We start from the raw sequence: 144,179 nt of genomic DNA on the forward strand, positions 1-144,179 counted from the left end.
ATGAATAATAATGTTGTCCTCTGCTTTGATTGGCGGTTTTACATCGAGGCTTATGAGGCTCATGTCAGTAGTTTACACAACGTAAACAAACCTTATATGTGTGAGCCTGTATCATACAAAGATATAGATTTTGAGGAACAAACAATTGTCAATTGTATAACTTCAGCCTAAATGCTAGCATATAGCATTAACTAGCATATAGCCAGCCTCAACAGTCACAACTTTGTTTTTAGCTTTGTAACAACATTGTTATTAATTTAATGTGAAATGTAAAGGAACACTCCCCTAGAGTTAAACATCTACCGTTTTAACGTTTGTAATCCATTCAGCCAATCTCCCGGTCTAGCGGTACCACTTTTAGCATTGCTTAGCATAACGCATTGAATCTGATTAGACCAGTCAAGTTTAAAATAGGAAAAATATCGAAACTCTTTGGTTATGTTTTAACACGATGCTAATGGTCTAATCAGATTCAATGGATTATGCTAAGCTATGCTAAAAGTTGTACTGCCATACCTGGAAATCAGCTGAATGGATTCCAAAACAGTAAAACTCAAATGTTTAGGGGAGCTGAAAATTCTGCTATTTTTTTAAAGTTGAGTGTTCCTTTAACTCTTTCCTCGCCAGCGTTTTTTAAAAAAAGTTGCCAGCCAGCGCCAGCATTTTTCATGATTTTTACAAAAGTTTAATGCCTTCCACAAAATGTTCTTCTTTAAATATATGAACAAATAATATCTCAAATGAAAGATTAGACCCTATGCTTAAAAAAAACATTACATCCTACCTTCATTAGTTCTCTTATCACCTCTCAAATATGGGTAGATTTCTTCAAAAACACCCAATTTTGAGCAAATTCCATTTTTGTGAAGGACTTTTAATAGAGATCAGATGCAGAGCGATCTTTAAAACATAAACGGAGTTCTTTCTCTTTCATGTGAGGCGCTACTTCCGGGTTGTATAAGTTGCAGAAGTGCGCCACTTGGTGGATAATAGTAGTATTACGGAAAGCCGAACATTCTCGTCATTGGCAGCCAAACATTCTCGTCATTGGCATCTCGTCAATGACGGCGAAAGAGGTTATGTTGGGGCGTACATCCGGACTGTAACGTCACAGTTGGTGTTATGTTAAAAATTTGACCTGTTTTGTTTTTCAAGGTTTACATAAGAAGGGGGAAACAATCGTGTTTCCCCAGGCACGTGCACAGATAGGGCTCAACCTGTGCAGAACACATGCCCTTTTTGTCCTTACACTCCGAAGTGCCCTTTTTTTGAGGTGTTTTATTATTTTTTTAAATATATAAATTAATGCTATTGTTAAACATTTACGTCTGTCTGTGTGTTTTACAAATATATTTATCAAATAAAATTATTAAAAAACTAAATATTTTTGGATCCGCTCAAACTGTCTGTCAAACATCTTAACTCCGCCCCCTGAGTGCAGCGAGCTGAAGTTCCACAGCAGTCAGAGGCAGCTGAACGTCTTGCAACGGTAATCTTGTTGTTTGAGTACAATGCTGTGTCATTACGAAAGAAACACTAGTATGTATATAACGGCGCATGTTTTATAAATTTGAGCAGAGCCGAATTATCCATAGACGGGATTGGTCGAGTGGGCAATCAGAGGGCACTAAGGGCTCCATACTGCAGCAAGGGCTGGCGCAAAATGCGACCAAATTGAGTTTTTGACAAAGCGCGAGCAGTTTTTAAACAAGTGTTCACCCATGTGAAGGGCACCCGTGACAACAATACGGAATGCACGGTCGGGTTTTTACCGGTTTTTTTGCATGACGCGTATTAATCGTTTAACTAAAGTCAACACATCTCACGCGAGAAGACGCGCCCGCGCGGGTAAATGTTTAGCCTACATTAACACCAAAAACATATCAGATTAGAAAGGTCTTAGACATCAGATGCCCAGTTGGGAAAACTGGATAGAGACGAAAAACGTGTAAAGGATACAAGTATGTACATTATATTGCCCTGTCACTCATTACAGTATGCAATCTGGATATAATTTATTGTATATGCATGTATCTTATGCCTTGAATTAGTCAAGGGAGTTGTATGATTATTTGGTTTATAACTTTTTATTCTGAAATTAACTGCATAGAGTTAAGTCTATTTAGTATTTAGTATATTTTTTTAGTAATGCAGTTATTTGCACCTTCAAAAGACCAAGGTTCCTGGTCCTCAGCACCAGGTAGGCAGATACATGTTGAATATGCTTATGGTATGGCTATAGTATAGTATAATCTCCTATTTTGATCTTTAATATCCTATTTCCCCCTCTTCTCAATCACATGCATAAACATGTTAACCAAATAATACAAATTAGCTTATAAAACCAAACAGAATACCTTTTTTTCTTCAAACATATTTTTATGTAAATTTATGTATGTAAGCAGAGGAAAAAATTTAAATTAATATATTCTACAATTAAATAAGAGCGAGCACTTCACAAACACATGACTACAAATAGGCCTAATACAGACAAACACCCAGGATGTAAATTGTTAAAGCCAACTTACAAGGGCAGATATCCTTTGCACTGTATAATGCCAAGCTATCATAAAATGTCATTTTTCATTCATTAATAGTGATTTTTTTTCAATCATTAATAGTGAATAAATATAAAGCTATTAAGATGATTATTAAGTGATATTTATTTGGAGGGGGTGCCCTTTTTCAGTTTCAGCACATGCCCCTCAAAAGGTCTGTGCACGGCCCTGTGTTTCCCCCTCATGATATGTCATTACCATGTACAGAGCTCTTATTATTCATCTATGCCTAGGTAAATGCATTCTACATTTTACATTCTACAGCACTTTTATGCACTGTATGTATTCAGCTGAAAATTTAAATTAGGAGATTTAGAGTATAAAAGCGAAAAGGTGAAAAGCCAAACACATTTTCTTTCTCTGCCAGGAGATATGCTTTGAGCATTGGCTGTGACGTCAATGTGGACTCATGCAGGGAATATTCATCATCAACTGTACACTATATTCAACACGATGTTTAGTCACCTGCGTAACCCTCCTATATGGCTGACTGACTCTAACAACCTCTTAATGTTCCCCTGCTAACCAACTTCTCATTTCTCCTTACAATTATTTTCTTCTTTATGCTTTCACAATGATATTGAATCTTCTCAGGATGCAGCTGAAATCAGAAAGAAGGTAAGGCAGGCTGGAGAACAGGAGTGGGCTAAAAGCATGTCATTTCTATGATTTATGGCATTCCAGGGAATGACGCAAAAGATGCTAATTGAAACTAAGGTTGTCCTCCTTTACCCCACATTTACCCAACTGTCAAACCTCCCAGCAACAATTTTTAAGTGTAGTGGCTCAGCCATGTCCGGCTTTTCAGAATCAAACCACGCTTTTCTCAATGCTGTACATTGTGTGGCATCCTGATTGGGGGGGGGGGGGGGGGCAAGTGCATCTTAATGGGATAGTTCACCCAAAAATGATGTTATTACAAACCTGTATAAATTTCGTTGTTCTTATGAACACAAAGTAAGATATTTTGAGGAATGTTTGTAACTAAACCATTTGTGGACCCCATTAACTGCCATAATAGGAAAAAAGAATACTTTGGAAGTAAATGGGGTCCACGTACAGTTTGGTTACAAACATTTCTCAAAATATCTTCCTCAGAACAGAAGAAATTTATACAGGTTTGTAACAACATGAGAGTGAGAAAATTGTGACAGAATTTTCATTTTTGGGTGAACTATCCCTGAAAACCCTGACCTCATTAAAACTGATTTCCCAGCAGGAGAATGCATGGGGAATCGATGTTCCTTAGCAAGTAAATGTTGTATATTTGGAGTGTATTTTGGTCACGTATTGTTACGGGTACCAACTGATATGATTATAAATGTGAAATCGCCTACATTGTAGTCAAGAAAAATGGCTTTTTAACCATACTAAATGTCTTAGTAAATAAAAATATTTATATATTTATATGAATGCAAGGATTGTAGGGAACAGTTTACTTCTGCAGCCAGTTGACGTGGACTCGATAACCTAAAGTCTATATTTTCATATTTAAAAAAATTGCTACTGACTATTCAAACCATGAGTCAAACACGAGTTTTGTGCAGTGTAGAGTAACGCTTGTTTTTTGTCGTTTCTACAATCACAAATGCAGACATGGTTTTATGTTTTAGTATCCTAACCTTACCAATCTGTTACATTCTGCTCAAGCCGCCCTGGTAAAGCTGATCAATCAGCTTGGTCATCTGCATTTTCTGGATCAGATTTGGCCTGTACTAATAAGGTATAAGACAATATTATCTCCTGTTGGGATCTAATCTTCCAATTATGGAAAGGAGCGCCACATTTTCGGCACACTTGAGGTATTCAGCCAATCACAACATACTGGTTAGCTGGCCAATCAGAGGACACCGCGCTTTTCAGAATGATGAGCTTTGAAGAAATCAACACATTGAGGGTGTTTTCACATATGTTGGTACGCACCTCAGACCGCACCAAAATAGATTGTATCATTTTTCAGTTAGTGCGGTCCGTGTTCACATATGTTGTTTTTACCATACTCGAAACGCCGCACTGTACACCATGTGACACAGTCAAAGCTGTCATTGGTCGATGACAGCTCTTACCATCTCATGACCACCCCTCATGTTTCCACGACAACCTGCCTGACAGTAAGAGCGAGGCTAGCAAGATATGGAGATAAACGATGCACGTCTTTGCGAAGTTTCTTTGCTTTAACGCGATATTGCACAACTGTTCTATTAAAAGCCCTTCTCACGGAGCCAGCACTATTTGTGTGTGTGGAGGACGGCTGTGCATTTATAAAATCATCAGCTCAAACGTCCAGGAGACAGTGAATATCTGCACCGGACCAAGATTGCGTTGTTTGTTGTTAACCCACAATATAACACCCGGCTCACATCACGACGGAAGCCCAGTGGATCAAACATGTGGAGAACTTCCTGTATTTGGTTCGGCACAAGGTCGAGCAGCGTTCACACCACAGATGGGTCGCACCAGAGTTCGGCGGCAGCCGCTCCGAGACCACCTGTTTAGAGCGGTCTCGGAGCGGTCGTTTAGTGTGCACCAGAGTGCGGCTGTTGTGTTCACACTGACCCAAATGAACCGTACTCGGACTGACACGTCATTCAAACCTAATCAAACTTACCCACCTGTGATTGTCTAGTGATCATGAAGACCTAGATTAGCTTGCTCAGGTGTGTTTGATCAGGGTTGGAGTTAAACTCTGCAGTGCTCCGGCCCTCCAGGGTAGGATTTGGGGAACCCTGATGATGAAAATAATGTGTCTTGGAACCATTAACGTGAACACATTGAATTGCACCAAATACACAGAATAACATTCTTTTTAGCAATATAGTCAACAAACAATGTTGTGTAGTGCGCAGTGTATATTTTCAACTTTAGAAGTTACTGCATAAGAACAGCAACACCCTCTCAAAAAATGAAATTAGTAAAATGATTTAGAAATGATTTACTTTATATGAGAAAAGTACACCAGGAGGAATGACCCTCAGAATGAGAATGAAGTCAATGCTGCATAATGATTTAAGAAAGGAGTGTGCCAGGCAGCTTGTGTGGCTCACACTGAGTAGCTCTGGATAATCATTTCAATATGAATTTTCTTCAAATGATTTTTTTCTCAAAGAGAGGGAATGACGCAGTAGCTTACGTAAGTAACACATTAGAGGAGCTACAGGTCTGTGTAAGCAAACAGGGCTCTTTACAGCACATGTAATAAGTGTAATGATGCGGTTTAATAGAGGGGAACGCTTGCATCGTCTGCGAGAGTTCATTTGCCTTGCGGCTTTCCAGGCATCTCCTTGAGTTGGGGGGGTCTTACTGTGTTATTGCCTGGGTGGTAATACAGTACGTCTGTAAAAACATTTTAGCAGTATGTGTGTGTGTTTCCTGAAGAACAAACCCCTGACTTTTATGTTGCTAGTGTAATGCTGTAATAAATCATCTGGAACAGTAGCTCAAACTTGAACTTGATTCATGCAATGACCGGTAACCAGCCACGCTCTTCTGGCCTCCTGAAAGATTCAATATTCTGAAGCAATTTTGTTTAGGCTGGATAGACAAGAAGTTCAGTATTAGACAGGGTGAGTTGGAGGTAGAGTATAGTCTCCTCTCATTCATGGAAGGCAGAGATGGTGCCATTACAGCATGATCAACAGGTTGTCTTCAAAAAAGCATGTCCCTGTATGATAGGTCCTATCGTGTAAGAATATTAGTGGGCCTAGCACTGATCCTTGCGAATCCCCAGTGACCATGTTATGAGATTTAAACACTTCTCATGCACCATGATATCCCAAAGAACCTTCCAAAGGTAGGACTCAAACCTTTTCCAGTTATGAGAGGGGTGTATGTTTCAAAACAATTACATTTAATGGGTTTGAATCAAAAACTAAAGGTGGGTTTTTACACATTTAGTTTTAATCACCCATATAGTCTGAATATATGGCTGGAAAAAACTATAAATGAATAATACCAGAGGAAGTCAATAATAATAATAATAATAATCAGATATAGACTGCCTTTGTACCAGGAATAAAATGTATCTAGATATTCTATTTAAAATATATCCATTTACAACAGGTTTTATGTGACACCACTTAAGAAAAACAAAACACTTTTAGCTGTAGTTAATGTTTACATGCTGTAATCTTGACTAAGTGGGGAAGGTTTCTGTACAAAGTTAGATTTCCCATAACATGCCAAGGCCGACTGCCAGGAAGCTTCAAAGAAAGAACCAGTGACGTTACTGATGGTCAATGGAGATGGATTGGGGGAGTCAGCTAGAAGATGACAAGTTTCCAAAACAGCTTGTACGTGCAGTCCTGCAGACCTGCACCATATCACACCAGTGTCTCTTTTGACTTTGTTTTCAGTCAATACAGAGCACATTTTCTTTACAAAACCTCCACTGGCCTGTTTCTTATCACGTTAAACACATGCCAATAAGTCTTAGCATAAAAGCCAGCTGTAAACACTAATTTGTGTCAATTCTCTGGGAGCCATGAATTAGTGAATTAACAAACATTAACTTTATTCCAGTGAAACAATGAAAGTGTTTCAACAGTGGATAAAGACAAAGGTGTTAAATCAAATGCCTTCCCAAACACTTTTTGAAGAAACACTAAACCACAGATTATAACTTTTTGTTGAATAAATGTATTCATGTAATAGAGAATATAATTTCACTCTACAAAATGCTGGATTATTTTTAATTCAGCGCTGGGTCAAAAAGAGACGAACCCAACCTTCTGGGATGTCATTTAACATTAAACCCAAATTGCTGAGTTGTTTTAACTCATTATTGGGTCAAATGTAAACATTTTCTGGGTTAATTGAACCCAATAGCTGAGTTCGTCCATTTTTTAAAAATAACCCAGCATTTTTAGAGTGCATTTAAGTCACCACAGACAAAACTATGAACAATAAATATGGCTTATCTTAAAGTAAAACACCACAGTTTTTCAATATTTTACTATGTTCTTACCTCAACTGGACTGAATTAATACATACCAATCTTAATTCAGTGTGTGCACTTAATCTTTGTACAGTGCATTGTGAATGTGTTAGCATTTAGTCTAGCCCCATTCATTCCTTAGGATCCAAACAGGGATGAATTTAGAAGCCACCAAACACTTCCATGTTTTCCCTATTTAAAGACTGTTACATGAGTAGTTACACAAGTAAGTATGGTGGCACAAAATAAAATGTGGCGATTTTTAAAGCGGATAAAAATAAGAAGATCTAGTATGCAGCATTTCCACCTCAGGCGCAGTAATATTTATGGAACTTTGAGTGAGAGGGGGAGTAGTCAGGAGTGATGATGTTACTGCATGGCGGGGTCGAAGTGCTGCAAACTAAGTACTCTTCCGCCGTACAATGTAGTTCTCATTTTTTATTTGCTTGAAAAATCACCACATTTTGTTTTGTGCCACCATATTTACTCATGTAACCATGTAACAGTCTTTAAATAGGGAAAACATGGAAGAGATTGATGACTAATTTCATCCCTGTTTGGATCCTAAGGAATGAATGGGGCTAGGCTAAATGCTAACAGAGTCATGATGCGCTGTACAAAGATTAAGTGAACGCATTGAAAAAATATAGGTATGTATTTATTCGTCTAAATTGAGGGAAGACCATAGCAAAATATTGAAAAACAGTGGTGTTTTCCTTTAATAACCCTATAAAACATATTGTTGTTTTTATTTTAGTAAATATTGGTCAGATTATTATAAATAAATCTGTGCTGCACTCTAAAAACCTTTTTGGCTGTTTCACTATAAAAAAAATCCCCGTACCTAAATTTTTAAGTTTAATCAACTTGAATTAAATTTACAATTCATTCCAACCTTCAACTTTGAATTAAGTTATTTCAATTTAAATACCAACACCTCACTAGTCAAAAAAGTTCAAAAATTAATTGTAATCGATCAAATTTATTAAACTATTAAAATATTTAAGTGCAACAAGAAATTTATTAGTGTAGTTGGATTAAGTATGGACAAAGATTTTGGGTTATAAATAAAATGCTGGATTGTTGTTACCCAACTATGGGTTAAACAACCCAGCATTTTTAGAGATGGGGTTGTTACCCAACCTAGTATTGGTTTATTTACAACCCAACAGTTGGATCTGTCCATATTTACCCAAATCATGGACCACAACAATATATTTTTTTGAGTTGCCATCTATCCAGGCTCCATCCCTTTAGTCAAGCTGTAATGATGACACTTTCAAAAGTAAATGAAAGTTAAATAGAAGCATTTCAAGGGGAATTCAGACTGTGTGGAAATTCATAAAAAATTATAGCTTTACTCTGCTGGCCTCTGGTGTCAATCAAGAGAATTACAACCACTTTAGGAAATACAGCCTTTATTTTTATCTAATAATTGTAGCAGTCAGACTTTTTTATTAAAAAAAGGCAAATCAAATGACAATCAACTGTAGAATAGACAAACATTCTGATCCAGAGGCCTTCAGCAGCATGCACTCAAACAGTATATATGATAGCATCACTCACATTCATTAATTCACATTAAATCATATATACACACAATCAATGTTTTTTTTCTTTAACATGGAATTTCTTAGCTGACTTACAAGAGTTTAAAAGACTTACGAGAACAGAACACACAAAAAAAAAACAAATACAAACCAAGAACATATTTTGTGTAACAGAATGGTCTGTTTAAAGCTTTGCATTGTGGCAGCTGCAAAAGCACCTTGTTACATTCACCCTGTTTCATACTATCTTGTTTCAATACAAGAAAAATACCACATCACCCCAACTGGGTGTCATTTGGTTTGCCAAACCATTACCAATTTCATCCACCAGGTCTACAAAACTTCCAATTTACTACAAGAATCAATGTACCAAGACCAGAACATAATGGATTTTCCTGTCTGTAAACTAATGTTGCCACCAGGTGGCGATATAGTTTTAGACATCAACTAAATAAACCCTGAACTATACCGCAAGCAGTTTTGGGAAAATTAAAATGCATAACATTTATTGCTTTATTACATACACTTTGATAAAATTAAAGTACATTGAATCCGAAAATAGTGGTTCAATGACACGTCATAAACTCAAATGTAAACTTAGACCAAAGAATGAAACCCAGCAAGAGATAATAAACGTCAGATGACATGTAAACTCAACTGATTGCAAAGAACTAAACTAAAACAAGTAGCATTGATCTTTCTGTCTTGCTAAAAGCAACCCTTAAGATATATGTGCGTTGGTCATTCACTGGTCTTCTGACAGGGAACATTCAGACATCGATCTTTCTCTCCTCTCACGAATAGCCACAAAGTTTAGCAGATCAATGGCTGTGACGACCCCAAACACCATCTGCCTCATCGTGGAGGATCCATCGCCCATGTCTGCAACACAGGTACTGCAATTCAGACTGCTGACAGCATCCACTGCAATGACAACATGCAATGCCATGCATTTTAATGCACAGTTTCTGCATGCCATTTTGGTAACATTTTACTATAAACGGGTTCAGTAACAGTTTAATGCATTGGGCACCACTAACAATAATAATTTTTTTAAGGATTTATTAATTTAGGCTAATGTTAATTTAAATATACCATTCTCACTGTCAATTCGTGAACAATTAAGGTAATTGAATGCTATAAAACTATTGTCCATTGTTAATGTAATAAAATGGATAAATTAAACAATGCTAACAAATTGGCAATTTGATTAAAAAAAGCTTTGTTGTATAAGGATGCATCTAAGAGTGCCTAAAGGCTTGGTAAAATCATGCATTATGTAAATCTTTTGATATGCAGAAACTGGCAACCAAACAGTAAAGAAATAAACATTTTGACCACATTGTAATGTTGTTGAACATGATGCCCCAAAGGCAAAGTTCACTGTTGTGCCATAGCACTTGGCAGAGGATTACGGAGTAATGACCTTGAACAGATACAAAATGTTTTTGCCAGAAAGGGATGAAAACAAGTGTCTTATGTCAGGGCTTAGTGCTCCATTAGATGAATAAGACTTCTGTTCCTGTGTCCTGTGCTTTACGTAAAGACTTTTGTCTTATCTGGTACACCCTGTCATAAAAAACTGTCACTGTGGCATGCCCTTTCAAAAAAGTACAGGTGTAAACTTAAGTTCATATTAGTTCCCCTAAAGGTACATATGGGTAAAAAATGTTTATATCTACCTAAATGGTACTTATTAGGACCTTTTTAATGGGTACTGCCCCAGTGAAAGGTTTTATACCATTTTTTTCAAGTGTAGATACTTTCTTTATAATATGACACTTATTAAATAATATTTCATATTTATTACCCCAATTTGAATTTTTTCCACCCATCAGAACCCAGATTTTGCATCGGAAATCGAAGTCGATTATATAAGCCTATTTTAACTTTAAAAAAATGCATTTAACAAGTTTTATCTTTATGCTCTTGCAGACAACTAAGGTGGCAAGTTCATTTCAAACATATTGGGGTGGTTTCCCAGATGGAGTTCATCCTAGTCTAAAATGAAAGTTTGAGCTACCAAAATTGAAAAACATCTTGCACTGACATAACATATATCAGTGCCATTGTTTTATCTGAAGATGCACACCAGTATTGTTTTCTGTAAGGTAAAAACTACTTAAATGTCATCATATAACTAAGACCTAGTCCTGGATTAATCTAAACCCTGTCCGGGACATTGCCCCTTTATCATTCATATTTTTCTTAGAATACGCAAAAAATATAAATAACAATGAAATTAGGCATAGAAAACATTAATAAAAACTCAAAGTACATACAACAAATTCACATTAATAAGGCCTTATCAAGTCAAAAAGACGTATCAAGTCAGATGTACAGTATAGTGATCATATATAATTATTTCTCAGTCTCTTTATTAGAATACAACCAGAAAATACAGGAAATGTGTATGTAGTATTAAAAACAGTATAAAGTATAAGCTTAAGTGTCAAGTATTTAGGGTAAACTACCCTGTTCCACTTGAGCAATAGCAGGCAGCTGCAGGATCTCTTAAAGCAACACTAAAGACTTATTGCTCTTTGCTCCCCCTACAGGTTAGAAGCGTAATTGTCCATTACCCACTGTCGTAAATACTGCAGCATAGCTGGCTCTGATTGGATTGTAGGTCTGCCGTAAAGCAAGTTTTTGTAGTTTTCACTCGAACTACAGGACCACTACCCGACGGTTAGAAACTTCTTTAGTGCGGTTTTGGCCGATAGAGGGCTGCAAAGCGAATGTGAAAGTGCCATTCACCCTGTTTTGAGTGGATGAACCACTGAAACTTTTTTGGAAACGTTATTTTAAGGTAAAAAAAACTCTTTGGTGTTGCTTTAAACCTAAATAAAATTAAATCCTAATTTCGAATTCTAATCAAATGACTTCAGGACTTCAGTCTCCTCAAAAAAGCTCAAGATGTGTTTCGAGAGGTCACACTAAATACTGACTGATGCCTGAAGAAGACATTTAGTTCTGAAAATTGTTTTGTTTTTAATTTTGTGTACATATTTCCTGTATTTTCTATTTGTATCTTAATAAAATAAATATGGATGGATATTAAAACTTTTCTAAAACAACAAGCTGGTGATGGTGGCCTTTTGACCACAGTACTGTAAAACAAAGAGTCAAGTCATCCATACTTACACTGAATCTGTTCATGAACAACAAGAGCGAAATGATCCGTCTCAAGAATGCGAGAGAGTTTGCCCAGGTTATCAGTTAGGCGCACCTAACAGGAAAGACACAAGTCAGCTATTAAGGGATCTGATTACTTCTGTAAAAACATGTTATTGAACACCATTCATTAACATTACACAGATCTTAATCCTGGCGCGCATTATATAACTACTATCAAGCACAAATCAGGAATTCGATAAACAGAATTGTCTACAAAATGTTAACCATACCTAAAAAATACCATTGTTTTCCTGTTCCTCTGCTGTATTATTATAGACGGAAATGTTTTGTGCTCACCTGTTTAAATTGTTTGTAGAGGACTCTACTGATAGGATCAGATGGGCTGACCTTACCAGCCAGAACAGAAGAGAGCATGTTCCCCAATGTGACCATACCCAGAATCTGCCTACAGAGTGAAAACCAGACACCAGACTTCAGTTACCATCTGTTATACCATTATGACATTTCTGGGTCAATGATCAGGATATATTAACTTAATAACCAAGCAGTTCAAATGCAAGAACACATACTGAAATAGAATTATGTTAATTCTGGGGCAACAATAATATCGAAGAGATTAAACATCTAAAGATCTTCTAGATTCTAAACTTTAATTTATTCTATAAACTTCAATTTACTTGTAAATATGTAATATGTAAATATAACTAGTACTAACTGTACAAAAAAGCTATAATGTAGGTTTGTTGTAACTACGATCTGAAGTTAATTTCATAGCGTTATTAAGCACATATTTTATAAGATGTAAATTAGCAACAATAACTGTAAAAATATAGTTGTCTGTAGGATTATAACTGAAAAATTTTATATTATAATATAGTTCACCCCAAAATTAAAATTACCCCATGATTTACCCCCCCCCCCAAGCCATTCTCATTGATTATGATTATCATCTTTCGGACCAACACAATCGGAGTTATATTATAAAATGTCCTGGCTCTTCCAAACTATATAATGGAAGTAAATGGTGCTTCTGATTTAAAGCCCTAAAAAGACCATCCTTCACAGAAGTAATCTACATGTGTAATCTGACAGTGCTCCGACATAAGGTGCAGACGCACTTCCGGCGACCTGAGTTCGAATATCATACCCCCTCTCCATCCTGTACTTTCCTGTACGAGACATAGTGGCGTAGTGACAAACATGGAAGTGCAGACAGCTAAACAACACGTCAGTCAGGAAATATAAATACACAGTGTCACTTCGCCACTTAATCTCGAACGCTCAATTGCCCCCAGATGGCCTTTAGTAACCCCTTGGAGTCACATGATTACTTCTGTGAAGGATGGACTTTTTAGGGCTTTAAATCAGAAGCACCATTTACTTCCATTACAAAGTCTTTACACCAAAACTCCAGTGGAGAGGCTTGAAACTGATCAAATTTTGGATTAAATGCTCTGGATGAATAACCTACCCGGCTTCATCCACGACAGGGGCTTGGTCAAAAGCCTTTACTTTCAGGATCTGAATGGTCTTCTTAATAGACACTGACGAAAGCACAGTTAGTGGGGCGGAGAGTCGCAATTCCTGAAGTGTCAGGTTCCACCACCTACCAAAAAGATGGGGGCAGGGAGACGGTTTAAAGTGGGAAGACAGTAAAAGTCGGCTTCAAGCTATATCAACCAGTACACAGTCGTAATAGATTTCATAATAATAAAGACATTACACCCTACCCATTAACCTGATTCTGACATAAATCAATTGAAACATAAATGTGTACAATGACCGTGCCAAATCTTTGCTTTAAAGATAATAGTCCTTATTAGTTTCTGATATGTTTGAAAGAAATTTGGCACAAACCTCTGCTTACCACATTCAGCATGCCTCTATATTTAAAAGCGTATCTGTCGCATACTACAGTAATTATAGACTTGGCCATCAGATTATATTTGCTTGTAAATAGCAAGCATGCTTTCCTCACATGTGTATGTTTATGTGTGTACGTGCTCACCATGGCTTGTTGACAAAAAGATCCTCCTCTCTCAGGAAGCCCTTTTCACACATCCATTTGTCACTTAGAAATTTAGACCTGGGGAGAACGAAAGTGGTTTTTAAGGGAAAGTTTAGGGATCCGTTAACATACCCTTAGGGTACACCTGAACAGTTTTTACAGAATACTATTCTAGCAATATCTAATAATGAATACAGTATACAGTTGTGTGGTTACTGTCAAAATAAAACAGTTTGGAAACCTTTGGGTAAATGTAATTCACAATTCATGCCATTAGGGTCACTTTACGCATTGAGAATATTTGCATACCATGCTCACTGCAGTGTAAACATATGATGTTCATAATGGAAATATGAAGAATTTATTCTTTAGGGTTCGTTCGACTGGTTCATGTTGCCAGTTTCAAAGATTATTTTTCATCAAATTCTTTTATAATGCATTTTATAGCAAATTAAAGGTTTACACTATACTTTTCATCTCATTGACCCATACATACGCATGCAAATTCTGGAGACTGGAAACACAAGCTCATTCAAAAATGTTTTGCATTTTGGCACCTTCCAGTTTGGTAAACACTGACTGGTAAATTTGTATTATGTTAAAACATGTGACCAATAAATGACAGATACGTCACGCCGTGACCTTTATCATGAACCGCAAGATGGAGGAAACACTGAAAATATTTGCAGGCATCTCCATGGATTTAACATGCTGAAAGTGTAGTTAAAAATGCATCAGTTTTTATATATTTAAAGAAATACAGCCACTCTAATAGCTTGTAGTGCAGATAATTACTTATCAAAAGAACAGACTGACTGTAGTTTAACCACTTTAAACATCCATAGAAGCGAAGTGTAATTTTGTGAAGTTACAAGTCCACAAACCGTGTAGTCTGCAATTTCAAACATTCTGACTTTGTAGGTTTAAGACTAAAACATCACAATAGCACGCTTATTGCCTAATCCACCAGAAAACACAAAGCACACATTCACACCACAGCTATGCACTTTAGACTGCTGGGAAAACCCACATGTAGTTGCGAATGGAGTCGGGGAGGATCACCACACAGCGCTGGCCTTCCTTCAGCTCTTTAGCCACATGCACAGCCGCAGCCATGGCTGTGCCTGAACTCCCACCTATAATAAAAAATAAGCTTAGTTTCACAAAATATCTCACACCTTATATGTGAGAAATATACCAAGAGTCACATACCACACAAGAGACCTTCATCTTTGATGAGCATACGAGACATGGCGAAAGACTCTTCGTCGGTAGATTTGTACCAGCTATCGACAACCTAAGAAAGTCAATTCAGATACGATAAGTTTGTTTTTTATATTACACAAAACTAAAACTACTGCTAAAGCAGGATTGATCTGTAATGTTTTCAAAGGGATGATCCATTCAAATATCAAAATGACCCTATGATGTACTCAACCTCAAGCAATGCGAAATATACATTTTCATCATCTTCCAGACGAACACAATTGGAGTCATTTTAGTAAATGTCCTTTGACCACGCATTATTTTAGACTTTAAAACCTCAATAAAGTGCATTCATCCTTCACAGAAGTAATCCACACGGCTCCAATGGGTAATAAACGGCTCCTGTGGGTAATCAATGCGATTTTGTACGAAAACTATCCATAATTCAAACTTTATAAACTATAATAACTAGCCTCCGGTAACGACGACATCTTGGACTCACGCGATTCACAAGTTTTAACGTAGTGAGCATTTGTTGCCATGGGTACGTTGCGCAGTGACTCTCGTGAATCGTGTGAGTCCAAGATGGCTAAAGATTCCAAAAGTGACTCCAAGATGAAGCTAGTTATTATAAAGTTTAAAATATGGTTATTTTTCTTACAGTCTTGCATTGATTTCCCACAGAAGACCCATTTTAACCCCTTGGAGCCTTGTGGATTACTTCTGTGAAGGATGAATGCACTTTTCGGGCTTCAAAGTCAGACATGGTTCCCTGTTTTCTCCCATTATAAGCTTGGAAAAGCACAGACATTTACTAAAATAACTTCAAAAGGGTTTGTCTAAAAGATGGGTAATTTTGATATTTGACTGGAGTATGTCTTTAAAGTAGGGGTCAAGTGGCATCAGTAAACATCTTCATCATGGCCTATTGGGTACTGTATACACACACTTACAGATCTGTCCAGAACAGTGGGGATGAAGTCATATCCAATGCCTTCCACCTCATATTGAGTTTTATCAGTCTTATTCAGTTCTTCTGGTTCAGCTAGGATTGAGCCTTCAGGATCAACGGCAACAATCTGAGGCACAAGACATTTCTTAGAAGAAATAATTCTTTGCGAGAACTTTAGGAGTAATGACAAAGATATAGGATCTAACAAGACTGAGCATGCCTACTACAGTCTTGAATGACTGAAATAGTTGCAGTTGAACATACATGAATGAACCACAGGCTTGAATGTTTTGGTATTTAACAACATAGCTGACTTTGCTCAAAGGTCAAATCACCTTGATATTAGGGCATTTCTCCTTCAGCTTGCGGGCAATGCCAGTGATGGTGCCACCAGTGCCAGCTCCAGCCACCAGCATGTCAATTTTACCTACAGACACAAGACAAAGGAATCAAGATGTGATGCAGCAGTCAGGAGTAAGGAACTAATCCAGACACACTGATGCTACACAATTATTTTGTTACCGTCGCACTGCTGCAGAATCTCCTCTGCAGTTGTGTCATAGTGAGCCAGAGGGTTACTGGGATTGCGATACTGGTCCAGAATGTGAGCGTTTGCAATCTCATTCTTCAAACGCCAAGCCACACCCACATGAGACTCGGGGGAATCAAAGCGAGCTGAGGTAGGGGTTCGAACAATCTCGGCACCAAGAGCACGAAGGACGTCCACCTGGTAGCATGGTACATAAAAGTGACCAACTATACATGGGACACACACTCATTGCTAAATATTGAGAAAACTATTACTTCTCATAAAAATAAAAAAATTAATGAATTCACCTTTTCCATACTCATTTTCTCGGGCATGACAATGATGCAACGATAACCTTTGACTGCTGCGGCCAGGGCAAGACCAATACCTGACCAACACAAACACAGGTTTGTATTGATTTATTATTGAGGAGAGAACCATAACATCCAATGTTTTCATTGTCAAGGTGTAGAAATTATTCAGTTTAAAAGTAAAACATGATTTGGCCAATATATAAGCAGTTTGCATTTTCTTAAAATACTTTAACTCGTGTTTTTGTTGCTAGACTGAGGCCCTGTTTACACATACATGGTTATTTTGAAAAAATGAGACATTTCCCTTTATTTGCACCCGAACTCGCCTCTGAATCTGATTCTTTCTAAAAACTCCGGCCAGAGCGGAGATTTTGAAAATCTGTGGTTGCACAGTTGCGTTTAAACTGAGACAAACGGATGTTTATGTGCCAGAGCTTGCACCTACGCCAAAAGCGCGACCTTGTTCAAAAGAGGAACAGGAAGTGATTTGTTGCTGTTTTCAGGATTCTGATTGGCTTACGTGGGCTTGAGCTTCTCGTTCAACCACCACCTAAAGGTTTGGCATGCTCTTGACGGCATATATACATGTGTACATGTCAACGAACACTTTTCTGAAAACTGACATGTGTGCACAAATTTCTTTTTGAAACCGGAGAGGTTGAAAGGTCTGTTTATGAAAATAGCCGCCCACGTGTAAATGTAGTCTGAGTGGTAGAGGTGTGCCAGGGTGTGCCTAGTTGGTTTAACTGGTCCTTCAGTATTCCAATACCCGAATTACTCAAGGCGTGGCTTCTTAGCATTAAAGTTATACAACCAGTAGGTTCATATTTTGAGAGTAAACTGCACAAGGCTGCTCATGGTGAACATACACACCTGTGTTTCCTGATGTGGGCTCTATGATGGTGTCTCCAGGTTTCAGAATCCCATCACGCTCAGCATCCTCTATCATACGCAGACTGATTCGGTCCTTTACACTTCCACCGGCATTGAAGAACTCACATTTAGCCACTGAAATTACACACAGAAGTTGTTGATATTAACTTTACAAAACAATTTCAATATGGTGAAAGTACAACTGCTTTTTAGGCAATCTATTACACCAGGGTTTCCCGAACTGGGGTTCGGGGGACTTGCGGGCGGTTTGTGAGTTGATAAAAAAATCAATTATAATTATATCAGAAAATCTAAATAAATAATTTTAAAATAAAAAAACTTAAATAAAACATGCTCGACCTGATTTTTGCAGAGTAAGAGACGTCCTCAGGGCAACATATTGTCTTGACCCAAGGACAACATTTTTATAAAAAAATAAACCCACCCAAACCCCAACCATAACCATAACTGAACAATAAAATCAGAGGATAATGAGTAGAAATAAAAAAAAATGATCTAAAAGCAAATACATAATGTTGCCCTGAGGACATCAACCACTTGGCAAAATCCATAAAACCATAAGAAACTAAGAATTAAAAAAAAAATGTAATCTACATGTCATGTGACTATGACACAAAATTATCAAAAAACTGAAAACTAATGTAAAATGGACTGATACATTTTATGTACCAATAAAAGAAAATTACCAGACGGAGGTCCAATAACAGGTAATAATAATAATCACAACTATGTTAAGAACTACAGATAAATAAAATAAAATCTCAGGGGGTACTTCAATTAAATAACTTAGGCCAAGACACAAAAGTTTGAAAACACATACATTACACAAAACAACCCCCAAAAAATCTGTTGTGATTATGTCCACATGTTAATCTAGACTGGTATAATAGAGACACATTTCTGAAGAAACAATACCAATAGTGTTTTGAAGTAAATATCACCCAACCTGGCACTAGAACTACTTTTATATTTGCATCCACAAACACTGACATTTAATTGCTATTTTTTGCATGTTCCTAAAAGCCATCATATGTCTTCAGGAGAAATTAAAATAGGACACAAGCCATACTGAATACTCGTGACAAACAATTTGCCAGTAATATTTACTAATTTCTTATTTTTACTTGCTCTTATTGGCCAGTGCCAACATTTTGATGTTTGTGATTCCCACTTGTACCACGGGCCTGTTGAATGCTTTATTCTGATTGGTTCAGAAATTTTCCACTGGTGTTGATTATTTTTTCTGTAAAATGCACACCTGTCCTGTCAAATGTATTAAAATATCCAAAAAAGCAATGTTTGTGGTAACCGTGGTATAAGCTGAATAATTGACAGTGCATTACCACCTCAGGTGTGCATTATTTTCTAATTATTCAACGGCCCGTCGTCAATTATTCCTTACATAACAACCATCTGAAACTAATAAAATGGCATCATTAAAATATTTCAAATCAATATTTAGTGTCCACATGTTTGTAGCAAGTAGCCGTGGTATAAGCGGGATAACAGCCACCCAGTTGTGATTGCAAATAAACTCCTTTATATATATAAATTCTGTGATAACAAACCGGATAGCTGTCATTATACATCACATCAAGTAATCCATAGGTTCCCATTTTATTATACAAGCCATTCCATCCGCATACACACTAAAACACGCAAATGTCAAATATAAATCCGATTAAATGAATCAGCCTCTCAAAATCAACTGGCCAAAGATTAATCTGTTTCACATGAAATTACTAGACATATAGAATGACCATTATACAGCCAATTAAAGTGTTTCATATGAAAAGGCTTTACACAATGACTCAAAAACAATGCGTATTAAACCAAAGAGAAGCTTAACTACGGGCATGCAACACTGTTGGCCTGATAAACTAAACTCAGTCACCTTTCACTAAAGCAAACATGAAACCATTTTGTGAGTCTACATTAGTCAATACAATCTGAGGTGTTGTAATCGGGGGAGGGATAAGGATGATACTAAGGGGGCCATGGTCAAACAAAGGGCCCCAGCAGAACCCCACTCTCCACTTTGCATTTGGGGGAGGGGCCTTGGGGCCCACAGTACTAATTAGCCATTTTGTAAACCTGCATTATTCAAAAGCATGTGAATAGAAACTGGACATTTTCAATTCATTTCCTTGACTCAATCCTAATAAAAAGTTTTTGCTCTAAAAACTTAATTTGGCGACTGCCTGAAATCATGAAGTATGCCTACTCTGACACACCCATTGCAGATCAATATTAGCACAGTTGGGATGTAAAACAGAAACTTTACCCAGGTTAACCATAGGGTCATTCTCCCAAACATATAAATCTCTGGTTTGAATGGTAGTAACAAAGAATGTGCATGCTTAAAATATATAAAAATACATCGTATGCACTCAAATGCATGAACTGCAACTCAGTAAGGTCAATCTGGCAATGTCACGTCCTCACTTGACTTCCTCAAGACTGAAACCAAACACCTACATTCCTCATACCAATATATCCAAACCCCCTACTTCCCAAGAACACAGCACCCCCACCCATACACACCCGCCAACACATGCAGCTTATAGGCTGCCCTAGTCGATCACAGTTACTTCCTCATAGCGCACTTTAGGAAAAATGAGTGCTAAAATTAGTGTCCAGACACTTTCACTGCATATATATTTTACGGATACTTACAGAGCTCACACTTAAGGCCGAACGCTTTGGGAATCTTGTTCATGCGGACCAGAGGGGTGTCTCCAATTTTACTTAAAATGTTGGGGAGGATACTGGGGTTTTCAGTCCTGTCAGAAAAAGAAGCACATTATATTGACCCACATATACAAACATTAAGGTAAATGATAACAATCAGCAAGTTCAGACCATAAAAGAATTGATTCATTGTGACTCGTAGGTGAATTACCACACCCTTGTTTCTCTACATATTTAATTCCCAGAGAAGTCATTGTTATTCAAAGAGCATTGCTGTTGTTGGCCCTTCAGCCTGACTATGCAGTTCATTTCTTTTTATGGTTTGGTTAACCTAAAAAATTTGTAAAACAAAGCTGACATTTAAATAACGGGTGTAGACCTGCAAATGGTAAAATAGCACAGTTATTACATTTGGTCTTATGTTTCATATAAAATTAAAGGATTTCTTTCTTAAATTAACAGTTCAGATTACTCAGTGATCAATATATAAAAACTATTGCAAAAAATGTCAACATACTTATACAAATTACTGTATCTATAAACCTATATGTTTTGTGGTCGCCTATTTTATCTTTCTTCTCTATGCTTTTTCCTTGTGTGTTATGCATTTGCATTTTCATCCAGATGCACTGCGCAAAACTTTATAATTTTTGCCAAATGTCGACAAAACGCTATTGCGAAAGGACAGTGTTTCCATTAACCGATGTTATGTGAGTAAAGCGTAATAATCTTTTCTCGCGATAAGTCAAAAACCACGGTGACGGGTGTGCTCGACTTCATACGGCACTGCGCAGACAACATTAAAATACAGCCAGAGCGACTCGAAAGCGTCCTGAGCAGTCAATTCCCATTTTCACTGTATTTTGATGTCATGCGCTTGTCGATTATTGTGTCGCCACATTAAGTCAAACACACCTTTTTCTGTCGTGTCCTCCAATCAAAATCACCACACCATATTTAAAGAATGATCATTTGACTTTTGCGCATGTTAGGTGGCCTTTAAATGTGAAAAGTTTAGTTTTGCAATATATTCCTTTTTCGAATTGCCTAAAAAGTCACCTCATCAGAATGTAGAAATGTTTTTTTTTGTGTGTGTGATATATGGGAGTTTATGCAAAATTGCAGTTTCCATTGACCGCGTTTTAAATTCACAATTTCAATTTGCGCATTTTGAAGGGTAATGGAAATGCAGCTACTATCATGGGCAACAAAAAACATTTCCCCCTAAATGACATTTTCAGGAAAGCATGTTTCATGGGCATTTATGGTGCTTACGGTTTGAAGTGGTTGTGGGGCGAATCTGTATTGGGGAGGCCGAGTTTCCAGGTGCATCTACTGGGCAAATCTGGGCGAATCCATTTCCTCTCAGGAGTTCCACTCTCCATATGATCTTCATCCACTTTCTTTACATGATGACCAGTCATTTGGGTTGAATCTTTGATACTAGAATTATGCCCATCCTTGCCATTTAAGACAGATTCACAGTTCAGCTTGCCATCTCTATTAACCACAGATTCTCCATTCTCACCCTTCAGGAGGACCTTGGCAGCATGTGGGCAAACAGGTGCGGACTCCGAACTAGATGGCATGGCTTACCTATGAGCAGAAAAAGAGTAAGTACCCAGTTTCATTGTAAACATTGAGAAACGTTACAGAAAACTACGCTCTGCCCTCCATTAACGTAGGCGTTTTGGTGAACTTCACTCTAGTTTGGTCCAATACTATTCTCTTATCACCACAGTTCTTACATAACATTGACAGATCACAACATGCCAGAGAAGGCCAAAACCACTGTTTAAGTGTCACAAATGTCTTTAATTTCATTTACTTCAATTCAATATTCAAACAAAAACACGATGTGCTCACAAATCTGTTTGAGCGGAAAAAAACAGTACTAGCCTGAGAAAGGTAAATATATTCAGATAGAATTGCCTTAAGTAAAGATTTGATCATGCTTTTTTAATTGTTACATAGCACTCTAATATATATAGACAAATATCAAATGTGGATGGTCTTTAAACCCAGCTAAAGCCATTCTTTGTGATTTACGGGTTTCTACAATAAATCATCTTACATAGTGTAAAGAAAATTCTGTGAAAAATAACCTTGATATCTTTTAAACTGACTGAGTAAGGTCATGTCAAAGACTAAAATTGAAAATGAGATTGTGAGAATTCAGCCTTGATTTCACAGACAGGGTCACAAATAATGACCACAATATCTATGTATGGTTACACCAATGTTTTCACTTTCATAAAGACAGTAAGAGGAAGAAAACAACCTCCTATCATTCAGAATGTGTACAGAAACACTTGATTCCTGATAACGCTATCTTTTAAATTAGTTGGCAAGATATCCCAACTTCCTCCCATCTGCTTGGATTAAAGCGAGAGTAAGCAAAGGTCCCATAAAGATGTATTAGGTAACCTTTTATAAAACAATTAATGGCCGTGTTTACATGCAGAAGAATATTCTAATATTAATATGACTAAGTACTGATTATGTTTCATTTATGTAAATTAACTTAATCTCATAAATAAACTAGATTAAGCCAATATTCCAGTTTTAAGAAATCTAAATAGGACACCTGTATCCTCAGAATTTTTAAATAAGTGTTTAACCAATTTAAGGTCCTGAAATGGAAAATTGTGAAGTGTCAACATGGTAAACTTGATCTCTCTGGAAAACTGTACGCTGAATAAGTCAGTTGTGAAACACATCTATCAGGAGCTACAGATATCTGGATCTCTCTTGGGAACTGAACAGCTGGTGCTTAACCACTAACCAGTTTCATACCTTGCGCACGGTGCAGTTGCTTGCGTAAGAAATGATGTGTAATAAAAGTGCGCTAAAACACAACCTAAAACAAACATTTTAACCAAAAGGGCAACAAGCATTTTGTGTCTTTTCATTTACATTAAAGGGGACATTTAACAGGACTTTTTTAAAAGATGTCAAGTAAAACTTTGGTGTCCCTAGAGTACATAAATACCAAATAGATCGTTTATTATAGCATGCTAAAATTGCCACTTAGTAGGTGTGAGCAATTGAGTTGATCTCTGCACTAAATGGCTGTGCTGTTGTTGGATACTGCAGATTAATGTGCGATTTTATCCCCTTCTGACATCACAAGGGGAGCCAAATTTCAATTACCTATTTTTTATTGCTTGATGACAGAAAATGGTTTACCAAAACTAAGTTACTGGGTTGTTCTTTTACACATTTTTTAGGTTGATAGAAGCATTGTGAACCCAATTATAGAACTTAAACGTGGAAAATGTCAAATTTTCCCTTTAAGACTTACATTTATTTTGTAACTTTAACAACTGTTAATCATGTAGAAGGTAAAGGAAACTCCACAACTAAACATGCCCTTTGGCTAAACCCAACATATTGAGACGAACAATGCTCACTTCTGCTTTCCACAGATGCCTTTAGTAAAGTAGTAAAGGGATTTCCAGACAATAAAGAGGATGCAAAGATTTGGTTACACTTTACTGATTCACTCTCTTAAACCCTGATTCAGACATCGTTTGCAACAACTCTAAAGCTGTGTCCCATTTCAAGGGCTGCAACCTTATGAGCATTCGACCTTAAAAGATGAGCACTCGGTCTTTCAAGGTGGAAGCCTCAGAAGTTCGCGAAGAGAACTGAAATGAGACGGTCTAACCTTCGGAGGATCCATAATTAGCGTCACCTGCTGCACGCGCCCGCCTGCACGTTTCTGACTTATTAAAATAAATATGACATCAGAAAAATTATTAATTTATTTGGCACGTTGATGTATATTAAACTATTCAACAGTTTACCAAATTAATCAACCTCATAAATATACGCAACATAAAAAGAATATTATTAACACAAAACATAACTTATAATACTAAAACAGTGACAAGAAAAAATGTTTTCTGATAAATACACTTTTATTTAATAAAGGTTTTAATTGTTTATTTTAGAATATCCATCCATTATATGCAGCCGTTGCAGACGCGCAATGACTCTTGGGATATCCTCGGCTGTTAAGGATCCATTCGTTCTATCCTTAACAGCGCGGAGAAATGAGGACGCATTTTGAGGCTTCATTCTAAGCATCCTTTGAAATGGGACGGCCTTACTGGCCTCAAGTCGCGCTGCTGTGACGCAATCGGTCTTAAAATACGTCCTTAGAAGGTCGCAGCCTTTGAATTGGGACACAGCTTAAATATTACAGAGAGTGCGGAAATGACTATGTGCACCCAACCAAAAATCCACCCAGTAGAAAAAAAATCAACTAATGCAATAACAATGCAAGGAAAAAGAGAAAGTGAAAGTCACCTTTTTCTAGACGATATAAATATAAGACTTTGTGGGTAGCTGGCACTTTGATTCATGTATGTTGTTTTACCCAAGATTATTATGAACATCATTATTGTATACATGTACTGAATGCAGACAAAAACACTTTAGTTATTAAGTTATACATAAGTCTGCCTCAAAATCTTTCTTCCCAAATGTATTATTTTATTATAGAAAAGTCAGTGCATGTTATCTATATATTAGTTATTATTTAAATTTAAGAGAAGAGTAAAGCAGCGTGTTTGAAGAGCTTTATGAACAAGAGGGCAGATCCGGGTTGGATGCATCAAAATGTATCTTAAATGTATCTTAAACTTGATTAAAAGTAATCTAACACTGCAGGTGTATGTATGTACGCGAAGTATGGCTTTTAGCGTCATATTAAAACCAAATATAGTAAAAGATAAGATGATGCAATCTGTAAGGTATTGCGTTCGTTGTGTTAGCGCTGATCGTGATGCTGTGACGCAGGGGTCGATTTCATCATGCTTGCGGCTCACTGCAAGCTAGCGCCGCATTCTATTATTAGCAGTCGTGACAAAATTAAATCATCATATCAAAGAAAAATCGTTTACAAAACAATAACATATATTACCCGTCTACATCACACAATTTAGAGTGTATGGTTGGGGCTTTATTTCCCTGTTAAAAATATTAATAATATTAAGTTTGACGTCTTAGCGCTTAAAATACAAACGGGCATATTTACTCACCTGCGTATCAGATAGATTGGAAGTTACAACCCAGTGAGGTCCGATTACACGGGCTGATCTCTCTGTAAGTGAGAAAGTCAGCTTGCCGACTGATCACATGCGTTAAAGAGACAAACAGGCATCCAATCGCGAGGCAGTAAACCTTGTTGGGGTGGCGCGCTGATTGGCTGCGGTGGGGGAGTATGCTCTTTCATCACAGCCAAACACATGTTGACATTTAGTCGTGCCCTCATGGTTTTTCACTGCGCAGTACGGTCGCATCATGACATCATAGTACCGCGAGAGCTTTTCAAAAGCGGTTTTTTTTTTTTCGAAAGCTGGGCTTCTGATTTGTTCACCCGGTACTTTGATGTGATACGCCAACATCCGGCGCTGCATGAAGTCAAATACACCACAGATACAAAAGCTAAGCCAAACTTTGAACAATTTTTAAAAGAAATTAAACAATATGGTATTACATTAGACAAAATTAAAAACAAAAAGGCAAGAAAAACCCATGAAACTCTTTATTTTAAATAGTTGTAACTTACCACTGGCATTATTTTTTCTCTTTCTTTTACTTATTTATTTCTTTAACTACTTTATAATCTTTGTTTGCTTGATCTAAAAAAAGTTGCGAGTTGTATATTTATGTATAACTCCTTGTATAATTTTTGAATTTCTCAAATAAAAATACACCACAGATAAGGTTTTATTGCACTTATCTCTTTACATTAAAAATTGTAATCTAGTTATTACGCTTAAAATTTTAAATTCCGTAAAGTAATTAACAATTTATACTTCACGTCCTTAAAACAATTCTTGCCTTCGGAACTCTGCTCTTTTTTTTACAGTTGGTATGATTTAAAATGTAAACAAGGAAATTAACATTCTGTTAATTAATATTTTACAGTGTATAAAGCAAATTCGTAAATCCTGAGGGATAAGATAGAAAATATGGTATGTTATAGATATATGTGGTATAACTAACCGTCATCATTTTGTGATATTGATAATAAATAATAATAATAAGTACTAAGTCTGTAAAATTTCTAAGGTATCTTTATTGAAAAAGGAAACAGTTTTTGCATAAACAGTTCAGAAGAAGGAATTCAGGGAGAAATTCAATTTTTCATCAACATTTATCACATTTTCATCAGGACAGAAGTTGGACAGGGCTTGGGGAATGAATGCTAGCCTTAGAAAGGAAGGCGTTTAAAATCGTCCCGAGCGTTCTCTATCTCTTGACCTCCGTCTCTCACGGTCTCTTCCACCACCACCACCGCCTCCTCCTCCGCCGCCGCCGCCGCCACCACCACCACCTCCTCTATTGCGTTCCCGAGAACGAGACCGTCTCTCACGAGAACGCGAGCGAGAGCGATGCCTGATTGAGAAGAGCACACATTTTACTAAAGGGGCTAAAACATCTTTACTTGATTTTGTGCAAGAATTTATATTTGGATAGGCAAAGTTCAAACCTTAGACTGTACTTTTTTATATTCGATTACAAATGACAAAAATATTATTTACAGCAGTTTAAACACAGCAATGTGAGATTACAAATAGCCCCACCATCTATACTACTCATAAGTAAATGGTTACAAACTTTGTTTTTGTTTTATTTACAAACCTCTTTCTTCTACGCCCATACAGTTCTCTCCTGAGCTCCCGTGAGATTGGCTTTAGGTGCATAAAATTGCAGAAGCCACCTCGAGTGCACTCTCTGCAGGAAAACAAATGTACTGCAGTCAGGCACAGTAAAGCCAGTAGACAGTAAAGGTAAACATTAACATCTTCAACTGAACCCACAAAGTGTGGAATTGGGTATGAAAATATGTTGGAAACATGTGGGAATTCAGCACTGTATGCGGGTGGGTTTGTCATTTTTCTTTCCATAAATGTACATGAGATGTAGAAAATCTCTGTTGGCAATTGATGACTTACCCCATCTCATACTGTCGACAGCAGGCCTCTCTGAAGTCAGTAACAGGTGAGAGCTCAGCATGGATGGGTTGGCCATTAAACCAACGGTTATTCAAACTTATCACGGCTTTCTCAGCATCTTCTTCTCGGCGGAACTGCACAAAAAAAAAGGTGAGGTTTTGGTAAATAATAACACAGTAGTAAGCCACAAGTGTGCTACAGTGATTTATGGCAGGCAATGTGTCATATGATAAGAGGGATTAATGATAAAAAATATTTAATATGAATATTAAATGTGTTTATTTAAACACAGCTCATCCAATCAGAATAATCTGTTTTCAAATTGTTAAATATTTCATGTGTGCCGTTATTTAAGTAAATTGGCAGCACTGATTAAATCCGATCTTACCTTCACGTAGACATTTCCAACCAAGTGATCTCCCAAATTATCACAGACGTTCATCTCCTCGACCTCTCCGTACTTCTCTTCCATTTCAGTGAAGACCTCCTAAAGAATAAACAAGAAAAAAAAAATCAATCTGCGTAGTGTTTTACATTTGTGTTTCTATGCTAAACAAACATTCTGAAACACAGCTAAATCTCAAATTTTAACTGATGGTTATTGAGGTATTATTAAGTTACCCCAATTTCCATGACCTCTTCAGTTGAAATGATGGCTTGTGCTTTCAGGCACATTTATCAAATCACTTTTATTTTCACATCACCAACAGCACATACGGAGTAAATGAGAGAATTTTCATTTTGGGGTAAACTATTCCTTCAATCCTAAAGTCTGCTTTTCTATTTGGGGTCTATGTAAGCAATCTTACTTTTTTATTTTGTTTTAGCATATACTGTTAATTGAAAATTTTGTTGAAATTAGTATTGTGAAAGCATGTTACATTTACCACAAAAATCCTCAAACTAATCCCCATCAATATTATAGTGGCATAAATTATAGCCATATCAAGCAACTAAAATACAAATTTCCATAACTCTAGGTATAAAAAACATATACAATTTCCTGATAGTTCAGTGTTTCTATGCCCATAGCGAACCCATGAGAACAGTTTGAACCTTAAATGCAGTAAGATTTCTTTGTCTGGTTGTCTTCCTCGCCACATTCCCAAATTTCAAGGACAGGGTACGTACCTCAAAGAACTCATCATAATGTTCTTGCATCTCGACATCGCTGACAGCATCTGATAAAAGACAAGTGAAACAAACAAACAGTCACATTCACAAAATATACACCGGGATATAACTTGTGTATAAGAGTAAATACTTACTTAGTCCATCAGCAGACTGGGCTGTGTTTTGTGGGTTACGGTAAATGTTCAGGAGAGCAATGGTCTGAAAAACAAACCCAGTAGGTAACTCTGACAAACAAATCTAAGAGAAGTGTAACATTTTTGTAAAAACGTGCACGTACCTGGCTGAACGTGGGCTTGTTGTGGAGTCTGGAGCACCGGTCTCCATGGCGACATGCTCCAATTTTAAAGTAGAACGAGCAGTTTACCCTGTTGAAAACGAGAGGGGAACAAACAAACACGTCAGGTAAATTCCTCCGATTTTTTTTCAACACAAAGGTTTGCTAGTTTCGGTTAATGCTTTGTGGATTATTCGTCAAACGATAATGAAATAAGCACTAACGTTACCCCTACCGTAGAATAAAGTATATTTAAACTAGAAATAGTAAAAAATATTTTACTGGTCCTGATCTTCTTGACTGTACTAACGTTACAGCTTATAGGCTAAGTTAACGCACATCAGATCGTAACACAATGAATGAAACAAACTAAACCCACGGCGATAGCACGAGACAAAGAAAACAAATTGTAACTTCTGTCTAAAATATTTAACTACGATACAAAAATTCTGAAGTGTAAAAAACCATTTATTATCAGTATTGTAAATATGATGGTTGCACGCCGTGTTAGCAAACATCAGCCCAGCTGATAATTACACGAGGCATGGACAAATAAAACATAATTTTATAACCTACCAATAACCGGCATTAAACGACAAATGTTATAAATGACTCAAAATTACCAGATGCATGAAGTAATTCAAGAATAAGCGCCCACTTACTTATCTTTTTCAGTCCCAAAAATCGACGCCAAGTACTCGGCCATTTTGAAATAAAGAAAGGCGCTGGGTAATTTTTTTCTTCTGCTGATGAAGCAACAGCGGGGACTCTGAAGCTGGAGAGCGAGAGTGCTGCCACCTAGTGTAGTGAAGCGAATCAAGCGCAAACCAAAACAACGTGTTACTTTTCTCAGCGCTGGTCAGGACATTGTAATTCTTAATGTGAGGCTCAGACAGACACAGGACAATAGTATAAAGAGTTAAGTAAAAACTACATTAAGATATAATTGGCCTATTTACAATATAGTGTTGTATATACAAATTTATCAGCATGTGCATGGGGGCGCCTGCAGGATTTAATCTCAGGGTACACACAGTATTGCTGCCAAACCCCACAAAGCACACATATTAGAGGATTCGTTAGACTTTATATTGTCCATCACGTTTAATAACATTTTGTCATAATCAGTTACAACCTGGCATTTTAATGATTATATGATATTTAATAGCTTTTGTTTTCAGTTTTTAATTGATCAATTCCAAAAGACTAATTGTATCATGTACTAATTTTTAACAATAACAAACAGGAATCAAAACTTAAAAGGAAAAATATATAATGACATTAAATAAGGAAAGAAAGTATAAAGAGACAAAATTATAAAAGGTTTTATTTATTTTTTATTTATTTAACCTTTATTTAACCAGAAAATCTCATTGAGATTTAAAACCTCTTTTTCAAGAGAGACCTGAAGTATTCTTTGACATTTTTTAGAGATTTTTTTTATGCCCATCAAAGACGAAACGTAAGAAATACAATTGCCCAGAAATACTGAAAAATGGGTCTTTTTGTCAGAAATTTGCATTTATTGAGAAAGAATTTGCTGCAATAAAAAGATTAACAATATACTGATAATAATTAAAGTGTTAATACATATTTCAACAAGTGTTTTTCCCTGAGAGATGGGTACATCAATCATTCCAAAAGACTCAAAAAACACATTTTCTTTCAATAATTGTCTTTGAATACATTTATTGAGAGCACTATTACAAGGCATCTAGGTAATATTTTGAATGCGAAACCTTGTTTGACAATAAAATTTGTGTTGAAATGACCAAACCATCTACTAATTAATATCATATATCATCCATTTTAAGGAAGATGTTGGAAAACATTTTCTATTTATGTGCATAAACAAAACATTTAACAAAATTTGTTATCAGAAATCAAAACTATGGAAGAAAAATAATGACAAAAGTTTTTGAATTAAAATAGCCTGTTGAATTGTACTACCTGAAAAAAAATGCATTGTATTAACCGTACTTGAATTTTAATGCATTGTATTTTTATGTTTTTGAATTAAAACAGCCTGTTGAATTGTACTACCTGAAAAAAAATGCATTGTATTAACCGTGCTTGAATTTTAATGCATTGTATTTTTAGGTTTTGCATTTTTAAGGGCTGAAATTCAACATGCGTGTATATTTTCTGTATTAAAAATTCAATAGTCCACATTCACCTTTTAGATTTCACTTTAAAATATTCGGTCTGTTTAAAAATACAACGTAAAATATTCAGCAGGCAAGTTTCAGTCCATTTAAATTCGCGTCCAAAAATTCAAGTCCAAAAATTCAGTCGTACAGATTTCAACATTTAACATCCGGGAACTGCAGGAAAAGCAGTAGAGTACCGAGTATAATCTCATCTGCTGTTAATCGATCTGGCCAGCAGGTGGTGCACGTGTTCGCCAAAACTTTGTACATGTAAGATGATTTATCCACTGCAGTGATGAATGTTGGCTTTTATGTTCAGTTTTAGTAGAACAACTGTAATACACTCATACAGAGAGTGTATTGTTTGGTTATGTTATTGACAGGATACTAAACGGTTTTTAAATGCCATATAAATTAAATAGGGCCTTTCTGCCTGCTATTGGCTTCGTTTCTCAAAAGCTAAGTTGATTGTAGATTTTATTGGTGGCAATCTACCATCTTCTTATGCCTACGAGAAACGGACACGTTTTTGTAATTCGTCACCTCAGTTTATAAACCATACTCGGATTATTGAACTGTTCAAGTTACAAATCGTGCGCGCGGATTAATAAACCATACGCACAATTAAACAATCAGTGCTCTCAGATTTTCAATCCATATCCACAAATTCATAAACAATAAATAAACCGTGCACACGCTTTCGCAATGGTTTTGCAAACTGAGTCCACTACCGCAGAGGTCCCCAACCACCGGGTCGTGGACAAGTTGCCACCGGTCGCAAGAACATCCTGAAAAAATGTGTATAATAGCTACGTTATAGTTTAATCAGGTGTTTTGTCCTTTACGAGCCGACTTCAAATAACATATCAATCCACTTCTATACAGGGCCGCGCTCTCTCTTTTCCTTTGTCTCTCTCTCTCTCTCTCTCTCTCTCTCTCTCTCTCTCTACAAGCGCATCGGCGATCACATTGCTGTCATATTAAGGCCGTAGCCAGGATTTTTCAAATACCGAGGACAACCCCTACATTTTTTTTTATTATTTATATTTTTTCCATATAACAGAATAATAATAAACACGTCCAAACTACAATAGCACAAATGTAACTGTGTCTGTGAGAATTTTTGTTGGTGACTAAAAGCATCCAAAAAAATCAATGGTTACATTTCATCATCTGAAGTCACCCTTTCAGTGGCGGATGCAGAACGTGACATATGGGTGGGCATGGATCTATGGGTGTCACTTTTGAATAAGAAACTATAACAAGTCTATAAAATTCGTCAAAACTTCAGGAATCACAAGCGTATTGGTGAGATCACCCGAACTGCACGTCACATTTTTGACATTATTGATATACTTTAAATTGTAATGCAACATGACATTAATTAAGCCTTTTTGGTTAAAAAAATTATTGGGCTGTCATATAGCCTACAAAAAAGAACCTGCACACAGTGACAAGAAATATAAATGAACACAAAAAACCTAATACTTTTTAAAATAGCCTAATAAAACTGTTTAAATAAATTAAGCTACTAAATGCTTAAAATGAAGCTTCACTCTGAGCGAACACATACCTTGACGAAGGCTATTTGCCGATACGTTGGTTATAATAAATAATTTTTGCAAGTGAGTGTGCAGTCACTATTTTGTGTTATAAAATAAAGCTTCTAACATCATATTCTCTTCATACAAATCACTAAAAATATATTTTCGTTCTCACATATTTAAGTTAACTTACTAAATAAAGAAAGAAAAAGGGAATTGCTAGAATAATGTTTGACTCTGAGGTTAAAAGAAATGACAAATAAATAAACATTTAATATACTTTTTGATGACCATAAGAAGCGGGTACTCGTAAAGAGCGGAGCCGAGGAGCGCGCATTTCAGACGTGAACACGAAAGGAATAATGGGTTTAGTTATGCTTTCACTTCATTTCCTGACAGTTTCACTTGTTAGTGGGGATAGTAATAACTAACAAGATGACACCGAATTACATACAATATAATTACCTAACTAAATCTGAGAGAATGCAAACCCATTACAATATTTTTTCCTCCGACGGGCAGGGCGCAGATACATCTTTGTAGCCCGACAGGAATTCGCCATAGCCCCGGGACAGTTAGACATGGATACAACTTCATATGGTGTATTTTACCTATTGCATGTTATGTTAAAAACAGTAAAATTATAAGTAAGCCTGATAACTATTTAAAAACTATTATAAAGAAGTTGAATGTTGCGTTATATGGTTCTAATGAAAAAAATATTCCCGAGCAGCTTTCAGCCATGATCACTTTGAGAACTTTTTTTGCAAGCAAGTGGAAAACGTATTTTGAATAACAATACGTTATAAATATGTGCTGCGCGCTTTCCTCTCAATAACATAAACACACAACAAATATGACAGCGGGGTAAAAAATAGAAAGGAAACATCTGATCACAGTGATGTTGTTTGATAGCCTACCAGCTCTCTAACTCAGCACTAAGTCACGCCATGTTTATTGCTACACTTTATACAATATAGTCTATTGCGTTTAGCAACAAATAGCCTATCATAACAACCTATAAGCCTACTGTGTACTTGAGACATTCATTTAAGAAATGCATTAAAAGCAGAAAGAATAGGCTGCGGAAATATAGTGGGTTCACTATAATCCACACCACAGACGTTCTTGGTTTGCTTCTTATTTATTAAATCGAGGCAATTGTTTGATTAAACATTGATTAATATTAAGATACAATTTATACAAAACTAAATTCACTTTAAAGAAAGTCTTTCTACAAAACAAACCTATGCAGGGCTCGCAAAATCGCTACCCCCGACGTCCCGAGTATTTTTTTTTTTTTTTTTCATTTCTGATTGGGCGGGCCAGCTGTCAATCTCCGCGCCTGCCTGCAATTAGTTTCATTTGCGATATCAAATGAATGTCTTCATTTTATTCATAAAGTCATACCTTTGCAATTCTTTGATCGATTGTGTTTTAGAAGTACTGTATGCTTGAACTCTAATGACAGCAATGTGATCGCCGATGCGCTGGTAGAGAGAGAGAGAGAGAGAGAGAGAGAGAGAGAGAGAGAGAGAGAGAAAGAAAGAAAATGAGAGAGCGCGGCCCTGTATAGAAGTGGATTGATATGTTATTTGAAGTCGGCTCGTAAAGGACAAAACACCTGATTAAACTATAACGTAGCTATTATACACATTTTTTCAGGATGTTCTTGCGACCGGTGGCAACTTGTCCACGACCCGGTGGTTGGGGACCTCTGCGGTAGTGGACTCAGTTTGCAAAACCATTGCGAAAGCGTGTGCACTGTTTATTTATTGTTTATGAATTTGTGGATATGGATTGAAAATCTGAGAGCACTGATTGTTTAATTGTGCGTATGGTTTATTAATCCGCGCGCATATGGAAGAAAAATAATGACAAAAGTTTTTGAATTAAAATAGCCTGTTGAATTGTACTACCTGAAAAAAATGCATTGTATTAACCGTACTTGAATTTTAATGCATTGTATTTTTATGTTTTTGAATTAAAACAGCCTGTTGAATTGTACTACCTGAAAAAAAATGCATTGTATTAACCGTGCTTGAATTTTAATGCATTGTATTTTTAGGTTTTGCATTTTTAAGGGCTGAAATTCAACATGCGTGTATATTTTCTGTATTAAAAATTCAATAGTCCACATTCACCTTTTAGATTTCACTTTAAAATATTCGGTCTGTTTAAAAATACAACGTAAAATATTCAGCAGGCAAGTTTCAGTCCATTTAAATTCGCGTCCAAAAATTCAAGTACAAAAATTCAGTCGTACAGATTTCAACATTTAACATCCGGGAACTGCAGGAAAAGCAGTAGAGTACCGAGTATAATCTCATCTGCTGTTAATCGATCTGGCCAGCAGGTGGTGCACGTGTTCGCCAAAACTTTGTACATGTAAGATGATTTATCCACTGCAGTGATGAATGTTGGCTTTTATGTTCAGTTTTAGTAGAACAACTGTAATACACTCATACAGAGAGTGTATTGTTTGGTTATGTTATTGACAGGATACTAAACGGTTTTTAAATGCCATATAAATTAAATAGGGCCTTTCTGCCTGCTATTGGCTTCGTTTCTCAAAAGCTAAGTTGATTGTAGATTTTATTGGTGGCAATCTACCATCTTCTTATGCCTACGAGAAACGGACACGTTTTTGTAATTCGTCACCTCAGTTTATTAACCATACTCGGATTATTGAACTGTTCAAGTTACAAATCGTGCGCGCGGATTAATAAACCATACGCACAATTAAACAATCAGTGCTCTCAGATTTTCAATCCATATCCACAAATTCATAAACAATAAATAAACAGTGCACACGCTTTCGCAATGGTTTTGCAAACTGAGTCCACTACCGCAGAGGTCCCCAACCACCGGGTCGTGGACAAGTTGCCACCGGTCGCAAGAACATCCTGAAAAAATGTGTATAATAGCTACGTTATAGTTTAATCAGGTGTTTTGTCCTTTACGAGCCGACTTCAAATAACATATCAATCCACTTCTATACAGGGCCGCGCTCTCTCATTTTCTTTCTTTCTCTCTCTCTCTCTCTCTCTCTCTCTCTCTCTCTCTCTCTCTCTACCAGCGCATCGGCGATCACATTGCTGTCATTAGAGTTCAAGCATACAGTACTTCTAAAACACAATCGATCAAAGAATTGCAAAGGTATGACTTTATGAATAAAATGAAGACATTCATTTGATATCGCAAATGAAACTAATTGCAGGCAGGCGCGGAGATTGACAGCTGGCCCGCCCAATCAGAAATGAAAAAAAAAAAAAAAAATACTCGGGACGTCGGGGGTAGCGATTTTGCGAGCCCTGCATAGGTTTGTTTTGTAGAAAGACTTTCTTTAAAGTGAATTTAGTTTTGTATAAATTGTATCTTAATATTAATCAATGTTTAATCAAACAATTGCCTCGATTTAATAAATAAGAAGCAAACCAAGAACGTCTGTGGTGTGGATTATAGTGAACCCACTATATTTCCGCAGCCTATTCTTTCTGCTTTTAATGCATTTCTTAAATGAATGTCTCAAGTACACAGTAGGCTTATAGGTTGTTATGATAGGCTATTTGTTGCTAAACGCAATAGACTATATTGTATAAAGTGTAGCAATAAACATGGCGTGACTTAGTGCTGAGTTAGAGAGCTGGTAGGCTATCAAACAACATCACTGTGATCAGATGTTTCCTTTCTATTTTTTACCCCGCTGTCATATTTGTTGTGTGTTTATGTTATTGAGAGGAAAGCGCGCAGCACATATTTATAACGTATTGTTATTCAAAATACGTTTTCCACTTGCTTGCAAAAAAAGTTCTCAAAGTGATCATGGCTGAAAGCTGCTCGGGAATATTTTTTTCATTAGAACCATATAACGCAACATTCAACTTCTTTATAATAGTTTTTAAATAGTTATCAGGCTTACTTATAATTTTACTGTTTTTAACATAACATGCAATAGGTAAAATACACCATATGAAGTTGTATCCATGTCTAACTGTCCCGGGGCTATGGCGAATTCCTGTCGGGCTACAAAGATGTATCTGCGCCCTGCCCGTCGGAGGAAAAAATATTGTAATGGGTTTGCATTCTCTCAGATTTAGTTAGGTAATTATATTGTATGTAATTCGGTGTCATCTTGTTAGTTATTACTATCCCCACTAACAAGTGAAACTGTCAGGAAATGAAGTGAAAGCATAACTAAACCCATTATTCCTTTCGTGTTCACGTCTGAAATGCGCGCTCCTCGGCTCCGCTCTTTACGAGTACCCGCTTCTTATGGTCATCAAAAAGTATATTAAATGTTTATTTATTTGTCATTTCTTTTAACCTCAGAGTCAAACATTATTCTAGCAATTCCCTTTTTCTTTCTTTATTTAGTAAGTTAACTTAAATATGTGAGAACGAAAATATATTTTTAGTGATTTGTATGAAGAGAATATGATGTTAGAAGCTTTATTTTATAACACAAAATAGTGACTGCACACTCACTTGCAAAAATTATTTATTATAACCAACGTATCGGCAAATAGCCTTCGTCAAGGTATGTGTTCGCTCAGAGTGAAGCTTCATTTTAAGCATTTAGTAGCTTAATTTATTTAAACAGTTTTATTAGGCTATTTTAAAAAGTATTAGGTTTTTTGTGTTCATTTATATTTCTTGTCACTGTGTGCAGGTTCTTTTTTGTAGGCTATATGACAGCCCAATAATTTTTTTAACCAAAAAGGCTTAATTAATGTCATGTTGCATTACAATTTAAAGTATATCAATAATGTCAAAAATGTGACGTGCAGTTCGGGTGATCTCACCAATACGCTTGTGATTCCTGAAGTTTTGACGAATTTTATAGACTTGTTATAGTTTCTTATTCAAAAGTGACACCCATAGATCCATGCCCACCCATATGTCACGTTCTGCATCCGCCACTGAAAGGGTGACTTCAGATGATGAAATGTAACCATTGATTTTTTTGGATGCTTTTAGTCACCAACAAAAATTCTCACAGACACAGTTACATTTGTGCTATTGTAGTTTGGACGTGTTTATTATTATTCTGTTATATGGAAAAAATATAAATAATAAAAAAAAATGTAGGGGTTGTCCTCGGTATTTGAAAAATCCTGGCTACGGCCTTAATATGACAGCAATGTGATCGCCGATGCGCTTGTAGAGAGAGAGAGAGAGAGAGAGAGAGAGAGAGAGAGAGACAAAGGAAAAGAGAGAGCGCGGCCCTGTATAGAAGTGGATTGATATGTTATTTGAAGTCGGCTCGTAAAGGACAAAACACCTGATTAAACTATAACGTAGCTATTATACACATTTTTTCAGGATGTTCTTGCGACCGGTGGCAACTTGTCCACGACCCGGTGGTTGGGGACCTCTGCGGTAGTGGACTCAGTTTGCAAAACCATTGCGAAAGCGTGTGCACGGTTTATTTATTGTTTATGAATTTGTGGATATGGATTGAAAATCTGAGAGCACTGATTGTTTAATTGTGCGTATGGTTTATTAATCCGCGCGCACGATTTGTAACTTGAACAGTTCAATAATCCGAGTATGGTTTATAAACTGAGGTGACGAATTACAAAAACGTGTCCGTTTCTCGTAGGCATAAGAAGATGGTAGATTGCCACCAATAAAATCTACAATCAACTTAGCTTTTGAGAAACGAAGCCAATAGCAGGCAGAAAGGCCCTATTTAATTTATATGGCATTTAAAAACCGTTTAGTATCCTGTCAATAACATAACCAAACAATACACTCTCTGTATGAGTGTATTACAGTTGTTCTACTAAAACTGAACATAAAAGCCAACATTCATCACTGCAGTGGATAAATCATCTTACATGTACAAAGTTTTGGCGAACACGTGCACCACCTGCTGGCCAGATCGATTAACAGCAGATGAGATTATACTCGGTACTCTACTGCTTTTCCTGCAGTTCCCGGATGTTAAATGTTGAAATCTGTACGACTGAATTTTTGGACTTGAATTTTTGGACGCGAATTTAAATGGACTGAAACTTGCCTGCTGAATATTTTACGTTGTATTTTTAAACAGACCGAATATTTTAAAGTGAAATCTAAAAGGTGAATGTGGACTATTGAATTTTTAATACAGAAAATATACACGCATGTTGAATTTCAGCCCTTAAAAATGCAAAACCTAAAAATACAATGCATTAAAATTCAAGCACGGTTAATACAATGCATTTTTTTTCAGGTAGTACAATTCAACAGGCTGTTTTAATTCAAAAACATAAAAATACAATGCATTAAAATTCAAGTACGGTTAATACAATGCATTTTTTTTCAGGTAGTACAATTCAACAGGCTATTTTAATTCAAAAACTTTTGTCATTATTTTTCTTCCATACGCGCACGATTTGTAACTTGAACAGTTCAATAATCCGAGTATGGTTAATAAACTGAGGTGACGAATTACAAAAACGTGTCCGTTTCTCGTAGGCATAAGAAGATGGTAGATTGCCACCAATAAAATCTACAATCAACTTAGCTTTTGAGAAACGAAGCCAATAGCAGGCAGAAAGGCCCTATTTAATTTATATGGCATTTAAAAACCGTTTAGTATCCTGTCAATAACATAACCAAACAATACACTCTCTGTATGAGTGTATTACAGTTGTTCTACTAAAACTGAACATAAAAGCCAACATTCATCACTGCAGTGGATAAATCATCTTACATGTACAAAGTTTTGGCGAACACGTGCACCACCTGCTGGCCAGATCGATTAACAGCAGATGAGATTATACTCGGTACTCTACTGCTTTTCCTGCAGTTCCCGGATGTTAAATGTTGAAATCTGTACGACTGAATTTTTGTACTTGAATTTTTGGACGCGAATTTAAATGGACTGAAACTTGCCTGCTGAATATTTTACGTTGTATTTTTAAACAGACCGAATATTTTAAAGTGAAATCTAAAAGGTGAATGTGGACTATTGAATTTTTAATACAGAAAATATACACGCATGTTGAATTTCAGCCCTTAAAAATGCAAAACCTAAAAATACAATGCATTAAAATTCAAGCACGGTTAATACAATGCATTTTTTTTCAGGTAGTACAATTCAACAGGCTGTTTTAATTCAAAAACATAAAAATACAATGCATTAAAATTCAAGTACGGTTAATACAATGCATTTTTTTCAGGTAGTACAATTCAACAGGCTATTTTAATTCAAAAACTTTTGTCATTATTTTTCTTCCATACAAAACCCCTTGACCTGGAACATACTCTTTATATAAAGAAGGCTTGTACACTGTTTAAAAGAGTTTTAATATGAATTGCTTTGAATACAATAATAATCTTCTGATGAAATCCCAAAATCAAATAGATTTTTTAGACAATTCTAAGATGGAAAAAAACTGACCATTGTCATCTGATTAACAAAATGAATGTAATTTGAGTAATCTCTCCAAACATAATGATTTATTTCTGTAAACAATATTCTGACACTCTTGATAAACCCCTTTGCTTTTGATAATAGCCCTTGACCAGTGAGAGACAAATCTAAGCAAAAAAATTATTTTCTTTTTAATCACATCTTTGATAGGATATAGTTCATTTATGAAAGGGTCATATCAGGATTTAGGGATATTTTTACACCCAGATAATTAATAACATATTTGAGCTAAATTTCACAAATTGTTGTTTTATCAATTTCTTTAAAGACATTATTTCACATTTTGAATTATTAAGAGAAAAGCCAGACATCTGAGAATAAGTTAAAAAGTGTCTCCAATCCTTTAGGAAACTCTGTTTGATATATATGAACATGACATTTGGGCATTGTTCCAGTTGTAAGTTTTACATATAGCCTAGCTATTTCCTTCTAAATATGAAGAGTTTCGCATAATAATTCATATATTTATTTTGATGTATATTTTTAACTTAAAAATGTGATTATAATACCCATATTTATTATTGTATGACACCTCATGTAATGAAAAAGTAAAAAATAAAGTATTTTTCTTATGTCTTGGAGTTCTGTTTTTAAACTGTTAAACCTTATAAAGTGCTGAAAATAAAATATAAAGTGCATAAACAACAAAAATAATCCTCCTGACTGCTGATAAATTAAAAGGTTATTTATAGCACCACTGTGGTTCTATGTAGCACTTTTTAAGGCAAGGGTTTATATAGAAACATCTAAAAAAGGGTTTGATATAGTACCAAAAAGGGTGCTGCTATTGTTACAAGCCAAATAACCCTTATTTGGTACTATATAGCACCATTTTTCTTAAGAGTGTTGCTTTCATCAGTCAAGTCATCCAGGCCATACATAAGACAGATACCAAACATTTACAATCATTATTTAATAATGTGATTGTGCAGTAGTCATCAATCAGAGGAGTACATTTTTGTGTATTTGGATTTTTGTGTATTTGGTATTAATGACACCCTCTCTCTTATTGATGGAAGAAAGTCTTTTATTAACAAATGATTCTTCATAGCTTGCCAAAGGAATCTCATACTGTATTTGTCTTTCTTTTCATTGTTGATTACTTACTTTGTGGCTTTTCTCTTGTCTTGTCTTCTTACTGTATGTCTCTTTTTTATTTAATTTTAGGCTTCATATGTTCTTAACTGTCTTCTTTATTTATATTTCCTCTGTATTTTGTCTATATTTTGTTGTCTTGTCTGTATTGGTGAGCCAATTGGTGAACTGTGGACTGAGGTGTTGATTGCAATTCAAATTCCCACCGCTAGATGCCGCTAAAACTCTACAAAGTGGACCTTTAACTGCATATCAACCACATGTAAAATAAGTGCTAACCACATGTAAAATAAACCAATCAAAACACTGTGTGCGAGGTCATTATTATTATAAATCCTTTTTTTTTTGTTTAACCCTATCAGTAAAAATGTTTTAATCCTTTAAAAATGATTGATTACGCCAGGGGTATTCAAACTGGGGTCCGGGGACCCCCAGAAGGGCAATATAACATGTGTTCATTCACTCAGAATATAATTGATGTGCTCAAATATCTGTCAAATAGCTTTGAGTGAAGATGAAAGTGAATTCGAGATGAAAGGCTCAAAGCTCAGAATGGAGGTGTCCTAAAAAGAAGGAAACAGAGAAAAAGACCACAGTGTAAAAAAACTACCATACCAACTCAAGGATCTTTTCTTTAAACATTATTATTACCATTTCAATTGTTACTGTAGCCAAACTCATGTTTGTTCAAGGAATTCACCTTTCTGCCAGTAGAGTGTGCCAGTTGCTGTCCCATACTGGTTAGAGGCTTCACAGAGATACAAACCACTGAGATCAGATGTTAGTTTCAAGAAGTACAGCTTATTGCCCTCTATTTTAATGGCATCATTATCGATGGTCTGGTCCATCCTAGTCCATTTACAAGAAGAAACAGAAGACAGACCATTGTGTCCATTTGTGTTCATGTTAATTCAATTATTTATCAGTTGAGTGCTTTAAAACAGTAAATGCAAGACTTACAGTCCACTTAAACATGACCCATGCTTTCACACACATGCTTAGCCGAAACCAGGATCCTAGTTAAATTAGGATATTTAAATAGCTTTTATAAATGTGACTCAGAAAAACATTACGGGGGTGCATCCAAAGGTCCAAAGTGGTTTTCATTTAAGACGTCTCAAATGTGCTTTTTAGTCCGGGACTAGACTTAAAGGTGCACTGTGTAGATTTTAGCAGGATCAGGCAGTGAGATTGCGAATTGCAACTAATGGCCACCACTCACCCCTCCATTTTAAAGCACAGAGGGCATTTTCCAAACGGATGTGCAGAGCGGATTTTCCCGAGTGTTTGAATTGAGGGGGCGCTGGGTGGTCATGGACCTTCTATAAGCATTGATGGGCCCACTATAAAGCACAAAATATAAATTAGGGGGGTCCCCTGGTTTGTCCTGTGGTCCCCTGGTTTGTCCTGTTTGTTGAAGTGACTGTACAGCTTACACAGCAGCTACCATTCAGCACTTTCCTACAATCTAAACCAGCCTTTACTGCCTTTAAACCTCAGGTCAATCAGTGGCGGATCTAGACCATTTCAACTCGGGGGACCAATCTGGAGCCAGTTGTACTGTTAGAGGGGCCAGTTACATATAGACCTTATTCTTGTCATATTATTTTCTGCACTGCACTGCAAAAAAAATGATTTTCAAGAAAAAAAATCTTAGTATTTTTGTCTTGTTTTCAGGAAGAATATCTAAAAATTAAGTCTAGTAATAAGTCTATTTTTTAGACAAAATTATCAAATGTAAGTGATTTTGTGCAAAAAGCAAGCAAAAAATCTGCCAATGAGGTAAGAAAAAAAAATTAAAAATTTTTTCTTAAACCCTAAATACATGTTTTATGCATAAAAACACTTAAATTTGATATTTTTGGTCTAAAAACTAGACTTATTTTCTTGGGGTCGTTGTGTTCATCAAGAAAAAGCTATTTAATTTAAGAATTTTTTGATATTTTTACTGAAAACAAGACAAAAATAAAGATTTGAAAATCTTTTTTTGCAGTGTGCACCAAAGGCATTAACAGGCCAAATACAATGTTAATGCTACTGTCTAATTACGGATGTAAAAAACAACGATCGCAAAAATATTAGTAAAAATTATTTCACACCCCACATTTGGGGGGCCACAAGGGGGTCCAAGCTTGTTGTCACAGGGGCACTGGCCCCCGTTGGCCCCTCCCTAGAACCGCCACTGAGATCAATATTGGGTATTACATTAAAAAATAAAGACTAGCTGAATAATTCAACTTAGATTTGTATGTAAAGTCGATTTCCCATGCCATATTTTCTTCAAACTGCATTGCGAGAACTCATTACCCAAGATTACGTGATCAAGTGACCATGGCATGTACACTTTGCCTACGGACCTCTGGAAGGGCCTTTCGCGGAGGGGTTCAGGTAAAGACTTTGGTTTGAAATGACCCTACAAATGGCTTCCCCTTCACGAAGGTCCCTTTAAGGGTGCGTAAATGCAATTTGGAAAATGTCCATAAAGTAGCTACGGTAGCTGCCACAGAACAAACATGTCGTCACCCGAGACAACATAGTGACGAAACACACTCTGTAGAGCAGTTTGTCCGTTTAGGGCTACTGTAGAAACATGGCAGTGCAAAATGAAAACATTCATGTAAAGGAAACCTGTGGTTACTGTAGATAAAAATGGCTCATTCTAAGGAAATGAAAACTACACTTCATTATGTACAGTCTTTGTACACCACTGATAATATAGTTATGTTTTATTGCATTTCTGTCAAGAGATCCTTCTAACATTGCACCTTTAAGTCTGGTCTGTGATACCGGGCATTGGGGTAGCCAATACAAACAGACTAGTTATAAAACATAAAACAAACATATGCAAAAACATACAAAAATAGTGATTGTCCCATATCTCAATAACTATTTAGGGTAACATGTAAAATATGTGTTTGTCCCTAAGTCAGTTTGTTATAAAGGAAATTAATGTAAATGTCTAATGTAATGTAAACTGGTTACTCCAGTTTTACTGTTTTGAGGAAGCAAACTGTATCTAGACAGTGTATCTGCATGTTTCACTTCTTGATAATTTATTCAATCATGTTTACAGAGTTATGTTTCGGTTCAACTTAATCTTTTCCCACAGTGGGAATGAAGAAAATTTCTCAAATTTGTAATTTCTTACTTTTTTTGCATAATATGCATACTGTACTACATGTCCTACTGTGGATGCATGTGTGCGCAACCAGTTGAACTTGAAACTTGTACATTTGAATCTTTACAACATCATGCAAAGCTTGTTATCAAGTTTACTACCAGAAAAAAGTTATAGCTCATGCCAAACTACAAAAACAAGAGATGTTTTGATCCAAGTACTGAAAATATCATCAATCTATGTGCACTCTTAGAAAAAAGGTACAAAAGTTGTCACTGGTGGTACCTTTTCAAAAAGGTATACCTTTTTATACCTATAGGTACATACAGTCTTGTTCAAAATAATAGCAGTACAATATGACTAACCAGAATAATCAAGGTTTTTAGTATATTTTTTATTGCTACGTGGCAAACAAGTTACCAGTAGGTTCAGTAGATTCTCAGAAAACAAACAAGACCCAGCATTCATGATATGCACGCTCTTTAGGCTGTGCAATTGGGGTATTAGTTGAAAGGGGTGTGTTAAAAAAAATAGCAGTGTCTACCTTTGACTGTACAAACTCAAAACTATTTTGTACAAAAAAATTTTTTCTGGGATTTAGCAATCCTGTGAATCACTTAACTTGTGGCACCTCTCAGCTGTTATTCCACTCCATGATTCTTTAACAACATTCCACAATTCATTCACATTTCTTGGTTTTGCTTCAGAAGCAGCATTTTTGATATCACCCCACAAGTTCTCAATTGGATTAAGGTCTGGAGATTGGGCTGGCCACTCCATAACATTAATTTTGTTGGTTTGGAACCAAGACTTTGCCCGTTTACTAGTGTGTTTTGGGTCATTGTCTTGTTGAAACAACCATTTCAAGGGCATGTCCTCTTCAGCATAGGGCAACATGACCTCTTCAAGTATTTTAACATATGCAAACTGATCCATGATCCCTGGTATGCGATAAATAGGCCCAACACCATAGTAGGAGAAACATGCCCATATCATGCTCCATGCTTCCCTGTGTACTGTGGCTTGAATTCAGAGTTTGGGGGTCGTCTCACAAACTGCCTGTGGCCCTTGGACCCAAAAAGAACAATTTTACTCTCATCAGTCCACAAAATGTTCCTCCATTTCTCTTTAGGCCAGTTGATGTGTTCTTTGGCAAATTGTAACCTCTTCTGCACATGCCTTTTTTTTAACAGAGGGACTTTGCGGGGGATTCTTGAAAATAGATTAGCTTCACACAGACGTCTTCTAACTGTCACAGTACTTACAGGTAACTCCAGACTGTCTTTGATCATCCTGGAGGTGATCATTGGCTGAGCCTTTGCCATTCTGGTTATTCTTCTATCCATTTTGATGGTTGTCTTCCGTTTTCTTCCACGTCTCTCTGGTTTTGCTCTCCATTTTAAGGCATTGGAGATCATTTTAGCTGAACAGCCTATCATTTTTTGCACCTCTTTATAGGTTTTCCCCTCTCCAATCAACTTTTTAATCAAAGTACCCTGTTCTTCTGAACAATGACTTGAACGACCCATTTTCCTCAGCTTTCAAATGCATGTTCAACAAGTGTTGGCTTCATCCTTAAATAGGGGCCACCTGATTCACACCTGTTTCTTCACAAAATTGATGACCTCAGTGATTGAATGCCACACTGCTATTTTTTTGAACACACCCCTTTCAACTAATTCAACTAATTTCCCAATTGCACAGCCTTAAGAGCGTGCATATCATGAATGCTGGGTCTCATTTGTTTTCTGAGAATCTACTGAACCTACTGGTAATTTGTTTGCCACGTAGCAATAAAAAAATATACTAAAAACCTTGATTATTCTGGTTAGTCACATTGTACTGCTATTATTTTGAACAAGACTGTATCTATACCAAAATGGTACATATTAGGTACTTTTGAACCTTTTCTTCTGAGATGGTTTAACAATTTTATTGAGGGAAAAACTCAATCAATTTATTTAAGATACATAAAAAATAGAAAAAAAATTGTTTAAATGAAGCATAAATAAATTTATTGCAACTCCTTACCTTAAAAAATGGAGTAAATCGAATGAATCATTTTTTTTTCAGTGTACGAACTATGGGCAACATTGCCATTTCATTGTTATTTGTTGAAATTTCTGGAATAAGACCTGAACTGGAGTCACATCAATTCTTACTAAACCATCTTCAATGTTAGCAGGCTACCTTTTCCAGTTGAAATGTGTGGCTGTAGGATTGGCATCTGCTTCACACTGAAACACTTCTCCACTGGAAAGTTTCTTCAGTGGTTTTACATAGACCAGCTGAGGGGGATCTTTAAAACATACAGACACGACTGACAAATCAGTATTGAATAAACTACTCCTAAATGAAGAATTGCTAGCAATTCACTTTAAAACTACAAAAAAATTGGTGTTAGCATCATTTAGAGAGGTCTGTTTAGTTGGCACAAAACCCAGCATAAGCAGTACCCAGATTTTAAGAGAGTAAATTAAAATGACAGGTTTTGATTAAACAAGATAGATGTACCTTCCTAATGTCAGCACAAAATCACTGAAGCGGTACTAAGTTGTGTTCCTCATTTCATGTGTCACAGTGATTAATCTACAGGTGTTACAGTAACACATCCTGAAGGTCGCCTTGTCAGAGTTAAGTTTAGTTTAGTTCTGCTGCTAATGTGGCAATTTTCTGTGTGTTACAGCATTTATTAAAACATATTTAAAAGTCATATCTTAGCTTTTTCACCTCCACCTATTAATTTACAGTGTTTCCATCCAGAGGTACATTTTGATCTTACGCATAAAACAGCTGGATGGAAACATGCTACAGTTACATTATGTTGATAATTTTTATTATGCTAATTTAATTTAATTTTCAGAGATATACTCTTGCTGTGTCCAATAACAAGTGTGGTCTACCAGGTGCTATTTTATACAAAAGTAGAACGAGTATAATTTCACTTTAACATACTGTAAGTTGCAGCTGGGATGAATGTACTTGTAAGACACAGGTGGGTCAAAAGTAACACAACAATACAAGGCACTACAAAACTGTTTGCATCTTTTGCAGCTTTTGCAACTCAGATTTACAAGTCATGTCAACAGAGATGAGTTGTCACAACTTATAAAATATAGTTGAGAAAAGTCAACTTAGTTTTATAAGTTATAACAACTCACCTGTAGTTATAACAACTCATCTCAAGATAAATAATAGTAAGTTGAAATGACTTGTAAATCTGAGTTGATTCAACAAAAAATTTTAAGGCAGCAAAGTATTTTTTACAGTGCATGACAACAGGGGACATGGCTGCGCATGTGTGAAGTTTAAACTTTCTGCTAAAATATTTGTGACTTTTTGCTACGGAAATGCAGGGATTATGAAATCATGCAATATTTTGTGAGCAGAAATCTGCAATTTACGGGGTGAAAGTGGGGCGTATTTAAAAAAATGCGGCCCCCACATAAATATGCAGGCTTTGGCTGATTATGCATTGAATCATGAGATCACATAATCGCGTTTTTCTGGAGGGACTGATAAACTGATAAAATATATATTAACATTTTAATGTCAGCAGAGTAGAGAAAAAATTTCAGAGAAAAATAAATTAAATAGGACATCTCTCACTCCAATTATTAGCAAAATATGAATGAAGGAAATCTGTTCACTTATGCTGAATGAAATCATCTTTTAACCAAACATATTTTTAACAAAAGACTATTCTCAAAAAACTCACCATGCCCTCTCTATTTTAAGGTGCGCTTGTGGCATATTTTAAGTGGGAGTGTGTGGGTACAGAAAAGAACATTACAGGAGGGGGAAGAAAATATATGTGGGTGGGTCCTGTTCCAATCTCACACCTATGCTTACAGTACTTTCGTCCCAACCGTGAAATTATACTCAAGTCTGGTATTGATAGACCACACTTGTGAGTTATTAACCACAGCAAAAATATATCTCTGTCTTAAACATTATCTTTAAAAATGACCCTGTGCTAGCAATTTCTAATGCAGTCAACACAATCTTATGGAAATTTGGGTGAATTTAACACATTTTACAAAGTGGCTTATTTGCATAAATACGTACAAAAATTGTATGCTTTTGGACGTTTTGCTTTCGCCCCTGTGACGGTGGGTTATGGGTGGGGTATTATTATTGATTTTTTTTTAACAATCGTTTTGTACGATCAACTTCATACGAATTAGGCAAGTCATAAAAACATAAAAAATTTAAATTAATCAGGTTGGAACCTTAACTTTTTACAAACAATTACTATATGTCTTGCTTGAGCCAGGAGAATCTCTCTAAATAATGCAAACAAGCAAGCTTGTCAAATAATCACCTTATAAAAGAACCATGTAACTTACAATGCACCACTATCTTGTGATCGATTCCCAGTTCCTCTTGCATGGATGAATGTTTCACCACACACTGAACATTTTGCTGATTCATCTGTACAGTTGGGGTACCAATGAGAGTGCTTGTGACTGTGTACATCTCATCCAAATCTTCAACGGTGTTTTTTATTTCCTTCACTGATTTAAACGGAGTGCCCAGATGCCATGACACCTCAGCTGGAGACTGGGATGTGGAAACCGTGCAGGTTGCCAGATTGACCTCAGATTGTCCAACGACAGGAATTTTATCAGCGGACACATTTGCTTTCAAAGGGCTCGCTGTGGTTAGAGAACAGTCAGAAAAACTTTTTTAAACATTTTCAAATTTAAAAAGTTAATAAACATAATAAAACATACAAATATGGTAAATTAATACAAAACCATATGAAGAGCTCAGATGCAAAAGCCACTTAACGGCACCTACATCAAAATTTAGATAATGATATTGAGTAAATGCTCTTCGCATGTATGTTCAAGAAATAATGTTGCTTAACATCTGCTTAACTCCAGGCCATCCGTTAAAGTGGATGAACAACAGCATGCGTTCGTCAAGGTTAAATGGGGTTTCCTAAATATATTAGGTCCTAGATATTTACAGAATTTTTGAGCCTTTTATAGTCTATAACTCTGTATTAATATGTAGGCTATAGGCCTTTTAAATTATGTTTTTTATATTGATTATGTTGATTTTTTATTTTTATGCATCGATGTAGAATCGTTTACATAGGCTAAGCATCATGAAAACCTTTCAAAAAAAAACATAAACATGTATAATTCTAGATACTTTATTTGCTTTTTATAGATCGGGATCACTAGACGAAAGCTTAATAACCTTATTTTTGTGAAAACCTACATTTCTTAAATTGTTTGCCTGTCGTAATTAGCCCGTGCGCATTCTGCCTTATTCGACATAAGGCGAATTCCAATTCCGAAGCTTCCCTATATTTCCTCTGAGGATCCGAGCTATTGATTGCACAGAGAGCAATTGTGTCTCATTGTGTGGTCGTTAAAAATACATTTGGAGAATAGAGCTGTCACTATCTTGCTCCAGTGTTTTCATCATCATCTGTTTAAATGATCGCAGCACGGAGCCTGAGAACACCGCAGATGGAGAGCCTGAGCCTGCAGCAACATGAGAGCCAGTGCATACCACAACTGAGCACATAATCCCCCCAGAGCCCGAGCCTCACTTGCTGTGTCTTGGTGGAGTACAAGGGCTTTAAGGGAATCCCAGCCCACATCCTCACATCTGCAAATGATGAGCTGTAACAATCTACTGGCCAATTTGATTGTTTTAATTATGTGTTTGGCTGTCTGCAGCCTCTGCTGGTCCCAGCCAGCTCTCCTCTGTCTTCGCTGGTCCTGCCCAGCCTCCCACTGTCGTCGTCAGCCAGTGAATCAGCCATGAGTCAGCTGGGGTATGTAAACACCCTCACCATCCTCATTTCCCAAGTCTCCATCCTCCAAGACTCTGACTCCACTTCGGCCCTTCGACCCATCAGCTCCACTTTAGCAAAAAAATAAGTCCACTAAACGAGGCCATAATTCTAAAACAAGACTAATAAACCCCAAATCTGACTATTAATTCCCAAACACAGAGTAAAGATAAGTTTGCATAATGTTATCACTTGCTCTGCCCTCCTCAGGAGGTTTCTGAGGAGAAGGGCATTGAGGGAGTAGTATGAAATCCAGACAGGGATCAGGGAGATGGCTGACACAGTCTCGGCTGCCCTTATTTCCTTACTTAACCGGTTTTTGATGACGCTCGATGGCAATGGCAGCTCATGATTCCTCATCCGAGGGGTGCGAATTCAAAATAAGTGTTCGGAGTTTCATGTGTGTGGTTCCCTTTTCCAAAATATGTGTCGTGCGAGTCGAGAGATACTGTGTGCGTCACGTGTCCTGCCAAAATAAGAGCCTGCTGCACACGCGTCAAAACCGTTAAAGAGATGCTCACGTTCACAAAATACACGCAAGACACTCCCTTAACAGTAAACTTTGATTACGCATATATGCAAGTATCTGGAAAACGCGAGCGTCTCTTTTATTATTAACCCTTTAGACGCGTCTGCAGCAGGCAATTATTTTGGCATGACACGTGATGCACACATGATCTCTCAAAGCGCAGAACACATATTTTGAAATTACGAACCACGCACATGACGTGCAACATACATGTTGTGATAAACTTCGCATCCAGCACCCTCAAAAACAGAAGTCACCGGTCGCCACTGCTTGATGGGTATCGATTTATAGTTGTAAGTCCACTGTTTAGGGGCAGGACTCTGGTTCTTGTAAGTGATTCAATGCACAGGCCAGTGACTTCTAGTTCTCCATAAACCAATCTGTGAAGAGTCTGTCACAGGGGGAGACGTTGTATTTTCAATACCTAAACTAACTATTTATTTTCCCTCAAACAGGTATTGAAAACTTCACCCTGGCTCCTTCCTCCTGAGACTCCACTCTGGGGCTTCATCCTGGCTGTTCTCTGGACCAACACCTTGCTCCTCCTGCTCCCGGCTCCTCCCTGGCTCCATTTTCATCTAATGCCACATTCACAATGTTTTCAATATAAAAAAAAAACACTTTTTCTAATAAACCTTGACGCTGCTGTTTCTTTCCTGTGGATGCCTATATGGCTGTGATGATGATATACTAGTTTCCAGCTAGGAGCGTATTAACCTTATGGATGCAGTTTCGGTGTTACTTACATATGTACATAGTGGGAACGTTGACTCTCACTGTGTGAAATGTACTAAAATTAATTGTGTGATCACTGCTTTAATATGAGTGAAGTTGGTGTTCTGAGTAACCTTTTGGAAAAGCATACTGTCTGATCGTCTGTTTTTTGTCTGTTTGTATGTATAATGTGTTTTGTCTTTGGTTTGTTTTGACAGGGGGACATATGCGCACCTGTCATTGTGTCGTCCTCCCCCCACCTTCGTCATCTCATTTATTCCTATTATGTTCCTCCTAGTTCACCTGTTTCATGTTCCCCTTTCATTGTAGCTTCTGTTTATTCCCTATTTCTCTTGTCCTGTGTGAGAATGTCAGTCCTTTCATGTAGACTTTTGTTGCTCTTGCCCAGTCTAGTTCAATTAGTGAGTAAAACAATCTTGTTTGTTTTGGTGTGTTTTCTGGTTAACATCACCTGTCTAGTCTGTCAGGCGCCAAAACACTTTCTGTGCTTTTCCCTTCTGCCTCCTCTCTAAGGCTTTCACACTTGAAATAGTTAACCCCCGGGTTATTGTAAACCCCAGGTTAATGGAATCCTGGTTTATCTGTATCACGTTTTACACTGTTCATAATTTACCAGGGTTTAAGAGATAACCCTGGATCATAATCTGATTATTTCACAATAATCGCTTGTCTTGCACTTCAGAATGACAGAATGACACTTTCTATATGATCATATGTTTCTATGGGCCCTATCTTGCAGCCAGCGCAATTGACTTTGTCAGGACGCATGTATCATTCGTATTTTGCACCGGCGCACAGCGGGTTTTTCCTTCCACAGATACACGTCGGCAAACTAGGGAATGAACTTGCGCTCCCTGGGCGGTTCAGCGCAAAAAAGGAGGCGTGTTCCGGCGCAAACCATCCCTGGTGCTATTTTGCAGTTTAAAAAAACAATTGCGCCACTGACCAGAAAAAAAAGTTTAAAGTCAGTGGCGCGTCGCGCGTGGTTCAATATGCTATTTTAAGGGCGCATGCTTGACCATAATGTATAGTGTGCACAACGCGCACACACTTTGCTTATCTAATCTACACAGATGCAACAGTTATTTTTGCAAATCATAAATTGTTACACTAAAAAATATGAATACACGAGATAAGGGAAATCATAGTGGTGAGCATTGTGGTGATAGTTTTTATTTATTGTGTGGCTGCGTTAAAAAATTCTCATGCAAAATTAAAATATTTTCATAAGTTTGTTGTGTGGCTGTATTACGTTTATTTTATGTAAATAATAATTAAAATGTTTTTATAAGAAACCTTAATGTATATGAACTTGATTTGTAAGAGTACTTTGGGGTTGGACCTTGGTTGCGTTTCTTGGGTCCGATTTCAAAGCCCCCAAACCCTTTCAGCGGTGAGGGTGGACGCAGCGATGTCCTCTGCTGGCGTCAGGTCATGTATAGGCAGATCCACCTCCCGTTACACGGCGTGCCCGATTTATGCTGGCAAGTTTGGAATTTACAAGAACGTCGGTCTCCTCGGCTGTGAACCGCTCCTGGCGTGCGCCTGGTAAATCCGTCATAATAATAGCAACCCGCCATGGAACTTGCGCCCTTGCGTTTAAAGGGAATGTTGGATAGCGTTCTGATTGGTTTATTTGACGTTAAGCCCAAACCACACCTATGAATATTGAACCTACTTCAGACCAACCCCTTATTGATTTGCGCCCGGCGCAAGAGTTATTTCTCCCGCCGGGAAAATAGCAACAGCGCCCAAGATCCGCCCACAAACTCACTTGCGCGTTGCGCTTCGCACTTGCGTTTCAGATCGTTAAAATAGAGCCCAATCTGTCACAAAGCTGAATACGAAGCCATATGGAGTTTATGTATGGAGTTCAGATTTATGGGGGTGGAGTTGCCACCATATATATACCAGTAGCAGTACAGTAAAACTTTAGCAGATCTTGCAAGATCTCCTCACGGCTTTATTTTGCTAACAATAAAGTCAATCTTTGAAATCAAAACATAAGACTGAAGACAGTTTCAATGTATTATTTTTTTTAGATTGTGCATTGTTACTGTACCATTATGATTTATGACTGTTTAGTTTTTTGCAAATAAATTGTTAGGTCTCATGTTCAATCTTCCATCACTGTCTTTAATCTCTGCCAGTGTGTTTGTTTTCTCTCTTTTATCGTTGGAAATTTCAGATGTGTAAATAAAATTGTAATTGCTGCAGGGACAAAACTGTTTTTGTGTCTTTTTGTTCTACACCTACAGTAGGGATTGTAAACCTACGCCCAGAAGGGAGAAGCTCAATCTCTCTGTGCAATGAATGGGAACTGTCATTTAACATTAAACCAGTTATGCGCTGCAATTGTTTTGTGTACAAGTTCTCCATGTTATGTTGTGGCTCGCCGATCAACCTGCCAAATCACTTCACTATTTGGTTGAGTTTTTATTTTTCACAGAGGGGTTCCCAAACCAGGCTGCTAGTGCAAATGATAAAACAGATTCAATAAAAGCGTGGTAAAAGAGGGTCATAATGGATGTGGTAGTGACTCAGTTACCTCAAACAAAACAGTCACGGATGTCCTCCTCACAGCTTCACAATTCAAATGTGATTTTTCAGTCTATTACCGTCCCCAGGTATTTATAAGATTGCATCAATTGAACGGTTTGACCTTTAATTGACGCAAGTCTCTTGCGTCTGGATTTTTTCATGTCCTTTGTTTTTGCTACATTTATTTGAAGGTGGGATACCTTACACCATTCAACAAAGTCATTGATAACTAGACCATGACCTGTGATCTTGAAGCTGGCTAATTACTGAGTCATCTGCATATTTAATTATGGTCCTATTTTCCCACCTGCTCTGGCACATGTTTGTGTACAAGTTGTATAGAAGAGGTGAGAGCACACTATCAGAGAGACTATCATTCACTCTCACTCTTTGTGTCCTGTTTGTTAAAAAGTTAAGGATCCAGCCTACCAGGTTTTTGCTCAGGTCAAACTGTTCTAGCAGCCTTGTAGTTATAGGGTTGGATTGTATTAAAAGCAGAGGAAATGTCAACGAATAAAGGTCTGGCATGGGAGCCAGTGTTATCCAAATGCTTAATAATTAAATTAAGTAAAGTTACTCCGGCATCTTCCACCCCCTTACAGGTCCTATAAGCAAACTGCAGAGGGTCAAGTAAATGCTTAGTTTTCCTTAATATTTCGGACCTCACCAATTTTTTTCAAATGCTTTCATTACAATTGATGCAAGTGCCATTGGTCTAAAATCATTAAACATTTTGGGGGTGTTTCATTTGGAAACAGGGACCACCACAGCATCCTTCCAGACCTCCCGTACTAGTTGTGGTGATTGGACTGCTGCTTTTTAGATTCTGGAGCCCTGCTATGGTTTTCATACTATCCCAGGCTGATCCAAGGTTGTTTGTTACCATTTTAGCTGACAGAACAGAAGTTGCACGGGCTGTTGCGATTAAGGTCATTGTGATCCAAGGTCATTACGATCAGTTAAGCATATCACCAACATTACAACTTTCTCATGTGCACAAATAAAATAGTTCTGCTTATAAACAGTAGCCCTTTTCACACAGAGATTATGGAAAATTACTGAAAATGTGTCCGAAATTTGTCTGGGATCATTTGATTTTGGTTTATTCATACGATCTTCCTGAATGCGTGCATTCACACACATGCTTTAAGATTCCGTAAAAGACATGATGTATTTAAAGTCCAGGGGCCTCATGTATAACTTTGCATAGATTCCAACCTTAAAGTGTGCGTACGCATATAAGACAGACTTTGCGTACACACAAAAGTTTTCCAACCATCATTCTGGCATTAATAACGATTGTCGGAATTTACTAAAGACGCGCAGTGGATAATTAGCAATGTAAAGGTATGTTTTAGTTATTTGTGTGACTGACCTTATTGCATATGCATTTTTAGAAGTTTCCTTTTCAGATGCAAAATTTATGGGAGGAGATTATTTAAATGATTCACGCAATGCGATTTACTTATGTTTGCGCTTGGTGTATGACTGGTATTTGTGCCATAATTAAACGCCAAAAAAGCATGTCTTACACAGGCCCGGTACTAGGCTTGCTGGACTGGGGGGGCAGTCAGGATTTTTGGGTGGGCAGCCATTCCGCGACAAAAATGATTCATACACTAAAATTATGGATGTTTCAATCCAATATTATTTTGCTTAGGCTATGTCTTAAAATAAAGGGCCATTTATATGTCATTTTGCACGTTCAAATTTTAAAAGTAGATGCGATTAGATTTATAATGATTTATAATGTTATAATGATTACACTTAATGTAGTTTTACACATTAAGTCACAGTTAATGAAATCAGGCAAGCAGGTGATATTAATGCAAAGCTGTACAAATAGCTATATTTTAATAATGTGTACACTGCATTTAATCTATTATTTCACTTATAGATAAATTAAAGCCATTCTGATAACTACCCAACATATGCCTTTCTTCTAATAAACACTTGTTAGGCACTTTATTTCCACTTCTCGAACATTTTCTTCATTTAAAATAATGCATTTTCAATGTGATAAGCTATATTTTCATTCATTCCTGACCCTATCATTGCTGCTGCAGCAACCTCAAATATCACAACAAAGCACAATGCTTTAACTAATCTATATTGAAACATCATGAAAGCAATTTGACATGCATGACAAATTCGTCAAAGGTTATCCTGTTTGCCTATAACAGCACCAGACAAAAGCACAAGCCCTAAAATACTGTAAGTGGGATTTGCGACGAGACCAAAGATAAATCACACTGCTTTGTACATAACACAGCAAGCTAGATATTATAATACAATGCAACATTATAAAATACAACGTTTTACCTTACGATGACCTTGCGGAGTGAAAGCTCCTCCTGAACTTAAATGTCTGTAGATTTTTGTGTGTGAAGTTTTTTCTCAAACGCGAGCTGAATGAGCTGATGATGAATGACGATGAAAAAAAAACGCTAAAATTTGATTGTAAAACTGCACACAATGCTCAGCTGTTACAATGCTCTATATTTACTGTAAAACCATCTTATATCAATTATATCTACTATATAGTATGCCACAACCAAACTGCATATTCTAATTTTAACAAACAGAACTACGTCTAAAACAAACAAATTAAATGTCGCTGGAGACTTGCCATTGGCTGTTGTATTTGAATGAATAAGTATGAGGTGAGTCTAAGGAAGGATAAGGTGCTATTTTGGGCATGTTTTCCTATAAAAAAAGTTTCATTTTAATATGTGTTGTGTTATTACGTTTATGTAATACTAAATTGCATCGTTTCTGATATATATTTTAAAGATGCAGTTTTTTTTTTTTTAGTCACCGTCATAGAGAACAGTAGTAGTTTTCATGTGAGTTAAATACTGCTGAAGACAGCTGCAATGCTTGAAAAAGCTAATCAGACAATAGTGGGCGAGAGCCGTAAACACTAGCTTTGCCAACAGAAGACGTTTTATGTATAAAGAGACTCCGTTATTTTATGGTTGGCTGAATATTTTTGGGGGGGCAGAAGGAAAATCTGGGGGGGCAATGCCCCCCCCCAGCCCCCCCGTAGACCCGGCCCTGGTCTTACATCATTTTGCGCTTGAAATTGATGCAATTGTAGCTGATAAGAGGATGCTTGAAAGAGACGGTAAAGGCAGAGGATTTTTTCCACCCATATTTGTAATGCCAGAAAGACATTTTCAAAAATACAGTTTGCCAAGCCATGAACGTGCACAAGCATGGTGCTAAAGAACAAATGGGAATCACAATTTTTTTGTACTTACGCACATACTAAATTTCATTCGTAGGTCAAAATATAACATTTTCTACGCAGTGTTGATAAATGAGGCCCTAGGTGTTTCAAAACTTAAAAAAAAAAACGTTCTTTTCAGTGTAAATCTCGGCCTAATTGTTTTCCTCATATAAACCTGAATTGTGAGAAATTTTTTTTTATATTAGGCTACATTATAATAAAATAGGCTACATTATTAAATGTCCTAGTACATAGCATTATTTTTCATCATTTTACAGTTTATAAAGTCTAATGTAGTGATGCAGGCACTCCATAGTTTTTTTTCTGTCATTTCGCACAACTAAATTTAAGCTATACATTTATTTTAACAGTATTGTCTATGATTAGATGACAAATACTTGACTAATAAACTTCTCATCATTTCTCAAATACATCCCAGCAAGCAATTTTGGCTATAACAAGGCTAAGTTTGGGCTGTCAGTGAAAGTCTAATGGACGCATCGCCCAAGAATAGACGATACATATAGGTTTAAAACAAATGAAAGCAAACACCTGAACACCTGTTGACTTTGCTTACATGTTGAAAAATCATACATCTTCAAGTTATTTTGGCAAAAATGGCATGTATTCAAGGTTATTTAGGGTAGAAGTGGATTACTCGTATCCAGACTGAATTGAGTCTATAGTTAGCCGTCATTTCAATGTTTGGTTTTTGCTTACTGGGATGAAACATTAGCCTTTAGTGTTTGTTGAGTGAAGAAAAGACTTTACATATTCATAGAATAGTTCTTTAAAGCCTTGTGTTACAAACACATAGACACACTCATGACAGATGTGTGCATCATTCCATTCATTGTAGAGGCGGGGTAGAGTTTTGAGGTTTCTTCAAGCTTTTTTTAATACTTTTAATACTGCTCATAAGCAGATTCAACTTCTAAATGTAATTTGAGTACTTCATGTGTGTTTATGTTCTTCATCACATTCCGCCGTTTTTTGGTTTATTGGCAAGACAACTAGTTAAATAGCAGGCATGATTTATTTTTCAGCTGTAAAACAGCTGGCATTTGTCGTCCTCGAGGCGTTATCAAAAGCTTTGGTGTGTCCCGCCTCTAAGACTGATTTAGGATGGAGCAGTGTAGGACCTTCGTTACCCCAGCAGAATTCTTTTGGTAGTACGAGTTTCTGTCATCGACTTTCTGGTAAAGAAATGCCTTCATTGACTCCAGCAGATGCTATGAATTAGATTTTAAAGGCCACAGTGATGACAACAAAACTTTATCCCAGGATGATATATGATATATATGAAATATGCAGCATTTTTGTCAAATCAACATATATTTTTCTGTTACTTTAACTAAAAAAACTTTGGTTGAATTAGGTTGAATTGAAAAACCAAGTTGTTTTAACTTCATGCTACATATGAAGAGTTTGGTTCCAAAACGCAATAAATCAATTTTGACTAATTTGGGTAAAAATGTGTTTTCTATACCAAGAAAGTGACAAGATTAAAACCACTATTTTTGTTATAGCATCTTTAGGTTATAAAAACATAAAAAAATTAATTCCATAATTTGATTTTCAAAGATTATTAAAAGGGATTATTTTTTCCACAAAATGCTATAAATCTATTGAATCAATATTTAAATGTGCATTCATCTTTGCCATGTTATATTCATTTAGTTGACTAGTGGTATACACTGATTTAAAAAATAAACATTAGTGTCATTAATCAAAACATTTCCTTTGATATATTAAGAAAACTGTCATTGCTGATGTTGTCCTTGGGACTTCATCGCTGAACTTTTTTGATAGCGATCAGTTGTAAAATGTTTTGGTCCTGGTCGATTTTCGTTGGCTTCACGTAAAATAATGGGGTCAATGTGTTAGCATGGCAGAAGCTTGATGCTGTCGGGAGAACAAACATCCAGCATTTTTCCATCTCCTGGGTGCCTCTTGCGTAAATTATTCGATGTTGATGGCTTACATTTCTTTCCCATCACAGAAAACCATCACAGGTTTAGCAATGCCATCAAAGTATTATTTTGTTTTTGTTTGTTTGTTGATTATGAAGTACAAGATGAGGAAAACTAGGATTCAGTGTGTATTCAACACGCTGCCAGTGTGGTTTACAATGCGTGGAATGGTGTGCTGTGATTTGTTGAGCGGATTTATTGCATTTTGCAGAAAAGGAGGACTGGCGTTTATTGGGAAAAAAGATGACAGAAAAACACTGTGAATATAGGATTTTGCGTAAAATTAAGATATATATATATTTTTTAAATGGCGTTCATCGTGTTTTGGAACCAAACTATTTTTACAGTGTATTAGGAAAAATACTTGGGACACTTTAAAATGCCTTTGACTTTTAAAGAAAGACTTAATATCAGATAATAAACAACTTGTCCTTTTAAAGATTAATCATCTAAAAAGGAAAATGTTAAGGGATCAAAGATATAGGGATCACTATGTGAAATCTATGGAGGAGATCAATGAAAGAGGAGAAACAGAAAAATGTATGGACAACCCTGGTGAAAAATACTTTAGAAAAATATACTTAAAGTTAAAGTTTTGTGCAATTTTTAAAGTATACTAAATTTAAACTTATTTTAAAGTGTATTTTAGGTATACTTTATCGGTATGCTTAAAGTTATCATTATAATAATGCACTGACAGTATATTTCTAAAATACATTATTTAGTATTCTTTAGAAACAGTATATTTTAAGTACATTTTGAAAAAGTATATGGGGTGTACAAATGTATATTATTTTATGGAGAAATAACGTGGGCTTAAAATTACGAGAGGGCAGTATGTTCAGTTACATTTTATATTGTAGATGTATACATTTGTAATATACTATTAACATAAGGTACACTTTAACTTCACTATAGTCAAGCATTGGATAAACCAATTAACTGTGTTTTACCACAAAATAACCGTGGTTTTGCTAATAGTAATCAATACACCAAAAAAACATGGTTACTAAACTTTTACCACAAAAAAAAACATTCATTTTCGTAAGGGGAATATGAGTGTTTGTTTTTTTGTAGTTTTTCAGTCAATTGCATACCGCTTTTAGCTGTACAAAACTTAAACAGTTTTCGTAAATGCATTTCAGAGAAAAGTGAATTCTGAGATTTGAATAATGCATCTGACGTGTGTGTGATGACGTCACGACGCACGTATTTTGATTTTTACCAGTCGTTCAAGGCGGACGGATTCAGTCCCAAGGTACGTTAAAATATCTTAAAATTAATTATATTTGATTATCGTTTGACCATTCTGAAGTTTATCAGTAGACTATCATATTTCGAATGCGAAATGTTGTCAATAACGCGGTGTCTAACTCGCTATTAGTGATAAGCTGCTGTGTAGCTTAGCTTATAGCTAATGTTAAAGGTTTGAAAGATAGCACTGTCAGCCTGTTATATCGAATTAGTACACCCGATTGTTTTGTTAAATATATGTATTGGTGTGTATGTATATGTTAATGAAAAAAGATAGCGTCAGAAAATCTGTTTTTTTAAATGTAGCGTGAAAGTTAACCATTTATTGACTGTTTAGAGGTTGTAAGGCTTTTACCTAACTGTATTTAGTATTAATGATGCTGCATTCTTTCCTCAGAAGCTAAAGTTTTTCAAAGACATTTGTAGGGAGGACTTTGCAGCTAATGGTAAGTCATTTTAAACTCTTAAGATATAATAATTCATTCGTAGTAGTAAATCAAGCTTCAGTTTAGATAACGTTATACATATTGAGGCGGTTTCCCGGACAGGGATTAGACTAGTCCTAGACTAAAATAAATGTAAGAGCTGTCCAAACTGAAAACAACTTGCACTGACATATCTTAAAATACACCATTTTTCTTTTGTTTTGCCTCAAAATGCACACAGGTAATGCTTTTATTAAGGCATGTTTTTTGAAACTGGTTATATTTCTTAATTAAACTAAGGCCTAGTCCTGTTTTAAGATAATCCCTTTCCAGGAAACACCCAATTGTCTGCTTGTTGCATTTTCTTTCTGACAAGTTTTACATTTAAATTTAATACAATAAAATCTTTCTTTAGGAGCTGAAGTATTTTATGTAAGGAGGATTTTGCAGCCCATATAGGCAAGTCATTATAATGAAAACTCTTAGGGGTGGTTTCCTGGACAGGGATTAGCTTTATCCAGGACTAGACCTTAGTTTAATTAGGATAGTTTTAACAAACATGCCTTACTAAAAACATTACTTATGTGCATAACGATGTAAAACAATGGGCACTGATGTATTTTAAGATATGTCAGAGCAAGTTGTTTTCAGTTTGGACAGCTCTTACATTTATTTTAGTCTAGGACTAGTCTAATTCCTGTCTGGGAAACCGCCCCTTAATATATATGATGACATTTAAGTCAAGCTCTAGTTTAGGTAAAAATATATCTGCTATACAATCTCTGCCAGTAAACTATAGATTTAATACAGTAAGTCTTAAATAAATGTAATGTTTTAATATTAAACACTTTTTAATTGAGCTTATTGTCTCTCTTTTTCAGATTTCCTTAGGCTGAACCAAAACCTGCCAGACTAAAGTTGATTTGGGAGAGAAAGACGTTGTAAACTCAATCATCTTGACATTCTTCAATGAGTAAATGTTCAATTTTTAGGCAAATACTGTACACTTTGAATGCTGTGAATAAAACTATATTTTAAATATATTTAAAATGAATTGTTTTTGACTGTTTTAATCAGCTTTTATTTATTTGGAAAAAAATATTTTGGTTATGTTACCAGCTAAAGTAATCTATTCCCAAAATAGCACTCTTTAAGTTAACTAATTATTAACGCACTTGAAGTATACTCATTACTAATCTAGCTGCAAGTATGTAAAAGTATACAAAATGTAATGTACTTGGCATATTCATTTTTCACCAGGGCAGTTTTTAGAATTTTGGATTGGCCAAAAATATATAGAATGTACGCAAACAGTCTATTTAAGATATACTAATTGTATGTTTGCAAGACACTCATAATACATTTGTAATGTACTCCTAACATAAATAAAACACACTCTAAATCCACTTATCAAGCATGAATTTAGCACAAAAACAGTCATGTACTTAAATTGTACTAAATACACTTAAAGTTGTTCCACTTTAGCACACAAAAGTACACTAAATACACTTAAAGTTGTACTTTGTTACAATTAATATACAACTAAAATATATTAAGTACAAAATTAGTTGTTCCAAAATAGCACTCTTTAAATAAACTAATCAATAGCACACTTTAAGTATACAGGGCCCGGTTCCCCGATAACGTTCACTCTTAGCGCGCTAAGAAGACTCAAAAAGATATATCTTACCAAAGTTGTTTGTGTTCCTAAGTGTGTTCCCCGAAGTGTCTCTTAGGAAGCTTCTTAACACGCTGCCTCTAAGAACGACGTAACAATGACGCTGTCCCAAGTGAAGGTGCTGAATTATTTGCAATCGATCTCTCAGGGATCGATTTTCCACTTCACGTGAAGGTGCATTACAGCGTTAAGAACGACAACACGTTCTATACAAATGGAACATTACTCAAATTATTCCAGTAACATTTATTTTAACATAGTTTAGTTATCTGTAAAATATAGACTATTAATTAAATTATCAAATTGTCAGTAATACGGGTAGACGAACCGGGTATCCCTCGCTAATCATCCACCCTGCTTATTCCGTTGTGCCACTTGTGCCGCTTATTGATGTGGGTTTAACGACTTAAAAAAATTATATAATACACTTTTATACTAAAGGTAAGGTACTTTACAATCAGAATTACTTGGCAAGCACCTGTAGTACCTCTGTTTAATGCGGTATTGCTTGCCACTAATGTTTTCAATAAAAAACAACCTATCTACAATAAACAGAGAGAGTTAGATAGAGAATATGGTCTGAGAAGATCCACCAGCTCCATAATGGGTTGTCTTGGGAGGCAATTTTTTTTATTAAGCCACGTCAGGCAAATTGTCAAAAGGTTTTAACTTCTTACACCCTGAAGCTATTTTGGGGATTTTCGCCTGGATTTGGCCTACCCAATTTCAAAAGCATCCCATACCCACATGCAGAGGTTTACATACAAAAGTTTGGTAGCATTTTACAGGTAACCCTTTGAAATTACATAAAACACTGTTGAAAGTGCTCAACATGGTTGTATGTGATATCAGTCCTCTAATAAACACAAAAATAAATAGGCGCTTTTTTATGTTTTTTTCTAAAGTTTTTATTTGAAAGTATATAACTCTGGCCCTGGGTATCACAGGTCCCTGCAGACAGTTTTGTTTGATTCCAGCAATTGTCAGCTTACAGAGGAAAAAGGATTTTTTTCTCTATCATAATCTATGCAAAAGTTATTTTACTCCAACTGAAGGGAGGAATAATACCCTTTTTGTATACAATTTCTGCCTAAGAACATTTGAAGTGTCCCCATAACCACATACAGTGGAATAAATGCAATTTATTTATATCATTTTAAAGAAAACCCTTTGAAGTTACATAAAAAGCTGCTGTTTGTGACAAATATTGTTATTTATGTTGTTTTTCATATGATGAAACACCAAATTTTCTTTTTTATGTTGTAAACACTGTCTTTGATAGTGTATAACTCTGGTTCTGGGTGCTCTAGCAGACTGCAGACAGTTCTGGTTGTTACCAGCAGCAGACAGTAAACACCCAAAAAAAGAATGAACTCTTTATCATGTCGCATTCAAAAGTTATTCTCATTTTACTAAAGGGTGTGAAAATACATTTTTCATATAAATATTAATTTTTTGTTTTGCACATATAATAAATAGCAAGGGATTATATATGCACACAACCAAAGAAAATGCTGTGAATGGACTCATTGTTTAGAGTAGGACCTAAAATAAAAGATGGTGTATCATTTGTGGCTATATGTGCTATCTGAGGCAGTCCACACTCAAGTTTCACATATGTTTACAAAATACCATTTTTTACCTTATTATTCATTCGATGATTGTTGGATATGTGTTGATATTAGAACAAAAATAACACTGTAGCCTTATTCCTGAGAATGAGAGCTTTCATTTGATATAAGACTTGCCCATGTTTGTCATTTTTGAAAAATATGAAATATGTAAATATTAAATGATATAATAAAATATTGGGGGGGTGATAGTGTAAATTAAGTGTAAATAACTTTCTTACAGTAAAAGATGTGTCAAAGTGATGCATATCTGCAGAAAGTAGAGACTCTAAGCTTTCAAACAGTATCTCATATGTGTTACTGGGGTCCATGACGGAGCATCAAAGATTAAAAGAATATTTTATATTAAGTCAAAATACGAAATTCTGGACCCGGGACAGGGTCCTCAGGGTTGAAGAGGTTAAGTGTTGCCTAATAAAAAAATTGCCATGGACTAAACGGTTACGGGGTTACCGGTGTTACGGGGAAGTTTGTCCCCCTTTTTTACCTTTAGTGCAGTGTTTTTATAGCGTTTTTATCACATTATACATTTATTCTTTATATACATTGAAAGTTTTAATGGCTACTGAGATTATTTTTACAGTATGAATCATATTATATGTATAATATATATTTATAATGTATGGAAACATAACAGTTTTAAAACAAACAGTGAAGAGAGAAAAACGGAAAAAGACAGGCTATATGTTAAAAGACATAAAACTGTCAAATATGTAATATTTAATAAATTGTATAATAGAATATATGATATTATTGCTTTTTAGTATAACCAATTGAAATCTTTAATCTTTCTAAATAAATTATAAATGTAACGTGATGAAAACGCTATAAACATAGAGGGAACAGACTTCAATGAGGAACAAACACCGGCGCCGTCTTTGATTCATTAGTTCTGATACCAAATAAAGTCAACTGCATAAATTGTCCTGTATCCATTGCAAACATATTTTATTATAAGTCTTAAAAATGTCCATATCATAAAATCATTGTCACCATACCATAGTTTGACTTGTACTGCGCTGCGCTGATTTCTAAAGACTGCGGCGATAGCGTTTTGCCTTCAAACAACGCTAAGAGAGAGCTTACGAATGGTCCAGACCAACCTTACGAAAGTGTGACTTACAGAAGATATACTTAGCGTACGAACGTTTTGGGAACCGTGCCATAGAGTTAAGAGAGAGGTTAAGGAATAGGTTAAGAACTACTTAGCGATAAGAACGTTTTGGGGAACCGGGCCCAGGTCATTAGTGTGACTGCAAGTATACTTAAGTATATCAAAATTAAATATATTTAGCATACTATTTTTTCACCAGGGAAGGAGCCTCAAGTTGAAAAATGATATGTACCTCACCACGGGGTTTATCACCCCAAGAAAATTGAATTGTTTTTGTTGGCTTATGCCTGGCTCACACTACAGGATTTTTAAAATCCTGGCAGATTATGAAATCTGGTTGCAGCACACACATAAGGAGAATCTTGTCAGATATTCTTTGCTCAAATCCTAAACATGCTCACACTACAGGAATTTAAAATCCTAGTGCATCACACACTACAGGATATTATTAGGATTATCTTGCCAGAGCAAGCACTTCACGTCACCTCAGGAGAAGAGTATATAAAGGAATGAAGATTATGATACATTTATTATGATTTCTTTTTAAATATTTACAAAGTAGCAGCTTTCATTTTGAAACCTAGGCGACTTCTCCTCCTCAGCTCTTGTTTATGGCAATGATCATGATATGTTTTAAGGATGTGTTATGCAGGCAGTGTTTGAATGCATACTGTAGATGTGTGCACAATCTAGCACCAACTCAGGTCTAGTCCTTATGCAAGATTTATTTAAATTTTAACATCTATTTAAAAACATATTTTAAATATAATTGGCTAGTCTATATATCACTTGTTTTTTTTTTTTTTTTTGCACATTTAGGAGTTACTATTAAGTGATGTATGCTATTTCTATCAATGCTCTGTTTTCCTGTTTCTTCCTAACAGGAATATTATTGTAGGTTTATAAGCATTGCTGCTAAATGACTTATGCTTGGTTAAACTCTATTTTGCACTGTTGTTTGCATTATTCAATTCCACTGTATATATACTGCTCTGCAGTGATATTATTTTTAGCTATATACTATGTAAATTCTATTTTTCTTGTTTATTCTTCTGAGGCTACTGGTCTTTGAGAGCTTCTAAACAAATTTCATTATAGTTTTATTATGACAGTAAAGTTTCTATTTTATTCTAATCTATTCTATCTTGCAGTGTAATGTCTAGTGTTAAATTCAGTATTTACATTACCAATGGTTCTGGACAAATATGTAATTTAATGTGAAACGTTGTAAGTCTGGATATGAGGCGCATCAGATTCACAAGTGTGCGGTGTTTCAGCAATCAGTTTCTGTGCGTTTGTGGAGCACGTCACAAAAAAGAACTGAAAATCGTCATATAAATTTAAATTCGTTTTGTTAATATGCCAATTATTTAAGTGCAACATATTTCGTGTATGCCTATTTATTTTATTAAATTTCCTCTATACACAGAATAGCTGCAGGTGCGTGATGTGACTGACCATCATCATGTTCTGTTGTTTTTAAGATATTTTAGATAATGTTTATAAAAGAGTGAACAACGTGAATCAAGCGAGGAATTCATTTCGATATTTTAAATCGCCTGTCTGCCCCAACGAGCTGCAGTTGTGGCGAAATGAAAGTAGAATGAAACATTAACTTCCACAAACTGTATTTCTCCGGCTGCGCTGTCTACCCGTACTGCAGCTCGTCTCGCGGTCCCGAAAGCTGTCAATCATCTCCGTCTCTCAATGAATATTGTGAAAGTACTGGCGTAATTATGCGGATTTAAAATCCTAAATATCAAACATGTTTGATCAGATCGGGGCGGCCCCGATTTGCTTGAGAGCATATCGGAAGGTGTAAGTTTAGACTTTTAAACGTCTCACATTACAGGATAATCTGGCCCGAATTTCGGAGCCGATCAAGGTCCGTTGCCCGATTTTCCCTCGGATTCTCGGGAGGGTAAAATCGGGGTAAATTCGGCCCGATTATCCTGTGGTGTGAGCCAGGCATTAGCAAGATATAGTGGAATCTGTTTGAACGGCTATCTCCTCCAATGACCTGACTTGAATAGCTTGATCTGTGGTGTTCTCAGATTTCGTCAGCACCCTGTTGCTCTAATATGTGATGTGAGAAAATGTTTAATCAGTTCCATGTTCATGAAGCAGACAGATTTCCTGTATCTTGTGGTGGAAGAATAGAGATATAACAGAACTGCCACGAGAGTGCCGAATGAAAGTACATCTATTTGGAGCATCTTCATCTCCAGGATGTGAAGCACTTAGCTGAATGTAATAAGGATCAGTATCCCGTAGGCTTTCAGTTTGTAAAGATTTCTGTGTGGATGATGGTGTAACAAGTGTACAAACAGTAGAAGAGAGAATTTAACTTTAACTAAGAACTGTGCTACTGGTGGTCTCAGACTAGAGATCGACCGATACTCATTTTTTTAAACCGATGCCGATAACAAATATTTGGATGCTTATGTGCCCGATAACCGATATGCTGAACCGATTTTTATTTACTGTTATACTTCTGTTTTTGACATAATAATTACTACACTACTGAACTGAACAAATCCTTATAATAATAATAATAATAATAATAATAATAATCATCACATCACATATATCACTGAATTTCTTAACTGGTATTTGATGTCAGAATAATTAATATTTTGTTGTTATAACTTATGAAATGGCTGTTGACAGCGCTGTTTATCTATGCATTTACTCGCGCATTAACTGTATCAAACTGTGACCGCTTGCGGAGGTAATAAATAATTAATTAATATCCACAGACATTTATTTAGATATTTTAGCAAAATAATGTCTATCTGGGAAATGTTAATATAACTTAGGGTAAATCTTGTTAAAAAATGTGGCTGTGCTTTAGCCTTCAACCCCGGTAAGTGAACAGCAATATGAACGTGATTTTACGATGCTAATGATAAGCATAAATAACAGAAAAACGAATTTAATTTAGCGGTTTTAATTCCACAAAGAATCAATTCATGGCTGTTTTATTCATGCAAAGCTACGTCTTTATTGGGACCGGATTTTATGGATCAGCCAGCGTGACTCTGTGAGTTCGTCTCTATTCTTGGACAAGCTGCATACATTGCTTTTAATATATCAGCTTATTTAACATAACATACATTAATGCACAAATAAAATGTGTTATAAATGCCTCATATGCAAAGTAAGCATACTCAAAGACCATTTAATGAAGTCGCGTCACTCCGCCGTCATATGTGCTGTGCACGCTGCTTCTGCTGCTGTGAGCTCCTCTCCTCAGGATGCGTCCGGCGCGCAATTCTCAATTCTCTCGTTTATCGGTCAATCCGATATTACAAAACCGATATCCGATCATCGGAAAATGCTCAAATATCGGGGAAAATATCGGAAAACAGATATATTGGTCGATCTCTATCTCAGACTGCACAAATTTGTGTCCAATAATAAAACCAATTGGGTAGTGTGTCTTACAGAGAGCTGAGTTTCACCTCAAGTGTGTGTGCATGTGTGGCAGAAGACCACCTTCCTCCTTTACCTCAGAGCACCAGCTCAGGAATTTCACCTCAACAATAAGAATGATATTAATGGATCATTCAACAAATGAGAACATATGTAAATTGGAGAGAGTTTGTCATCTAATTTATCTAACGGATTTTGTGAGAATCTGGCTAACTTGTATAACCTTTAACTTTTAACTAAAAATTATCAACACAAATCATTTCAGTTATGTTCACAATCCGTTTCATAGAAAAAATGAAAGACATTGCCAAAAAGGTCCATGTGCCCTCAGCCGTTCAATAATAATATGAAGAGACGAGAACACTTTTGTTCACAAAGAAAATAAAATTAACGATTTTATTCCTTCAGTGTGCGTTCATGAGCAGACTACTGCGCATGCCGCTGACCTCATCTGTCGAAGTCATTCCGCTTTTTAACGCATTATGTAAACAATACTTAAACAGCCTGTATAAGTGCGCAAATTACTTATCACTGTCAGCGTGTTCTGTGTCTGTATGCTGTCAACTATATCAGCAGGTGACATCAGCAGCATGCGCCCGTATTCTGCTCATGAACGCATACTGAAGGACCAAAGGGGAGAAGAAATTGTTGAATAAATTTTTTTATTTTATTTTGTTTGCACACCAAAGTGTTCTCGTCATTTTATAATATTATTATTGTATAATACTATTATTGAACGACTGATGCCAATTTTTGTTGCCGTCTTTCTGGGAAACAGATTGTGACCCTAACTAAAGTCAATGGGACAGACAAAAGCCTTCTGACTTTTATCAGAAATATCTAAAAATGTGTTCTGAAGACAATCGGAGCACTGGGTGATTAGAACGACACAAAGGTCATTTATGATAAAATTATAATTTTGGGGTGAACTATCCCTTTAAATTTAAATGAGTTTTGTTTTGACAGCCATGTTCTCTGAACGATCGTATAAGTGCTTAAATTTTTGCCATTTGGGTGAATTTTTGTGAGAAATGCAGAAGGAAATTGTGTAATTGTTTCCTCTTGTCACTATACAGTATATTGTTCATCTCACTAAAGGGTTATAAGGTTTGTGTGTATCACCTGAAGAGTAATGAATAGGCTATGTGCTTTATTGTCGTCATTAAGTTATGATTTTGGTTAATCGTTTGGTTACTTTGTTAAATGTTTTTGAATACTTGTTTTGTGTTTGCTTATAGTTAAACTCTTACAGTGTTTTAATGAGTGTCAACAAAATAAACATTTATGGAAACATCAGTTGAAGTGTACTGGCCATCAATTCAGTGGGGGTAGCGACAATGTTTATGTGTAAAAGAGAAATATTTATAGAATATAGGATACATATGAGTTGATACAGCATTATACACAGGTTTTATTTAGAACATGTTATGTATTGTACATACGTTTGAGTTTGTTACATTCAAGTATTAACATTGTTATGTTACACGTGCACTACTTAATGTACAGATTGTTAATGGATTTTACACTACTTACTGTATCTGTAATTGCATTAACCCTCATAAGATCCTATTTTCCTGTATACGTTATAGTTCCTTGGGGGTAAAAATGACCCCAGAGATTAAAAGAGTGATTACAAAAAATATATACATTTTTAATGATACAAATAATATATACATTTTTTTCATTTACTTCCATCTATACATTAATGCGATGTTTTGGGAGATATGAAGTACTTTTATACCTGTTTACCACTCAATTCCTCAACCACACCATTAGCTTGCTTGAGAAATATCAAATTTTTATGAAAAATTCAAATAAATTATGATTTAAATTTGATTTAAATTGTTTTTAGATATTGATCTAGATGTTATGTGTTGAATTCAGCCATTTGGTGTTAAAAAAAAAACCAATATGTTTTATGGTTACAGTTTAGGAAATAGAGACCCATTCATTCTACTGAATGTGGCCAACTGCTCAACATCAGTACTTTATTGATACATTATGTGAATTTATGTTTATATAAACATTAGAAAGGACATTAAAAATAAATATTATTTCAAATAGTAGAATTTTTTGTAGTTTTTGATGCATTTTGAAATGTCTGTTTTTACAAAATGCCACAGAAATTTGACTGATTGCAAGTGTGTTTGTGTCTGTGAGTGTTTGTGTGTGGGTGTATGTGTGTGCGTGTGTACCTGATAATTATCACGTTGTGGGGACCAATTGTCCCCCAAAGATAAGAATACCAGTATTTTTGTGACCTTGTGGGGACATTTTGAGGTCTCCATGAGGAAACAAGCTTATAAATCAAACAAAATGATTTTATTGAAAATGTGAAGTAGGAGAAGGGTTTCTGGGATGGTTGGGGTAAGGGAGTGGGGTAGGTAAGGGGAATTGAATATACAGTTTGTATGGTATAAAATGCATTACGTCTATGGAGATGTCCCCACAAAACATGGAATCCAGAGTGTGTGTGTGAGTGTGTGTGCGCACATGTGTGTGTGTGTGTGTGTGTGTGTGTGTGTGTGTGTGTGTGTGTGTGTGTGTGTGTGTGTGTGCGCACACCTGTGTGAGTATTTTACATCTTTGTTTTGCATCTGTGGCTGTTTTTTTGCCAAATTCTATAAGAAATGCTCTCTGTGGCAGTCATACCTTCGTGTGTGTGTGTTTGTGTGTGTGATTGAGCATGTATTTTCTATGTAACATTTGTGCTCTAGTACCAGGCCTACCTTTCTGTGTTGACATTTTTAGATTTATTCTGGATGCATTGTTTTTTTTTGACAAATAAAATTTCCCATTCATTTCAGTTGGTCTTTCTTTTTTACCCCCAAAGGGACTAATTAAGTGATTTTTTTTTCAAATTTTTTTTACGCCTCTTTAGAACGACAGTTTTTTATGTGAATCTTGACAGACAATATGGAAAAGTCACAAATGTTTTTAAACTAAAGAAAAGTAGCTTGGGGTGACCAAGTCTTATTAGGGTTAAATGTATGCTGCTCACGTTTAGCGTGTGCTCAGAGACACAGCGAGTGATCAGAGAAGCATGGATGAGTCAGTGTATCTCTGGGTGTGTGTGATTTATGCCCTATTCTACTCTGTTAAAGGAAAAATAAATCCAGTTCAGTACAACTCTGCTTACAATGTGTCTGTGTGTATCTGGGTGTCCAAGGGATGTCATTTGAAGTCTGCTACACCAGCATATGTTTGCTTTGCATTCCCCCACATCCAGTCCAAAGATATACAGATTACTGAAGGTAAACTACTCAAATACTGAATTAAAAATGCTCCATGATTTCTAAGTGGGAAAAGGGTGATCAATTACTTATTACAATAGAGTGACCGACTGACTAACAAAGACATTGGATGATAGTCATCTGAGTTTGTCGCTGACTCGCAGGCTTTACACAACTTCAGATTCCTGAACTTATCTGCCTGAGCATGATAGCAGGCGCAAGAGAAGGCATTTCATGTAAACAAGATTAGATCGCACCCTGGTATGGAAAGTCTGATGTTTCAAAGTCATATTCTCCATTATACAAGCAAAATCATGCTTAAGATGCACGATTAATATGACAAGCTTTTCTTTTTTTTGGTTACTCAACTGCTTTTTCCTATTTTCAAACCATTTTCGCTTCGGTTTAGGGTTAGATTTACATGAAATGACATCCAAACCCAACTCTAACCCCAACGCCAGAAAAAGACAGTCTGTAGCAGGGCCACGAAAAAATGCGGAGATCCATGAGAATGCCACGGAAAAATTAGCAAAAAATTCCGTGACTATCCCACTGAACTTTGTGAGATCAGGTTGCAGATGTGCTGCAACAGTAGACACTTTTAAATCTAGATTAAAAACACATCTGTTTAACTGAATGAGCACTGTGCTGCTTCACACCGACTGCACTTTTAACTCAAGTCACTTTTACTCCTGTTTTATTCTTTTTTTTATTCTAAACTGTTTTTATTAAAATCACATCTATTTTCTTTAATTGTTATTTTAAATTATCATGTATCTTTGTTTTTATTGTGATTTTATCGTGTGTCTCTTATTTTTAATTATTTTTCTCATATTGTTTTCTCATTTCTATGTAAAGCACTTTGAATGACCTCTGTGTATGAAATGTGCTAAACAAATAAACTTGCCTTGCCTAAAATATATATAATATAAATAAAATAATTTTTCTGTACTTGTGAAACTTATTTTTGTGGAGCAAGACAAACACATGCTTGTTAATTTTAAATGTATTTATTAAAACAACAATCACTCATCATTAACCAGCAGTAGTAGATGTGATCTACAATAAAAAAAATTCCTCCATGTGAAATAAGTTTCCTTTGAATTAACTCATCTCCAATTTTAGTTTGTCTTTAGATTGCTTAGTAATTTGTATCTATTTTATGTTTAAAACTCTGCAAAGATGTTTACATTTCACATATTCACATTTTACATTTCACATATCTTCTTTACTACACTTTTCTGTTCAGACTCACCAGATGCAGGAGTTTCAGTTAATGTGGATATAAGAATAATGCAATTGAATTAAATTGCATGTTGTGTTAAATATGGTTGAGAAGTGGTTGTGTTTAGGTTAAGGGTGGGGTTAGATGCGCCAAAATATCTTTAAAATCATAAATGTTTATGAAACCATTTTTACGTTTACAAATTAATAAGATTCGTATAATCTGACGTATGAACCAAAAAACTTAAAATGTGGTGCACTATTCCCTTAATATGTAATTTTAGGTCGTAATAACGTGCTTGCACAAATGATCTATAAGGTTGTTATTTTTGGATGACAGTAAAGCTCATTTATCAGCAATTAAAGTGTTGCAGCAACTGCCTCCAGAGATGATTTGTCCAATCAATTAGTTTAGAGACATCACTTCTGCCAGGACATCACATGAAGATGCAGGACCACCACCTGTTTTTTATTCTGCTTTTTAGGATGCTGTTATAAACAAACAAAACAGCATTTATCTTTTCTTTAACTAGAATTAAAGTACTTTAGGAGCATCAAGTTTGATTACAGTAAACTTTAACATGAATATTAAAGATTTCAAGATTATATTTTCACAGAATATTTTACGTAGGGTGATATTATGTAGGGTGATTTTATGTACAAAAATAGCTTTAGCTGGGATTACAAATTAAGTGTCATAAAAAGTTCACAATAACCTTCCACCAAAAAATGTGTTCTTGGCTATTGTAACAACCGGCCAATCACATCGCTGCTGATCAACTTTTCTACTATCGACATGTATTGCCTTTTCGTGCAGTGCACGAACGCACAATGATCTCAGATAATTAAAGCAGGTGTGTTCAAAGAGCCAAATAAGCGAGATCATATTAGTGTGATCTGATCATCTCATATGTCTCATTTGATCTCGGATATATTAAGCAACGTATGAAAAACAGGCCCCCAATCTGTGAAAACCCAGCTATAGTTATTTTTTGGCGATTTAGTTTTCTTAAAAATTCATCCTACATAATGTGAAGAACATTCTGTGTAAAATAATCTTGATATATTTAATTTAGGTGTGGTTTCCAGGACATGTATTACCTTAAGCCAGGACTAGGCCTTAGTTTAATTAAGAAATATAACTATTTTTAACAAACATGCCTTACTAAAAACATTACTTGTGCGCATTTTTATAGGCAAAACAAAGGGCATGATGTATTTTAACTCTTTCCCCGCCATTGACGAGATATCTCGTCAATTAAGAGAAAACGCTTCCCCGCCAATGGCGAGATTTTCCGTCTTTCCGCAATACCGCTATTATCCACCAGGTGGCGCCCTTCCGCAACTTTTTAAAACCGGAAGTATTGCCCTATGGCAAGCTGCTGCATGTCCGTGTCTGTTTTAAAGATCGCTCTGAATGGGATCTCTATGAAAAGTCCGTCATAAAAATGGAATTATGTCTGCTTTTTGCTCAAAATATGGTGTTTTTGCAAAAACCTACCCATATTCAAAAGCTGATTGCAAAAGAACCACTGAAGGTAGGATGAAACGGTTTTTTTTGTTTGAAAGCAGAGGGTCTGTTCTTTCATTTGTATGTATATATATTTGTATTTATATTGTATGTTTATATATTTAAAGAAGAACATTTTCTGGAAGGCATCAAACTTTGGTGAAAAACATGAAAAACACTGGCGCTGGCTGGCAACTTTTTTTAAAAACGCTGGCGGTGAAAGAGTTAAGATATGTCAGTGCCAGCTGTGCATGGGTCAATTTACAAACAACCCGCACCCAACTGACATTTTCAACTAACCTGCCCGCAACTTGGACCGCAAAAAAATATTGTACCCAACCCGCTTCCTGGGCCGCATTTTTTAAAAGTTCTTATTGTTTAAAATAGTTAAGTGGCATCTTTATTTCAAACGACCCGACCGAGCGATACTCGAATATCATACTTTTTTTTTTGATGACTCGGAACCACGGGTTACAGCAGGCACCCGCTTATTTTGGATCAACCCGCGCATCACAGTGCAAGTTGTTTCAGTTTGGACAGCTCTTCCATTTATTTTTCTCTAGGACTAGTCTAATCCCTGTCTTGGAAACCGCCCCATAAAGAGACTTGGATTTTACAGACAGGGTCACAAATAATTGTGTGGCTAAGCTGAGCGTTCATCATTACTTTAAAGGGGGGATGAATTGGATGTTTTTATGTTTTATTTTGTTTTCTGAGGTCTACTTATTACGTTGGTGTGGTTTTTACATTCAAAAAACATCAAAAGCAATAAGTAATAGGCTATTTTGTACCCTGGTTTTGAGGCTGGCTTGAGATATGCTTTGTTTTGATGCACTGAAGACCTAAACGCAAACTCCCACTGCTATGATTGGATAGCTTGATTCCCTGTCATTAAAACCTTAGATGTGAAAAAATAGCAGCCAAACACACATATGTTTGAGCCACAAAAGCTTCTGGGTGCTAGAGATGATACACATAAATGACAATGCGTATGGTGAGGTAGCAACAAATCTTCAGACCCGACGTGACTAAATTACTGTAAACAACACAGTAAACGTGCATCAGAATCTAAGTTGCAGCTGGTAAGTCCTTATCACTAACTTTGTATGTTTCTAATGTTATATTACAGTTATATTATGTTTAGTGTTGGACATTTATTATTCGTTCAATGTTTTAAGTAAATTAAAACAGTCAAACATAAGCGTTTAGACACGGATGTTACACACAATCAGGACATATCAAGCGATCACTAACAAAGCAATAGTGACACATAGTACTACAATGTTTTACTAAAGCTACAAAAGCAGTCGTTGCCATTCTACTTTTATTAAAATATTTTCTACGTCATAGATTCGGACATTCCAGAACCTGGTGTTTTCTGGGCTTGGTGCCAAAAACTGTTATATTTCAATAACAAGGACATTTTCAGCTCTGAAACTTGCAGGATGTTCGTTTCAGTATGATGACCTCTTATATAACAAAAATCAAGTTAAAGTTTATTCTTTGATTCACCACTCCTTTGAAACTCGATGCTGAACCAACATTGTACGATGGATAGTTGGAGAAACTACCTTGTCACGACTGTTTCCCGAAAGCATAGTAACTTTGTCGCACATTCGTCGTTTGAACCATGTTTGTTTAACAACATAGTTGATGATGTCACGTGGGAGATGAAGTACTTATTAATCTGTGCAAATCAATTTAATGTCCGATTACTGCTGTAAAAAACATATATTGCATTGGAAGACTGATTTTGCTATCGTGATTTAGTTATCTGTTTATTTTCAAGATTTTTTATTCATGTGCAAGTTTCCTTTTACGTCACCCCTCCCATGGATTCCCCAGGGTCTTAAAGCTCGTAGGACGCGCACATTCGCGGTTTTCAAATGTAGAGCTTTAAATGCAGTAACATCATCACTCCTGACTACTCCACCTCTCGCTCAAACTTCCATCAATATTACTGCGCCTAAGGTGGAAGTGCTGTAAACTAAGCGCTCTTCTGCCATACAACATAGTTTCCTTTCAATACGGTTCACTTAGCATTGCGTCAGTTGCACTCCTGTTTACTGCGTGACTGAAGCCTATTGGTTAACGTCTGTAAAAATTACAGACCAATGGTGTTCGGACTTACGCTCTATATATGCGGGTAGAACACTATTTTGCTTACCTTATTTCTCCTTCAGCGCGATCCTCTCGCTACTCTGAAGAAGAAGAAGACTTTCCTGCTTGTGTCGATCTAAGCCCTGCAGCTGAATCCATTCCCTGCGTCTTCCCCTGCCGCTTTCCGGCAGCAGAGACCAGACTGTCTGGGAGAAAAAGGGTTACGTCGTGCCTCGACTGGACTACCCTGAAGTATTTTTGTGTGCTCTGGAATATACACATGTAAATACTGTCGGTTATGTGACCTCACTGTAATGGCGAACGGTATTGAATTCCTCTCAAAGAGCAATTCCCGTGCTCACTATACCATAGTGTGAATTGACACCCCTTGGCACCGTGTTTTAAAATGCATTCATGCCTTTCCAGGCAAAGCGGTTAATATATGCACACACGCCCGCCGTCCATAATTGTATCAACGCTCGCAGTCACACCCAGGTTTGGCGATCCATCCCCGGGACACCGGATTGGATTCTAAACAATAATTCAGGTGGTTTCTCTCCAGTAAGGCACTTTAAACCGTTGTATATGCACGGCATGATGGGATGATGTTCCCCCATAGCATCAGCCACTGATGCAATGCGAAGTGAACCGTGAAAGGGAACGATTAGGTTACTCACGTAACCATGGTTTCATGAAAAAATGGGAACAATCATCGCGCAGCTGGCCGTTCTATAAACGCCATCGCAGCGAGCTTTATTCGGCTTCAAGCTTCAGTTGAATAAAGTAAGCGAAATAGTGTTCTACCTGCATATAAAGAGCGTAAGCCCACCCTTTTGCGGGTTCGAACACCATTGGTCTGTAATTTTTACAGACGGTAAACAATAGGCTTCAGTCACGTAGTAAACAGGAGTTTCCCCCGATAGCGTCAGCAACTGACGCAATGCTGGTTTCCATTATTTCAGGGAACCATACATACTAAACGTTCTCATTTTTAATTTTGTGTCACCATACTTAATCGTTTAACTACTCATGTAACAGTCTTTAAATAGGGAAAACATGGAAGTGTTTGGTGGCTTCCAAATTCATCCCTGTTTGGATCCTAAGGAATGAATGGGGTTAGGCTAAATGCTAACACATTCACAATGCGCTGTACAAAGATTAAGTGCACGCATTGAAAAAGATAGGTATGTATTAATTCATCTAAGTTGAGGTTAGAACATAGTACAATATTGAAAAACGGTGGTGGTTTCCTTTAAGCACTTGTCATTGACAAGCATTCATATCTCGCGTGTGCGTGTTGGTGCGGGCTACAAGACTGTTTAATGTTTAGCGATGACTGATTTTTGATAACAGTAAAAAGCATTTGATATTTGACATCTATTGACAATAATATATTTTATACAGATTATAATTATATGGTCTTAAATTGAATTAAACTAAAGCAACAGATAATGTGCAGGGTACACATATAGTTTGGTTTATTTTGAGTGTGACAGTTCCTCTATTAGCACCAATCAATTACAAATTATCACTTTATGCTTCTCATCTTTCTCAGTTGATGGACTGAATCAAATCTGAAGTTATATACATTTTAAAGAGACCAATCATTAGACTTTTAAGATTTTTTGGACACTTTAATCCAGAGTAAAAGTTATAGAATGCAGTAAAGTAATAACAATAAGACAATAAGCTCAAGACTATAAACTCATAAAAAGCTTTTATTTGTCAGGATCTTGTCTTGTATTACATCTAGTTCATTGTGACAGGGTTCTGACAGTACGATGAGATGCGTGGTTTTAGTATTGGTTTATTCTGACCACGCATTTCCCGGGTCTTGTCACTTTTTCCACAATCCTTTACTAATGATTTGTTTCAGGTGTTTGTAATTTATTTTGTCCCTATTTAAAGTCCTTGTGTTTGATGTTCTCTACGCGTGCGTTTTGTTTCTTCCCTGTTCCAGTCCTGTGTTCTTGTGAATTTAAATCAAAGAATATTTTCATGCCTAGTGTAGCCTTGTCTTGTTATTTGTGCGGTTTAGTGTTATTTATATATATATATATATATATATATATATATATATATATATCTTGTAGTTTAGTGTCAGTTTAGTGTCTTGTTCATCTTGTTCTGTTTTGCCCCCTCGTGGGTTTTTGTTTTCCTGTTTGTTCAAATAAATTATCCGTATATTTATCCGCTGTCTGCGTCTGGGTTTATCCAGAACGCACATGTCAAGAACATCAAACACAAGGACTTTAATAGGGATAAAATAAATTACAAACACCTGAAACAAATCATAAGAGATCGGGGAAAAAGTGACGAAACCCTGTCGCAAAGAACTAGATGTAATACAAGACAAGATCCTGACAGGATCCTGACATTATTTCAATTTTATTTATTAAATATCATTGGATTCCGCAGAGTTTTCTAACAATTTAACACAGAAATAACAAAAAATCCACACTATTATAAATGGTTCTTCATAAGTGCTTTATAGATGCTATATAGCACTAAAAATGGTTCCCCTATGATTACGGGATTTTATTTTATTGCTATTTAACACTATTTTTTTTAGAGTGTAATAATTTAATAACCACCCCACCCTTACAAAAATGTCCCTTTTTTTTTGGTGTATTGATTACTATCAGCAAAACCATGGTTTTAATACAATAACCACGGTTTTTGGCTTTTACTGTAGTAAAACCATGGTCAGTTTTCGTAAGGGCAACATGCCAACACTCTATGCACCCTCTACCCCCGGTAAATCTCACTATAAACTAAACTCCACGATAAACCTTTAACTATAGTCCAGACAAACTAACTAATTTTGGAGCAAAAAATAGAAGTAATTGTAAAATAATTTTTTGCAGCATAGATCATTTATATGAGGTGTGTCATGATTCTGCCCTCTTGTTATTGTTTTATCCCAGTCACGAGGCAGGATCATGGCAGGCTCATGTTATTTGTGCTTGTGTGTCTCGTCTCCTGACTCCGACCCGTTTCCCTGTTAATCATTCAGTTATTGTTTAACTCTTGTCACCTGTTCCCTCTTGATTTGTTCCATATTTAATGCCCTTGCGTTTTTCTGTCCTGTGCTGATTTGTTTTGTAAGATTCATGTGATACTTGTGCTGTTTTGATCCTCTGCCTGTATTACATTTGTGCCTTTGTCTGTACATGTTTATCTGTAAGTTAGAGTATTGTCATTATATTGTTCAAGTTTATTGTTTTGTATTCAAGTTTTGTTCCAGTCTTAGTTTAGTATCAGTCTTATTGTCTGTTAGTCTTTGCCTTGTTTAACCCCCTCGTGGGTCTTTGTTTTGTATTTTTTGTTATAATAAAGCCTGTTGTTCATCTATCCAGCAATTGGGTTCTCACTCTTATCTCCTACTTGGAGATTCATGACAAGGTGTCCAGAACAACAAACTAAAAGTCCTAAGAAATCCTAGTTGGGGAACTAGGTTAAATTCTCATCAATTCAAAATGTGTGCCAATAAGACCTTGAAACAATACATCCCAATGGGGTTATTTTTTCCTTTACTCCTATCAAAATAAACTTTACACGATGAAAAAAAAAACTTTAATGACAGAGCCTTCAACAGCAGAGAAGACGGATTGCTTGATAGCCTATGTTTATTCGTTTAAGATATACAGTAACCGATTGTTTCCTATGAACGCCGATTGCATGAACTCGTTTAAGCTCTAGCTGTGCACGCGCCCTGCCGGTGATGCGCGTCGCGTTTTCAAGTTCAAGTCGGCAGTCCAGTCCAACTAATAATCATACAGTAGCCAATAAACATTACTTCAAGAATGAAATCATGGCGTTGGGTTTTGTTGTAAAAACAGTGCAAGCAGAAAAATAAATATAAAGATATTAAGTCCACAAAAAGACAGTTACACACTTCCACGATGACATATGTAGTATTAGCCATGTAAGTTTTAATATTTGTTTTACCAACGTGCCGTTCTGCCGCACGTCGAAATAATCACGGCGATTAACGCAAAGTGCCACCCCGGACATCTGTCTCCGCTGCTGCTCATAGAGCCATAAGGGTAGCCTCCTGCTGTGCAGTGACAGCTTTGGTACATTCATTTCAGACAGTGCAATATGAGTTTTATCCAAAATTCCAATACGCAAATGTGTTAGCAATTGACTTGCAAATATAGATTTTTTGCATAAAATATAAATGTTGTGAATTCTTAAAACTGAAACTAAAAGGCAACTATACCACAAACCATTGATATGTTTTGTTTTAGCTATTTTGACAGATCATGGGGTAATATTCGTCCCAGAGCCCGGGGTAGCCTATACTTTTTTTTCGCGTCCGCGCAGCTTAAGAGCCAGACCCGGTTTTACCGGATGCTTTTAATAATGACGTCCAGAAATATAGCTATTCTTAACAAAAAAAAGGTTACGATAAGTTAAGATTGTGATGATTTCGAATTGCTTACCTTGTACGTCTATGATGATGAAAAAATATGTAATAAAAACCTTCACTGGGATGCAAAGTGAAACCATGATTGTGTCTTGACATCAAAAAGATGAAGGTAGTAGATTCCGCTTAAGTAACACACTACTCATGCACTCGTGAGAATGTGTGTGTGTGTGTGTGTGTGTGTGTGTTTGAGAGAGAGAGAGAGAGCGAGAGAGAGCGAGAGAGAGAGAGAGAGAGAGAGAGAGAGAGAGAGAGAGAGAGAGAGAGAGAGAGAGAGAGAGAGAGAGAGAGAGAGAGAGAGAGAGAGAGAGAGAGAGAGCGAATCTGTGTCCATTGTGACAGTGACGAGATTGAGACAGAGACACACTTTCTCCTTTACTGTGGTAAATATAAAGAGCTTAGAGAAAAACACTTTGACAAAATCTCACAGCTCATACCAGAGCTTCATAGCTCTTCAGATTCAGATCAAATGAAGATGTTACTGGGGGAGGACAGACACCCATCAGCTGCTGCTAAATTCATTTATCAGTTACACACCATCAGAAATAATCCACAGCCCTGATCTTGTACACAATCATGCCAATAAAGTTCTTTAAATTGAAATTGAGAGAGAGTGAGTGAGTGAGTGAGTGAGTGAGTGAGTGAGTGAGTGAGTGAGTGAGTGAGTGAGTGAGTGAGTGAGTGAGAGACAGTGGTGGTTAGACCATTTCAACTTGGGGGGCCAATCTGGGGCCAGTTGTACTGTTAGAGGTGCCAGTTACATTTAGACCTTATTCTTGTCATATCATTTTCTGCACTGCACTAAAGGCATTAACCATGTTTTTAATCTTTCAACAATGTATTTGCATTTCAACAGGAAAAACTCCGTTCACATGAAGCAGTACTAACAGGGCGTAAACTCCGTTCACATGAAGCAGTACTAACAGGGAGTGAAACAGCTATCTTGCATAGTTTAAAAAGCTAAAAAAAACTTCTTTATAAGGTTCAATGAATAATGTCAGCCCAGTTGTTACTGCTGGGGCCGACCAAGATGGCGGTGTGAGTAGATAAAACTTTCGAGCTCTTTGCGTTCATGTTAAGTATACTACGGTAAACGTGTTGCAGAATTTTTTTTATTACTCGGTGCAGCAGTGCAGTAGCCTGGTCCAACCAGACTCTCCTACATTCATTTCATTTGTACAGAGAGTCTGGCCACGCTCCATTGCAAAGCGTTACTTCCGTTAAGGAGGGTCCATTGTTGAAGTTTAAAACTATTAGATCTGCCCAGAGTCACTCAGGATCTGCCAAAGCCAATCTCTAATGTGTGGTCGTGACGTATATCATGCAAGGAAACCAGACAGAAAAAACAAGTCAGAATAATAAACAAAACTTAGCAAACCTGGTTCTTGCTCCGGCTTTAACTTCTGTATATTCGGCAGTTTTGCAAAAACGGACCGAATAGCTTTTCTCACGTCTTTCTCCGCTGCCATTACTGAACTACCACTCAAACTGACGCACGACCTCAACGTCATCGTTCTCAGCCACCCCCATCTGTTCGCTGATTGGTCCTGCAGATTTTTGCAGGAGAAAACGAAACTCTATAGAGCCATCCTAGACGTACTGCTGAAGCGAAATGAAAATTAAGCGGAAGCACGTAGGAGGGCGGAGCCAGGCTAGCAGTGCAGTACATTGGAACAACTTTTTATTTCTTCAAAGATGAAAAATGCCAAAATCTGCTCAGAAACAATCGAATGTTCAAAGCAAAGGAGCGAGCAACGATAGTACAATGGCTAACACTGATCACGACTACGATAACAGAATGGCTGACTACCTGGGAAATGAGGAGGAATTTCCCTCACTTCCAATAACTCCTAGCAAGCCACCGGTAGCTAAAAAACATCACTTTCCAACAGTAAAAACAGTTGGAATTCGGATGAGATTGTTAATAGGCTGGTGAATCTTATTAACACCAGATGTGATGCTCTAGAAGAGATGGCGAAGTAGACATGTGCAGAAATCAAGGATCTTAAAGAGAAAATGGGTGGTATGGAAAAACGTATAGAGAAAAGTGAACAGTCTACCTTGACCTGCATGAATCGCGTTTCTGATTTGGAGCGTTATGGCAGACAATGGAATTTGAAACTTTACAGGATCCCGGAGGTGGCGAAGGAGAATGTTCTCGATGAAGTGTTACCGCAGGAAAGAGAAAAGTTGCCAGATGTTATTGATGTTGCGTATCGGCTGGGCACTAAGCACCCGAATGAGTCAAGACCACGAGCAGTTATCATCCGATTTGTTGTTCGAAGATACAGGGAAGCAGTCTGGAAAGCTGCAAAAAACAGTCAATTCCTTCAAAGCCAATTCATGGTTGATTTTTGTTATATACAAGAAGCTCATTCTGTTAAAGATGATGCTAAATTTTGGACTACCCAGTGGGGGAATTCCTTATGGTTCTCCCATGGATCGGAACATTCAGCTGGGGTAATAACACTTAGGAATAGGTTTAATGGTGAAGTTTTGCAATCGGTTAATGATCCAGATGGACATTTTTTTTGTTTATTACTTACCTGTAACAATCTTTTTATTATAGCTGTCAATCTGTATGGGTATAATAGGAAACCAGAAAATGATAATCTTCTGAAAGCAATAGAAAACATACTTAAAAGTTGGTTGGAAAAAATATCCAAGAGCTTATATAATTATGGGTGGAGATTTTAATATTGTTCAGGACTGTGCTGTAGATAAATGGCCACCAGGTCGTCCAAAGTCAACAGATAATACCTTAAAACACTTTATGGATCAATTTGACCTTAATGATATCTGGAGAGAAAAATTTCCTAATAATATAAACTTTACCTGGAGTAATACGTCTGGAACTAGTCAGTCTAGAATAGATTATTAGTTAATCTCTAAAAGCTTTCAAAAAGATGGGGTAGAGGTAGATATTTTACCGACTCCTTTATCAGATCATAAAGCCATTTTTATTAATATCAAGCTGCGTGTGAAAAACAATAACGTTACATTTTCCTCTTACTGGAAACTCAATAATTCACTCCTGCTTCATGAGGAAGTTCAAAAGAAGATAAAAACTTTGATTGCTAGTTTTTGGATTAAAGCTAAAATGGAGAATGCCTTCAGTACAAATTGGGAAATTTTTAAATATGAGATTGGGAAATATGTAAGAAAGTTTAGTTCTTTAATGGCCAGAAAAAAGAGAGAAAAAGAAACAAGAATAATATCAAGAATAACAATGTTGTCTCAGAAACATTCAAATCTGATTTTAGAGGATGAGAAAGTAGAAATGAAATTATCAATAAAATATTTTATTGATAATTGGCGCCCTATCTGTTTATTAAACAATGATTATAAATTATTGGCTTTAATTTTAGCTAGAAGATTAAAATCGGTATTGAATTCAATAATAGACGAATCAGAGTCGGGTTTTATGAAAAATCGACACATTTCAAATAATATTAGACTAGTTTTGGATATTTTAGATTATACAGAGTTGATTAATGATAATTCTTTTATTTTATTTTTAGATTTTTATAAAGCCTTTAACTCGTTTGAACATAAATTCATTTTGGATACCCTTAAAAAATTTGGTTTTGGGAATTTTTTTTCTAATGCGATCAAAACCCTGTATGAAAAAAGTAACTGCTCCATTAAGTTGTCAAATGGGACTTCTCCTAGATTTTCGGTATCTAGAGGAATTAGGCAGAGATGTAGCTATAGATTTGATTGAGGGTTCTCAAAGGCATCTGGGGTGTTTCTGAATTTGAATAAGTGTGAACTTTTGGCCATCAAGGAGTGTTCTGAGACTTCTTACTTTAATATTCCCATAAAAACTGAAGTTCAGTATTTAGGATTGTTAATCACTAAAGACCAATGTAGAAGATGTTCGATTAATTTTGATGTTATAATTGAAAAAAACTAAAAGAATTTTGAACCATTGGCTTATAAGGGAAGTAGAATTGTACTGCCATGAAGTTCCCTTTATTATCTGATTCTGCAGACTCATCGTGTCCTCTTTGTGGAATGTTTTGTGTGGCTGTAAGTAGTAGTATTTCTCCTATTGTTTTAATATAGTTTTCTTGAACCTGTTTGTTGTGTTCCTTGTTTAGGGCATTTACCAGTGTTGCATTACTTTTTACAGCTTTCTGATAGTCTCTCCATGTAATCATTGCTTGTTTGTGCCGCTCAGACCATGCATGACTTGCAAATCCCCCCATTTGTAAGTTGCCTTCTTCCAATTGTTAAAACCCATTGATTGCTTGGAATAATCAAGCCAGGGGTGGATTTGGTACCAGGCTGCCTTGAAGCTCCTCCTGTGGTCCCCCATCAGAGTTCTTGGGTACATATTCATCACTGGCTGCACAGGTGGTTCTTCCCGGGATTTCCTTATTAAAATAGGAAAAATATATATTAAAAGTATGTACACCCTTTTAATTTCAACAAATAGTTTTTATTTACATAAATATTGAGCATTAAGTTTTAAACGATAGTTCACCTTAAAATGAAAATTCTGTCATCATGTTGCTCTAAACCTGTATGAATTATTTTTTTCTGATGAACACAAAAGAAGATATTTTGATAAATGATGGTAAACACACAGCTGATAGTGACAACTGACTTTCATAGTAGGAAAAAAAATATGATGGAATTTAATGGGTACTGTCAACTGTATGCTTACCATCATTTCTCAAAATATCTTCTTTTGGGTTCATCAGAAAAAAGAAATTCATACAGGTTTAGAACAACATGAGGATGTTGACATTTTAAGGTGAACTATCCCTTTAAGTGCACTAATTACTCCGTCTGTCTATCTTAGTATTCTTCAGTTTTCCATTATTTGCTGATGAGAATAAATTTATAAATTTATTCTACCAGCTTCATTTTTACACTTTGAAAAGTCTTTTAGTTGTTATTACTACTGTTATGATTACTATACCTGTTAATGTATCTATCTTAAATAAGAATTAATTTCAGATCACAAACTGATTCATTTCTATATACACCATATAAACTGAATTATTGCACTGCTTTACAGATGTATTTAACAGCACAAACCTGATGGTCCACTGCAAGTGGACGCACGTGGCTCCTCTGTAGGTGTCTCACTCTCAGCCTCTCCATCTGTCTCACTTTCCTCCTCTACTATTCCTTCACTCTCAGTCTCCCAATGGACAACTCTTCCTGCTCTCTCTCTGCAGTCTCTCTGCCCTCTCTTTCTGTCTCCACACATGAACCATCTGGCTCTGTCTGTATCTGCATCTTACTGTATACCTTTTTTTTTGGAAGAACGACATGATGTCCTTCTTTCTCTTCATTGTGATGAGAACTATAGAGCAAAAGCAATGGGGACCAAGAAGCTTATGAATTAATTTACTGAAAATAACCGACTTGCTAACTAACTAGGTCTTAACATTTATGTAAACATGTTACAACTCGTTTACAGAGTAAAACACTTAGAACCATCAGTTTGTTTATCATCCTTTTAAAACTGCCATAAACGAGCAGCGTAATATGAGCTGATTTAACTGTAATGCATTTAATACAAATACAACATATAAACAACTTTACTCACCTCTATATCTTTATCTATATCTTTGCTTGCAGTCTTCAAATATAATAGCCGCGCTAAAACTTCCACCAACTTCTGAGTAACTTAGTAAAAACTCACAAACGCAAGTTCTACGATACTGTTGTGTTCCGCTTCAAGCAGTAACTGTAGAAAATATTCTGCGTTATTTTCTGTTCAGCATTGTTTCCTGTTCCGCGTTGTTTTCTGTTCCGCTGTGTTTTCTGTTGCATTCCCACTGTCTAATAACAGATGTAAAAACAACGATCGCAAAAAATGGTACAAAAAATAATTTAACACCCCACATTTAGGGGGGCCACAAGGGGGTCCAAGCTTGTATCACAGGGGCACTGGCCCCCGTTGGCCCCTCCCTAGAACCGCCACTGGTGAGAGACTATGTATAATGCATTCTAATAGGTGGTGAATTCTGCTTTGTAACCAAACCGATCATGAGCCCCATCCACTTCCATAGTATTATTTTTCCTATTATGGAAGTGAATGGGGCTCATGATGGGTTTGGTTTCAAAAATTCCTCAAAATATCTTCCTTTGTGATCATCAGAACAAAGACATTTTTACAGGTTTGTAACATGAGGGTAATTAAATGATTGCAAAATTTTCATTTTTTGGTGAACTATCCCTTTAACAGATTTTGTTTTTTAATTTAAACACAGTCTGGACTTTTCTAACAATTTAGCACAGAAATAACAACTAATCCACACTATTATAAAATAAGTTATTTGGCAAATGGTTACTTTAGTAAATAACATATGTACATTTCATTCTTTACTAACCATTTAGTGAATGATATTAATAATAATTTAATAACCAAGATGCCAAACCCTCTATGCATCCTCTCCCCCCGGTAAATACTACACAGTCTGAGTTAAAGCTTTGTAATGTAATTAGAGCCCAGATTTCAAAGCTCTTAAAGGTGACATACTGTTCAAGTTCATTATCAGCTTCCTTTGTCAGAGCAGCAGATGAAATGCTTCATTTTGTAACCCACACAGTAAATTGAAAAAAGTGAAGAAATTTTACCCTGTACCAGATAACATTTGTCCCTCTCTAAAAAGTATAAAGTTGTTTTCTTAGAGCTAATTATGCTCAGTATATGTTGATATTTTACTCTGTCATGTTACATCTGAATCTTTTTTTTTGTGTGTGTTTTTTTTTAAATAAACTCTAGTGCCATTTTACTCATTTCAGAGCTACAAGAAATTGACTGAAATGGCTACATTTGAACTCTTTTCAGAAGAACTTTAGATTTAGCCTACTCTGCCACAATTTAATTCCCCTCCAGAGTTTTTTTATCACCAATTATGAGTGAACCAGTGGTTGCCGGCAGTGGCGGTTCTAGACAAAATTCACTAGGGGGGCACATAAAAAAATGGCAAGAAAATATATTTAAAGATTATAGGGGTGGTTACAGGAATTAGTTTAAGACAGGACTAGGTCTTAGTTTAATTAGGAAATTTTAACAAACATGCCTTACTAAATACATTACTTGTGTGCATTTTGAAGCAAAACAAAGCGCACTGGTGTATTTTAAGATATGGCATTGCAAGTTGTTTTCAGTTTGGACAGCTCTTACATTTATTTTAGTTTAGGACTAGTCTAATCCCTTTCCGGGAAACTGCCCTGTAAACTTTATTTTACTTTACAGTCATATAAATATTTATTTAATACAAGAGTGAGTGCAGGTGCAAAAGGGGAGCTTGGCTCTTTTCTAAAGCCCCCCAACCGAAGATCATGTGAGTCTACTCAATAAACTTTATGAAATGCAAACTTTTATAAAGACAAACGTTTGTTTTAGTTTACATATAAACACACAATGCTAGACAGTTGGATGGATATTAGATGGACCGCAATCTAATATTTTTTAAATAATATTTATTTTAAATTGTAAAAAATTTTATATGCAACATTTAATTATATTCCTCCAGTTTTATGCACATATATGTAAGAGCATAATTACAGCGCTTTTTACAATGTGTAAACTTTAAAAAGTTAGCGAGATGTTGGTTTTGCCGGTTGTTGATGAGTAACAGCTGTGAATGATCACAACCCGCTTAAGCAGCCACGTCACAGGAGAACAAGTGAACAGTGTCCCAATGTCAAGTCAGCTAGAGTCCTTACTAGTGCCCAAACCTGTATACACTTTCTCAACATCGGGAGATTGGGAACGAATTGAGACACTCGCCGAGCAGCACCCGCAGGGCGGCTACAGTGATTTGGTGCGCCGCTCTAATTTGCCCGTGTAGAAAGTTGCGTCGCATTAGTTCCGCTTTTGCCGCTCGCGTGTAAAATCAAAATAAATGTATACTTTTTTATTTGGTCAGCACGGGGTGGCCACAGGGGTGGCCAGGGACATGTCTACAGAGGCACGGGCCACCCTTGGCCTCCGTGTAGAACCGCCACTGGTTGCCGGTGACTTCTATTTTCGAGGGCACTCAATGCGAAGTTCGTCACAACACACAACATGTATGTAGCCCATCATGTGTGTGGTTCCTTATTTGAAAATATGTGTTCTGCGCTTTAAGAGATCATATTTGCATCACGTGTCTTGCCAAAATAAGTGCCTGCTGCAGATGCGTCTAAGAGGGTTTATGATGAAAGAGACGCTCGTGTTTGTCAGATACTCACATAATCTCATGCGCAGGGCCTGAAGTTAACTTTTATGACCACCAGCCACTGTGGCAGGTGGATTTAGAAATCCACCTGCCACAGTGACTTTTTACCAGCCAGTTTTTTTGCCTGAATAGTGAATGATAACACTGTTTTTAATATATGAATTAAATATAATAATTTTTTAGAGCTACAAAAGTGAATTTCTCTTTGTCTTAGGTTGTTTGATTAACATTAATGACACAGACTTAAGTATGTTAATTGAGGTTACTGTCTCTTTAAGACCATCACAGACACAGTTTTTGACTCTCTAGTCTCTATACATAAACTTAAGTTAAGACATAACGAAATATTTTATTAGAATAAGAATACTGTTGAGATTATTTTGTTTATTATATGTGCCCATAAGAGCAGAAAAACTTTATGTACGCTTGCTTTGAGGAAGGCGTCGCTCCGATGTTCCCTATTGAGTGCCCTTAAACCCACGCGCGCACACATATACGGAGGGGGCACAAACTGCGCACATAAACGCCCCACATACGTTTGTTATTCATTACTCTATTCGCAAAATGTATGTTAATATACTACAGTATAAGAGACAGTAGCGCAACTCTCTTTAAAGTTTACACATCCAAGAGTTCTGATCCGTCACAGCAGAACTACACATATGTGCAACTGTGATTATACTGTAGTCTATGTCACCATTGCATTCTCATCCCATCTCATCAACAGTTTAATACTTACTCGCACATCCAAACGTAGTCAGAGAAGTGCCTCATCTTCTTTCCAATCGCATGAACGTTGCGAAACAGCAGTCGCATCCTCTCAATGAATCACTCAATTTGCATCAGTGATATGCGCAGGTTGATAAGAAATGAGCGGTTGCCGGTTACCCAGACAAATATTTTAATGATATTCGGGCCGCGGTCAGTCGGTCGGGTTTAAAAACTATTTTGAACAATTCCGGGCGGGTAAGTTGAAAATGTCGGTCGGGAGTGGGTTGTTTATACATTGACCCGTGCATCACTGATTCGCATTGGCCACCCGCCAATGTGGCTGGTAGATTGACAGTGTTACCCGCCAATTGCAAAATCCACCCGCATTTGGCGCGTGGTCGGATGTTAATTTCAGGCCCTGCTCATGCGTAATCAGAGTTTACTGTTAAGTGAGTGTCTTGCGTGTCTTTTGTGAACGTGAGCGTCTCTTTTATCATAAACGGTTTTGATGCGTGTGCAGCAGGCACTTATTTTGAAAAAAACATAACACGTGATAGAACACATATTTTGGAAAAATATAAAAAACAATATAAAAATATAAAAAATAAAACAATTCATGTTTTACCATCAAACAGCCCGAAAAGATTCATAATACAAGTCATAACAACAATACTAAAACGAAAAAGTGATCATTTATGAGAAAATGAAGAATTACATGAAACAGTATTTTACAATAAACAAATCAGAATCACAACCATAAGCCAATAAAATGTCAAACAAATTGTGCTGCAAAACACAATTTAGTTTGTGAAACCAGTTCCTTAGTTTCCAGAGGTGCATCTGTGGTATGTGTGGTATTGATATGTAAATTCAGTCAATAATTTTCAAGATGGCCGACAGGTGCATGGGTGGTTTGTTAGGCTCCACACTTGCCCTTTTGTTTAATGTTTTTCAACAAACATTTTTGATCTCTTTTGGTATTTTTCAACAATTTCTTATCAATGTTAAAGAAATCCTTAGCCAGGGATGGATTTTAAATGTTGGAAAGAGGGATAAGGAGTCCTGTTGCATATGGCTGCTCTGTTTGTGGCTTTTGATAAGTCCACTTGGTTTTGCTGCCAGTGCTACTGGAAATGAAACACAGACTACATCTGTTAAACTTGTGCCCATGGTTGATAGACCACAACTGAACTTCTTCAGCCAAGGATACCACATTATTTATTCCATCTGCTGGCAAAATAATCATCATCAAGGAAAAGAAAGTCATCAGCATGTCAAGAGAAGCAAATGGTATGGTCCAAAAGTTCTACTGATTCTTCTCATGCTCAGCGGTGACATACAGATGAACCCAGGACCATCAACAAACCAACATATAACTGAACCAGTAAGTGGATCGACTGAGTGTAATCAAAGCTGGAGTGTGAACTGTGGTGCAGAGATCAGTGGGCCTTCGAGGTTCAAGCTGGGAGATGTTGGATGTTTGGCCAAACTACCCTTGGATATCTTACAGGATGTGCCCATGTTTCAAACATCAGAGCTCTGTAGCAGTCCTGTCCTTGATTCAGAGAGTTTTGTTGAGTCTAAACCATCCCCTGTCTGTAACCAATATAATGCGTTGTCTGGAGCAAACATACAACAGATACTCTATGAAAATCCAAAGACAAAAGGAGCCATCAACCATGCTGCACAGAAACAGAAACAGTTTAAATTATTTCAAACTGTAAACCATGCCAGAGTGATTTGGGACTCAAAACTTAAACCAAAGGGTATTTTAGGGGGGCACCTGAATATCCGAAGTATTATATCAAAGAAGGACCAAGTTGAGCATCTACTTATAAACTCAAACTTGGACTTTTTAGCATTGAGTGAAACTTGGTTGTCTAACAGTATACCAACATGCACGATTGATGTTCCTGGATATAGTTGTTACAGAAAAGATAGACTATCACGAAGAGGAGGGGGAGTAATGATTTATATTAGGGATACTTTTAAATGTGCTGAGGTAAAACTAGATATTGCTGGATTAGAATGTTTGGCGTTAAATGTTAAAATGTCCCCAAAAATGAATTTTAATGTTGTGATTCTGTATAATCCATCCTCACATGATTCTTCTTTTTATTATAATTGAGAGGAAATGTTGAAATTTTTAAATTGTCGTACTGAAACTGTTTTACTTGGAGATTTTAACATAAATTGGTCAGACAAACGTAGTAAGCAAAAACTGAAATCAGTTACATCAAAATTTAAATTTAATCAGTTAATAAAATGTCCAACAAGGATAACAAAAACAAGTAAAACTCTTATTGATTTGGCATTTACAAATAAACCTGAAAGGATAATAAAAATATATAATCTTCTGACAGGTTTGTCTGACCATAACATGATCCTGGTTGTTAGAAAATTAACAAAGAAACGTTTGCAGAGTAATTTTCGTCAAACTTTTATACCAGGAGTTAGGGCTGTGCAAAAAATCGACTGCGATTATCATGTGCATGTCATCAGTAAAGCCGGTTCGGTGATTAGTATTAAATCGCCATCAGCTGCTTTCAGATGGAGCGGCATTTATTACACAGACCCGTAGTTCACCGAGAAGCTAGGCAAAATCGCATAGAAAATCGGAATCGATTTTCCTCGATTATAAACCCGATTTTGCCTAGCTTCTCGGTGAACTACGGTCTGTGTAATAAATGCCGCTCCATCTGAAAGCAGCTGATGGCGATTTAATACTAATCACCGAACCGGCTTTACTGATGACACGCGCATGATAATCGCAGTCGATTTTTTGCACAGCCCTACCAGGAGTAGGCATCCCTAGGAGTGAAATAACAAGATTTGAAAATGGTATAAAAAATATTAATTGGGATGGTGCATTACAAACTGGTGATCTGGACAAAAACTGTGAAATTATGATGCAAACTATTAAAAAATTATTCAAAAGTATACACAACCATTAAAATGTAGACAAAATAGTGCATCCCTAAAATGGCTAAATTTAGATATTTATCAACTAATGAAAAAGAGAGAGAGATCTTGCTTTGAAAAAGTCTTTTCTTAAAAAAACACAGACAGATATCCTAAGTTTTAAATCGCTAAGAAATAAAGTAGTTAGTGAAATGAGGAAGGCAAAAACTGTATATTTTGAGCAATTAATTACAGAATCAGGAGGAAATAGCTCATCTCTTTGGAAGTGTATCAACAAACTTTCTAAACGAGAAGGCATGCAAAGAAAACCGTTGTTGGAGGTGCATATAAATGGAACACTTAGTACTGATCAGGCACGTGCACACATAGACATCAAAGGGGGCTTGAGCACCTGCCCTTTTTATTCCTGGAGAGAAAGTGCCCTTTTTTCTGGGGTGCTTTAAAAAAAAAATATATATAATCTTTATTCATGTAACAACTGATGTCTGTCTGTTTCTTGTGTGTTTTACTTGTTGCTTATTTAATTTAACATGAATGTATTCAGGAATCATTTAAATGAGATTTAAACTCTTATATAAAGAAAAATAACGCTATTTGTGGCACACAAACGGTTAACAGATGAGTCCCGCCTCCAAAATTCACATCGCTAATATGATTGGCTTTACCTTTCCTTAGTCCCGCCTCTCTAACTTATTTCGCTTTATGATTGGTTTGTCTACACTCGTGCTGCATCATTCGCGCTTCAAGCGCCGAAAGCTCAGCCTGAACGAGACGCGATCATGTGCATGATTATGCAGGCAGTCTATCGGTAAGTGTGTGAGGAAGAAAACATTCTTATATTAACAGTTTTATGCACAAAATATTGGACAGGTTGTTACACATAACGATTCAGGGACATTGTTTCCCATGGCAATCCCATATTTACCTGAAGAGTTGCAAACTTGTATCCGTATAGTGTATGTAGTTTAAACAGACTGCTCATAAAATAATAAAGCACAAACAATAAAATAATTGCTAACTGCAGTAGTAAGCTTTTTTGTTTGCGTTTTTTATAATGGCTGTTAAATAAGTATAATGTGTTATATAGTGGAGTGCTGGAGTAGATTGGGAAGAAATCTGATGGTTCAGTATTTTACTTGCCCAGTCTGAATTTTCACTGACATCACAAAAAAGTAAAATATAAAGACATTTGTCATTTTAATTAAATGGTCTATTTTTGCCCTATTTGAAAGTGTCATGAATAATAATGTTGAGCTCTGCTCTGCTCTGATTGCTCTGCTCTGAGGCTCATGCCAGCTCACATTAGTAAACAGACCTTATATTTTGAGCCCTTATTAGAAAAACAAAAAATACATTTTGACAAAAATACATTTTGAGTAACAACTAACAACTAATCAGCTAAACGCTAGCATATGATATAGCATTTATTGGAATGTAGCGCTAACTTAGCAGTCACAACTTTGTTTTTAGCATTTTAACAAATTTGTAATTAATGTGTAATTTTGTTTTTAGCATTTTAACAAATTTGTTATTAATGTGTAATTTAATGTTTTCAAAACATGCACATTGGCTTCCTTTGCTGCTGTATAAACCTACTACTAAGGAGACCATGGTGTCTGTGTGAACTGATTATTTTGTAGACATATTTTAAAAAGTAAACAATTGCGTGAGTTTGAGGAAGATAAAATTAATTAACTTTTTTAATCTTTTTTTAAAAAGGAAGTCAGAATTGCGTTAATATATACTTTTTGTTTAAAAAAAAGAAAAATATATACATAATTATGAGAAGTGCCCTTTATTTCACTTGAGCCCCTGCCCCTCAAAATGTCTGTGCACGTCCCTGGTACTGATAGCACTGAAATTGCCAATGAATTTAATAGATATTTTATCCAGTCTGTAGAAGAGCTTACTATAGCTTTTGAACCTGTACAATTACCTCAAAATGCAATAATTGACACACCCTCATCCTTTTATATCTCGGAGGTTGATGAAGGTAAGATACTTCAAATAATTAATCAATTGAATAATTCAAGAGCTAAGGATATATTTGGGATAAGCCGTGATAAAATACACCGGTAACCTCACGGTTCAGACCACATTACATCACTGCGCCACTGTTGCTGCGTACTGATTGAAAACAAACAACAGTGTCTTTAATCATATTTTTAATTTGTCTACAATTGTACAATTAATGGCGATATCCAGATAACTGTCAATAAATGTTGTTGAGTCATCTCATCGATAAAGAGAAAACGTTGTCTGAGGAGTTTATAACTCAAGTTCATACGTCCGCTATTATCCACTGGGTGGCGATCTTACCCAACTTAAACACTGACGCATTCACTCAACACTGAAAACACAGCGTGTAAGTTTTGATGGCTCTGAATCTGATCTGATCTCTTAAGTTCTTCACAAAAATTGAATTATCTCCGCTTTTAGCTAAAAAAATTGAGAGGTGATAAGAGAACAAATGAAGGTAGGATGAAACGTTTTTTTGTTTGTTTTTGTTTGAAAGCGGATGGTCTGTTCTTTCATTTGATATTTTATGTTTATTTAAAGAAGATAATTTTCTCGCAAGGCATTAAACTAAAACTGGGTGGCAACTTATAAAAAAAAAAAAAACGCTGATGGGGAAAGAGTTCAGCATGCTTCCAAGCATATTTGATCATCACTTCAACAGTTGCACGATATAAATGTTAATGTATAAATTAGATGAATGGTGATTTATAAAATAAACACCACAGTCTTAAATCATATTTTCATTGTGTCTTTGCTGCATCTCTGTTGGTTGGGAACTGCGCTCTGTTTCAGTCACACTTGATTCTGAGGAACTACTTTGTTTGGCGGAAGAGTAATATTTCTACTAATGTAATTACAACTTATTTGTGTTTTATTTTATAAAATCCCTCTAACATTATGCATATGAAGTAACCGTTTTATAAACGCAATAAACCCCCTCGAGGCAGTGGGGTTACAGTGCATTTTATAACAGCTAAGCGTTGTGCCTAACAACGCCCCTTAGCTGTTATAAAATGCACTGGTAACCCACTGCTTCTTGGGGTTTATTGCTTTATTTTAAGTCAGGATCAATTGATGAGGTTCAAAATTATAGACCAATTTCTATACTTCCTGTAATCTCTAAAATCTTGGAAAAGTTGGTATCTGAACAACTTATCAAGTACTTAGAAAAACACGATCTACTTCACTCTAAACAGTTTGGCTTTAGGCCTACGTATTCAACAGAAATGGCAAATTGCTATCTCACAGAATTTATTAAGGGAGCTTTAGATAATGGCAATGTAGTAGGCGCTGTGTTTTTAGATCTCAAAAAGGCCTTTGATACAGTGAATCATGCGATTCTCCTACATAAATTAAATTTGTTTGGCTTCTCTCACCAGGCTATGAATTGGTTTAGATCACATTTAAAATCTCGAGATCAGTGTGTTAAAATAAATAACTCAAGATCAGTATTACGAAACAATGAGGTGGGTCTTCCTCAAGGGTCAATTCTGGGTCCATTGTTGTTTTCCTTATATGTCAATGATTTACCAAATTGTTGTAAGCAAACTAAATGTCAGTTATATGCAGACGACACAGTCATTTATGTATCGGCACAGACTCCACGCTTATCTGCAGATATATAAACAAATGAAATGACTGATGTGTCGCAGTGGCTGAAAAACAACTGTTTGACTTTGAACTGCTCAAAAACTGTCTCAATGTGTTTTTCAATAAGACGGAAGGAAATGGGTGGATTTATAATTAAGATCAATCAAAAGGCAATAGAGACAGTTAACAATTTTAAATATTTAGGTGTTATTTTAGATTCTCATTTAAAATTTGATGTGCATGTAAAGAGGCTGTGTAAAGCAATCAGATCAAATTTGAATTGTTTTTACATGATTAGACCGTATGTATCTCTAAAAACAGCTAAGTTGTATATGCATGCAATGATCTTTTCGCATTTATCTTATTGTGTGACTGTCTGGAGTCAGGTTTCTCAACTGACTATTAAACCTGTTAGATCTTTATATAAACAAACACTAAAAATTCTGGACAAGAAACCAAATAAATGGCATCATTGCAAAATTATACAAAAACATAGTCTGCTTAGTTATGAAAATTTTATTAGTTTGTCTCTTATTAAATTGGTTTTTAAATGTGTACAAAATCTTGCTCCAGACATTATATGCAAATTAATATTGAAACAGAGTAGTAAGGGGATGACTAAAAGAGCTATAACTAACCAGAATTGCATAGTACCAAAGAGAAAAACAAAATTTGCACAATCCACATTTTCAGTTCAAGGTACACTGCTTTGGAACAGCCTGCCAACTGAACTGAAAATGCAAACAAAGTTGAACATTTTTCAAATAAATTTGAAAAAGTGGTTCAAACAAAAACAGGTTTGTGAACATTGATAGTCTTGCACAGTCTCAGCTTTGTTTTTTTTTGTTTTTTTTTTTTATTGTTTTTGTTTTTAACTTTCACTTAGCTTTTTTGTGTGTTTTATTGTTCTTAAAAAAGCCTAACCAGGGACTGGGGCTGCAAATTAGCCTTTGGCTAGAAGCCTATATGTAGAGGATTGGCTGCTTGAAAGTGTAGCAATGTTTACTGCATTGTCCCTGTTAAATAAACCAATAAAAAAAAAAAAAAAAAAAAAAAATTTCAATGCAGTTGTCATTTACAGGATGTGCTTATCTTATCAATATTCTGAATTACATGTCATATTAAACTTGAACACAAACCGCTAACCCTGTCTTTGATAAGTATTTCCACAGCGTTTGGCCCATACTTCACTAGGGCAATTGCTTACTTATACCAACGTTCCGCATTCAACAAGCTGTCCTCTTTGTAGGGATGCTTGTCAGCAGATGAGCCACCTAAAAGTGTTTAAGACAATTCATCAGTGAGACATGTTTATAGGTTCTTTTCTTTCCAAAGCACATTCACACCAAAACTAGACACAGAGTGTCTTAAACCCTGTCTGTTCCCTGTGTTGGATGTTCCTGTTTTCCTGTGTTCCTGTATTCACCATGTCAGCCCTCGTGTTTTTATTATTAAATGTTATTTATTTTGAACTTTGCGTTTGCGTCCTGTTTCTACATCCCGATCGTGACAGAATAATCCGGGCAAACTGGACGCAGCAAGTTCACGGAGGGCGGCTCCCCCAGGAGTTTCGTCGAGGGGGAGTAGTGACATCGGGGTTCATTCCCCATCAGCCCCAATGTCTCTTGGGGACCACCGTGAGCGATCGCTCGCTCCTGCGGGCCTGCGGGAGGAGGATCGGCCCAGGCGGTCCCCCAACGTTTGAGTCGTCGTCGACGGTCCCTCGGAGGAACACCGTCCCGCTCGTAGGGGGATCCGGAACGGACCACGCCCGATCATTTCCCCGGGGTGGCTACCGAGTGAGGGTCTCCATTTCCGCGAGGGGACGGGAGATGACATCCGGGGGGCACCTCATCGTCGACGATTCCCAGAAGGGGGGTAATTCGTCTGGCTCGGTTCTCGGAGCGATCGCTCCGGTTCTCCTGGCGCAGTCCGGCCCACCGTCCTGTTGGTTTCGTCCTGGCAGCTGCCGGCTTCGCCACGGCCCAAAGCCCTCCACCACTCCCTTGGACTCTCGCTACCAGACTTTGTTTTTGTTTTGTGTTTATGTGAGTGTCTGGTAGCCACTCGTAGAGGGAGGGGTTATGTCACGGCTAGTCCGTGTCATGTTTTGTGTATTGCACTGATCCGTCTCACCTGGACACTCATTGACTCGTTACGCCAATACACTACACCTGTCTTATGTTTAATTGTCTTTGTATTTATATGCCTTGTTTCTGTCACACCGGTTGCCGGATTATTGTCATTACAACCCTGTCTGTTCCCTGTGTTGGATGTTCCTGTTTTCCTGTGTTCCTGTATTCACCATGTCAGCCCTCGTGTTTTTATTATTAAATGTTATTTATTTTGAACTTTGCGTTTGCGTCCTGTCTCTACATCCCGATCGTGACAACCACATCATAACAATAACTTTATCTAATTCGCTCAGGTTTACAACAATGACTTACGTTTGGATGCACAATACATCTTCATCAAAGTCCAGGACTCTGATGAAGATGTAATTGTGCATCGAAACGAAAGTCATTGTTGTGCCTTTATTAAACTATTTTTATACAGACATCTGTGCTGCACCGGCGATTCTTTTGTCTAATACAATCAGCCTGTTGATCACCAAAAAAATGCAACAGCTGAATTGCCTCTCCAAACCCCCAATTCCTATTCTTATAGTTTCATTGCAAGCTTGCAACACACATATTTCCTGTTTTTTTTCACACATTTTAATTCCTAGACTCAATGTTTTCCATAGCAACAGCTACTAATTCTCCATCTGTCACATTTGCTAAATTGAGCTGACCAATTGTCTGGTTTTTGTTTTCAACCTTTTAGTTTTCACCAATCAGCAATAAGGTTTGCTTTGTTTGCTACAGATCAATTATTTTTGTTTCAATGCTGATTAAAAAAAACGCACTTTTCTTGAAAAACTAAACTTTGCAACGAACTTAGTTCAAAGGGGCAATGCACTCAGTGTCCTTTTGATGAACCGAGATCCCGTTTTGCTTATGGACTGAGGGCTGTTGTTATTTCGGCTTTGCAGGACGATTGCTGCAACTGTTGTCATCTCGGTGGCTGCAGATATTGTGGCTTTGACTTATTGTTGGTGGCGTGTGTCTCACATCTGTTTATGCAACCACATTCAGTCTGTGTATGTGCGGATGTTGATTGTTATTTTCCTCGTGTATCCTGAGCTCCACCAGCTGAGTGATTAAACCGAAACTAAACTACTCATTGCAACTATGGCGTATTCTCTCCACTTCCTATCTGAGTGATAGGGGAATGCAGTGACGTTACCGCTGTCTTGTTCCTGGTAAAACATTCGCGTTGCTCGTGAATTCCATTTTAATGCGGTTGTGAATCCGCTAGTGTTGTGGGAGTGCTCTTTTGCACTTACATGGTCCAGTTATGTCTTCATTTAATTGATTTATTTGTTTTGGGTTAATTTCTGTATTATTGCCAGTGTACTGGTGTGATTATTTATTTTTCTTTCTGTTTGTTTCAGTGACAATTGGTTCTGTTTTCTTTATTCTTTAATTTGATTTAACTTGGTTCATTTCTTAATTGTGTGTTGGGCAGGCATTAAGTGTCAGCTGTGTTGCCTGCCTAAAATTTGTTAATCATTTTGTTTGTGTTTGAGTGTGTTGTGTGTGTGTGTGTGTGTGTGTGTGTGTGTGTGTGTGTGTGTGTGTGTGTGTGTGTGCTGTGTTTTTCTGTTTTACAGGAGCTGCAGACCTTTTATGAAGAGCAGGGCTAAAGTCTTTCTTTAGGTGGTGATGGTGTTTCCTCACGGAGTGCTGTGATTTTCCGTGTGCACTGGGGCTTTTGGAGTGGTGTGAATTTGCAGTGTACGTAGAGTAAAGGCCTGTAAGGCCTAGTGTTGGGCGATATGCCCTATTTTGAGATCGTCCTATCGTCAGCCTGTGAGATCGGCGATACACGATAGTATCGGGGGCGGGGCAGTAGTTTACTCATTTTTTATTTGTTAATTTTTTACTCATTATAACAAGTCACTTGATGGATGGACAAAAAAGAACAAGAGCAACACCGTCATGACCGCAACCTTCTTAAAACGGGGGGTCATATTTTAAACAAAAAGTAAAGTTTGCCTCAGCTCACATGAAATGCATTAAACTGAACAAAGACATAAGGATTACTACTTTAGTTTATGTTTAGACTTCGGACAGACGCGAGAGCGCGTGCACGTGAGACAGAGAGAAGCACAGCTGGTCATGACGCGGGTGCTAGAAGGAGTCCAAGACGCGCGCATTAAGTGCAGGTACGTGCAAGAAGGAATTCTCTCTTTAAAAGCTCTCCGTGTAAAGTGAAGCCCACAAACCCTCATGCGAGGAAAAGCATGCATTGTGGATGTTAATGTAAAACTATGATGATAATAATAATAATAGTAACAATTCGCCAATTATCGTCATGACTATCGCCATGAAAGCTTGCCGTTGGCGATATGTCTGAAGATCGTCGATACACGATACTATCGTCTATCGGCACAACCCTAGTAAGACCAGTCATTTAGCCGAGGCTGCAGCTCCTCGTGTTGTCTTTCTGGACCATTGGTGTGATTGTGGTCTCATTTTTATGCATCTTATTAAGTGAATGCATCTTAAATTTCCTCTGTCATTAAATTCAAAATAAATATTCTATTTTTATACCAGTACCTCTGTCTCCATTGTCTATTTGCCACAAAGTGGGGAACCTGTGCATAGTATTTTCGATAAATTCCTTGGGTGAGATTCCCAGGGTGGAGTAGTCAGGCATTGTTAACCCTTTGGGTGCTTAATTCATTTAAGTTTATTTAATTCATACCTTCCCTCTGCCATCTGGCCACAAACGCATTACAGTTTAAGCACTCAGTAATGAAACCATATGATAATTAATCAAATACAGTATATAAATGCAATATTAATCTCCCAAATTCTCTCACAATAAAAAAGTCAGATTTTCATGATATGTCCGCTTTAAATCACATACAAAAGCAACCAAACGTAGCTTAGACACACACTTCTTTTTAAAGCTGCGATCGGCAAGATATTTTTAATCATATTCACTGAAACCGACACTATGCTACAACAGAACAACATAAATTAGACTGTTTAAGAAAAAAATTGGCGCTTCCCCCTCCACATAGAGCCTGTTATTTGGTTGGCAAAAATCCACCGCTCCTGGTTCATCTGGTCCAATCAGCACAGGGCTGTTTAAAATCTAGTCTCGCGTAGCCAGACCTTCAATACTGAAGGTCTGGTGTTTTTCGCTGCTTTTTCTGGACAAAGCCCGCCCACAAGCTGTTTGACCGACATGTCAAACAACCAATCACAGTTTGTTTCGTCTGGCGTCACGTCTCAGACTCCCCACGATAACGAGCCGGCTGGCAACAAGTCAGTTATTGAAATAACCAGCCAACCGAATATCTAAATAAATAACAATACTCACCATAGAACAACGTTGTGGACTTCATCAACAGCCACACCAATGAGACGCTCCCAGTAAAAATCTGTTTGGAGCATATCTCTTTACTTTTTAACACCTACAAGCAATTCAGGAGAACCGATCTTTTTGACTCCACTAATTGCCTCAAGCAAAACTCTTGGACGTCTTTTAGGCGACAGTGGCCTAGTGGTTCATGTAGGTTGTCTACAAACCGGAAGGTTGGTGGTTCAATCCCCGGCTCCACTGGACCAAGTGTCGAGGTGTCCTTGAGCAAGACACCTAACCCCAGCTGCTCCCGACGAGCTGGCTGGCGCCTTGCATGGCTGACACCGCCGTCGGTGTATGAATGTGTGAGTGAATGGGTGAATGTGAGGCTAATTGTAAAGCGCTTTGGATGGCCATAGGTCTGTTAAAAGCGCTATATAAATGCAGTCCATTTACCATTTTACCATTTTAGAGAGTCTATGCTTTACCTGATCATGATAACTGGACATTATTATCCACGTGAACATGACTGATTCTCTTCCTCAATGGAACGTCAGAGCTTTGTTTTCCAGGGACCGAAACTAATCGCGACACTTGCTTCTCCTGGAAATTCAGCAAGACCATGGCCACCCAACTACCACCACATCGACCCAGTGACTGTGCAATTGACCTTCTCCCAGGCAAAACACCACTTAAAGGCAGCATTTTCCCTCTATCAGAACCTGAGACACTAGCCATTATAAAAATGAATGGCGGACTCCGTCCATGCATAAATTACCGAGGGCTAAACGACAGCTTGGTCAATTTCGATATCCATTGCCTTTATAGTCTAGTAGCCAGCCCATAGAGCCCCATTATGAACCCGGAAATCTTGAGTACACCAAAGTTTTATTGCATGAATGTGAAGTATGGGTCCCCAACATACAGAAACTGCCGGATGCTAATTTGCATATGTTGAGCAATTTGCATAATTTGCATAATTAGCAATATTAGCTTAATTGTCCATTTTGGCTACATATTTTGCACTGTATGGCCAATTTCTACAATAAGTGAGTGGTTTTAGAGGTTTTAGAGGATGCCGATTTCATTTTTGGCATTTTTAGATTTCAAAATGGTAATTCTATAACAGATTTTGATTAATTAAGACACATTTTTTATTTAATATCGGACAAATTTTAGATTATTTTATGGCAAATACAATATTTTTACATTTCAGAATCACAAGAACTCATGCTCTTTTGGTGTAAATGTTGATAACCTCAATTTGTTTACAATTCTTGAGGTCCGGTCATGTTTTTATGCAAATAATCTGTTGCAGTGAGCTGTTGTAGTTATAATAAGTGTGTTGTAAAGCAAGGGAGCATAGTAATTTTAAAGTCGAAATTTTTCTTGCAGATATTTTTATATTCTTATATCGGCTTACAGTTTTTCTCAGTTGCTTAAACACATTTCTTGAAACTATGCCTCATATTCTCAAAACAGTAAACACAATTCCATAACATCTCACCCAATACTCCAAACATCATATTTTCAGGTCAAAATGAAGCTCTACACTCAAAACCATTCACTCTTACTGAAAAACCCAACTTTTTTCTCAGACTTCACACAAAAGCTTTCAAAAACACACACACACACACACACACACACACACACACACACACACACACACACACACACACACACACACACACACACACACACACACACACACACACACACACACACACACAACAACATAGTATTACACACTGGTGCAATAAATTCAAAACAATATATCCAAAACTGGTAAGTTGCTTGTTGTTCTCCTCCTCAAAAACCTTTTCACATGACCAAAAAAGACACAATCAAATGTATGCATTAGCACATTTCTATTCATTCATGTGCTACACAGCACAACTGTATATTAAAAAAAAAATATTCTGCCTCAAGACGGGATTCTTTGTTTTGGGTCAGGCCAGAGAATCTCATCCACATCACAGACTATATTTGTCACGGTCCTGTCAGACATCTGTGCTAGATGTAGGTCTGAGTGCATCTGGCAGGACCGTGATAGTATTATGTTCTGTGTGGGGACATGTGGAATCACATTGTGTGTGTGGCTTCCACATGTTCCCGGTGTCTTGTTGCTGTCGTGATCTTGCCAGACCTTAGTATAGGTTCAGGTCTGTGTTATAGGGCAAGATCAGGGCAGCATTGTGTTTACGTGGGAACACGTGTGTTTCACATCATGTCTGTGTGACACGTGTTCCCAGTGTTTGGTGGCTGTCATGGTCTTGCCTGATCCTGGTTATTATCCAGGTGGGATGTTAGAGGGCAAGACTGTGACAGCATTGTGTTATGTGGGAACACGTGTGTTTTCACATCATGTATGTGTGACATGTGTTCCCAGTGTCTTGTCACTTTTACCCTACCCCCTTATGTACTCGTGTCTTAAGTGATTAATTATGTTCACCTGTTCCCCATTGATGTGCTGTCTTTATTATGCCCTCGTGTCCTCTGTGTTGTGCGCGTGCGTTGTCTAATGTTGATTATCAGAGTCTCCTCGTTTCTCGTGTTCTCTGTTTTCAAGTCCCTGTTTAGTTTGTGTTCTACCACAGTCCTTTATATCATCCTCTGTTTTACCCCCACGTGGGTGTTTCTGTTTATATTTAATAAATCATAGTTTATTTTTGTACTTTGAGTCTGCGTTTGGGTTCTCCTTTAGTTTTCTTATTCGGTGTTAAACACACCGTGACAATATTGATCCTAGCCAAACAGCGAGGGTAAAATATGATCCACCCCTGGCATCCATCTACTAATATGTCTATCTGTATGCAAGGCAATTTGATGTATTTCTTTATTCCAGTAGAATAGTCCAACCGTGTATGCACTCTAAAGTTACTGTACAGAGCAGTCTTACTGTAAGTACATCTATCTGTTTCCCTCCCTGAAGGCTCTGAAGATGGAGGCAACAGTGAAGCCACTCAAATTAGGCTTTACTCGTTGCTCAGCCTCTCTCATAGTCATACCAAGGACAAGGACATGGTCAACTAGAGTGGCTCGAATTTCATCTGAGACTGCTTGTCACCTTGCCCTTCATCTCCCTCCTCCTCTTTCACCACGTCCTTCTCCTCTTCCTCCTCCTTCACCATGTCCTCTTCCTACTCTTTCACCACGTCCTCCTCCTTTCCCTCCTCTTCTGTCTCCTCCTCTTCCTCTCCCTCCTCCTCCCCTACCTATTTCTTCACCATGTCCTCTTCCTCCTCCATCACCACGTCCTCCTACTTTCCCTCCTACTCTGCCTCCTCCTCTTCCTCTCCCACCTCCTCAACCTATTCTTTCATTTCTCTGTGGATCCATTGTTCCAAAGCTTAGTGAACTGATTCATGAACGGCAGGATGATTGGGCAGAAGTTGTGAAGCTACGGGTGAATGGCCTACCTGCAGCTGATGCTCAGTATCACTCCAGGTGTTACAATGCTTTCAGGAAGATATCTATTTACTCAAGTGCAACTGCTAGTAAACCAATTGACAATGGCCATGCATGCTCTTTCGGGATGTGATACGACCTCATATCGTGTCGGGAAGGGAAAGGTGTCTGCACTCTAGGCCATGAGAGTCGTACCTGGTAAGCTTCTCCACTGTATTTGAGAGGCAGAAGGCACAGATTTACAGATCACAAAAGCAACAAGGGCTTTTTTTCTGGCTCTTTACAATCAGAGGAACTTTGTAACCTTGGATGGAGCCTGGTATGAACTTTACCGAAAGCGCAAAAGGCCCCCAGTACTGAAAGCACTACCTCCTACAGAGCGAAATCTGTGCCTTCATGGAAGACGTGCCCACCTACAGGTGCTGCTATGGAAATCAGTTGACCAGCCTGGGACAAGAAGATGGGTTTAAAGGAAGGAGAGGAACTGATTATGCAACTTGCGGACCAACCTGGAAAGCCCTTCTGCCATTCTGGCATGGCCCTAGTGACTTGCAGGACCTGTCCTGTGTGGCATGTATGTATTGTATATTTACAAGTTTGCCGTGGTGCGGAGGTGAAGCCCTCTTGGTTAGCCTTGCGTCTGGCGAAGTTTTAGTTGGGTCCCCGATGGATCTTGTGACTTGGGGACCAACCTGGGCAACCATTATGCCATTCAGCTGTTGCATTAATGACTTGCGAGACCTGTCTTGTATGGCAATTTTGAATCTTTAAAAGTGTCGGGGGGGGGGGGGGGTTCAGCATCACTACAGCCTGTAAACAATGCATCAACATTCACAAGAGCAATCATTATTCTAAAAATGTTAGATTATTTTATTTACCATAAAATAATCTAAAATTATGACTGAAAGTAATAAAAAAATTGACTAAATAAATCAAAATTTGTAATAAAATTAGCTCTTTGACATCTGAAAATGCCAGAAATGAAATCAGCATCCTCTAAAACCTCTAAAGCCACTCACATATTGTAGAAATTGGCCATTCAGTGCAAAATATGTGGTCAAAATGGACGATTGAGCTAATATTGCAAATTATGCAAATTTTGCAATTGCTCAGCATATGCAAATTAGCATCCGGTAGTTTCTGTATGCTGGGGACCCATACTTCACATTTCTGCAATCAAACTTTGGTGTACTAAACATTTCCGGGTTCACCTCGTTGGCTACTAGACTATTAGTCCCCTCTGCTCTGGAACAGTTACGCAACGCCAAAATCTACAGCAAGCTCGACCTTCGTAGTGCCTACAATTTAATTCGTATTCGAGAAGGGGATGAATGGAAGACAGCTTTTTTTACAGCTAATGGCCACTAAGAATATTTGGTGATGCCCTTCGGGCTATCTAACAGCCCATCTATCTTTCAATCTTTCATTAATGATGTGTCGCTTCTCCTGTAAATCCGGTTTATTTCAACCAATTAAAGACGACTTCGACATTCCACAGGGTTTCCAGAAAGTTGTATGAAAAACATCAGATGTTAAGCTAACAATCTGTGGGCGTGACGTTTGAGGCTGAGACTATGTAAAATCTGCCTGTCAATCACAGTTCCTGCATGCACCACAGATCCACCCTCCCCCTTGCATGCGTCACATGCATCCGCCTGAAGTTCACAGGTGTGTTGGATTGAACGCAGCGTGATGGCAGAGAGAACATTCACTAACAAACTTCTGACTACTCCGTTAAAAACCAGAGCTAGGAAAACAACCAATGAAAAGAAGGAAACAAAGATAAAAAGTGACCGTGCCCATAATAAAACTAGGATCAATATCGGACCGGCATTTGAAATGTGGAGGAATCTACGAGATTTTAAAGGGTTCAAGCTGGATGCAGAGCTTGCCAAATTTCTTCTCAGCAGGTAATTGTGCTTTATCAACCATTCATTGTATTTCTGAGTGTTATGTAAGTAATCTAAGTATGCTTGCTCTAAGTATGTGTTCACAATAGTACTAGTGCACACGCACTGACGAGGACGAGCTCAAAGGGAGGTTGCTCGCTGGTAGTGTGGGAGGGGCATGAAATTGTAAACTTTTGAAATCATCTCAATCCTCCAGAGTTGCCAACTGCAGCTTTGATCGACTTGAGGAAAAGTATCCTAGACGTAGTGTTATGCACAACCATGCTACTGTATATAGCAAGCAATTATAAAAGTTTTACACCATAGACTGTATAGATTTAAACAAATATGCTGAATTATCAGTGAATAAGATAGAAAGCAGGCAATGTCGTCTTCCATTGAGCATCATGAGCTGTTTTCATCTTGGAAAACTACTGTTACGGATGTCAGCGCAATCGCTTGAATTCTAACCAGAACTCCATTTCCCATAATTCCCCGCGGCCCACTGATTACGCTCCACTTGTTCCTTATCAGTGGGTCTATTTAACCTGGGACTTACTGTATGCGCACACTCCTTGCGAAGTCTTGATTGCCCCACGTGCTGCAATTCTAAGCGTTTATTCCTTGTGTACACGTGTTTGTTTTCCTTTTGTGACCAGTTTTCTGTCTTTGGATATTTGATTATTTGCTGCCTGCCCTGATCTTGGATTGTATATTGTATTTGATTGTTTGCTGCCTGCTCCGACCTTGGATTGTTTACGTTTATGATTGATATCTGCCTGCCTCGACCCACAGCCTGTCTAACGTTTATGAGTATTTGCTGCCTTATCCTGACACACTTCTGCCTATACATGAATATCAGCTGACGTCACTCACTTGTCTTCCGCCATTTTGAGGACCTGAAGTGGTCGCAAAAGAACTAGAAGCTATGCCTTCAATATGCTGTGAGCATCAAAATCGCTATTTTAACAACACTAAGAAGGCTCAACACACCATGATATTTTGCTCGAAGTATCGCCTATGTCTCTACACGTGAATCCGAGCATTGAGAACATTGTTTGTGAACACGGAGTTAACTAAAAAGAAGGTTTTGAACAACTGACTTTGGATGATTTGGCGTCCGCTCGCCGCCTTCTTCCCAGTCAAGATGTATCGATCTCCAATTGCGACGTAAGGAGGGAGAAGAGTAAAGATTGATGTCTCCTAAAGCTTAGTTCCATAAAAATGCACGAATAATTTGTTGTTTTGTCGCAAGTGAAAAACAATATAGACCTTCTAGTTGAAAAAGGAGCCTCATATGAGATTCATTCATTCGCATTCGGAAATCGATTATTTATGTCTGGCAGAGATGACGAGCGGACACCATAACAGCCAAAGTCAGTTGTACAAAACCTTTCTTTTTAGTAAACTCTGTGTACACAAACAATGTTCTCAATGCTCGCGTTCATGTGTAGAGATCCAGGTGATACTTCGAGCAAAGTTTCATGTTGTGTCGCGCCTTCTTATGTTGTAAAATAGTGGTAGTTCGGTAGCAGCGGACAGCGGCTGGAAGAACGCATCAGGGATCGAGCAACGCTTGCTTAGCTCACCAGGGAACTCACTAACCAGGCAAGTGTTCTAGCGGTCCCGAGGAGTTTGACGGTACCCTCGACCAATGTAAGGGCTTTTTGATTCAGTGTTCCATGTTTATTGCTCAGCAACCCACCCTATACAACACAGACGTCTGTAAAATTTCTCTGGTTTGTTCACTACTCACCAGGAAGGCTTTGGAATGGGCTACGGCGTTATGGTCTTCAGGTGTATTCGACCACTGCACTTATGATGATTTCCAGAAGACGATGCGAGCAGTATTTGAACATCCGGCTGGAGGCCGCTATCCAGGCATCCAACTGCTTGCTCCCCGACAAGGTCATCGCACAGCGGCTAGATTCGCCATATCCTTTTGCACGTTGGCAGCGCAAACAAATTGGGTTGAAGATATGTTGAAGACTTTGTTTCGGCAAGAATTAAATATTCATTTGCAATCTGAACTGGCCTCCCGGGATGAGGGAAGGAGCTTTGACGACTTTGTTGATCTAGCCATTCGTATTGATAATCTAATTCTTAAAGGGTTCAAGCCGGATGCAGAGCTTGCCAAATTTCTTCTCAGCAGGTAATTGTGCTTTATCAACCATTCATTGTATTTCTGAGTGTTATGTAAGTAATATAAGTATGCTTGCTCTAAGTATGTGTTCACAATAGTACTAGTGCGCACGCACTGACGAGGATGAGCTCAAAGGGAGGTTGCTCGCTGGTAGTGTGGGAGGGGCATGAAATTGCCGTGTAACCCACATCACTGAAAGTATTATTTTGAACACCGCACCAGACCACTCTGAAAACATCACCTTTTATTCCATTAAATCTCCACACAACCCAGTCATCCTCGGCTTCCCCTGGCTACACCAACACAACCCCCTCATTTCCTGGACAGACAAACAAATCGTTAGCTGGAGCGCAACCTGCCAAACTACATGTGTGAGTAAACCTTCAGATCTATCTCTTTGCTCATCTCAAATAACCCCTGTGATTTCTATCCCCGAAAACTTCCCCTGTGAATACCATGATCTGGCGATAGCCTTCAGCAAGACCATGGCCACACAACTACCACCACATCGACCCAGTGACTCTGCAATTGACCTTCTCCCAGCCACAACACCACCTAAAGGCAGAATTTTCCCTCTATCAGAACCTGAGACACTAGCCATGAAAATAAAGATGGCGGACTCCATCCATGCATAGATTACAGAGGGCTAAGAGACATCTCGGTCAAGTTTCGGTATCCATTGCCTTTAGTCCCCTCTGCTCTGGAACAGTTACGCAACGCCAAAATCTACAACAAGCTCGACCTTCGCAGTGCTTACAATTTTTCGTATTCGAGAAGGGGATGAATGGAATACAGCTTTTTCTACAGCTAATGGCCACTAAGAATATTTGGTGATGCCCTTCGGGGTATCTAACAGCCCATCTATCTTTCGATCTTTCATTAATGATGTTTTCCGAGACATGCTGAATCACTTCATCATTGTGTATATTGATGACATCTTGGTCTATTCTGTTCACGCTGTTCTACAGTGGCTTATTGAACATCAACTGTACGCCAAGGCAGAGAAGTGTTTCACCAATTATCCACTTCATTCCTGGGTTATATAATCAGTCCGGAGGGGATCACCATGGACGATAAGAAGGTACGTGCAGTACTAAACTGGCCCAAACCTCAATCTGTTAAAGAGTTACAACGCTTCCTCGGCTTTGCTAACTGCTACAGACGCTTCATAAAAAACTTCAGTCTCATCGCCGCACCTTTAACATCCTTAGTTTGAAAAGCCTGTCACAAATTAATGTGGAATTCCGAGGCAGAAAGTGCATTCGAAGATCTGAAATCTCTGTTCACTTCAGCCCTTATTCTTCACCATCCTGACCCAGATCGTCCATTTATTGTAGAAGTAGATGCATCCAGCTCTGGATTTGGTGGGGTTCTATCCCAAAGACAATGCGAACCCCTGAAATTGTTCCCCTGTGCATTCTTTTCGAGAAAGCTAAACTCTGCTGAGCGTAACTATGATGTGGGTAATCGAGAATTATAGGCCATGAAGGCAGCACTTGAAGAGTGGCGGAGAGAGCGCCAAACACCCATTCACCATCTTCACCGATCACCGCAAAAACATAAGCATAAAGAATTCTGTCATTTAATTTAATTTAGAAGTTAACCTTTTACAAAGTCATGCTAAGAAACAAGAAGAGCACTAAACAAGTTCTTGTTTAAAATCTCGAATACCTCCGGTCAGCTAAACGTCTCAACACCAGACAGGCAAGATGTTACAGATGTCAGCACTAACGCCCCTGGTGTTCAGTCAGCGCAATCGCCTGAATTCAAACCAGAACTCCATTTCCCATAATTCCCCGCGGGCCATTGATTACGTTCATAAACGCTCATATCTATAAAGTGATTGTTAGGTGTAGGTTAGTATTAGCGATTTCTCTGATTTATTTCTGAAATACAAGGTTTGGACAAACTTTGTTTTTAAGGCCAATTATTTTTGCTTGTTTTTGGTACTAATATCTGGCAACATGGAAACTAAAAGTTATCAAATAAGACGCATCATTCAGCGCAAGCAGGTTATTGCTGATACTACATTCGGAAAGATAAAAGCAGTAATCATCATAATTGCATCTGTAAGAGTATCAACAATATCAACAACACTATCGAAAAACAGAAAATAACTCTGGTACAAAGATGTAGAAGAATTGGGTTAAAATCAAATATGCCAAATATGTTAAAACACACAGCGTAAAACGGTAAAGCTAATCACAACAAAACATAAGCATTAACCTTTTACAAAGTCATGCTAAGAAACAAGAAGTTCTTGTTTAAAATCTTGTAAAGTTTTTGTTATGTAATATTGCTTATTAAAATTATTACAAAAATAAACATTGTTGCATGAAAAAGTAATAAATAATCCAGCAGTCCCAGTCCATCCCCCAAAACAGAGTGTGTACCCAAAGTGTAAAAAGGTTAAGACATAATATTTTAGGACCCAGGTAAAAATAAAATATGCTTTAATGTACTTAAACCACTTAATTACTAGCAAGTAGCCTACATTTGTAAGTTATGTAAAGTTATGCTACAAATATACTTATTAAAAGTAAAGTTCTACTTGAGCAGTACCAAGTAAAAATACCAGTACCAACTAGATTTTTATTGAAATAAATGATGTCTCAAAATAACACTTAGATGTTCTTAACTTATTTTAAGAAGTACCAAAAACAAATGTGATATATAAGCCACAAAATGAGTGCACGAAAATAGTACATTTACCAAGTGTACTTAAAAAGTGTATTTAAGTGCACTTTTTTCACCTGGGATAACATTTGTTAACTCTTAACACCCCACCCTGGACCTCGGTAATTTTCAAACCCTGGCTGCGGCCATGATTACGCTCCACCTGTTCCATATCAGTGGGTCTATTTAACCTGGGACTTATGCGCACACTCCTTGCAAAGTCTTGTTTGCCCCTGTGCTACAATTCTTATCGTTTATTCCTTGTGCACCCGTGTTTGTTTTCCTGTTGTGACCAGTTTTCTGTCTTTGGATATTTGATTGTTTGCTGCCTGGCCTGACCTTAGATTGTATATTGTATTTTGACTGCTATTTTTGTCTGGAAAAACCGGAATGCTTCACGAGTGGTTTCTTCTGCTTAAGTTGCAGTAAGTAAAAATACTCATGCTTCATGAATTGAATGGTAATCAATATGAAACTCAAAGCACATTGCGTTAACATCAATACTGTCCTACTGTCAAACAATCAACATTTTATTTTCTAACTGTGTAGAACAATCCAACGTGAATCAACCCATATTTCTGTTGCTTAAGATTCAATGAGTGCCGTTGGTAGGAAGAGGCATGAAGAAAAGCATCATAGACTGAATTTGCGAAGTGGGAGTTGACTATTGCTGAAATAAAAGGGGCATAGAAAACCCTCATTACTTAACATTAGCTGGCTTTTTGCTATTCCGTTATTGTTGCATCAAATTTTCTTGTTCTTTTACCTTACGACAGCACTTGCTGATTTTGAGGAATATGGATATGGGTAGATTTATGCTGGAGTTGACGTTTTGGTTGGTCAAAGATTGTGTTATCTTGTGACTGAATGTACAGTTTCAAAAACCTTTCTTTTCACAGACAGGCTTATGCATGCATCCCACAGCCATAATACCATAAACCGGATGACATTTGGATCGATGTGTCCAAAATTACTAAATTACTTAGTCTAAGTTTGCTTATAAAATATTACATGTTACATCCTGTATGCAACTGATAAGCTTTCTAATAGTGGTTTCCTTATAAATCAATTGATTACAAAAAATAAGATTTTGCACAAATTAATTTAATAGTAGTTATGCAGAACTCGTTACTTTTTAAATTATATTTAAAATAAAAATATTTGGAGATGTATACAGATTTAAATGAATGGCAACTTGTGACCTCATTTACAGGACCCCAGATGTCTCTTGCATTTTTTCCCCAGCCTGACCAGCATATCCAGCCCCATCCTGACCAGCAAATCCAAACCCCAACCCAGCCTGACCAGCAGATTCAACACCATTCTGACCAGCAGACCCAGACTGAAGCTCAACAGATTGATGATGATGATGTCATCCTCACTTCTATTTTTTCCCCTCTCCATACCACGTCCAGACTGACTCTGAAGCTCAACAGCTCAAGGTCCAGCCCCAGCAAATTCAGCAGCTGACTGCCAAACCCTCAAAAAATAAAAAACGTAAAGTAAACTTTTTTTGCAGCTAATCTCTTGTGCAGAATTAATTATGGTTTTAATAACCACTGTGTAGTAGTGGACTATCTAATAGGCACACAAAATCTTCGAAACAGTCAGCAGTGCCATGCTGTAAATTTTTTGGATGCAAACTGGATGTTTATTCCATAAACATTAATGATGATTCCAGATTCTGTGAAACCCTGCCTAGTGCATAAGTTGCGGTTTCATATAAATACACAAAGCCTCAGATCAAGTGTAATGGACTAGGTGCACAGATGGCGTCTATTAAATTCCGAGATTTGAGTGTATGCATCAGTACGTCCGGTCTAAGTGTTTATGCACTGCAATTGACAGCATCTAGCTAACCTTGGTAAGTAGAATGAGTGGAATTCGACTTGCTTTCATTACATTGTTTTGTTCCCATTTGTCACATTATAATAACACATACGTTTTCACTCCTGTAGATACTGCGGTATGGGCTCAGTGTTAAATCAAGATCCGTAGGGACAGCTTCAACCCTACCAAAATCACTAGTGTATGTATGTGTGTGCTTTCATAGTGACTGCTAAGTGGTTGAGGAGATTTATAAAAGAAGCTATACCGGTTCCCTTACACTGGACTTGACTATTATACTTTATAATACTTTATAATGAATGTACTGTATTTCTTATATTTCCATATAAATACTTTATGATTGTTTCTAATTGTAAACGTTTCTTGTAAATAACTTCCAATGAAAGTATTTCTAAAATGTTTTCATGTAAATACTCTAGAATGAATGTTTCTTATTGCAAGCTTCCTGTAAAAACCTTCTAATGAATGTATTTCTAAAATATTTTCATTTAAATACTTTAGAATGAATGTTCTATTTGGAATAGTTTCTTGTAAATACTTTATAATTAATGTTCTATAATTTTGTTAGACATTTACTTACCAGAATTGATTAATTAAACAGTATTTTGTTGACATCTTTTACATTATTAAAACGGTAATTATTTTCAAACAACTGTATACACTTATATAAACCCTTTAAACCCCATTCTCCACAACGAGTGCGTTTACATGCACAGAATAAGCGGATAACTATCAAAAATCTGCTTATTATAGAAAACTGTTTTCATGCGTTTACATGCAAATCAATAAGCCGGCTATGCAGACAAATGCGTTTACATGGGACTTAAAGACTTATCAGTTTTCTCGCAGGCAGTGACGTCACCACCTATAGTACACAATAGTCGTTCAAAAAGTCAACGGCATATCTGTCTTAAGCTGGACTGTTGTATCTCTCCTCGTGTCTGCAGAACCTGTAAATGTAACATGAGCTTCTATTTTAACAGTTTCTCTGCCAACTGCTTTTGTCGAGCGGAGACTTTTATGCGTTACTTTGCGCTTACTTCCGCGTGTGACGTTTATCTTTCATACTCGGAGACATGCACACATTGACAAAACCGTGAGAAAGCCAGTTAAGGTGTTTACATGCCACGCGAAATCGGCGTAATGAGAAAAAAACTACCTGTGCCGATCGGTTTTTGCTTACGCCGTTTATGAGCTTTCCCCGATTAAAGAAAACAGTTTTACGCGTTTACATGACCCCACGTGTTATCAGTTTATTAAGCATAATCGGCGTAAATCTGTGCATGTAAACGCACTCAATGAGATGGACAGTTACACGTTATAACTAAGGAAAGTTTAGCATTGCTGTTGCTTTATACACCTGACTCACAGCATGATAGCATTAAGAGGAGGCCACACATAGGAGCACATTAAAAGTAATTTATTTATTTTAATACTTAACTGTATCATTATTCACAATATTATTTATAAAGAATCAATGTTATATGTTGTCAGCAATCTATAATAATGAAAGCGAGGAGTCAAAGATACACATAACATTAAAGCTTTACTTAAGATTAAACACAATAACATTACATACAGACGGTGGTAAAACATAAAATAACCAGTGCTGGGCAAGCTAAGGAAAATGTAGTGAGCTAAGCTACCAGTTACTTCACATTAAATGAAGCTTCACTACATTGAAGCTACCCCCCTGGGAAATGTAGCATGCTAAGTTACATCAATAGTAGCTTGGTACATCCAAGCTACTTTTTTATTTTTAACCAGTTTTATTATGTAATTATTTATTCAGTTTCAATTGATCATTTTGGTAATTATAGTCAATAATGTAGGCCTAGGAACTTCACATTTTGGGGCTGTTTGCTGGACTTATCCTACTCCCAGAATAAAATGCATGTTTGAGCTGCCTTTATTCAAAAACACCTGGCTCTGACATATCTTAACACAAGGGTCTCCAACGTGGGCCCGCAGGCAGCAGGTAGCCTGCACAGAGTCTGTGAGGTTCCGGCCAAAGCACATTCTATTAATAGTTTCAATTGTAATATTTATTACATGTTTTTATATTAGCTTGGCTTGGTGACATAACCCAGTCAGAGGTAGAGCACTAGTCTTCACAGAATGCGAGTGGTAATGAATGAAGGCCGCACAACTCGAAAATACGGAACAAATTCGATTCAAATGACGCGCTTATTCTCAAATTCAGGACGACTTCAGAAATGTTTGGAAAATTGTAGCTTGTGTGGAAGCTACTTCACTACTTGGTCAAAAAAGAGCTTAGCTACTGAAAAGCTATTTGATTTAGAAAGCAGCTAAGCTACCGCCAAGCTCCTGAAAAATGTAGCTACTGCCCTGCACTGACAATAACCGACAAAGGGATGAACTAAACAGGTGTAAATACACAGAGTGTTGAGGGAGTTAATCAGAGACAGGTGAGAGCAAACTAATCAGGACAAATGAGGACAGGTGCAGTCAATACAGGAATAAGTGTGACAGTGCGCCCCCCTCGAAAAAGGCAAGTCCTCACGCCGAGATGATAGAATGGAGAGTGGTGACAAGGGGCGGAGGCTTAGGTGAAGGGCGTGGAGTAGTCGGTGACATGGTCCATGGTGAAGCTGAAGGTGGGAGGAGCCAGGGTGGAACGGATGACGTGACGGGGGAATCCCAGGATCTGAACACCTGATGCGGAAACATGGGGAAATGGGCAACCGGTGACGAGAGGATGAAGGGCCGCGACAACAACATGGTGCAGAAGACACGGAGGCCAGCCGCTGACTCCCAGAGCCGAGGTGCTGGTGGGGACTCGGCTGAACGGGGCGACGGTGTGGTGAGAGAGGGCGACGGGGAGTCCGACGAAGACGTAGGGGTGCAGGTGAGAGGCATAGCTGAAATACTGCAAGTCCGTGTTGGAGGAAGGATGTCGACCGCCGACGGCCAATCTGGAGTCCCGAACGAACCCAGCGTAGTCTGGCGATGATGAGGGAATGGTGAGGGGAGGTGCAGGTGACGGTGTCCATGCTGTGGTGGCGGAGTGGGACCGGAGATCCGAGGCGTGGACGGGAGCTCTCTTTCTGGCCACGCTGACGCATGGAGCTAGCGGCGGAAGCAGAGCCAAGGAGCATGATGACACCAGGGGTGTAGACGGATCCAGCACAGGAGGAGGAATCAGGGTACAGGATGGATGAAGATTTCTGGACGGGACCGGCAAAGACACAAGGGTGGGAATCAGGGTGGGATTAGGATCTGTCGACCACAGGTCTATAAGGTCGATGTCAGCTCCTGGCTCAAAGATGGACTGCTCCGCACGCTCTAGCTCCGGCTCGGTTAAATGTAGTGCATATTAATAAAATTAAATCCCATAAGTGATGCGAACCCTCTTCAAACATCCATGTAAAAATAATCTCCCTTCTGGTTTTAGCCAGCTCACAGTTTCTGTAGATGCGTTGTATGGGAATATCCTCCTCTGTAAAAACACCAAAAATTACACCACTACATCCCTACAAGAAGTAGCTGGCCTTGCACTTGCCAGTAGTAGCTGTGAGTCAACTTTAATTTTAACGTTGCACATTTCATCTACACATTAAACCAACAGCATGTTATTTCACATTCAGAATCAGGACACAAATTCAATACAGAAAATTACAAAGCTGAGAGCAGGCTGATCAGGTAAGTAGGCTCAACTATGTCAGGTTATCAAATGCATAACACTATACACAATACTTTAATCTAAGGACATCCAAATAGATCACCTGTCTCAATTTACTCACTTTCATATAAAAACTGTGAAAGTTTAAAGCATAAGATAGGTACAGGGTACAAAATCAGTACTTAAATATCACTGGCCAATGAACCTTAAAGATAACTGACCGTTCACGGTTTATAATTAACATACAGTAAAAAACAGCAGCCGTCAGAACCATGTTCTGTAGTTTCCATGAAAGCTTGGTGTATGTTAAGATCCTTTATTCGTCATTTTGCAACACAGGCACATCAAAACCACAAATAATAAACCTGATTAACCCCATTCACACAGACCTTTGGTCCCAGAAAATACCCATAAAATTGCCAGACAAGCGTCTGTGTGAACACAAACTCGTCTCGTTAATCTGGGATCGTTGCCGGAAAGAGGACCTAGTCAGATACACGGATAACCCTCTGTGTGAACAAGAAGCTGAACGAATGCCGTAATGGGCAAGTTATGGTTCAGCTCCTTAAAATGAGAGATAACATGCATATAAACATTCACCACGAGAAATGTTGAAAACTAGATTGAAGCAGTTATCAGGAAATGATATATGAGACGCATAAACAATGACGCATGTGCCGTAGTGAGGACGCGCGTGTCATGGCAACATGAAGTTGGTTCAACTCTTTAAAATGAGGGATTTACAACAATGCATGACGAGAAATGTCAGCCAACTGGACTGAAGCAGATATCAGGTAAGTTAGCTCGTTACTTACTACGGAGATCATTCAGCAGCATAAAAGAATATCGCGTCACATGCTCATTTGAGCTATAATAAACGAAAATGCCCGCGCGTCACCCCAACAAGATATATCGTTCAGCTCCTCAAAATGCGGGTTTTAAATGCATATAAACAATCACGATGAGAAATGTCTGAAAACTGTATTAAAAGCAGATATCAGGGAGCTCGTCAAATATCCACTCAGAAGATCATTCACCAGCAGAGAACTGTGTGTTCAAGCGCTCCTTTATAGTCTTATCATAAACAAAAATGCATGCGAGTTGTTTCTGGAGAGAGAAATAAAAAATTATTTGCAAACTTCATACGCTGAGTAGAAGAGAGGGCGGGACTTTCAACAGGTCACGTCTCTTTCTGGGACCATCAGATTCAGGGTAATCATGGCAGTGTGAATGAACAAAAAATCTAACGATTCTGGAAAAATGGAATTTTTTTTATGTTTAATCAACAGGGTCATACAATTATTTTGGCTTTGGATGGAATAACAAAATAAAATACACAAAAAAACAGAGACTCCTGCTACAAGTCTGCATGGTAGTGGTCTTTCTTCCCATCTGGTCACAGACAACATGGACATGGTCAAGAAATATATATTAAAAACATAAAAATAAAGTATTAAAAACAATTAAAATAATATAAACTTTTTCTCTTTTTATTCCCAATCTTATTTTATGATATACTGTAGCACTGCACTTAGCATTTTACATTATGTTTTACTCTGATTTTGTATGTGATAAACAGAATTGAATTTCAACATAAAGAGTCCAGGTGCTACAATGATCTTCTTGCCAATCTATAAAATTCTTTAACAAAGACCTTGGAGAACAAGAAACTTGAAAGTTGGTCATTATAGACCGTTTCATTGGGTGCACGTGCAGTGATGCGATAAGTGTCTGGTCCGAACTTTACTTCCGGTTTCTGTTTGTTTAATGGTCTGGTGCTGAACTGAACTCTTGAACAAATACCTCGTCGAAAATAACCAATGTTTTGGGTTCCTATGTAATCTACGTGTTGTTTATTTTGCTAAAATAAACTAATTCAAAAGGACTTTGTTGTTATTTATTCTTCGCAGAGTTTACCGGAAGTTACGTGATGACCACGAAAGCCGCGTGTTTATTGTTACTGCTGAAACCGTCTATACACCCTCTGTTTCATCTTCTGAAAGTTCACTATTGTATTTATCTGAATCACTTTCCAAGTTTACTTCTGTTCCAGTCAAAACTTGCAAATAACAGTTCTTTGTGTGCTTCGTATTCTGTTGATGGCTTGTGTGTTCTTCTTGGTTAAGTTCTGTATGTAGTGTATTTGAACTCTGTGTAAGGTATTGGTAGTGTATTTAGATGTTGTTGAACTCTGTGTAAAGTTATGGTTGGCCCGTTCATGATGCAATGAATAACAAGTAACGTGTTGCAAAGTTACTGACGCGCAGTAAAGAACGAAAGAAGAAATGCCCATCGTTGTCCTGACTTTTATTTGTGTTCTGTAAAAATTATAGTGCAAACACAACAGTTGGCGACGAGGATTTATTTTTGGATATGATATGAAAACGCTGTCTCCAAGTTTTTTTCAGATGGGCATTTTTTTTCTGGGAGAAGCGTGACGAAACCCGGGCACAGAGGGGTAAATTCAGCGCAAAAACAGTAAATAAAAGCAAAAACAATTAAGTGAAACAAATATTTTTACAATCATCAGTGTATCAAGTAACTCAAAGTATGAATATTTTAGTGGGTTTTGAGTAATTACAGATTTCATAGCCACTGAGTACCAAAACTGTACATTTCCAAGGATCTCTGCTGCCTCAAACTTGCCACAGATGGTAAAAGGAAACTGGATTATTTCAGGATGATAGATATCAGTGTATAAAGTAAACTCAAAATATTAATGTTTTATTAAGTTATGCATGAGTTAAGTTCTGTGCATACCAAAAACAGCATTTCTCAAAAGATCATGCTGCCACAGAAGGGTCAAATGTGTTTAATTGGAATGTTTTATTCACAGCAATTAAAATCATCAAAAAAATGTTTTTTTTTTTTTAAAGATTGGTGAATTATTTAATAATACACATTTACATGAACTTCAATGTAATATTGATGATAAGACACAAAGGAAACTAAACAGAGCAGCACTACACAAGGCATTATATTTCAGATATTCATAATAATAACACAAAACATGAGAACACACCAATTCATAAAATAAGTTTTCAAGTTCTAAGTTCAATTAAATTTGAAGTCTAAACATTTTTTTTATGTTTAATCAACAGGGTCATACAATTATTTTGGCTTTGGATGGATAAACAAAATAAAATACACAAAAAAACAGAGACTCCTGCTACAAGTCTGCATGGTAGTGGTCTTTCTTCCCATCTGGTCACAGACAACATGGACATGGTCAAGAAATATATATTAAAAACATAAAAATAAAGTATTAAAAACAATTAAAATAATAAAAACTTTTTCTCTTTTTATTCCCAATCTTATTTTATGATATACTGTAGCACTGCACTTAGCATTTTACATTATGTTTTACTCTGATTTTGTATGTGATAAACAGAATTGAATTTCAACATAAAGAGTCCAGGTGCTACAATGATCTTCTTGCCAATCTATAAAATTCTTTAACAAAGACCTTGGAGAACAAGAAACTTGAAAGTTGGTCATTATAGACCGTTTCATTGGGTGCACGTGCAGTGATGCGATAAGTGTCTGGTCCGAACTTTACTTCCGGTTTCTGTTTGTTTAATGGTCTGGTGCTGAACTGAACTCTTGAACAAATACCTCGTCGAAAATAACCAATGTTTTGGGTTCCTATGTAATCTACGTGTTGTTTATTTTGCTAAAATAAACTAATTCAAAAGGACTTTGTTGTTATTTATTCTTCGCAGAGTTTACCGGAAGTTACGTGATGACCACGAAAGCCGCGTGTTTATTGTTACTGCTGAAACCGTCTATACACCCTCTGTTTCATCTTCTGAAAGTTCACTATTGTATTTATCTGAATCACTTTCCAAGTTTACTTCTGTTCCAGTCAAAACTTGCAAATAACAGTTCTTTGTGTGCTTCGTATTCTGTTGATGGCTTGTGTGTTCTTCTTGGTTAAGTTCTGTATGTAGTGTATTTGAACTCTGTGTAAGGTATTGGTAGTGTATTTAGATGTTGTTGAACTCTGTGTAAAGTTATGGTTGGCCCGTTCATGATGCAATGAATAACAAGTAACGTGTTGCAAAGTTACTGACGCGCAGTAAAGAACGAAAGAAGAAATGCCCATCGTTGTCCTGACTTTTATTTGTGTTCTGTAAAAATTATAGTGCAAACACAACAGTTGGCGACGAGGATTTATTTTTGGATATGATATGAAAACGCTGTCTCCAAGTTTTTTTCAGATGGGCATTTTTTTTCTGGGAGAAGCGTGACGAAACCCGGGCACAGAGGGGTAAATTCAGCGCAAAAACAGTAAATAAAAGCAAAAACAATTAAGTGAAACAAATATTTTTACAATCATCAGTGTATCAAGTAACTCAAAGTATGAATATTTTAGTGGGTTTTGAGTAATTACAGATTTCATAGCCACTGAGTACCAAAACTGTACATTTCCAAGGATCTCTGCTGCCTCAAACTTGCCACAGATGGTAAAAGGAAACTGGATTATTTCAGGATGATAGATATCAGTGTATAAAGTAAACTCAAAATATTAATGTTTTATTAAGTTATGCATGAGTTAAGTTCTGTGCATACCAAAAACAGCATTTCTCAAAAGATCATGCTGCCACAGAAGGGTCAAATGTGTTTAATTGGAATGTTTTATTCACAGCAATTAAAATCATCAAAAAAATGTTTTTTTTTTTTTAAAGATTGGTGAATTATTTAATAATACACATTTACATGAACTTCAATGTAATATTGATGATAAGACACAAAGGAAACTAAACAGAGCAGCACTACACAAGGCATTATATTTCAGATATTCATAATAATAACACAAAACATGAGAACACACCAATTCATAAAATAAGTTTTCAAGTTCTAAGTTCAATTAAATTTGAAGTCTAAACATTTTTTTTATGTTTAATCAACAGGGTCATACAATTATTTTGGCTTTGGATGGATAAACAAAATAAAATACACAAAAAAACAGAGACTCCTGCTACAAGTCTGCATGGTAGTGGTCTTTCTTCCCATCTGGTCACAGACAACATGGACATGGTCAAGAAATATATATTAAAAACATAAAAATAAAGTATTAAAAACAATTAAAATAATAAAAACTTTTTCTCTTTTTATTCCCAATCTTATTTTATGATATACTGTAGCACTGCACTTAGCATTTTACATTATGTTTTACTCTGATTTTGTATGTGATAAACAGAATTGAATTTCAACATAAAGAGTCCAGGTGCTACAATGATCTTCTTGCCAATCTATAAAATTCTTTAACAAAGACCTTGGAGAACAAGAAACTTGAAAGTTGGTCATTATAGACCGTTTCATTGGGTGCACGTGCAGTGATGCGATAAGTGTCTGGTCCGAACTTTACTTCCGGTTTCTGTTTGTTTAATGGTCTGGTGCTGAACTGAACTCTTGAACAAATACCTCGTCGAAAATAACCAATGTTTTGGGTTCCTATGTAATCTACGTGTTGTTTATTTTGCTAAAATAAACTAATTCAAAAGGACTTTGTTGTTATTTATTCTTCGCAGAGTTTACCGGAAGTTACGTGATGACCACGAAAGCCGCGTGTTTATTGTTACTGCTGAAACCGTCTATACACCCTCTGTTTCATCTTCTGAAAGTTCACTATTGTATTTATCTGAATCACTTTGCAGTAGCATACATTTCTTTTTGTTAGTATATAAAATGTTTTGTTGTAAAGAGAACAGAGAGAAAAAAAATTGATAATACTTGTTTAAGATTTTCTTATCTAAGGGGGGAGGAAACTGTAGTGTATTTGAACTCTGTGTAAGGTATTGGTAGTGTATTTAGATGTTGTTGAACTCTGTGTAAAGTTCTGGTTGGCCCGTTCATGATGCAATGAATAACAAGTAACGTGTTGCAGAGTTAATGACGCGCAGTAAAGAATGAAAGAAGAAATGCCCATCGTTGTCCTGACTTTTATTTGTGTTCTGTAAAAATTATAGTGCAAACACAACACTGTAGACCTTGGATTCCCTCTTTACTCAGGCCCCACATCTCACCTTATATACAGGGATAAGACAACTTTATTACAGACTTTTAGAAACATACTGGTAAGTATAATGCATGCCAAGTGCATACTTGATTTGCTGCTGCAAAGCTGGGATGACACCTTTTTCACAGTGTCTGCACGGGTGCAAAGAGATGTCCAATGTTTTTCCATTTCAGTAATGAGAATCTTCTTCTCCTCTTCAAGCCTCCTTACTGCCATTACCATGTCAAATGCCTTCCTTTTTTGTCTTTAGACCTACAGAGTCTGTAATACATAAAATCAACTTATTTTAAGATTTCTTGATATTCCAGATAATGTAAGAAAATCTTTAAATACTATGTTTTCTTACATTATCTGGTCAAACATAAATGCAAGGTTGTGTGCTACTATGGGACTTATTTCACATTGTCAATGGACTTATGTACATTCCATTGTGTGAAAGCTGCCATGGCCAAATGATGTAATCGGAAAGAACGGCGTCCAAGTCCAGGTTTTCTTCATTGGGAACCATGACGTTAGATTGAACCACCACAGAATTTAAAAGCTTCTTTTCCTCCCTGATCTTTCTGCGTATCCGGGCATGACCCTTGCAGCCAGCATTGTCTTTATAAAGACGTTGTGATCTCCTTTTAATACTGGTGACCAGCTCCTCAATTCGTCTGGCCACAGCAGCAACATCAGAATCAGTTGAGGATGTTGTCCCTGATAGGAAGAGAAGTAGGAAATTTGCTTCTTAATTTCAGATGTATGGGCCAGTGTATTTCCTGCAACTTAGTGGCTACCCTACTGTATAAGGCTTTGTACAGCGCTCTAACTTCAAAAAAAAAAAAAAAAAGGAATCCAAACTGCAACAATCTTATGTTTGGATAAAGATAATAACATGAACAGTCAAATCAAAAAATCGCATGGATTTTCTTACCTCGCATTTGAAGTTGTAGGCTTTAGCATGAAACACTGAAAGAAATGGCTTCATTGAGATCAGATCGTGAAGCTCAGGGCATCTCTCGCCCACTCTTTTGAGGTAAGGCCAAACCTCCCCCCGGAACATATTAAGGGCACAAAGAAGAACACCATGCCGACAAACGGCAAGTTCTAGGCCCTCCTCATCTACTTTGCTGGAAGACTTCTGTGATGTTTCTCGTGCCACTGACCACTGTCCCAGTACGTACGTTTTCGTTATGGACAGCATTTGCCATGTTGACGTTATCATGTGACCTATAACGTAGTAGACTTGTTCGGATTCATGCGGAACCACAAGAACTGACAGGAGGATGACATCACAATACCGCGAGAGTTACTTGAAATCAGACTTCTCCATATGATTTTTGGAATTGCTCTCACAGTGTTGGTTCTTGCATGAACTTGAACAAACCTAATAACAGGCATGAAAACGTATGCGTGTGTTTGAGGGACAGGTGCACTAACACCTGATTGCATCAATAACTTGACAACTCTACTACGGTCTCTGTCAATGTTACAGATATTATATTACACTTTTTTTTTTGGACAAAAATAAGTAAAACAAGCACACTGTAATGTAATATGTATTGTCATATGACAAGTGATTATATACACTTAAGTGAAGCAATGATGCTCTTTTATTTATTTAAAACAACAGGAAACATGAATAAAAAAAGAATGAATAAAACCATCACAATAAATGAAAACGTATAGAAGTGAATACCATATGAAACAAAACTTTATTCAAATGTATTTTTCTAAGAAACTATCACATATTTACTGCCATCTCAACACAGCTGTGACAATTCTACAGCTTTACAGCAATTATATGCTGTAACACCTTGCCAAAATCACAGCATAAATGAGAGGTATTGTCACAGGTAGGGGTGGACCCAGATGTAAATAAGGTCACGCCCCTTTCTCCACCTCGAGGAGATTCCCAAAGCCACCCCAATGACCAGACACACAAGGTAAGCATAAAATTAAAATATACTTTATTTAATTTACTTAAAAATATTAAATAGGGAAGGGGAAACGGGGGACTTAAAATATTGGCCACTCTAGGCTCTCCTCCACCACCAACTGTATCTTCACACAGTCCACTCTCCTCATGTTCATTCTCGTTTTCCTTTCTCTCCACAGGCGGCCACTAAGACACAAAGACACTGTTACTTGGACTTCGAGTATTTCTCACCGGCTCTGCTGCTTACAGCTCTCTGGGTAGGTATCACGTTCACAGTCTGCTCTCCAATTATTCACTCTCGTTCTTCTCTCTCTCCACAGGTGGCCGCTAGGACACAAAGACACTGTTACTGAGACTTCGAGTATTTCTCACCGGCTCTGCTGTTTACAGCTTTCTGGGTAGGTATCACGTTCACGGTCTGTTCTTCAATTATTCACTCTCGTTCTTCTCTCTCTCCACAGGTGGCCGCTAGGACACAAAGACACCGTTACTGAGACTTCGAGTATTTCTCACCGGCTCTGCTGTTTACAGCTTTCTGGGTAGGTATGGTTTTCCTCCGTAGGTCAGCAGAGGGGCGAAGGTCACACACCACCTCACCGGGTCGAGCGCTGCCCTATCTCCACTGCCCGTAGGCCGATCGAATCCTGGACAGGGGCGCCCCTTTGTAGAGACCACGGGGGCGGCGGACCCTTTCGCCTCTGACTCTGTGACAAAACAGACACAGGTAGTTTACACCACGAATATTTCCAATGCTCTACTCACAGTCACTGACAGCTCTTGGTCTGCGTTCCTTCGTACTCCGAAACAGCACACTACGTATGGTAACAGTAATTTCTGAGGTCGTTAGCCTCTCCGTCCTCTGCCCAGTAGAAGAAAATGGATGATGCGGGGCTTCGTCTAATAAGACACACAGCAACCCACAGCAAATACACAGCACCACTCCAACGTGAAAAGCTTATTTAATTGCAAGTCTCACTCACCACACTATAAGTGCAACACAACAAGGGAAGCGCCCGGTGTCCTCCACTGCGCTTGGGCTGAGATAGGGGCGATGGAAAATACGACCAAAATAAGTCTCGTTGTTGTGGATGTTTGGATGTACCTTCTAACGGCTCGCCCACCACACTATTGTAGGGGTAGGGCCGCCCTCCTTCTCCTGGAGGTCTCCAACGGTTACACAGGTTAATTTTTGCAAGTTACTCCACACAAAAAGGATATACTCACGGCGGATAGCCTTTATTTACGTTGTACCAGACGGTCAATTTTCTTCCTGCTTTACTCCTTCAGTATTGGTTAGAACAAAGTTCCTTCTTACCCATAGGACTTTCCTGTCTACTCCAGCAGGTCCACAATAAAGACTGCAACGAGAGAGAGAGAGAGAAACACAGACAGCCACCACGTCCAAAAATGAGCACAGCTCCGTTTCCCAGCACACACTAAGCACAGGCTTGACAGCACAATGCTCTCTTCGGGGTGCTCCTTTTCTCCACTCACGTATCGCCTTTCTTTCACCCCAGGCAGCTCCTGTCTTCTTTCCGCGCGCTTCAAGCGCAGCCCGGATCAACAGAGCCTGCGGGCTCTTCAAAAGGTACGTAGTTACCTCTCCTGCCCTAAGCAGAGGAGCTCTCCCCGTGTCAATCCCCCTCTCGTGCCCGAACTCACAAACTGTGCTTTAACTGCTCTTAAAATACTCCTCCGTGTACTCCAGTTATCCAATCACCCAGCGATCTTCTTAACTATGCACAGCTGTGCTTAATCGGCTGATTACAGCCTTCGCGAGACTGCCGGATGTCCGGTGTTTCTTTTCTCCGGTCTGGGCGGAAACATCCGGGCGGAACCAAACTTTCCCAACTTTTGGTTCCGCCCCGGAAAGATCGTCACCTTGTGACAGTATCACTAAAATAAAATAAATATGTGTTTTCTGCTCATTTTGTGCACGCGTCTGATATATGCGAACTGTTCTCCAGCAGCACAAGCTTTCTCCTCTGCTGTACGAAAAGCAGACGTAAAAAATGAATCATTTAAATTAAAAAAAAAACATAAATAGTAATTTCCTTTTACCTAACAGACTTGCATTAAGTTGTACACGTGAGAGTAAATATTTATTTTAGTGTAACAGGCGAATATGTTTCTTCATGCAGGTTTTCACATCATATTTAGGACTATTATAATGATAATATAGAGAGAAACGATTGTCCAGGAGCTTGATGGCTGTATTTCCACACTTTGACACTTGATGATAAAATGCACAGTAATTAAGGATAATTTTTGGTTATTTACACTGTGTTCTGCAGCAATCTAATGAATATTTGATGATATAATTTGTCGATCCATATCGCGCTCCCATAGTGGACAATGTGACCATGAGACAGTGCTGATTAAATATTAAAAAAAAAGATTTTTGATTTAAGATTGAATTTTACAAGATGTATATGAAACAATAATCACTCAGTACAAGTGCAAATAACACTGCTGGATTTCATAATAATGATAACGTGGATCTAACGTATGATAGTGAAATTAAATGTGTGTTATCAATAATCGTTTTAAACTTTCTTTAATCTGATTTCAGTTCACTTTCTCGCCATCTGTGTCGCCAATTCCCATTAATTGTCTCCAGAATGTGGGTACGCATGGGTCAGAGTTTGCTTACAGGTGCGCACATTCTGCCGTCAAGTTTCTCTTTATAGATCACAACCTTTGCGTGGGAAGTGGCTTACGCACGTCTTTACCCCCGTTTTGTGCGTACGCACGCTTTATAAATGAGGCCCCTGGTGAAGTCAGGGTGCTGATGAACAGCCCTGTGTAACAGCCCTGTGTAACGTATTGAAATCACCCGATTGCTGGTCTCTGGTTGATTGCTTTGCTTTCCCGTGGCATCAATATTCATATGATTTTCATTATGATTTTTAGCAAAGTCACTTTCAAAATGATGAACTAAACATTATATTTTTAATAGGGAAGCACTGAATCCAGATTTTTTTGATTTGGCCGAATCCCGAATCCACTGTTTAAGATTCGGCCGAATACCATACCTACTCGCATCCTTATTCCATTAATACAGTAAAATACATTAATGAAGTAAACGACGTCCAGAGCAGTGTATTTTTCATTTTATTTTATTTTAACTGTAAAAAAAAAGAATAGGCAACATTATGCCAGGATGACAAGTGGGAAAAACTATTTTGACAATTACCATAAGCCTATGCTTACTAAAGTACAAACCAAAACTTTTCAATAAAAGTGCAACAATGCAAAGAAAAGTGTTTTTAATTCCTTTTTTAAAATCAGAATATGTTTGGTGATTTAACTGAAAGTAATGTTATTGAACATTTACTCAATAAACATGGATAGTATGCTGTTTAGTTTTCGTTTATAGCAGTAGGCTAGGCTACGATTAGAATAGTAGCAAAATATTACAAAAAATATTACTGAAGATCACACACATCTCCTGCATTATAATTAAATTAACATAAAACCTCTAACCTTTCACATGAAATGAGAGTTTTCTTTAAAAAAAACAAGACACTCTGCATTAACAGATGACAGCCGGATGCAAGTGTGGGAACGAATGTCCCTTGCAGTACTGAAAAGTCTTTCACTTGGCACACCGATTGGTGGCGCACAGAGGTAGTTCTTTGCTGTTCTTGCCAGCAGTGGAAATCGCTGCTGGTTTGTCTTTCACCACTGAAGAAGATCCTCTCTAAGAGGAATCAAAGGCTTACCAAAAAAGCCGCTTATCGCCACGTCAGCACTCGATGTGTGTAATTAACAGCCGGGTGACGTCGACCAGTGCAGCAGTGCAAGCCTAGGGTTCGGTTCGGTAGAAAAAAAATCTAAGGTTCGGACGAAACGAATCCCGTCAAAAAGCCCAGTATTCGTCCGCATCCCTCATTTTCAGTGATTGGAATAACGGCGTTATAAGTAATTGGCGTTAGTAACTGCGTTATTTTTTTGAGTAACGAGTAATCAAATAAATTACTGTTTCCCCCGTTATAACGCCGTAATCGTTACTGACATTAAAATGCGGCGCGTTACTAAAATTGATCTTACTGTAGTGATTTTCAGCCGCGTATGCTCACTCTCTCAGCCAAACACTGGTTTTCTCTTGTGTGTGTTGTGAGAAACATAACGAATGATGATTGGCTTAATTTCCATCGGTAGCCAACCAGAGGCAGAGTTCACAAAAAGGCCCGCCCACACGCGCAGTCAAAGTCAGAGGAGCTAGCAGCAGTGTTAAAAAGTCTGAGCAACTTGGTCACTTTGTCGCTAGATTTAGCAACTTTCTATCACTTTAGCGACTTTATAGGACAAATCTAGCTATCTTTTCTGGCGTGGTTGGAAACTTTTGTAGACTGACATGAAAATACGCGTCATTTTGTCTTCTCAACGAGCAGCGGTGCTGCTGCTGACTGTGCCCCATCTCAAAGCACTGACATGCAGCCCGGTCATCGAGCATCAATCACTCCGAAAACACCGGCGACAGGGCAAGTACAACAAGCTCAAAGGTAGCGATCGCAAACACGAAGTATAAAGCACTACTTTTCCATTGTTGAGGTGAAAGGCAAGAACCCAGATAGCAATTTTGTTCCGGCCCAGCTCCGGCCCACACAACCAGTTTCTCCTCGGCCCACATACAACGAAGAATGACGGCCCTACAGTGGCCCAGTTCTGAATTACAGACAAGGGCCACACATGGGCCATAACTGGCCCATGTCTCTGCCAGATAATAGCCCATAATCGGCCCAAACCTGGGCCAGAACAGGTTCTAACATCGGTACCAGTTCTCAGCCATAGGTCAACCATATTAAAACCAGCATTTAACCAGAACTTCCAAAACTGAGCCATAACTCAGCCTAATCTTGCCCAAATTATATTAATAAATAAATCACACGAAAAATTACTTTCAAATTGTTTGCCTTTTATTAATCAATAACACACAAGTCAATAACACTACAAAATTGTATGTGTTAAAACTCTTCTAGTATAAACTGCCAGCAATAAACAAAAATACTAGTTTGTTCAAATACATTATTGGCATGAATCCAACACCAACAACTTAAATTACAAAGCAATTTCATCCTTAGTAAACTTACAAAAGTTTAGAACAAACTGATAATAAAAAAAACTTTGTGACAGTTACATTGGTGTGTGAAATGTAGTTTGCCCAAATTACCAGCTATACACAAATACAGAAGTTTTCACTGAAATTAATATATTAGCATGAATTGAAATTTAAATGAATTACCATGGGTAAATAGAAGTTTAAACCAAACTGAACTTAAAAGTTAGTTAATTAGAAACTTAATGTGTATGTGAAACCAACTCTACAGCCAACTTCACGCAAAGATACAAGTTCCAGTTAATCAAACACTACTAATAATCTATGTGTATATGAGAAAGTGTTCCTATTCAGGATTGTCCTCAACAAGAAGTACTGCTTTCCAGCGTCTCTTTTCTTCTCAGCTCCTCTTTCCATAGATGTAAACATTACAGCAGCCCACTGTTATATAAAAAAAAACAGATGCAAATCAATAATTGTTATGAAGCAAAAGCCATATAATAAAGTAATTAAAAGCATAATGATATACTTTAAAACAGACAGTTAGATTAGAAGATGAACCTTTTAGGGTGAACTGCTTCTGTTATCTTCCTCAAGTTGCTTTGGATGAAAATGTCTGCGCTGAATGTCTAAATAAAATTAAACAGCTTAGATCTTAAAGACGTACTTTTCATTTACACTGTAAAAACTATCTGTAATTATGCAGCTGGTTGCCAGTAACTTACTGTAGAAGTTAAAGACTGAAAATGTTTCATGTTCATTTAACTTGAACAAACTGTTGCCAGTAAATAACATAAATGTAAAATCTACAGTAAGTTACTGGCAGCTAGTTGCCAGTAATACCCAGTAATACTGTAATTTCTACAGAAATTTTTTACAGTGTAGATACAAAGCAAATGAGCAAATGAGATACGTTCTAAGCATGTACTTAAAATATATTATATTAATAATATCCCCATTATTATTTACCAAGAAAATTAAGTCAAATCAATATAAATGAAACAGGAGTGAGTAAACATCAATTTATGAGAAGAACCATATACTGCACAACGTCTAAGGTCTTCACAATTGCTGTCATACTTTATCCACCTATGAGAAATTCAGCTTTGCAAATATAATTTTAAAGATTTGTCAAGTATTGATTTTGGAAGCAAACAAATTAACATTAAATTAAATGGTGGCCCTGATGTACTGTCACTAACCTGAATGTCATCTCCTCCTGTCCTGTCAGCATCCTTGTCCCACCTCTTTACCTGAAGCAAACAAAGCAAATGATTAACAGAAAATAATTAGACAGTATTCCATATTCAAAATATTTGTATTTTTACCATTTTCCTTTGTATTCAATAATGCAATTCGGGTAACTAAATTAATGTAAGGGTATCGTCAGTTCTTACTCACTTAATCAATGAAACCACTGTCCAGCCCTCTGTATTTATCAGCTTTCACTGTCACAGAAATCACAGAGCAATCTTTTGATATATAAACACAAAGATGCAAACATGAGCCTCAATATTTAATTTACCTTAATGTGTCTATTGGAATAACACCCCATCATCCTTCTCTTGTCCCACTCCAGAGTCTTCATGTCTTAATGAACTCAGACCTGATAGACTTTCACAAAAAATACAATTAAACATTACAGAAATACATTTTAAATATATATATTTTTTAAATAAATGTTCTTCTAACATCAGGAAGACCAGATAACCAAGTTCGATTACTTCATTATAATATGATCACAGTAATTCTTAACCTTATAGAAAACAGCTAATTTAATATCAATTTATGTCACACGGACAATATAACGCACTACATTACACATGAATCACGTAAACGTTTGCATCCCTTTATACGTTTGTTAGACATTTAAACAAAAAAAAATTTATGATTGAAAAAGTTTAAATATTTAAGTTCAGGTACTTACTGGTTATCTTTCATCCTGCTGCCTTTGAAATCCGTGTCCGTTATGATTGATTGACACGGTGTAACTGCTTCTCCTGGCGGTAAACCCGCCTATTGGTTAATTTGATTGGCCGCCGCTCGGCTTGCGTTAACAGGAACTCTCGTCTTCTGTTATGTGATTGGCCAGTGGCACTCGCCTTTTTTGATTTGATTGGCCATCTCAATCATTTTTGACAAGTTGTTCGACGTAATGCTGCGTTGGAGGAACTGACAAAAAGATGACGTTAAAATACCGCGAGAGCGATTTGAAATCAGAATCCTGCCCATGATCATTCGAGTCCCTCTCGCAGTACTTTGATGTCATCCGCGTGTAGGTTCTTGTTGCACTGCATAAATAAACTGCGCATCCTTAACGTAACGCGAAGGTTAACTGACACAATGATTTGATATTTTTTAACACTTCGGCAGGCAAAAGCACAGTAAAACATATCGTGTATTTCTAACATCTGATTGTACACAATGATAGTTTTACTCAGTCATTGAAGTCAAAAATCTTCAGCAGGAATAAACTCCTGCTACAATGAAATTCGCGAAAAAGCAACTTTAAATCGAATCGATCCATGGCGTGCTTCTCAAAGCAACGTTATCAAAAATATTAAATTCAGAAAAAAAATATTCTGGAAGTTCAGGGTCATTTGAACAAAATAATCTTGACATGATCTGAAGGCATGTTTATGTGATTAAAATGTAGACAAACATGTCCAAATATATTAGCTTCTTTTAATACAAAACTAACATTTTATTTAATAAAGTTTAAATTAACATTAAGATTAAGATAGCCTGAAAATCCTTCAATTCTTAGTTAATCACAGTATTTCAAATGTGGCTTACAATCACTAGACTGATCTGGGCCAGAATCACTACACTGATCTGGGCCACATACCTCCCACCCACAACTGGCCCAAATGGTATCTGCCATCATGGATCCAGTGCCATCATTGCCACACCTGGCCCATACTTGGCTGACATGTTGCATGCCGTTGCCGGCAGCACGCCAGCAGTGCCATCATGAGGCCACATTCGGGCCGACTCCGTCTGCTATCTGGGAATGTTTGTGTAATGTGCAACTTATGCCCATGAAGAAAAAGTCTCTCCACGCCTGTGGCAAGTAATTCTGATCTAATAAAGCACCTCACATCGTCACATGCTGCCACAAAATTTGTGATTTCTCTTTAGTATCCATTTTATTAATTTAACATATTTAATTTAGTAAGGGGCATTCAAGTTATTTGAAATATATATTTTTTTTAAGTAACGCAGTAATTACTTTTTCTGGTAATTAATTACTTTTATAATAATGTAACGGAGTTACTAACTCAGTTACTATTTGTGAGAAGTAATTAGTAACTATAACTAATTACTTTTTTAAAGTAACGTTCCCAACACTGCTCATTTTTATGTACCTTGCTGCGCTCTTGAGTCTATAGTGCTTATGGTTCCCATCAACAGAGGCTGCAAGCATGTTTGGGGTGCATGCTGGGCAGTTAAAGTGGTCTTCTCGAATGACTTTGTCCACTTCAAATCGGACAGCCTCCCACTCCAAAAAGCTTTTGAAGCTGTCTGCTATGATCTTTCCAGTCTGTTTCAAAAGAGTACAGTAAAAGAGAAACAGATAAAACACTTTTTTTACCATTTTAACATTGAAATAAGAAGATGCACTTAAATAGAAAAACACTGGGATGTGTGAACTACTTTTGTGACCTCTTATAATTAAGGTCTGAATTTACACATGTGAATTTACACATCTTTTCCCTAAACACGGCCAAAGCAGACAGTTCGTTGATCTAAAACTGCATGTGGCTTGGCATCCCTCACATTTCTACTCTGGAAAGTTGAGATCATATCGGCCTGGGAAAAAGAAATAAATATATTACTAGCTTGGTTTACATTAAACTTACTGCATCTGACCCCGGATTTCCACCGACTGCGGAACGGCTGCGGATCCGCTGCGAACGGCGGCGGAGTCAATCGGTTTCCATTCAAGTCAATAGCCGCTTTTGCACTATCGGGCCTGTGCGAGCCAGGGCTTCAAACGGGCCTCACGGAGCCAATAGCCTCAGACCTCCAGCTGGGTAGCCAAAATCACAACGCGTTTGCATTGTCAAGCCAATAGCGCTGCAGCGCTTCAGAAAACCCCGCCCTAAATACGCCTACCTGGATGTAACGTCACACAACTCCGCCTGTTTTACCGTGAGGAAGTCACTTCAATCTGACAGGAGACGGGAGTGATATCGCATCATCATACAACAAAACATAAAGAACATAACTGAGGCGGCTGTTTGCACGGTGAAAGCCAAGATGAGAAGATAGAGATGTTTGCTCCATCCGCGGTGTTACTCTTGAAGTTTATGTTGGCTGCACACGAGCGATCTCACGACGAGACAATATCAGATCAATAATAGTTAACTTTATGAAGTAGGATAATTACAAATTAAGCTTTCATCTACCTAATGTGCCATAATACTATATACACGATATTTTAAAGAATATCACGAGTCCTAGTTTTACATTTATGTAAAATAATTTTATTTTAAAATACAGGTATGCACGTGTCTCTAAATATGTAACGTTAAGTTTGTAATTATAGTTCTATGGTGATGTAAACATACTTACACATTAAAAGAGGTGTGATATCTTTAATCATGAAAACGTTAATAGTTGAGCATCACATGAAACACAAGGTAACTGTCTAATAGCTATTTCAGTAATGTGTCAATCAATAAATACTTGTCTATAAAGTGTCATGACTGCTGGGTGATCGATGGCTGTGTGATCTGTGTGTGTGTGTTGTTTACCTGTGGTGCCGGTTCCTCGTGTATTCACTACTCCGCCCCCTTGTTTCGGTAATTGTTCACCGGTGGTGTCTCGTTTACCTTTCCCTTTATATTACACGTAGTCCTGTCCTTCGTTGCGCGCTCATTGTTTTATCACAGTCCTGCTGCCCTGCCTTGTCTTGTCAGTCGCTCTCTGTCTTCTCCTCTGATTACCCCAGGTTTGGTTTCGGCGTTCGGGGACTCGTCTTCACCCGGACCGCTCGCTTGTGGAGTACTGGATTATTGACTTTGTTTGTCTCTCGCTACAGCTGGTTCGCTTCGTTTTAAGGCGGTATACCAGCTGTCTCCTTTTCTCTCCGGTTTGCATCATCACCCGTGAGTGGAGTACACCTCATTACCATTGTGGATTATATTGACTTTAACGACTGTTGTTTCTCGGAACCGCTGGTTCGCTTCGTTTTTAGGCGGTGACCAGTGGGTTCCGGGTGGCTCTACTACATCAGGATTTCACAGTGGATTACCCGTCTGAGAACTTGGATTTCCATCTTCCATCTCCGCCTGTCATCCACCTTCAGGGCGGCGTGTATCATCCCTCTGTTGCGTGTGGTGACTGTGCTGGCGTTCTCGACGGAGTGCGTGGGTGGCTCTCTCTCTCTCTTCGGATCTGTACTGGACTATTGTGTAACACCGACTCACTCTCTCCTACTGTGGGAGTGCTTCATCCCCACATTAGTGATTTCACCAGAGTGAGTCAACGGGTGTGTGCCGTGTGTGGATCTACCAGTGACTTTGCTCTCCAGTTCTCTATATTTACCCTTTTCTAAATAAATCATTAACTTGCACTTGACTCCTGAGTTCATTTCCTGACAGATGAGCGCGCCAATAATGGAGTCAGCAAGTTTTGAAAGCCTGGAGGTGCAGACCGCCCTTCACCAGCAGGGGGCGGCCATCGACCAACATTCGTCGTTATTGTCTGCTGCTGCCAGAGATTTCAGCATCCTGTCTGAGCAATTGAAAGAGCTCAGCAACCGTTTGGATAAAGTGACTCCTCACCATGAAGCCCCAACCTCATCCGGAGAAGCCGCTTCATTTGAACGGGAGCCACACACGGCAACACCCTCCACCTACGATGGCGATCCTAACACCTGCAGATCTTTTCTACAGCAGTGCTCTCTCGTCTTTGCTCTCCAACCCCGTCGATTTTCTTCATCCACTTCCAGAGTGGCCTATGTCCTGACGTTACTCACTGGAAGGGCGAGAGACTGGGGTATGGCCGCCTGGGGGGCTAAAGCTCCTTTTACATTTTCGTTCGAGGCTCTGGAGGAAGAGATGCTAAAGTTGTTTGACCGCTCACTCAAGGGAGACATGGCAGCGGCTGAGTTGGTGAGATTACGGCAACGTAATGACTCTGTTACTGATTTTGCTATACGTTTTAAGACGCTCGCTATTTGCTGCAACTGGAACGACGCGGCATTAAGAGCACAATTCCTCGAGGGTCTCACGCCAGGTATTCAAGACGAGATTGCACTGAGGGAGCCACCCACGTCACTGGAAGCTGCCATCGATCTGGCTCTGAGGGTCGAGTCTCGCCATCGGCAGAGAGATCTACGTCGCTCATTTCGCCAGCTGATGTCAGAACCAGGGGAGATCGCTTCAGAGACGCCCTCCGAGGAGCCTATGCAGCTGGGCAAGTTCCGAATTTCTGCTGGAGAGAGAAGTCGTCGGCTGTCTAATGGCCTCTGTTTATATTGTGGCAAGCCGGGGCATCTGGCGGCCACCTGTCCGGTAAAAGCTCACGCCCGCCGATGAACCTGGGAGTCTCGGTGGGCGCATCGTCATTTAAATCTCCCGTAAGCAGCACCACACTACCTGTCATTATTAACTCTTTCTCGTCACAGGCGTTGCTGGATTCCGGTGCGGAGGCGTGTCTTTTGGATGCTGGGTTGGCCAAGTCCTGGGGTATTCCATTCATCCCTCTCTCCTCTCCTTTGTCTGCCTGGACATTGAAGGGCCAGCATATGGCTGTGATCACGCACCGCACACCCCCTGTGAGTTTGTTTGTTTCTGGCAATCATCGTGAGGAGATTGAATTTTACATCTTAGAGGATTCACAATCGCCAGTCATTTTAGGTCATGACTGGCTATCCAAACATAATCCTCACGTTGATTGGCAGAACAATGTTGTGTTATCTTGGAAGTCTTCGTGTTATGTTTCTTGTCTTGGTCCTGCTCCCTCTCTTGTCTCTTGTTCTGTCTCGCAGGTTCCGGCTATCGATCTCTCAGGGGTCCCGGCGGAGTACTCGGATCTGTATCAGGTTTTCAGTAAGTCCCGGGCTACTTCTCTGCCTCCTCATCGGTCGTATGATTGCGAGATCAAACTACTTCCCAACACTTCTCCGCCTAAGGGTCGTATATTTTCCCTAGCTAAACCAGAAAGAGAGGCTATGGATAAATACATTAATGACGCTCTTAAAGCCGGTCTCATTCGCCGCTCCTCGTCTCCAGCTGGTGCTGGATTTTTCTTTGTAAAAAAGACAGACGGGTCTCTTCGTCCGTGCATTGACTATCGAGGGCTGAATGACATTACTGTTAAGAACAAGTACCCCTTGCCATTAATGTCATCAGCATTCGAGTTATTACAGGGAGCACGCGTATTTACCAAGTTAGATCTGCGCAACGCTTATCACTTGGTACGTATTAGAGAGGGCGATGAGTGGAAGACAGCCTTTAATACACCTTCTGGACACTGGGAATATTCCGTTCTGCCGTTCGGTCTTTGTAACGCTCCAGCTGTCTTCCAGACCATGGTCAATGAAGTGCTGGGTGACATGATTAACAGATTTGTCTTTGTGTATCTCGATGACATTCTCATCTTTTCTCCCTCCATGCAGATACACACCCAGCACGTTCGCATGGTTTTACAACGGCTATTAGAGAATCAGCTATTCGTTAAGGCGGAGAAGTGCGAGTTCCACAAGAAGTCGGTTTCGTTTCTGGGTTTTGTCATTGCCGAGGGAGAAATTCGTCCCGATCCCGCTAAGGTTAAGACGGTTGCCGATTGGCCAGTACCCGACACTCGGAAGGAGCTTCAGCGATTTCTAGGGTTCGCCAATTTTTATCGGCGTTTCATCAGAAATTTTGGTCAGATCGCTAAGCCTCTCACCGCTCTCACTTCACCTAATGTATGTTTCCGTTGGAGTAGAGAGGCTCAGGAGGCCTTTGATGTGTTAAAAGCCCGGTTCATCTCTGCGCCTGTCCTCTCTATTCCCGATCCGGCTAAACAATTTATAGTGGAAGTGGATGCATCTGATGTCGGGGTAGGCGCCGTTTTATCACAGCGATCGTCTATTGATGGGAAAGTACATCCGTGTGCTTTTTTCTCTCACCGGTTAAACCCAGCAGAACGTAATTACGACATAGGGAATCGGGAGCTGTTGGCGGTTAGACTCGCTTTGGGTGAATGGCGTCACTGGTTGGAGGGAACCTCGGAGCCCTTTCTGGTCTGGACGGATCATAAGAATCTTGAATATATCCGTTCGGCCAGAAGACTAACATCTAGGCAGGCTCGTTGGGCACTCTTCTTTGATCGTTTCAACTTCACCCTCTCGTACCGGCCTGGCTCGAAAAATACCAAACCTGATGCTCTCTCCCGTCTGTTCGAAAAGTCCGATTCGGAGAGGACGGAGACCATTCTCCCGGAGGGGAGGGTGGTCGGCGCCCTCGTATGGGGAGTCGAACAGCGGGTGAGAGAGGCCGGCCGGGAGGGGGAAGTTCCGGAGGGGTGTCCAGCGGGTCGCCTATGGGTTCCTAAGCGGTTACGTTCCGATGTCATCCGGTGGGGTCACGAATCCAAATTTGTCGGCCACCCAGGTATTCGGAGAACGTTGGCTGCCGTCCGTCAGCGTTTTTGGTGGCCTTCTATGTCCATTGACGTCAGACAATTTGTACTAGCCTGTTCGGTTTGTGCTCGTAATAAAGCATCTAGTTTACCACCCGCTGGTCTGCTTAAATCTTTGCCCGTGCCCTCCCGCCCCTGGTCTCATATAGCCCTTGATTTTGTCACCGGCTTACCCGCATCTAATGGTAACACTGTAGTTCTAACTGTGGTGGATCGTTTTTCGAAGGCGGTTCATTTCATTCCCCTGCCCAAGCTACCTTCTGCAAAAGAGATGGCTCAGGTTTTGATTAATCACGTTTTTCGGTTACATGGTATTCCGACTGACGTAGTGTCAGATAGGGGTCCTCAGTTCATCTCTCGTTTTTGGCAGGAGTTTTGTAGACAAATTGGCGCCACGGCCAGTCTGTCTTCTGGTTATCACCCGCAGACCAATGGGCAATGCGAATGGGCTAATCAGGATCTCGGTAGAACGCTCCGCTGTCTGTCGTCACAATATCCGAATTCCTGGTGCGATCAGCTCCCGTGGGTTGAGTATTCTCATAATTCTCTTCCCGTTACGTCTACCAATTTGTCCCCGTTTGAACTTTCCATCGGTTATCAACCCCCCCTGTTTCCATCACAGGAGCCCGAGGCAGCGGTTCCGTCTGCGTTAGCTTTCGTACGCAGGTGCAGACGCACCTGGAGGAGAGCTAAGACCCTGTTAGTATCTAATTCCAGACGAACCAAAGCTGCAGCTGATCGTCATCGGCGACCTCCACCCTGTTACGTTTGTGGTCAAAAGGTATGGCTTTCTACCAAGGATCTGTCTCTCCGTGAGCCTTCTCGTAAGCTGGCTCCGAGATTCATTGGGCCATACAGTATTTCTAAGGTCATTAATCCGGTGACGATAAAGCTTAAGTTACCTCTTTCTCTTGGTCGGGTTCACCCTGTTTTTCATGTATCCAAGGTTAAACCTGTGATGTTTGCTCGCTATAATCCTCCTGTCTCTGCCCCTAATCCCCCCGCCCCTCGTCTAGTGGATGGTGCCCCTGTCTATACTGTTAAGAGGTTACTAGACTCCCGCCGCAGGGGCAGAGGATTTCAGTATTTAGTGGATTGGGAAAGATACGGTCCTGATGAGAGGAGCTGGGTTCCGGGTCGGGATTTGCTGGATCCTGGGCTAATCGAGGACCTCCGTCGGCGACAGGGTGAGTCTCCCGGTCCGTCTGGTGCCGGTCGTGGAGGGGGGGCTACTGTCATGACTGCTGGGTGATCGATGGCTGTGTGATCTGTGTGTGTGTGTTGTTTACCTGTGGTGCCGGTTCCTTGTGTATTCACTACTCCGCCCCCTTGTTTCGGTAATTGTTCACCGGTGGTGTCTCGTTTACCTTTCCCTTTATATTACACGTAGTCCTGTCCTTCGTTGCGCGCTCATTGTTTTATCACAGTCCTGCTGCCCTGCCTTGTCTTGTCAGTCGCTCTCTGTCTTCTCCTCTGATTACCCCAGGTTTGGTTTCGGCGTTCGGGGACTCGTCTTCACCCGGACCGCTCGCTTGTGGAGTACTGGATTATTGACTTTGTTTGTCTCTCGCTACAGCTGGTTCGCTTCGTTTTAAGGCGGTATACCAGCTGTCTCCTTTTCTCTCCGGTTTGCATCATCACCCGTGAGTGGAGTACACCTCATTACCATTGTGGATTATATTGACTTTAACGACTGTTGTTTCTCGGAACCGCTGGTTCGCTTCGTTTTTAGGCGGTGACCAGTGGGTTCCGGGTGGCTCTACTACATCAGGATTTCACAGTGGATTACCCGTCTGAGAACTTGGATTTCCATCTTCCATCTCCGCCTGTCATCCACCTTCAGGGCGGCGTGTATCATCCCTCTGTTGCGTGTGGTGACTGTGCTGGCGTTCTCGACGGAGTGCGTGGGTGGCTCTCTCTCTCTCTTCGGATCTGTACTGGACTATTGTGTAACACCGACTCACTCTCTCCTACTGTGGGAGTGCTTCATCCCCACAGTAGTGATTTCACCAGAGTGAGTCAACGGGTGTGTGCCGTGTGTGGATCTACCAGTGACTTTGCTCTCCAGTTCTCTATATTTACCCTTTTCTAAATAAATCATTAACTTGCACTTGACTCCTGAGTTCATTTCCTGACATAAAGAACTTCCTCGAATAGCTGAATAAGACTGAAAATCACTTTACTTGCATCTCAAAACGTTTGAGAAATCATTAGAAAATATACTCATTAAGAATCAACTCTGAATATACACAAGTATTTAAAAAGCTATGTTACAGTGGTTAAGTTAATGATGGTTATATTTACCATTTTGTTGCATACCATTTCTGTGTTTCAGATGTGATCCTTATTAATTTTCATTTTCAATAAACTGACAAGCAGCCGTAGTAATAATAGCGCGGTACTTTATTTACATATGAAGTTTATATCAGTGCACAAACAGGTGTATTTAAAGACATCTCCTCCGGACGGATTTTAAGATCCATGGCTCCTGTCGTCTCATCATCATCATCTTCGTTTCGTCTCCTGCTCTTTCATCTGTTGCTGTGTCTTCTCTCATATACTAAATAAAAACTCCTGGATGACAAACTGAAAGCTTTATTTTTCTGTAAAACGGACACAAAAGAAAGCAGCACATGTGGTGTTTTGTATAAAGGGTTTGTAAATACACGTACAGTATACCGACATATAACGTTTGCTACATTCATATAAGAGTCAAATTAATCTCCAAAATGCCAGAAAGCATCGCTATGACTAATATAATAAAACCATGGTTACTTTTTCTAAGGGCTGACTAAATAATTCAACAGAGATGACAATATAACACAAAAAACACAACAAACACCCATGTAAGACACTTATGCAATCGTTAATTGTATTGTATTTTAAGTGTTTTGTATCCAAACGTTATGTAGCATTAACTCACCGACTGTAGATACCATCGTGACTCGAGTGATCGCTTCTCTAATACATGGACGAGGAAATGATGATCCAACACACATCTTTAATTTCTCAGTACTGTTGCACTTTAAACACTTTGTTCTGTGCCCGAAACTTTATAAACTTCTCCCGAACCGGTAGCGGTGTGCGCCGGATCCTTAGCGTGGCGAATTCGGCGTTGTAACACGTCTTTGTTTTTTTTACATATGCAGATCATTTTCTTCAGTCTGAAGTACAAACATAGCAGGCATCTTCCGTTAAACAGTAAATTACTGGTGATCCCAATTATTTTTTTAATAATATTTTTTTAATTAAGTTTTAAATCTGCAGACAGATGGTTGCGCATCTTGCCAGAGACTCAGATAAACTCCGCCTTTGACCTTTACCACTCCCCTAGCCCCGAGAAGCCTGCTCTGGCCCAAGGAATTCGGCGGGCCAGAAAAGCCGGGCCTTAAGCCCCAACGAAGCACCAGTGAAGCACGATCATGCCCCGGAAGTGACAATGCAAACGCCACAGGCCTCGGCAGGCACTGGCACGCCCGCTTGAAGCCCGATAGTGCAAACACGGCTATTGTGTGTATTTCCACTAACTGCGCTCCGAATCCATCACACCTCCGGCCGTCCGCAGCCCTCCGGCACAAATACGCAGAGCTTCTATTTTTGATGGATGCCGGACAGCTCCGCAGGGCGGAGCCATGACTTTATCGCGTGATCATACCTGAATTCACGAGAACTCGTGTTTTTTTTATTAAATCTTTGCAATACAAACATTAAAAACACACACAAATAAAGTCATTAATACAGAAACAACAAATAATAGACAGGAACAGAGCCAGGGGGAGTTTCAAATAAATACATTAAAGATAGATCATATATAAATGTTTTAGCAGCCTTCTTATTTTTTGAATTTTGGATGGATTTGATGTACTGCTCTGTCTACGCGAGATCTCGTGTTGTGATCTGGGCTGGTTTGTAAAAACGTCATAATTCAACGGCATAATGGGCAGAGACAGAACTAGGTATCGCGCGATCATCACATGAATTTGCGAGACCTCATGGGTCCTCGTCACTTCAGCACGCAGCCACTCTGCAACAAAAACGGAACTGGTGGGTATTGGCGGACGGCGGAGTGCGGAGACGTAACGCAGCGGAGCTCATCTGCAGCCGCTCCGCAGTCGGTGGAAATCCGGGGTGATATTCACATGAATAAAAACTCAGCTTAAGATTATGAATATCTGTGTTTGTTTCCATCAACCGTGTAAAAATTACACTAAGTCTTTAATACTAGGGACTAAACAAATGAACTAAGGCAGGGACTGACAAGATTAATAATCACACAACTAGACAGGTAAGGGGCTGAGACAGGAACATGAACACATTGCAGGTAGAAATAAAGGAGCACATAAAGCACAAGATCACAAAGTAGACAAAGAGAACACAGAAAGAAACACATAGAGCAGACATAATAGATAGTGGAACAGAACAAGACAGTATATTACATCATGTCAGATGGGTGTGTTTTAGAAATTGCTGATCTACTGGATTATAACATATAAGTATGAAATATGGTTATTGTGATCAGGGATATGGATAGTGTATAGACATACTGTAGGGTATGATCAGGCTTTAGCGGAAGTGATGCCCCATACCCAAAGTTCTCCTTACCATTCATTGTAACCACAGAAATGGGTTTTCCAGTTATGACACTTAAACTCTGAGGACAACTACATATTCTCCATGGCATCTCCAAGGGTACAAGACACACTTGATAAAAATATACATTTATGAGAATAGC

General features: G+C 37.9%; 3 protein-coding genes and 2 long non-coding RNA genes across 7 annotated transcripts; 1 reads left to right on the top strand and 4 right to left on the bottom strand.

Annotated features, from left to right (window-relative positions):
• Positions 1-8,892: 8,892 nt before the first annotated feature.
• Positions 8,893-25,948, bottom strand: cbsb (cystathionine beta-synthase b). 2 transcript variants are annotated; one of them, XM_065292962.1, is made up of 15 exons: positions 25,822-25,948; positions 22,049-22,369; positions 20,759-20,865; positions 18,062-18,196; positions 17,183-17,262; positions 16,868-17,072; positions 16,681-16,772; positions 16,347-16,472; positions 15,400-15,484; positions 15,218-15,323; positions 14,188-14,265; positions 13,651-13,785; positions 12,516-12,624; positions 12,186-12,270; positions 8,893-9,923 (listed from the first exon to the last, which is right to left on the bottom strand). In XM_065292962.1, the coding sequence occupies exons 2-15, from the start codon at positions 22,360-22,362 to the stop codon at positions 9,787-9,789; spliced, it is 1,794 nt and encodes a 597-aa protein (XP_065149034.1). In that variant the 5' UTR covers positions 22,363-22,369; positions 25,822-25,948; the 3' UTR covers positions 8,893-9,786. The 2 variants fall into 2 exon arrangements, with proteins under 2 accessions (XP_065149034.1, XP_065149033.1); XM_065292961.1 differs by having other exon boundaries at positions 8,893-9,965.
• Positions 25,949-26,844: 896 nt separating this feature from the next.
• u2af1 (U2 small nuclear RNA auxiliary factor 1) lies at positions 26,845-29,946 on the bottom strand. 2 transcript variants are annotated; one of them, XM_065292960.1, is made up of 8 exons: positions 29,815-29,946; positions 29,156-29,243; positions 29,013-29,076; positions 28,876-28,922; positions 28,133-28,231; positions 27,745-27,878; positions 27,431-27,523; positions 26,845-27,184 (listed from the first exon to the last, which is right to left on the bottom strand). In XM_065292960.1, the coding sequence occupies exons 1-8, from the start codon at positions 29,856-29,858 to the stop codon at positions 27,016-27,018; spliced, it is 738 nt and encodes a 245-aa protein (XP_065149032.1). In that variant the 5' UTR covers positions 29,859-29,946; the 3' UTR covers positions 26,845-27,015. The 2 variants fall into 2 exon arrangements, with proteins under 2 accessions (XP_065149032.1, XP_065149031.1); XM_065292959.1 differs by having other exon boundaries at positions 28,876-28,925.
• Positions 29,947-41,663: 11,717 nt separating this feature from the next.
• LOC135782585 (nectin-3-like protein) lies at positions 41,664-81,531 on the bottom strand. The gene is made up of 5 exons (XM_065292963.2): positions 81,363-81,531; positions 48,835-49,143; positions 46,676-46,784; positions 42,068-42,216; positions 41,664-41,930 (listed from the first exon to the last, which is right to left on the bottom strand). Exons 1-5 carry the CDS (start codon positions 81,427-81,429, stop codon positions 41,908-41,910), a joined length of 657 nt encoding a protein of 218 aa, XP_065149035.1. The 5' UTR covers positions 81,430-81,531; the 3' UTR covers positions 41,664-41,907.
• On the top strand, positions 60,200-61,967 carry LOC135782833 (uncharacterized). The gene is made up of 4 exons (XR_010545504.2): positions 60,200-60,568; positions 60,962-61,010; positions 61,405-61,448; positions 61,871-61,967. It is a non-coding gene; the product is annotated as an uncharacterized lncRNA (long non-coding RNA).
• Positions 81,532-130,353: 48,822 nt separating the features above from the next.
• On the bottom strand, positions 130,354-132,951 carry LOC135782834 (uncharacterized). Its single transcript, XR_010545505.2, has 6 exons — positions 132,738-132,951; positions 132,336-132,424; positions 132,212-132,258; positions 132,013-132,063; positions 131,372-131,439; positions 130,354-131,251 (listed from the first exon to the last, which is right to left on the bottom strand). It is a non-coding gene; the product is annotated as an uncharacterized lncRNA (long non-coding RNA).
• Positions 132,952-144,179: the final 11,228 nt, after the last annotated feature.

The sequence above is a fragment of the Paramisgurnus dabryanus genome, chromosome 15, assembly GCF_030506205.2.
Source record: "Paramisgurnus dabryanus chromosome 15, PD_genome_1.1, whole genome shotgun sequence".
Taxonomy (NCBI): domain Eukaryota; kingdom Metazoa; phylum Chordata; class Actinopteri; order Cypriniformes; family Cobitidae; genus Paramisgurnus; species Paramisgurnus dabryanus.

What these genes read in the sequence shown, in the direction of transcription:
- cbsb (XM_065292961.1), bottom strand. Translation starts at nt 22,362, where the DNA reads ATGCCATCTAGTTCGGAGTCCGCACCTGTTTGCCCACATGCTGCCAAG. An exon ending in GATTCTGCAGCAGTGCGACG is followed by an intron (nt 16,773 to 16,867) that starts GTAACAAAATAA and finishes TTGTGTCTGTAG; the next exon opens with GTAAAATTGACATGCTGGTG. An exon ending in AGATGAAGGTCTCTTGTGTG is followed by an intron (nt 15,324 to 15,399) that starts GTATGTGACTCT and finishes TTTTTATTATAG; the next exon opens with GTGGGAGTTCAGGCACAGCC.
- u2af1 (XM_065292959.1), bottom strand. Translation starts at nt 29,858, where the DNA reads ATGGCCGAGTACTTGGCGTCGATTTTTGGGACTGAAAAAGATAA. An exon ending in TTTGGGACTGAAAAAGATAA is followed by an intron (nt 29,244 to 29,814) that starts GTAAGTGGGCGC and finishes CGTTTTCAACAG; the next exon opens with GGTAAACTGCTCGTTCTACT. An exon ending in TATGGGCGTAGAAGAAAGAG is followed by an intron (nt 27,185 to 27,430) that starts GTTTGTAAATAA and finishes CTTCTCAATCAG; the next exon opens with GCATCGCTCTCGCTCGCGTT.
- LOC135782585 (XM_065292963.2), bottom strand. Translation starts at nt 81,429, where the DNA reads ATGGTTTCACTTTGCATCCCAGTGAAGGTTTTTATTACATATTTTTTC. An exon ending in TCACAAGATAGTGGTGCATT is followed by an intron (nt 46,785 to 48,834) that starts GTAAGTTACATG and finishes TATGTTTTAAAG; the next exon opens with ATCCCCCTCAGCTGGTCTAT. An exon ending in ACACATTTCAACTGGAAAAG is followed by an intron (nt 42,217 to 46,675) that starts GTAGCCTGCTAA and finishes TAAATGGACTAG; the next exon opens with GATGGACCAGACCATCGATA.